This window comes from Gordionus sp. m RMFG-2023, chromosome 3, assembly GCF_954871325.1.
Source record: "Gordionus sp. m RMFG-2023 chromosome 3, tfGorSpeb1-WG-v2, whole genome shotgun sequence".
Lineage (NCBI taxonomy): Eukaryota > Metazoa > Nematomorpha > Gordioida > Chordodea > Parachordodidae > Gordionus > Gordionus sp. m RMFG-2023.
The window spans coordinates 2,541,499-2,685,677 of record NC_088777.1 but is presented as its reverse complement, the minus strand read 5'-3'; the positions used below and the strand labels follow the sequence as shown (position 1 = coordinate 2,685,677).

General features: G+C 26.0%; 6 protein-coding genes and 1 long non-coding RNA gene across 8 annotated transcripts; 5 read left to right on the top strand and 2 right to left on the bottom strand.

Annotated features, from left to right (window-relative positions):
• Positions 1-5,296: 5,296 nt before the first annotated feature.
• LOC135926000 (uncharacterized) lies at positions 5,297-5,885 on the top strand. Its single transcript, XM_065461630.1, has 2 exons — positions 5,297-5,489; positions 5,551-5,885. The coding sequence occupies exons 1-2, from the start codon at positions 5,297-5,299 to the stop codon at positions 5,883-5,885; spliced, it is 528 nt and encodes a 175-aa protein (XP_065317702.1).
• Positions 5,886-44,815: 38,930 nt separating this feature from the next.
• LOC135925997 (uncharacterized) lies at positions 44,816-53,007 on the top strand. The gene is made up of 21 exons (XM_065461627.1): positions 44,816-44,909; positions 44,964-44,984; positions 45,049-45,069; positions 46,225-46,248; positions 46,317-46,337; positions 46,397-46,429; positions 46,553-46,576; positions 46,627-46,659; positions 46,724-46,747; positions 46,800-46,832; positions 46,883-46,903; positions 48,684-48,704; positions 49,248-49,280; positions 49,941-49,967; positions 50,022-50,054; positions 50,113-50,142; positions 50,970-50,987; positions 51,489-51,509; positions 52,757-52,786; positions 52,844-52,873; positions 52,931-53,007. Exons 1-21 carry the CDS (start codon positions 44,852-44,854, stop codon positions 53,005-53,007), a joined length of 633 nt encoding a protein of 210 aa, XP_065317699.1. The 5' UTR covers positions 44,816-44,851.
• Positions 53,008-53,080: 73 nt separating this feature from the next.
• LOC135925634 (uncharacterized) lies at positions 53,081-53,878 on the top strand. Its single transcript, XR_010571692.1, has 6 exons — positions 53,081-53,102; positions 53,156-53,188; positions 53,253-53,276; positions 53,331-53,363; positions 53,412-53,432; positions 53,843-53,878. It is a non-coding gene; the product is annotated as an uncharacterized LOC135925634 (long non-coding RNA).
• A 1,302-nt stretch (positions 53,879-55,180) lies between these two features.
• LOC135925996 (uncharacterized) lies at positions 55,181-77,341 on the top strand. The gene is made up of 51 exons (XM_065461626.1): positions 55,181-55,251; positions 55,413-55,439; positions 55,488-55,517; positions 55,563-55,592; positions 56,390-56,407; positions 56,904-56,936; positions 57,004-57,027; positions 57,086-57,112; positions 57,247-57,267; positions 57,332-57,367; positions 57,421-57,444; positions 57,497-57,529; positions 57,584-57,604; positions 58,174-58,206; positions 59,893-59,925; positions 60,482-60,508; positions 60,554-60,586; positions 60,650-60,679; positions 61,582-61,599; positions 61,745-61,774; positions 63,264-63,308; positions 63,372-63,395; positions 63,457-63,480; positions 63,596-63,616; positions 63,669-63,701; positions 63,765-63,788; positions 63,843-63,872; positions 63,920-63,940; positions 64,794-64,829; positions 66,611-66,631; positions 66,698-66,730; positions 66,889-66,912; positions 66,959-66,994; positions 67,047-67,073; positions 72,612-72,632; positions 72,817-72,849; positions 72,907-72,930; positions 72,985-73,008; positions 73,131-73,154; positions 73,208-73,240; positions 73,298-73,321; positions 73,377-73,409; positions 73,461-73,481; positions 75,461-75,490; positions 75,555-75,569; positions 75,651-75,668; positions 75,793-75,825; positions 75,971-75,994; positions 76,050-76,082; positions 76,148-76,180; positions 77,102-77,341. Exons 5-51 carry the CDS (start codon positions 56,401-56,403, stop codon positions 77,131-77,133), a joined length of 1,284 nt encoding a protein of 427 aa, XP_065317698.1. The 5' UTR covers positions 55,181-55,251; positions 55,413-55,439; positions 55,488-55,517; positions 55,563-55,592; positions 56,390-56,400; the 3' UTR covers positions 77,134-77,341.
• Positions 77,342-93,403: 16,062 nt separating this feature from the next.
• Positions 93,404-98,722, bottom strand: LOC135925995 (gastric triacylglycerol lipase-like). The gene is made up of 6 exons (XM_065461625.1): positions 98,450-98,722; positions 97,230-97,344; positions 96,002-96,264; positions 95,510-95,646; positions 94,077-94,217; positions 93,404-93,664 (listed from the first exon to the last, which is right to left on the bottom strand). Exons 1-6 carry the CDS (start codon positions 98,583-98,585, stop codon positions 93,404-93,406), a joined length of 1,053 nt encoding a protein of 350 aa, XP_065317697.1. The 5' UTR covers positions 98,586-98,722.
• An 8,546-nt stretch (positions 98,723-107,268) lies between these two features.
• LOC135925994 (lysosomal acid lipase/cholesteryl ester hydrolase-like) lies at positions 107,269-113,878 on the bottom strand. The gene is made up of 7 exons (XM_065461624.1): positions 113,694-113,878; positions 112,975-113,176; positions 112,352-112,466; positions 111,708-111,970; positions 111,415-111,551; positions 109,937-110,077; positions 107,269-107,511 (listed from the first exon to the last, which is right to left on the bottom strand). Exons 1-7 carry the CDS (start codon positions 113,862-113,864, stop codon positions 107,269-107,271), a joined length of 1,272 nt encoding a protein of 423 aa, XP_065317696.1. The 5' UTR covers positions 113,865-113,878.
• Positions 113,879-120,396: 6,518 nt separating this feature from the next.
• Positions 120,397-142,762, top strand: LOC135925633 (uncharacterized). 2 transcript variants are annotated; one of them, XM_065461011.1, is made up of 18 exons: positions 120,397-120,464; positions 120,509-120,608; positions 121,301-121,485; positions 127,506-127,730; positions 128,097-128,211; positions 128,630-128,782; positions 129,626-129,844; positions 133,034-133,385; positions 133,837-133,990; positions 134,095-134,367; positions 134,453-134,561; positions 134,813-134,994; positions 135,627-135,697; positions 137,453-137,678; positions 139,397-139,471; positions 139,656-139,814; positions 141,242-141,342; positions 141,967-142,762. In XM_065461011.1, exons 1-18 carry the CDS (start codon positions 120,438-120,440, stop codon positions 142,172-142,174), a joined length of 2,934 nt encoding a protein of 977 aa, XP_065317083.1. In that variant the 5' UTR covers positions 120,397-120,437; the 3' UTR covers positions 142,175-142,762. The 2 variants fall into 2 exon arrangements, with proteins under 2 accessions (XP_065317083.1, XP_065317082.1); XM_065461010.1 differs by having other exon boundaries at positions 129,623-129,844.
• Positions 142,763-144,179: the final 1,417 nt, after the last annotated feature.

Genomic DNA, 144,179 nt, shown 5'->3' with positions numbered 1-144,179 from the left:
CCTCATAATATAAAATAAATAGGTATTTAATAAATGTAAAATAGCTAATAAAAATAATATCCGGATATATTTGACATGGGCATTAAAATAATATAGAGAACTATAGAAATGTAAATATTGATAAAATTGCAAAAGATATCATACATTTTAACACTCCTAACTATTTATATAAATGGGATGGTTAAAAAAAAACTTCTCTGATCATTAGCGTAAAAATGAAATATAAATTTTTTAAATTTATTATATAAAAATTTTAATTTTAGGAATTGCAGTTTTACAAAATTTATGATCGTTGTTATGTAATTTTTAGGTCATTTAAATTAAAGATATATTTTATAACATTGACTCGCCATGATATATTTTCAGAAAATATATTTTTCTAATTAACTTTAATTAGAAAAATATTAGAATAATTGGAATGATCTGTGTACAAAAATACTATTATGATTTAACTGTTTTGCAATAAACACTTATTGAAATTACAAAAATAAATGGAAATTTTCCAATAGTTCAATATCTTTATAATTATATTAATTCAACTTTTTAAAAAGCTTTCGTTCAAAATTTTTAGTAAATTATTATTGTGAAAATAATAATTTTATAATAGTTTTTCTTGAATTAAATGGGGTTGGTAAGCATGTTAAATTAAATAAAAATTCAATGATGATAATATGTGACAATATTCAGAATCGTTATTTTTTAAACTTTTTTTTTGACACAAATGGGTAAAAATTTATATCAATTAAATGTTAAATTAAAACAATAACGATATACCATAACAAAAGTGACATTCATAATCATTATCATTTTACTTTTTAAAAGTTTTTTGACAAAAATATTTTTGAAAAACATGTTAGGTTACAATTGTCATAATCGTTATTATCTAACTTTTTTTAATTTTTTAATGAGGTTTGTTGTCAGAGCGGAGCTATTCCATCTAATTTTAAAAAATTAGCACCCAGTCTAATTATTTTTTAAGAAAAAATATTTTCGCAACATCTTAAATTTTTTGCCTTATTATACATGATATTATAAAACGATACTTTCTAACCTTTATAATTTAAGCGTATATTTATTGTGTGTTCCTGCTATTTGCAATAACATAAATAGCGAGCCTTTCCGAGCAATAAAGCAAAAGTTAGTTTTAAGTCACAAGTCCAAATTTTTTAAATATTCTAATGGGTTTTTAAATTGCTTGGTTGGGTTTTGGTAAAATTTTCGTCAAAGAAAATAAGTAAGATCCAACTCAATCAAATGGGTCGATCAGGTTGACCAAATCTAAAAGCCAGAGCATCGACTAAAATCAACTTTATATAATATTTTACTCTGTATTTTTTGTTGAATTCGTTATTCATATTTATAACTCGAGAAAGAATTGTTCAATATTAACATTGAAATAATTATCTTGTATTAATAAATTTGAATTCTTTTTTAAAATTATCTTTTCTCTAACCTGAAAATATTATTATACTCTACAAACTCGATTCGCGAATTGCAATTCTAAATATGAACTTTTATTGTAAACTAAAGGAAATAGTTCAATATTAATATCAAAATATATCTTATATTAATTAATTTAGATTATTTATTTTTACAAATTGTTCTCTTCTTAATTTGCATTTGCACACATATACTTAACTTAAAATGTATGCTACTAAATGATTCAGGCAAAAATATCGAAAGAATTTTAAGTACAAAGTTTTTTAAAACGACTGGGGTCTGCATAGTCCTACCTTTGCAATAAAGGGTTAATTTTTTTTTAAATCTTGTTTTTTAAAATTTTATATAAATATAATGTATTTCGCCCAAAAAAATGAAATTTCAAAATTAAGATATTTAATTTCGTCTTTCTATGGAATCCCCTGATCTTAAAGTTGCAATGTTTTGTATGATAATCAATAGAAAGAGAGAATTTTATATAGCCATACAATATTAGCTAAGTTGTATGAATAGGTACATCATTATGACTATTAAGATTTCCTCCATAAGACTCAATACACACTTAATAATAAAAATAATGAAAGTAGATGATAAATGAATAGATTTTTTAAATAAAAAATGGCTGCAATTTTGAAAAAATTTGCTATTATATATTTTTCATTATCTCATTTTGTATGCAAATCGATGATTTTATTTATTTTTATATAAAAAACAAAAGTTAATATTAAAAAAATTAATATATAAAAATTATATAAATAGACAAAATAATAAAAAAAAAATTAATATTAAATAAAAATATATGTATAAAAATTTATATAAATAGACAAAATAATAAAAAAAAAATTGCCAGCTAGAGGAGGATAAAATAAAACTAAAAATGATTTTTAAGGTTAAAAATAGCTAAATTTATATTAAAAAAATGAGTTTCATCTAAAAGATTTTCTATTTTTATATAAATTATAATATTTAAATTATTTTTTTTAGTCTATCTCCTTCCTCGCCTTTTTCATTTTTTTTCAATTCATTTGCTTAAAAAATTTTTAAAAAATACTCTATTTATTATAATAGCAATTTAATTTCTATATTTGTTTATTGTTTTTTTATTAAATCAAAAAAAGTTTTAAACCACGTTATATTAAAATTTTTAATTGAATATTTGTAAATATTAATATATTGTCATATTTGAATAAATATAATCATTTTAATGAAATTGTTACTTAAGGAGCTACATATTTTAAAATTACAAATTGAATTACAAAATAAAATTTTATGTATATTATGATTGGAACCCAGAAAATGTTTTTAACGTATCAAAAAAAAGGAATAAGATAAGAAGAGTTTATAATGATATTAAAAACAACTATAAAAACAGAGTTGAATTGTTAAATTTATCTCATGTTTTTTCTAAGAATTACTAAATGAATTTTGATTTCTTGAAATCTCCTCATAATATAAAATAAATAGGTTATGGCTATTTAATAAATGCAAAATAGTTGAATAAAAATAATATCCGGATATATTTGACATGGGCAATAAAATAATGTAGAGAACTAGAGAAATGTAAATATTGATAAAATTGCAAAAGATATCAAACATTTTAACACTCCTAACAATTTATATAAATGGGATGGATAAAAAAAAACTTCTCTGATCATTGGCGTAAAAATGAAATATAAATTTATAAAATTTATCATATAAAAAAATTAATTTTAAGGAATAGCAATTTTTCCAAAATTTATGATCGTTGTAATGGATTTTTTAGAGGTTAATTTATTAAATCTTATAACTTTAACTGGCCATAATATATTTTCAGAAATATTAGAATAATCTGTGAAAAATACTAGTTTGATTTAACTTTTTTGCAATAAACACTTATTGAAATTCCAAAAAAAAATGAAAGATTTTGAATAGTTCAATATCTTTATATAATTATATTAATTCAACTTTTTAAAGAGTTTTCATTCAAAATTTTTAATCATAAAATTTGGATTACTTCTTTTTTCTGATTGGTTTTTTTTTTATAATATTTATAAAAAAAAAAATATACCTTTTTTTTATTTAAGATATTTAAAAATAATATTTTCTAAAATTATATATACAGAGTTTATATAGGTAGGGGGGAAGGAGCGGGGCAGGGGTGTAGAGTAGAAGTATTTTGCCTACAAAAAACATAAAAATAATAAAAATAATACAAAAATAGTTCCAAAAACAAAAAAAAACAAATGAAAAATATGAGAGTATAACAAAAAAAACAAATTAAAAATATGAGAGTATAATAAAATATATCAAGATATAAAAAAGACTACATACGTATGATAAATGAATAATTTTAAAGTATTTTTATAAATCAAAAATAGTTATTATCATTTCCCAAAATGAAAAGGGGGTAGGGGTGTTCATAAATAAATTTTTTTTAAAATAAAATGTCAGTTGTATAATATGTCGGATGTAAGACTGGGAACCCTAAAAAAAAATTTTAACGTATCGATCAAATCGGTTGAAAATTTGTTATCATCAGAATCCTACAGAGGTACCATTTGCAATGCCAGGCCAGGCTCAAATTTTTTTTAAATATATTATATTTATTTTTGATTTTTATAAGCTATAATGGCTATTTCACATATCTGGTTTTAAAATATAAGGCCCGGCCAGGGTATATTTTAAAAAAATTAAAATCTGATTATCATTTAAAAAAAGGAATGAAAAAAAATAATAAGATACAAAAAAATAGAAAAGACTCATTTTTTTTCTTAAGAATTATTAAAGGAATTTTGACTTCTTAAAATTTCCTCATAATATAAAATAAATAGGTATATTGCAGAGTTGTTAAGATCTAGATACAAGTATCTAGATCCTGTATCTAGATATAAAAATGTGGTATTTGTATCTGTATCTAGATAGATTTTTGATTAAATAATCTGTATCTAGATATTATTTTAGACGTTGTATCTGTATCTAGATCCATTTAAAAAGTATCTTTTGACAACTCTGGTATATTGACTATTTAAATGCAAAATAGTTGAATAGTGTGTCAAAAAAGTAAAAAAAAATGATTTGTACAAATTGTAGCTTTTCTGTGTTAATTTTAATTTAACATCTTAGTAATATTATAAATTTTTACCTATTTATGTCAAAAAGAGTTAATAAATAACGATCATAACTATTGTCACTTTTTTATGGTGCATCCAATGACATATAATAATACCCAGACCATATTGATCACCCCGGATAATTTGTTTTAGTTTCAAACATTTAAAGTAAAATACTAAATTCAATATTTTAATATATATTATGGTTATTATATTTATAATAATTATTTTCCCATTATTATTTATTGATATCAGATCTGTTAAAAAGTTTATTATTTATGAATTTGATTATTTATATATGATTCTATATTACATGGGCGTCGCTAGCCTTTACTATTTTATATCGAAAAACTAAAAAAATTAAAGGGGGCTTCGCTCACTCCCTAATTTGCGGACCTTCAGCCCGCTTTGACCGGTCTTCGGCCGGGTTTTATATTAATATATTACACTTTTTTAAAATTGGTTAATTCTGAACAATTATTCTGAACTTCATATTTTAGCATTTATTATATTATGCATCGATCTAGAAAGTGCCTTCAATAGAATCTCAAAAAAACTAATCTTGTGGGCACTATGCCACGGAAAGGTTCCCGAAAAATATATTAGAATAATACTACAACAATGGTCCGTAGCACAATTGGTACTTCAACAGGCTTCACAATAAACGAGGGAGTTCATCTAGGGTCGGCTCTCAGCCCACTTTTCTTCATAACAGTAATAGATGTATTATCACATCACAGTCTATACCTCAAACAGTCCCGTGGAATATGATATTTGCAGATGATTTTGTGATACTTGCCGAATCCAAGGATGAAATGGTAGAAAGATTAGAAACGGAGTATATGGTGATAGGAGATGAAATAGAGAGCATTGATATAAATGAATGGCAGATATTGCCAATTGAAAAGATCATGGGATCCACTATACAAACAAATGGCTCAATGGAGAAAGAGATAAAGAGTAAAAACAATCAAGGGTGGTTAAAGTGGAGATCTTTATCTGGAGTGCTCTTTGACAAAAGAATCCCTCACATTGAAGGGAAAAGATTACAGTTCCATAGTACAACCCACTATTCTATATAGTTTGGAAACATGGCCAACCAAAGAATCAGACGAGAGAAGTCTACAAACTATGGATATGAGAATGCTGAGGATGATTGCTGGGGTATCAAGAAAGGATAAGGTGCGTACAAGAATTCTAGAAGGTTTAAAGGTAGTGCCTATTAAGACCAAGATAAGGGTGAACAGACTTAGGTGGTATGGGCACACAATGAGAAGGCCTATGAACTATATAGGATATAAAGTTGAGAGTTTGGAAGTGATGGGCAAACGTAAAAGAGGAAGGCTAGAGCCATGAAAACGTATAAATTAGATAAAACAGATAGCATGTATAACATAAAGTGGAGAGAGATAATGAAAGAGCTTACCACCAGAAATGAAAGCTAAAAAGAAAAAAAAATATTATGCATACAAAATACACTAACATATAAATAATTAAAACAATACAAACAAAATCTATTTATAATATTATAAAATATTTTCTATTGCTTATTTAAAAAAATATGGTTTTTAAATAATTCTTAGCAATTTACATTAAAAAGAGGTCTTAAAACTCTTTTTTCTTATTCTTTCCTAATTCAATCGCGTATTGATTTTATAAAAATGGTTACCTCATTCGAACCCAAAATATGTCCTACTTGCCGGAAACTTATACATTTAACAAATGAAGGTGTGTTCATGGATAAATTTCCAATAGGAGTCCTCATTCTAGACTTGCTCCTCTCTCTCATATGGCTTACTCACTTCCCAACTCATTCTCGGAACCACCTTCAAACCGTGCCTCTAATACCACTTTCTCAGACAATTTTCTCAATACCACAAAACCAAGCATCATATCCAGAATACCCAAAGGAGCGAGAATACAAGTAGCCAAATCTCTCAGTGACTGCATATCCTCTCTCCTGCAAAATTTTGATAATGAAGAATAATTTTTAAAATTCTTTTACTTGGGTTACAATACTTTTAAAATACCTGACAAATCAGTCCATAAATCCATAACTCAACAAATAAAGGACGCCAGTTTAAATATCTTTAGCCATCTTCAATCTTCAAGATACCCAAATCTATTCACATCCAAAAAAAATAACTCCACTCAAGCAAAAAACTTCATTGATCTCGAAGAAAATCGATAGTCTTAACATCAAAGGGGCTCTCACTCATTTCGACCAATGAAACCCTTGCTGATTTCTCAGAAGAAACCTTAAGCAAGCTACGCTCAAAACATCCAACTTCGACTCTTAATCCAATAATTACACAGCCTTACACACATTGTGCAGCAGACTTCACACAAGAAGAAATAAGGAAAGCAATCCTATCATTTCATCGTGACTCAGCGCATGGACTTAACGGAATTAGACAAATCTTCTTACAGGACATAACCACTCCCATGATTTGTGCTCATGTTTCAATTCTCACCAAAATTACAAACTTATGCAATAAAATCTTAAAAAGAGATGTATCAAGCTTTATAAACCCCTTGCTCTTTAGAGCCAGACTCATCGCACTCCAAAAACTTAACAAGGGCATCCGTCCCATCTCAATCAACTTATCGAAGATTGGTAGCAAAATTAATTTCCTCAAGAATCAAACACGAAGCATCACACATCCTCAGCCCTTTTCAATTGGGTGTTGGAGTGCCTAGTGGATGTAAAGCAGCAGTATACTTAACAAGAATTCATCTTGAAAATAACCCAAACGAAGCTTTAGTGAAAATCGACTTTTCCAACCCATACAACACTCTTTCCCGCAACACCTTCTTACATTCCATTTGTTCCTATTTCCCCGCTTACACCAAATTTCTTTTCTCATATTACCAATCCACTATATTATTAAATCAATAAACGCTTCTTGTACTTTAGCGCTTCATGCTTGGTACATCGATGACGGAATCTTAAGTGGCTCCCACAGTGAAATTAACAAAGCAGTCAACATAATTCATGAAAAGAGAACTGCCATTTGACTCTCTCTTAACCCGTGCAAATCCGAATTCATCCAATTGAATTCAAACGCTCCAAACTCACATAATTTCAAATTCAGTGTTATTGATGAATTAACACACTTAGGATCTCCCGTAGGAAGACATAAGGCAATTTGTACCTTCCTTCATTCCACCCTTGAAATCATCCTTAAACTTGAGGACATCTTTACTCATCTTCCCTCACACAAGTCTTTTTTCTTACTAAAAAATTTCTTTTTCATACCAAGAATTCTTTACGCACTTCACGCAACGTCCATATTTAAATATCCTTCTCCATTAAAAACATACGAAAACGGAATAAAAGACCTAACCGAAAAAATAATAAATCTAAGATTCAACGAATCCGCTTGGGCGCAAGCTTCGCTCCCCACAAAATCAGGAGGACTTGGCATTAGATCTCCTTATGATCTAGCAACAACCACTTTCATATCTAGTAGTCTCTTGTCAAAGTAAATAACAAACGCCCATCATTCTAAAGAAGATCTTTCCTTAATTGAGGCCATAAATATTGGAAAACTCGAATCAATGTTGATTCTCATCCCCCCACAACCCATAGACGGAAGGACTGGGATGCTCCAGTAGTTGCTCGCTGCGTTGAAACTCTCTTATCTAGCATGCAATTAACTGACCGCACCCTATTCTCTTCCTTGCTCAATGGTACTGGACACGAGTTTCTCGAGGCCATTCCTTCTATCAATCTTCAACTTCAACTTTCGAACAATGAACTTACCCACGCCATCGGTATTCGTCTAAATTACTCAATCACCCACCCTCACATTTGTTCATGCTGTAACTCGCCCGTCGACACGAATGGAAGACATACATTGTCGCTCCTGCAATGGTCGATTCATTAGACTCAGGCAATGCAATTCAATCATCCAACACGCCTTGAAATCAGCACAAATCCCATCCATACTTGAACCTCAGGGTCTTTTCAGATCTGATGAAACGTCCAGACGGCATCACTCAAATTCCGTAGAGGAGAGGCCAATTATTAGTATGGGACTTTTCTTGTATTGACCCCCTTGCCCCATCTAACCAGACACTCAACATCATAGACTAGAAGGAACAGCTTAAAACCTCGAAATACACAGAAATTACTAATGACCATTGTTTAATTCCAATTATTTCAACCACACTTGCCACCTTCGGCAAACTTGCCTTAGCTTTTTTTCAAAAATTTAGAATCTCACATCAGCAAACATTCGAAAGAACCTCGAGAGGGTTTTTTTTCTTCGACAAAGGCTAGCCATAGCAATCCTTAAAGCCAATTATATCAGCTTCAATGGTAGTTTAATAGCCAAAGAGCCATTAAATCCTTTTTCTATCATTATACTATCCCCGTTCTTCATTGGTAGTTTTAAATTATTTTTTTTATTCATATTCCTTTTGTGGCATTTTAATATAGACTTTATTTATACGTTCATATAATTAATTATTATATACATTTGATTTTTAATTCAAATTTATGTGATTTGATTTTGGAATTTTAATTTATATTTTTTTTAATCTAGTTTTTTATATACATTACAATATGTGTTTTCTTAATAATTTATATACATTACAATATGTGTTTTCTTAATAATTTATATACTATTTGTAATTGATATTTATTATATTGAATTTTGAATTTATTTATATTAATTTATTGGATGTTTTATGAAATAAAATATTATTCTTATAAAAAAAAATATAACTCTCTGTAACCATTTTAGACAATGTTTTATAGAATGAACTAATAAGCAAAATATTTATAGGATAACCAAATTAAGAAGGGTGTATAAACGACCAATCCATAAAACTATATGGTGGTTGGAGCTTCCTCTTAGATTACATGATGGAAGTTAGATAAGTAATCGAGAAATTTATTGTGAGATATTAAATTTCTAATAGATTATCTTTCACTTTTAATCATATATAAACGACTATTGACCAATATTGCTTATCTAAAATATGCAATCATATGCTCTCAGCAGCTGTAGTAATAATCTTAACTTACATAGCCACAGAAATAATAGATAATCATATCCATAATACACACAATTTTTACTCATATCAGAATTTATTATGTTAGATAAATTGGTAAAACAAAAACACTAAAAATCTTAAAGGAAATCACGCAATTATATTGAAGCCTAGGTATTTACACGTCAAGGATGCATATTAGAAATGAAACATTTTGTAAATATAAATTAAGAACCAGAGTGATATGATGAAGGCAATTAAGATTTTATATATTATTGTCGCATCACCTCTAATTTATTATATCTTAAAATAACAGTAGTTTGTACTAATATCAAGAATATACTCTTATTAAAAATTTAACTCAAAACTGCAAATATAAAAAAAAATAGCTTTCCTAAAAACACATAAAAAAAGAGAAGAAAGATATCTAATTTATTACTCCAATATGGGGTGAATAATATGTTTAATCTTAAAATAAATAGATGGCGTTAAAGAATTGAATGCAAATTGTTACTTATATTTATTATCATAAGCATTTATTAGTAAAATTTATTAAAATATTAACTGTAATAATATGTCAAATACGTCTATAAAAGTGACATTTTACCTAATTAAACAGATATCTTTTATAATTTGCAACTTGAAAATATTTTTGGGAAGAGGCATGGTAATTAAAAAGATGAATAATATAGTTGATTAGTGATTTTGAACTCGGCTAATTACTATATTAAATTTGTTAATTTAATGATCAAATTTATTTATTAATTAGGTTTATATAATAATTTAAATAAAAAAAGTCAATTAAGCTTCAACTATTAATGCTTAATTAATATTTAGTGAGTGATATTGATAATCTATTTTTAACACAATTGCAAGCTGACATAGTGAAAATTAAATTTATAGGTATTAATCTAATCTAATAATTAAAATAATATTTTAATAAAAATTTAGATAGTCTTATTGATTTTTAAATAATAAAGTTAAATTTAAATATTACATAATAGAATTATAAAAGAAATCTTTAATGGGGCAAATCAAAATAATTAATTTTTAGTTCAAGGGGATATTAAGGAGTCATTAAAAGAAAATTTTTTTGCTTCAGGGGGCTATTCAAATTTTTCAGGGGGCTCGAGCCCTTGCCCCGTTTTCTAGTGACGCCACTACTTTATTGTAATGCTTATTTTATAAAATTATATCTAAAATTTTCCTAAATTTTCTATATCTGTAATTCATAGTAATGGATAATAATTATCTTTTTTAAATTAATAGACATTGATTGATATGGATTACTATACATCATTCAAGCAATAATACAAGCTCAAATAATAATAAAAATAATTCACTCATAGGTTATTTATTTTATTTTAATTCATTTTATTATATTATATCTTTTCTAATTTTAATGCATAAATATTAATTTTTTAAGATTCATCAATAATAAAATTTTATTAACAAAAGGTTTGTCATTTATTTTTTTCAAAAGTAAATCAAACAAATATTTTTGTTGATCAAGATTAACCCATTATCAAATTTAAAACATTAATAATTTAAAATTATTTGCATATCCAGTTTCATCATTATGGTGATAATCAAATAATAATGTCTGTCAGAAAATTGACCAAAAAAATCTTATCTAATGGCCAATAAATTTTTATATAATATGCCCGAATTAAGATTAATTTTTATTAGGTTTATATCGCGACCATATATTTTTAAATATTGTTATTATATTTTGCTATTTTATTATATCTTATATATTATTAGATTTATATTGTGACTGTTATCTTTTTATTGATGTTATACTTCAATGATTTTTGTTTTGACTATCAATCTCTTATTTTGTGAATATTATTTCTATTTTTTTTTATTTATCATAAGATCATAACCTATATTTAAAAACGATGTTAAAGAATTGTATTAATATATTATTGAATTAAATATAACAATTTTTCTATAATTTTAAATTGTAAATAAATATAAAGTAAAATGCTATGTGAGTGTGACTCAAATGTCAGTGGCGTCGCTAGGGGGAGCGCGCAACAGCTCGAGCCCCCTAAAAAAATTTAATAGCCCCCTGAAGCAAAATTTTTTTTATTTGATGGCTCCTTAATATCCCCCTGAACTAAAAATAAATTTTTTTGATTGCCCACTGAATGATTTCTTTTATAATTTTATTGAGTAATATATAGATTAAATTTTATAATTTAAAAATTAATAAGTCTATCTAAATTATTCTTAAATGAATACTATTTTAATTATTAGATTAGATTAATACTTATAAATTATATTTTCATTATGTAAGCTTGCAATCAAATTGTGTTAAAAATAGAATATTAATATCACTCAATAAATATTAATTTAGCATTAACAGTTGAAGCTTTATTGACTTTTATTATTTAAATTATTATAAAATCCTATTAAATAAATATTATTGAAAATTAACAAATTTAATATTCTAATAATCCAAGTTCAAAATAATTAATCAACTATATTATTGATATTTAAATTTAATTACCATGTCTCTTCTTAAAATTATTTTCAAGGTCCAAATCGAAATAAGTATAAGAAATTTATTTATAAAAAGTAAGTAGACATATAGTTTGTAATCCTCTATTAGATATATTTGATTACAAAGGTTAAATACCACATTTACAGACGTATATGACAGTTATATAATATATTACAGTTAATATTTTAATAAATTTTACTAATAAATGCTTTTGATAATAAATATAAATAATATGCTTTTAAATATTTAACGCCATCTATTTATTTATAATATTTTCAAAATTTAACATCTTATTATTTATCCCAGAATGTATGTAATAAATTAGATAACTTTTTTTCTCTTTTTTACGTGTTTTTAGGAAAGCCATTTTTTTCTTATTTGAAAAACAGTTCTGAGTTAAATTTTTAATACTAGTATATTTTTGATATCAATACAAACTACTACTATTTTAAGATATAATATACCAACTAGAGGTGGTGCGATAATAATATATAAAATCTTAATTAATTTCTTTTATCATATCATATCACTCTGGTTCTTATTTTATAGTTACAAAATGTTTCACTTAAGGCTTCAATACATTTGCATAATTTCTTTTATAGATTTTTAGTGTTTTTGCTTTATCAATTTATCTAGCATAATAAATTATGATATTAGTTAATATAGTGAGTGTCATGGCTATGACTGCAAATTGGCCAGCATCTATTTTTATGTCGCTATGTAATTTAAGATTATTATTACATTGCATATTTTATAAGCAATAATGGTCAACTGTGTAGTTGTATATATCATTAAAAATGGAAGATAATCTTTTAGATATTTAATATCTCATTTTTTTGTCAATTATTTATCTAGCTTCCATCATGTCATTTAAGAGGAAGCTCTAACCACTATATAGTTTTATGATTTGGATTGGTCGTTTATATTCTCTTTTCCAAGAATTGTTGATTTGGTTAGGCTTATAAATTTTTCCTTATTAGTCCATTCTATAAAACATTGTCTAAAAATGGTAACAGAGTGTTTTAGTTTCTTGACCTTTTGTCAATGTAAGTTGTTAATTTTATAATATGTAGTTGTTAAAAACCATTAACAATTGAGGCATATGTATGAATTAATTAACCTTTTTTTATCATATGTAATTCTTTAGACGCAAATTTTTTATATCAGCAATCGAAAATATATACTGTAATAGATTTTGTATTAAAAAATAATATTTTTAGAAATGTCATATTGTTGTTATTATTTATATGCTAGTTTATTTTGTATGCATAATTTAAAATATAGAATTCATAATAAATATTTTAGCAAATTTTTAAATAGTATAATATATTTATATAAAACCCAGCGCATTTTTTATTAGTTGAGCCCCCTGAGATTGTAAAGGCTAGCGACGCCCTTGTCAAATGTTAACCTCATATTCCATGCCCCAGGCTTTTTTTGCCTGATAAACAAAAACAAACGTTTCTAAACTACAATCTTAAATAAGAGTTTTTAATGTTAAAAAATTTGATAAAAAATTTTCTTTTCTTAAAGGTCTTTTTATATGTATATTTTTTTTAGCAAATATATTATTTATTAAATTAAACTATGAAAGTCTTATTTTATTGATTGGGGATATTTTTTTAAGGTGGTTTTTTTAAAAAAATGATTATAACTTATATTTCAAAAAAACATACAACAAATGTAAAGAAAAATAAATATTTAAATAAGAAGGGGGTGCCGAGTTCATCAGAATAATAGCTGGCTCAGATTATCACTTTGTGCAAATTTTTTTAAAAAGAAGATTCATGATTTCTATTGCTCTAGGAGATTTTCTTCTTCTTAATTCTTACAAAAATGATAGATAAGGAATCAATGAATCATTGGTAGAATCAACAAGGGTAAAATAAAAATATGAAAGACCTTGATACTTTCTTATTTACGACTTTTTAGCTATTATAATTGTTAAGATATTCGGGTTGATTTTTTAATTTCTTTTTCACTGTCTATTAACCTAATATTTACCTTATAATAAATTAATTTAATAGTTTCTTAATATACCTTAGTCTTTTAAATGATTGTTTTTTTATATTAACCGATTAAGTAAATTGTTAAATTTGAATTTCGTAAAGGGTATTATTAGATTTAGTTGGTAATATTTTTAAATTAATAAAATTAAAATAAATATAATTTTGCTTTCATATTATTTAACTCCCTAGCCCTACAACATCAGCAATAATCTAAATTTTTTTGATTGAATTTTATAAAAACCTTTATAAGACATGAAACAATCAATCTTTTTTTTGAATTTTAAGCTATGCCGCTAATGAATAGTTACTTTATTAATTAAAATTTTTCTCTTTTTTTTCCTTTAAACTAATTTTTTGTTATAATATAGATAACCTTGGTTATTATATTTTAAAATCTAACGCGTTTAGTTTATTCGATTATAAAATTATATTATTAGATAGATACGATTTAAATAAATTTTTTACAGCATAATAAAATTTATTAACTTTTGTTATTTTTTGACCTTATAATGAAAGCAATTCATAAATCTAAAATGTATAAATTTGATTTAAGGTCATATCTAATTATTTTAATTAAAATACATAATCTTTTATATTATCATAAATCGGTCTATAAAAGTGAAAATATTTTTTATAATTTTATTTTATTTATAGCAATGAATAAATTATTTGCCTTTCTATCAACTCTCGTTGTAATTATTGTGGGTATTAAAGGTAATGAATAACTTTTACATTCTAAGCGATAATCTGTTTAATTTTATTAGTCTTGGAAGCTAATTCAAGTATGAATAATTTTTGATTTATATATATATATATATATCCTAACGTAATTTTGATTATTTACTCAATACTATCTTAATCTATAGTAAGCATCGCATCATTAAATAATAATGAAACTTAAAATATTTTTATTGTTCAGTGATTAATAAATCTTATATTTTTAAAGTAATAACGTTAAGAGGGGTGATGTAATACAACTAAAAATTTTAATCCTCGTGGGGATAGGTATTGAAAATAATATCTGAGAAGGGTTTTTGTTACGCAACCTTTACTCTATAGGTAAAAACAACTGCTTTTAGCTAAGTATTTGTTAAACCTACATATTTTAATGCTTGAGTTCTAAGTTTACTTAATTATTTTGATGATGAGACTAAATTATAAAGATAGGAACCGATCTGGCTCTCGCCGATCTGAACTATATCCAAATATTTATTACTCTAAATAATAAAAATTAATAGAAAACCTAGCCCCCCAATTCCTGCTACAGCATAGATTAGGAAAGATATTGGGTTCTTTTTGAAAAAAAGGAAGACCTATTAAAAACAATAAAATTTTGCACAATGCTAAATAAAATAAAAAAATTTTACAGAAAAACTATGCTTATGTACTTAATTTAGTTCTATATACATATAATAGAAACATAAGAAATTTTTAGTTACCAGTTACCTCTTCCTCCCTCTTAATGTTATTGAAATGAAATGATAAATTAGTTTACAAAAAGATGGTGGCCAATATTTTATAAGGCCAGTCACATTGATAATAGTATGAAAGATTGAAATTGTTATATATTACAAATAATATTAACATAAGAGGACTGTGCCTTAACACCTTAACATAAGCTGGAAAAATCATTATAATGATATTCTATGTTAATTTTTTAAAGGTTTTTTTTATAATTTATATAATTTAATTTGGCGCTTCTTTAAATATCTTGTTTTTTGAAATACATGTCGTGATAATATGTGAAAATATTTTTACTCTACTCCAAATATTTCCTTAAATCATAGATGACTAGCGATGTAAACAGATCCTTTGATTAGTTTTTATTTGATATCCTTGTTAAATTATTATGGTAGAAATATTTTAGCCCACTGCTGTTTCCCTACCCAGATTCACCCTTAAGAGAGTGATGGTAACGGAATTTTAAGATATCTTTTTGTTAAATTTATTAAATATCTATATACAAAAATATATGTAAATGAATGGCAAATATTTTCCATCTCCTTAATTTACCTCTCTTATTTTTAAATTAATATTTTAATTGCGATATTTAGCTAATTTTGGGACAAATGTCAATCCAGGTTTCATTAATGTTACACTAATCTGGTCTGGTCTGGTAAAATGGCCTGAATGCAGGGCTAACCTGACTCTAATAATATATTGGTATCATTAAAATGACCCCGTATAATCAGTGAATTTTAAAATAAATTTCCATTCTCAAATAATCGACTAGTTATTAGATTTCAGGTGTGGTTTTACATTATAATATGATAATTATAATTAAGATATCGTTATTATGTTTTTATGAATATGATCCTAAAATAAATTCAAAAAATTCAACATCGTTGTAACATTAATTGTATAATTAATGGAATATATTATATCATAATGTAACGAAACAAAAAAAATATTATATCAGACCTTTCCAACAGTAATGCATTTTCTAATTTAAATATTATTTTTTTATCTCTTATTTATTTCATTTGTCAAAATCATCCTAATTAATCGTCAAATAATTATAGATATTTTATTAAGTTTTCAAATAAGAATAGCCTGAAAATCACAATTTATTATTTTAAAAATAAATAGGTAATAACTGTAATTACATCTAAAATGAGACAAATATAATTCTGATACAATCTAAATATTATTCGATAAAAATTTTGTTATTACGTAGGTTAAAATATTATTAAGATCTGCTCTCTATGTTTTTAAATGGTGTTGTTAAAGAGCTCGATCTAAGCTGATTTAAACGGTTAACTCAATATTTTGGCCAGAAATATATTACTCCAACCTTGAAATTTTCCTATTAGATGTACAAAAAACCTTTGTATCATCTATAACAAAAATCTTAAAGCTTATATAATAATTTTCAGGAATTCTTTTTTTTTTATCAAAAATAGGTTTAAATCGAATAGTTTAACAACTAGTTTTAAGATATCTTATATTTTTCAAAACGCATGTGTGAATCTTTTTTCCTTTTCTCTCGAAAATTTGATATAGATTCAAAGAATATTAATTGTTAAAAATAAAATAATTTATATAAAATATTTTGTATTTAAAATTAATTCTATCCATCTTTTAATAATTTATTTTGAAAATCATAAAATTCTTGTTTAGTACGTGACATAATGATTTGTTGGCGTCAATCAATAAGTAAGTATTTTTTTATATCAATCAAGTAAAAAAAATTAATAAATTAATTATTTTAGCAAACTTCCAATGTGACAGCGAAAGTATTTATGACTGAAAAAAAATATAAAAATTTAATATAAAAACGATTATTTATAGATGCCGTTTCAATACATATCTTAGAAAGTTGGGCTTATTAATTAATTATGTCACCAATTTTGTAATTTTCAATAAAATATAATTATTTATCTGGTGACGGATAATAAAATTTTATAATAAGGAAGCAACGGACAAATGTTCGCGAAAATTAATCAATATCAAAATATATTTGTAATAAATTCTATTTCCAAATAGGCTTGATAATTAAACCGTAAATTTTATTTTGAATTTTTAATAAGAAATTATTTTTTTAATTCGAGTTTTGAATGAATTGTAAAGTCAAAAAAATTTGGAATTTATATATATATATTTTACATTTTCCTAGATTATGGTTATAATTTTAAGGAAATGTTTGAATTTCATTTTTCTGAACCAATTATAAAGAATTTTTATGTTCATTGTAACACTGATATAAAAATCTATTTAAATTAAATTTAATATTGTCCATTAAAGACATAAAATAATTTTTATGACCATTGTGATACTTTAAGCGATATCAGAATGTTTAGTTTTTTATCGATATACCAGTTTTTTTTATATGAACCTTTTGTCACTAATTGTAGTACTTATTATAAATAATTATAAAATAGTCTTTTTAACTTTAGATATATTAAAAGATTTGTTCAAATAAATATTGATAATTACCATTTTTATAAATTATATCATAGAAAATGTCTCGATTGTTTTAAATGATAACACTTAACATATATGAATTCTTTAAAAATATAATTTAATTTCTTAATAGCTTACTTAAATATAATGGACCATTATATCAAAAGTAATATTATATTAATTTTTTTCGCACTTTATGAGTATTTCATTTAAAACATTCATGCTGTTTTAAAAAAATAACGTTAAGCATCCAATTTCTGGATTGGGATAAGTAAATTAAAAATAAATTTTTTCACGTAAAAAATATAATAAATTATCTCTTAGAATTGGGAAATAAAAACTTTTCTATTAGCCTAGGTAAAAAAAATTTAAAATAAGTAATTGAATATAACATAATGTTAATGTAGAACAATTAAATGAACCCATAGGTAAAAATTTCCATTTTTTCAGAAATTTTTATATCTAAGCATATTATATATTTAGGATTGCTAATCAATGTTGTGGTTTATCTATAAGATTGTGAGAAAGCTAATTTTTATTATATGAGTGAGAAAATTATTTAATATTTTTATCCCATATTTTTAATATAAAATTTTTATCTATGCAAATAATTTTAATTACTTTTTGAGAATTCCACTGATTGATAATTTATGGTAGATCCATAAATTTTTAAAATATGATTTCAATATGAAAACTATATTTTGAGATAAAAATGATAGTTGATGTTGAAATAAAGATAAATTTTTTTTAAGATTTTTGATGCTTATTATTTTTGATTTATGAACCAGTTGATAGTAAAGAATTCTAAATGCCTAAAAAAAACTAAAATAATTAAAAACATTGAATTTATATGATAAAAGAACATATATTTTTTTCCATCGGCCTAAAATAAAATTATTATTCATGTTCTAGTTGGCAAAATTCTTACTTTTTTTTATGGACAGTTAACCCACTGTTAAAAGTAGTCTAAGCTGATACTTTTATCCTCATTATTTTATTTTTAAAGGTATTATATAAAAAATGTTTTCACTAAATATTATATAGTATAATCAAAAGTTAAATTTTTTAATAATAAAGTTGAAAAAAAAAATATTTAGTTAAAATTTTAGTCCAATTTTAATTTATGATTTATAATTTACGACTATTAGATTAAAGATAACTTAAATTTGATTATTTTCTCTAATAAATCGTTCATTAAATTAATTTGTCCTTTTAATATAATATAAAAAAGTTGTTATATGATGGAATGATTAGATTTTTAAAATGACGACCAGCACAGACCTTTATTTAACCAATTGAAAATTTATGTAATAGAGATATATAGAATTTTATTCTAAAGGCCTTGTGAATATATTACTATGTGCATTACATAATAAAAGTTGCTATTATTGCTAAATGGTATACAGTCAGGAGTTAAAAGAATTTATAAATTCTAAATCAGAAATAAAATTAGGCAAAAATATGAACGATTTTTTAAATTCATTAAAGCAAAATATATATATAAAATTTTAATAAATTGGATTTCCACAAAATTTAATCCTGGTCGAGTTAATAAAATCTTTTATAAAGTTCTTATTAATAAATAAAAATTATCATTTTTAAAGATTCTATAAACTGGATCACCAGCGTCTCATCTTTTACCCTGTGAATACAATATAACATTAGATAAAAAAAAGAGTTGTTCAGAGAAGTTACAATAGCAAACAGCAATCATTATAAGTACTTTCAGATCACATTATACATTATTTAATAACCCTCTTAATAATTAACAGTTATAGAATAATTATGTGATATAATATGTATTAACGCTTAAATATACTAGTATCCGAAACTATATCAACTGAAAAATCAAGTATTAATAATATATTTATTTAAAATATTTTTATAAACATCCTAAATAAATGAAAATCTTAGTCCATAATAAATATTCATATTTATGAAATTGATTAGTTGCCCAGGCATAAGAATTATTTTGGGTGTACAAAATTTTCTTGGGGTATATCATATTACCCAACTAATAATACGAATTTAAAGACCTAATTATATTTTTGCCAATGGGCGGTAATATTTATTATTATTGTCGGTACAACTTTTGGAGAGAGTCTTTATATTTTATCCATAAATAAAAAAAGAGACGTAATAATGCAAATGATTAACTCACAATGAGAAATACAACCCTCTTCGGAAAATGATTTTATTGACATATTTCTGATCTTCCTATCTTACTATATACCCAATTAATATATTTTTTTAAATATAGTAAAACGATTGGGTACACATTTTTTTCTCCTAATCTAATATTAATTTTCTAAATGTAGTATTCTAATCATTATATACTAGTTTAATTAAAGTATTATAATATAAAAATATAAATTTTAAATTTATAAATGTATTCACTTATTTTACATTATAAAAAATATAAATTTAATTTGAAATACTTTATAAATTTTCTAATAGAATCTATGAATGGAATGATAATAATACATTTAGGTAAACAACTACGTGTTATAATGCCTAATACCTAACACCTTATAATATAAAAAAGTTGTTTAAATTTAAGCAAATAATTTATTATATTTTAATTACTCAGTATATTAATTTCATTTCTTAGTAATATATCACGATTCTTAATATGTAGTATTGAATAAGATTTATTACAATAGTGGGTAAATATTTTTTCCAAGGAGTGATGAGGCATGTATCTTTTATAAGGCTATCAAAAAGCTTTGTTTTATTACTATAAAATATTTAGTACACTGCGCTTAGCTGAAATCCCTAGTTATGTTTTATCCTTAATCAAAATAAATATTTGCTTCTTTTTATAAAATTTAAATATTTAGCATCTTTGACTCTACCTGAAAAATTTTCTAATATTTTTCAGGTTATATAGGGAAGTTTTTTCCCACTATTATATATTTTCATTTTTTATTTAGGTGCCTTCCTTTTCTTATACCTCATAGATCTAGTATCTCTCTTTTCCACATGATAAAATCAATGTAATTTATCTTTTCTGAACTTCATTTTCTTACATTCTCCTTCTTAAATTTAACAAATATCCATTAACATTCCCATTTTTTTAAAAAAAATCTAAATCCCTTTTCTAAGCTTTTCGCCCATCCCAGGATTTAACTCTCTACAATAAAGTCAGCCTGATCACTGACTATATCTATCACTCAATATCTAACCTTATCTAGGGGTTTGAACTAATACCTGGAGCAGAAACTCTGTGGTTATAAAATTTAGAAAACAGAACCATGCTAGAACTCTTTTTAAAAAATTTACATAAACTCGAACCTAAATATGTGAATTTTTTTGAAACCGTGTTAAATCAGATTCAGTCAATTTTATATTTAAAATCATAGAGAATATATGTTCAAAAATACAAATATTAATAATTTAAATGAGTTTTTATATCAACTTTACGATTAAGAAGCGTTAATGAATTTAGTACCAATTCAATTTATTTTCCATTAATAATTTTTTTAATTTATTCTTAAAGATTAGTAATTAAGTGAAAAATGAAAATGAGCAAGTCAAATTAAAAATTACTATACCTTATTCTTTCTATAATAATTATTTAAATTTCATTATCCATTATTAATTATTTAATAAACGAAGTAAAATTTTTATAAGAGTTTTTTAATTTGATATAATAAAATGAATAAGTAAAAATTTGAATCAAAATTATTGTTAGATTTCTCAAAATCTAATTTAAAAATTGTTTAACAAAAATGCAGAAAAAGTTAGTACAATCATTGATAATTTTATGACAATTTTGAGAAGGATTTTACTCTAGATACAAATATAATAATATATAAGTGTAGCTTATATTACAAATTAAAAATGTTTAGATATAATTTTTTTTAACTGCCGTTCTAATTTATTTTTATCATTACCACAAAAACATAGTTCGAAAAAGAAACTAAAAATGTTGAAGCTAAATGTTATATAGGAAATATAGCTTAGGCCTAGAATTGGAGTGCTCCACTTAAGCAAATGTTTAAAATGAGAAAATCAACATTAAAGTTTAAAATCAAATATAGGAAAAGCTTATTGATCAATTTTGACAGAATAACTTTGGCAAAAATTAATATTTATTAATCTAGTTTTTATTATATATATAGAGAATAAATAAGTTATATCCATTTCTAACTCAAAAATTTTAAAAATGTCGAATGGAGCACTCCAATTCTAGACCGAATACATATAGAAATAAAAATTAGTTTATAAAGGTTACCCTCGATGTAAACCAAAATTAACATTTAAACAACTTAAGACTCCATCACTCCTTCTTAATTTATCGCTTCATTACCTAGTTTTTTTATATTTTAGGAGAAACAGATTATTACATTACGGTTCGTGGAATTATGACAATTACATCATTTAGAGGTAAAATACAATAAAGAGTTGGAAATTTGAATATTTTTAAATCATTTTTTATTTTACAAGATAAACTATTTACTATAAGATATAATGGTATGCCAATAATATTATTTAATTATGTTTGTATAAAAATTCATCCTTTGAGTTTCTAGTTTTCAGCTTAAATAAAATAATTTAATCATTATATTAAGATATCCTAGCTACCTTTGAATAGAGTATTTAGCCTATTTATAGTAAGTGCACATTACTCGTGCAATAAGTATTGCTGAATATTTTTCAAAAGACAAGCAAAAATTTGGTTATCTGCGCGATTCATGAATTAATCACCGCTGACTATAAACGTGGCTTTATTTTTTTAGAAATAGTAAAAGAAGATATAGCGGAATTTATAACATACATGAACATCTCAACGTCAGCTTTATATTTTCTGCATTATTTTTTAATTCATTTTAACATAATATTGTGAAACCATCTATATATTTTCTCCTACAATATAAATAGGTATGGATGCGCTAATTCTAAGTATGTGATCAATTTTTTTAAAAATGATTTTCAAAGTTTATTTTTGCTTCCTTTCTTTCCAATTTGATTTTCTGCTATTAGAAATTAAAATTAGGTATTTACTTTTGAGTAGCGATAAAGTCAATATTATGGGTTATAGATATTAAATAAAGATGTAAAATATTTTGTCAAAGCCTTAAGAACTAAATCAGTAGACCCGAGAGAGTATACTTACGTCAACTCTTGATAATTCAGATTTTAAAATCTGATTTCACATGTTTCATGGGTTTATTCCCCGAGGAGCTCGATTAATTTTTTCCCTTAATTATTTAGAATTTATTTTTCTTTCTAATCATTTTTATTAAATATAATTGTTAAATTATATATTTTTTTAAATTAAAAAGCAAAATTTCCAAAAGAATATTAATAAGTTTGCAGAAATTATCATTATTAATATATATTTAATAATGAAGTAATAAGAATTTTATTTAATCTAATAATAGAATAGATTAAATTTTTTAATTAAATTATCAGAGACCACTAGCCAGGTCTTAAAAAAATATACCCTGTTTAAGCTGAGCTGAGTATAAATTAATATTTTTAGAAATACCCGAGTTGAGCCTAATATTTTAAAACCGAATGTTTTAAATTACCATTAATAATAAAATATATTTAAAAATAGTTTATCATAGAACATTATATCATTCTTTCTTTCTTTCTTTCTTTCTTTCTTTCTTTCTTTCTTTCTTTCTTTCTTTCTTTCTTTCTTTCTTTCTTTCTTTCTTTCTTTCTTTCTTTCTTTCTTTCTTTCTTTCTTTCTTTCTTTCTTTCTTTCTTTCTTTCTTTCTTTCTTTCTTTCTTTCGCTTTCTTTCTGCCCTTGTTGGGTTAACAGTTGACATTTAATAAATAATATCTTTTGCCCGCTTTTGTTGTTTTTAAATAAATATAATTTTTATACATTAATTTTTTTTCTTCTTAACTATATAATCAATTTAAAAAATAAAAGTTAATGATTTTTATATATCAATATTGTTTGATAATTTCTAATTCATAAAAAACCTGTTAAGTGCGAAAGATCATAATTTGTCGCCGCAGCAATTCTAGTAAGACAAATTAATTTTATATTGTTTGATATAAAAATAATGATTTAAAAAATTATTATTCAGACATCACTTGCACAAAAGATAGTAATTTTATTTAAACGTGTAAAAATTGACATTACAATTCAATTTATTAAATTTATAGATGGAGATAGCATAAAAATAAATGGTTTGAATATTTACCACCTTATATAAATATTTAAAAATTTTAATAAAGGATTCAAAATTAATTGAATTTATTTTACGCCATTTAAAATTATAGCAAACACCTTTACTGTCCAGCATTTAAATGGTAGGTTTTTAAATTTTATATACTTTATAAAAAATAATATTTACACTCCTTATAGAATACATATATAAAATGGACTATTACATCGAAAGTATATTATACCGTGATTTAAAAACTAATCTTTACTTGATAATTTTTTTTATGTCAAATAAAATTGTACAAAACCGGGCCCGTCCAAAAGCTAAATTAAAACTACCCGGGCCAGAAAATTTTTTAAAAGTTATAACGAGCCGGGAGTGGGCAAAAGCGTGCACACTCCCGGGCTGAACAATGTATATATAATAAATATTAGGCCTAGTGAATCTATGATTTCTTCGTAAAATTTTAGTAAACCAATCCGGTTTCAAACTCGTATCTTAATTAATACTATTTATGAAATATTATATGAAATGCTTATTTATATTTTTTTGCCATTTATAACTAAATGACTAAATCTATAAAAAATATAGTAAATTCCCAAAATATTTATCTATGGATTACAATTGAAATTGCACAATACGGATACAAAACACAATTGATTTATAAAATGGTTATTTAAATAGATGACCCTCAGAGGAGAGTTATAATAGCCTGAAGACATTATTGAGGAATAAAAAATTAAGTAAATATATCAAAAATGCGATACGATGGCTTAAAAATTAGTATAAATTAAATTTAGCAGGTGAGGTTAACGGACTTTAATGGGCCAGGTTACGACTTTTCGTAAACTATAATGGGTTTGGCAAATTTTTATTAGCCGGACCGAAAATTTGTATGAAATAATTTAACGGCTGAAGCATAGTGTTGTTACGCGGCTAGTTTTGAGCCTATTTTTAAAAACGGTTAACTCAGTATTTTAAGCCAGAAAAATATTACCTAAGCCTCGAGATTTCGTTAATAGATGTCCAAACCTTTGTTCTCCTTTTCTTTGTTCTCCTCCTTCTGCAAACAAAATTTTCAGGCTTACGTATTATTATTCTAGATGAAATATCGAGTTAGCCTTTAACAACACTACTGAAGCAAACCGGGTTAGACTTTGCAGTCATTTATAATGCATATCATCTTCTATTTGTATATAATTTAATAATTACAAAATATAAAATTAAAAAATTATACAATTGTTAATTTTCATACGCAAAATCATAATTATTCTAAATTAATTTTAATTTAAATATTTTGTATAATAGAAAAAAAATGTCCTAGCTGTAAATCTTTTAATTTTGGAATTTAGTAGTCTAGCTCTAGTCCTGAAATTTGAAGTGGAGAAAAATAGTCGTTTGTTTTTTATTATTACAATTGAATTGATGTGTTAGAAGTCAATAATGATATAACACATGTGTAGTTCCCATATTAAAAAATTCACACAATCCCTAGGAATTGTCGTAGGACAATCGGACCTTAAATAATCATCTGGAGAAAGATTAAAAGATTTTAACTCATTATCTAGTCCAAAATATCGAAAATCACAAATTCTACCACTTATACTTAGGGGAGACTGGGGTTAGTCAAACCGATTTTTACAAAATTGGCTATAGCTCCTAGTTTTTTAAAATAATATAAAAAAATTACATATGATTAGACAAGTAAACAATTTATTATAAAGTTAAAGTTAAAATTTTGTCCAAAAAGCCCCAATAGAAGGGTTAGACGAATCACTTCAAGGACTTCCTAAAGTTTTTAGGCCATAATTAATTGCCATTTTTATTTATTAATAATGATACATATTTAATAATTTTATTGTTATATTGTTCAAAATATCATATTACTAATAAATTGAAGTTAATTATATATAAAAATTGAAACCTAATTTTAAATTATTAAATATTTTGAATATAAAAAAAAATAAGAATCTTAAGAAGAGATTATGATTTATTAACCTAAATCCTAAATTTTGAAATTATTTCCATTATTAACAGTAACGCCCCTAGCCTTAAATTGACAAATCATAGAAATATTATGTAGATATAATAAACACTCATAAATCTTTTTCCCAAATTCTAGAAAAATGATTATATATTTTAATAAAAATTAAAATTCTGTCATGTAAAAATCTTTAAAAATTTTTAATAATTAATTATTTTAAAAGATTTTTTGTCTTTAGATGTAAACTTATAAAGACTATATTAAGAAAAAATTTTAACCTTCTGTTATATAATTTTAAAATAAAATTAAGTGGTTTGCCATGCCTCGTAGTTTGCCTAACCCCAGCCCCTCCTCATTAGTTTATTCCAGAACCCGGCAGTTCTTTGTACCAAATAGTACAATACTTACATGTTAAAGAAGAGAAAATATTTCTTTCTCACTACCAAAAAATAATTCAAAAAATTTTAACAGCTATTCCGGTAAAACAATACTGAGAATAATTCTCTTCTCTTCTCTTCTCTTCTCTTCTCTTCTCTTCTCTTCTCTTCTCTTCTCTTCTCTTCTCTTCTCTTCTTCTTCTTCTTCTCTTCTTCTCTTCTCTTCTCTTCTTCTTTCTCTTCTTCTTCTCTTCTCTTCTTCTTCTCTTCTCTTCTCTTCTTCTTCTCTCTCTCTTCTCTTCTCTTCTCTCTCTTCTTCTTCTTCTTCTTCTCTTCTTCTCTCTTCTTCTTCTTCTTCTCTTCTCTTCTCTTCTCTTCTCTTCTCTTCTCTATTTTTTTTTAAAAAAAGTTGTGTATAACTATTGTTTAAATAATTTTTAGGTGTAGATTTGTGGATCGGAATAAGTAAATTCATAAAATATAAATTATTTAAAAAAAAACAAAACAATTTAAAATGATCAGAAATGGAATCCAGTAAAAGCCTCACTCTTAACTTAGGTATAAAATTATTGAGAATTTAATTCTATGGAATAATATTAAATAGTCCAAGAAAATGCACCGAGGAGTAAGAGAGATATATATTTTTACATTGGTATATTAATAGTTATGATAATTAATTTTTATTATATATTTGCTAAAATTCTAGGATAATATTATGCTATTTTTTAAATAATACCATGATCAAAGTCTCAGGGTCGAACTGAAATATCTATCCTTTTTTAAAAAAAAATAATTTGTTTTAGTATTTAAACAATATAAATATTCAAAAGATATAAATTGAAACTTGAAACTAGAAACTAATTATATATTTTTCGCCAAGTTTTTAAGACTCAAGGATAAGATAAGTTATAACTTATAAGTAATATAGAATGATAGCCTTTATATAATGCAAGATAGTTCACTTCCAACAACTGAAGAGATGATAAATATATACATTTATTTTTATATATATAGATTGTAATATTATCCTAAATATCTTTGGTTCCCTTCATAAATAAATACGGGGGGAGGGGGGGGGGGGTAACAAATACACATTTGGAAGGTAGGCCCTTTTGTGATTTTGCTTAGTACACTTTTTACTCGAATTAGTCAAAACTTATAAAAATTAACTTAGAAAAAAAAAATTTCTTTAACCTCTTAATGGTTAACGGTAAAGAAAGATATGCAACAAGCTAAATTTTCTATTTAGAATTATTTTATTTAGAATATCATATTTGAGCATTAATCAATATAAAAAGTGAGAATTTTTATCCATTAGAAAAATCATGACCATTAATGGGTTTACTTGTATATATATTCACACTTAATGCGAACTAATTTTCATATCATTTAGTATCGATAACAAGAAATAGGTTTGTTCCAGGTAAGATACTATTTTATTATAAAGTATAAGGAGTAGCCAGGATTCTCTATCATTAATAGATAAATATGGTTGGCGTACATTTTGGGAAAGAGCTGATTAGCTTATTATATAAAAGAATTCAAAGAATTTTACCGATATTTTTTATTTATAATTTTATGTGATTATGATATCCTACATTATAATATATTATAATTACCATAAAAATATAATATAATATGTTAATGTTATAAATGAGTAGTTAAGGTAACGCCTTCATCCCTTGTTAATGATTCCTATCGAATACTAATGATTAACCTATGTAGCCTATTTCTAAAAGTGACATTATAATTATTTTTACAGAAAAGAATAAATTCGGTAAGTATATATTGCATAAAAATAAATATTATATATTTAGTTAGTCAGTGCACTGATAAAACTTTAGGGAACGGACTCACCTTTAAAAGAAAATAAATCGGTAGTCAGTCACTGACTTTTTGCTCTCATTTATGATTATAGATTATTTTTATTATTATACATTATTAATTTTTTAATTAAAATGCGAATAAATTTTAAATAAAAATAAGATACATTATATAAGAAATTGGATATAAATATGATTTATTTGATAAATAATTTGATTCTAATATATTAACAAATATCGAGCCTCATGTTTTCGCTCTCAAGTTTCTTTTTACCATCCTTTATATAAGATATTTATCTAATATGTTAATATAAAATAATAAAAAACAATCATTTTAACAGTTTAGTGCTAACAAATTAATAAAAGTTACTATTAAGTTAATGTAAAATAAAATAAATAATAAAAAAATCAGTCCGTAAAAGTAATAAGTTACTTTACGGTTTTAACAATAAATATAGAAATTGATTAAAATCTTTATTAATAACAAATTAATTTATAGTTTAATAAAATAATTAAACAAATATACAATTTAAAATTGATAACTTTATTGACAATGATATCGATATATAGTTTACAATTACCATAATTTTAAATATAATATATATATTAAAACTTTCTATAATAAGTTTTCTATTTCTTTTAAAAATTTCTTTTGATCCTCCTCTTTTAAATTATCAATCGTTTTGAATTTTAACTATTGTATTGAAAGGTTTTAACTATCTTTAATAGGAGGTTTAGATTTATATTATTAAAACCTTATACCATTTTCTTCATTTGTCGCAATGAAATCTTCTTTTATCACTCTCAAGGATAACCTTTTAAATACGGCATTGACTGCTTGAAAATCTGAAAAGTTGTTCCTTAACACATTCAATTTTAAAAATTTTAATTAATTGTTTTAAAATAGTTCTATCATCGAATCCCTCTTTAGAATGTATTCAACTACTGCTGATTATACTTATAGTTATGATTTTTTGATGGTTGGAAGCATCACCAAGTTGTAAAAATTAGATAACCCCTTATCAGATGAACAATTAAGAGTTGTGAAAACTGAATTGGATATAATTTTTGCTCATAGGTAAATCAACCTTTAAATTGTTTTTTTTATGTTTATATAAATTGATATAAATTGTGAAAATTTATTTTTTTATATATAAATTATTATATTAATATGTAAATTGATATTTTGTTTGTAACATGCTATATATAAGCATGATATTTTTAGTTTTAAAACAGATGTAAAATTTAAAAAAATAAATTAAATAAAATTGAACTCGTAACATTCATATATTCTTAGATAACTTTATGGTGGCAGTTCCGCTACATATTTGAGGAAATCGTAAATAAATAAATAAAAACAGATTTCCAATAATAATGTTAATATATATTGAATTTCCAATATACTCAGGCAATGGAGATCTTTTTTGAGTAGATTCGAAGACATCATCAAGGACACTCAGATCTCGGACCGTAAAAGCCAGTTCCTTTACAAGGAGACTACCAGATGAGGTATATATCAAGCTCTAATCGATATGTTCACCTACCAGCGTCTACATGGAGGGTTAAGAACAGTTTGCATCATATTTTTTTGAGGGGGTAGGGGGTAAGCTGCTCTAATGGGGGTAGGATAAATTTTTTGGAGGGTTATCTATTAAATTTTGAGATAAAATAGGACAAAATATATTGCTGTAAAAATAAATACTTTTATTATAGTATTATTTTAATACAATTTATCGACCAAATCTATATATTGTAAACAATCATACACATTGTTTTCCAAATAAACTATCCTTTTGAATGTAATTTATAAGGTTTAGATATTTTAGCAAGCTCATAATGCCATAATATTTATATCATTGTAAATAATGGAGGTTTTGGTAGTAGAGATAAATAAATTTAAGTTATCCTTTATAAATTCTTTGAAGAGTATCAATAAATAAATAGATGAAAATAATGATAAAGAGATACCGCCGCTTAAGGCGGCAACTTTTTAGGGGGGTAGGCAAAGGTTTTTGAAGGTGGTTTGCATCCAGTGAAAATCCTGTCATGTAGACGTTGCACGATATAGACGACAAAGGTATACATCCGAATTCAGATAAGATAAAAGCTATTTCTAACATGCCGGAACTGAAGACAAAAGATCAATTGGCAACTTTTTTGGGGATGGCGAGCTATTATCAAATTTTTTTATGTAATTTTGCGGACATAGCTGATCCCTTATACAAAATGGTTAATAAAGACAAATGGTTATGGGACAGTACACATCAAGAAAGCTTTGACGACTTAAAAAAACTGATAAGTATTCCGCCTAAGTTAAATTTTTATAATCAGGATCTACCAATAGGCATTAAACTGATGCTTCAAAGAAAGGTCTAGACGCAGTCTTATATCATATTGAAGGTGATGGCAAAGGAACCCCTTTGCTTTCACGTCAAGAGCTTTATTAAAATCAGAGTTTAATTACATTAATATAGAGAGGGAAGCTTTATCTGTTATATACGCGGTAAAAAAGTTTCAAGAATATTTAATTGGTACGAGATTTACAGTAATCACAGATCACAAACCACTCGTTTATATATTTACGAAGGGACTCAATGATAATTCATCCATATCAAAGCGACTTCAAAAATGGAGTTTGGCTGTGGGAGATTATGACTTTACGATAATTCATAGACCCTGGAAACAAAATGTAGTACCGGTTTGTCAAGATTACCCCAAATGAACACAGAAGAAATGGTACAAGAGATAGATGATAAAATAATTGATGACAAATTTTGGGACTTACCAAAAATTTTAAAAGAATAGTTCAAGAAACTAGTATTGATATCGAATTAATGGAGGTAATTAACAATATAAAGAATCAAGAACAGATAAAGAATAAAATATATAAAAATATGGAAATGAAACTTAGCTTGGTAAAGGAGATATTACAGGAATTACACAAAGGGCTGGTGCAGGGAAAACAAAATTGTTGGCGAGATATTATTTGTGGTAGCCTGGTCTAAACGCTGAAATAAATCAGGAGGTGAAAAACTGTGATACGTGTAATAAATATGCGGACCCTCATAATGTACAAAATCCATGGGAAACAGCTGTAAAAGTGTTCGAACGCGTGCACTTCGACTTTGCACTGTTTGAAGGCAGCAATTTCTTGGTATGTGTTGACGCACTTAGCAAGTTTCCTATCATTAGAAGAATTAGAGATATAACTAGTGTGTCTACAATCAATTATTAAAGATAATATGATAATTAGTGATAATGGTATGAATTTTAAAAGTAGCTTGTTCAAAAAATTTTGTAATGTTCATGGAATTGATCACATTTTTACCGCGCATCACCAACAGTCCAATGGTTAAGCGAATGATAAGGACAATGAAAATATGTATGAAAAGGAAAAGTAATAATAAAATAGACTTAGATATAGCTTAGAAAAGTTTTTATTCAATTATCGCAACACACCAAACGCGACAACCAACAAGATACAAAGCGAAGTGATGTTCAATAGAACCATAAGAACCAGATGTGATTTAATCAAACCGCAAGAAGATATAGTGAATGAATTTAATCGCAATTTATCGTCAAATAGAAATATCATGAATGGTGACAAAGTTTGGTTTAATCAAGGCTAATATATGGAACAAAGGCACGGTAAAACGTAAAAATGGGAATTTAATATTTGAAGTGGATACAGGAAACAAAATTATTAGAAGACATTTAGACCAAATTAAAAAAAGGTCTACGAGTAGCACACCTCTTGATGAAACGACACATTTGAAAACAAATACTGAAAATGCAATACCTTTACTGTAAGTTTTAGAAGAAATGATGATCAAAATTTAGGAATACAAGAACAGAGTCTTGTTAGTCAAAGACCAAGATATAATTTTGCCAAAAAAATTCGATAATTTTATAATGAATTAAAGACTAAAAAATAAAATATTTTTTTTAAAATAAACTTTCAATAGCAAAAGTTAATGAAATATATTAATGATGACAATATGACTATCAAGAAACGTGACTGCACGTTAAGATTCACATGCAAGAAAAATCTGAATGGAGATCGTTTTTTTTAAAGGGTGGAATTGATATGACCGATTAATACTAACCTTATTGTTTTTTTTAATGTTTATATAAATTGATTTTTTTTTATAAATTGTGAAAATTGATTTTTAATATATAAATTATTAAATTAATATGTAAATTGATTTTTTGTTTGTAAAATGCTATATAAACATGATATTTTTAGTTTAAAAGCAGTTGTAAAATTTTAAAAAATAAATAAAAGTGAACTCGTAACTTTCATTTATTCTTAGAAAACTTTAATAGTCTATAAAGAAAATATTTTGAATTAACAAATTATGCTTTTTAACCAATAGTCATCTCTTACCTTGGACATATGTCAAAATCAGAGCTATTATAACAGCATTTTCTAAAATAAAAATTCAAATTATTATTTTAAAATATAATTATTCATTTTTTACCGATTTTATAAAAAAAAATTTAAATTAGTATGAATATATATGTCGTATTGGGATATGGAATTATGTGGGATTCGAAATCCCAACGTGGGGATTCAAGATCTTGAATCCCCATGTTTTATTCAGGATCTTTTATTAAAATATTTTTTTAAAAAATATTACGAATCCCCATGAAAAAAAAATAAAATAATATACTTACTTTTTCTTCTCTTATTTTTCGGCTGGCACCATATAATTAAAAATCCAAAATAAGGGACTTAAAAAGAGAATTTAAAAAAAAAGTAAATAGTATAAAATTAAGGCATATAATAAATGAAAAGGGATGAGGTTAAGTTAACACTTTGTTTTAAAAAATATTAAAAAATATATTTATGAAAAATCCGAATTATTGCAACAATTATTTAATGCATTATGGCATTTCGTTAAACATTTAAGCACGGACCGAACTAAAGGTTCAATTTGGTTACGGTTCAGTATGTAAAAAATTATAATGGTTACGTTTGGCTACGGTTCTTGGGAAGAAATTTATAAAGGTTCTATTCGATTCAGCTAATTATAAAGGTTTATTACGGTTAGAAATTATTTTTTTATTGAAGCAACACCATCTTCTAATTTATTTTTATTATAAGCATCTTTGAATAATATATAAAAAAAAATATAAGATTCAAAATAACTCATTTTTAAATATATTATTTGAACGTATAAATATATTTTCAAATATAAATGGATTCCTTCGGTTTGGGTCCCTGCTTAAATGTTCAACGAAATGCCAAATTGCATTGAATAATTGTTGCAAATAATTCGGATTTTTTATAATATATTTTTTAATAATTTTTAAAACAAAAAAGTCTTAACCTCATCCTTTTTCAATTATTATATGCCTTAATTTTATACTATTTACTTTTTTTTAAATTCTCTTTTAAATCCCTTATTTTGGCCTTTTAATTATATGGTGCCAGCCGCAAAAAAGAGAGAACAAAAAGTAATTATATTATTTTATTTTTTGTTCATGGGGATTCGGAATATTTATTAAATATTTTTAAAAAAAATATTAAAAAAAAGATCCCGAATAAAACGTGGGGATTCAAGATCTTAAATCCTCACGTTGGGGTTCCGAATCCCACATGATTCCATATCCCAATACGACATATATATAAAATTAAGAATAAAGTAAGTTTAAAAAAAAGTTACTTTAATCTTTCATAATAAAAATAAAACAGTGTAAATATCTCATTTTAATTTAATATATATACTTGAACACAAATAAATTTTGTTGATAATGTATTACATGGCATACTTGTTTATAATATATAATTTTTTATTATCAAAATTTAAATATTCTAAAAGTTAGACGTGTGTTGAATGATATTAAAACGATATATATATCCTTTTTTTGTAATATAGGTGAATTAATAAAGCTATTTTTCTTTATCGATAGAAATAGATTTTATATTCTAATTATATCTAATTTTAAAAATTTGCAAAAAGAAAATTTTCCAAAATTTTTATTTATTAATAAAAATTGTAAGAAATAATGGCAAATAAAGTATAAAATACATTTTGCAAAAAATTCATTCAAAAAAATAAAATTGAGGTAAAATTTTCTTTCACTTTATTTCTTATGATGATTATAATTTGGTCATAATGTGCTTTTAGTTTTATAATATTTGTGAAAAATTGTTAATTTTTTTGACTTTGTTTTATAAGCATAATTTTGTATCTATAACTTGAATATTTAACTAAATAGGGGAAAAGATTCTCAATATCTAACTCCATCTTATTTTCTTATAGTATCATAGTTAAAGTTCTATTTCTTACACACTTGTTTGAACCGATATCAAATTGTATTGTATGAATTAATTTGTAATTTTGCCAAAATTAGATCAGAGGCCCTATCGATATTTGACTCCAATCACTTAACGGATTTCCTACAGTGTTATTTATATATATGTTATATATTCTTAATTTTATAAAATTGGTTATATAAAAGTTGTGATAGCCAATCAACTAGGTAATACTTCGAATGCTATAAATTAATTTTTCAATAAATAGATAATCAATTTTTATTTATTTATTTTTTGACCAAACTCAATTATTACTATTTGGGTAAATTTTAAAATTATTTTATTTAAATATTCAATTTATCAGATTTAGGAGATAGTGGAATTAGCACCTTAATAATAAATATAGGTAGAAAATTATATCTACACTTTGGAAATTTAGAAATAATCAGGATTTTAATTTATAGTAAGCCTATTAACAATGTAACGCAATTTAGTTCGAGTTTATAAAATGGTCAATGAGATATATTTTTTTATTATATTATAAATCCTTCAATTACACTCATGATGACTATCTAATAAATTATTAGGAGAAACTGAAATATTCCGTGGTATAGGTATATATTAAAAATTTATAGTGTAAGCTTAATGTATTTATTAATTCAAGTCTCAATGTTTGCCTACATTAGAAACTATAGAATAGGTTCAATTTTTTTATGGTCCATTGACAGATTTTAAACTATGAATTATTTTAGACTGGAAACCATATTTATTTCAGCATAACGGTATACCTTTCAAAAAATTATAAATATACATTTATAAAGGGAAAATTTGCGAACAATTTATATGAGATTAGTAAAAAGAAAAGATTTTAATATTATTGAATCTATAATATTATAAGAATAATTTTATGTAATTTTCTGAGAATACATGCTTTTCATTTTTTCTTTCCTTTATCAATTTTTGTAAATCTCTTTTTAAACTCATGCTAAAAATGTCTAAGCATTTTTATTTGATAAAAGTTTCTTCAATTTAGTTTCTCTGATTATATATCTCTTATCAGAGGGTTTCACAACTTTTACAAAATAAGGTGCCTAGAGTACTAATTTATTTTAAAAACGTGTTTACTTTACTTTATATTTATATAAAATGTATGGAGGGCTTTGTTTCCCATCTTTTTCTGATTTGCCTGGCTTTTAGCCGGATTTATATTTATTTATTTAACTTCTAAATTTTGCTCATAGATATATTTAAGGAATTATTAAAATAAATTTCCATAATATTAATTATAAGTAGATAATACATTTAGATTATTTTCTTTCTTAAATAAAATTAAATGTTGAGATTTATGGGGCACATATAAAATATAAAATAATCAACTAAAATTTTTATTTATTGTGATAATAAAAAAAAATAATTGTTGAACTACTATAACTATTCAAATTCTAACTTGTTTGAGGTTTTTTCATTTTGATATGTAAAATCATGCAATAAAATAATAATTAAATGAAATAATAATAAATATATATTTTTCTTCTTATAATATAGTTTGATTTTTCATCATTTTTTTTTGACGAAATGAGGAAATTCATAATAATAAATGATTTAATGCCAAGTGGAAAATAATTATTTATTTAAAATAAGCCACATAAAATGTATCAATACCATTTAAATAAAATATTAATGTATTTGTTTGAAATGGGTGCTGATTATTTGAAAATTGGTTGCTAAATTTACTAAAACAATAACCTATTTGTAGTGTTGTTAAACTACCTAACTTTAGTCAACTATAAAACAGAGTAGCCATGTTTTTAACTAAAAATATTTCAAATCAATTTTAGAGGCTTTATTTAATTTTTTAGGCTAAACACTTGAACTAAGCCAAAATTGAGAAGTTAGATAATTTAACAACACTACCTATTTGTATTGGCATTTTAAAAGAGACTAATTTAAAAGAATAGTGGAACAAATAGGGCTGTGAACCCAAACCCTAACCAGAACTCTTGAAATCCTGATATTTTCCTAAATATAACTCCGAAACGAACTTATTTTTTAAATGTAGAGTTCAGGGTACAATAATCTTTAAGATTTTTTATTATTTATTAAAATTTATTTCAAACTAGTATTAAAAAAATTATATTAAAAAATAACGTGTTAAATATTATTTATAAAAACACATTAAAATTTAAAACATAATTCCTTTTTATACAATAATAAAAACATTTTTTTGTAAAATTCATTCCACCGAATCTTGTAACTGAACCTAGATCTGGTTTAGAGATATTTCCCCTTGTTTTTAGAAGAAGGGTTTATAACCCTGGTAATAGACCATTTATTCTAAATTGGTGGTAATTAAAAAGTAGTTCTTTAGCACCTATGGGTCACCACAGTTCACACTTCATTTTAGAAAAGGCATAATTTTAAAATGATATTTATAATATTCTATATATATTTTATTAATGTGATAGATATACAAATTGTATAAATTGAACAATTTACGATACCTTTATATTTGTAATATAAAATTGTATTTTAAATATATTTAATTTTATAAAGGAATCAACATGAATATAACCAGAAGATAATAATTATTACAACTTTACTTCAAATTGATTAAATTTGGGGTCAAACATTTATTAATATTGCAATCATTAGATAATTTCCTTAATCCTGGATTTTGGGGTTATGTTATAATTAAGCAATTTATCATATAATAATACTAATTTTGCTTTTTTTGTTAATAAAAATATTTTTGCATTCAAGTTATTATTTGGATGAGGGAGTAATTATCAAATAGTCTTATTAACTTAGCATAATTTGAGATACTAAAATAAATAGTAAGTTTTTTTACAATATTTTGCCTAAGCCTGATTTGGCTAATAAATGTTCAATATTTCAAATCTAAATAGACATTTTATAGTTATTATAATATTAAATAGCCAAAATGTTCAAAATTAAGATATAATTAAATATTTATTTTTTTAGTAACTTATTTTACTGGTATTATAAATAATAATGGATAATACCTATGATACAAAGTCTTAATCTATACCAATGCACATCAGCTTTTTCCTTGCTAAAAAAATTGCGTTTTAATTCCGGAAACTCTTTTCGCTCGCTCTAGGATCGATATAATTGATATATCATATGATGATTATACACATTAATTAAATTCACATTTTTCAAAATTTAATATCCATATTGTGAATCTCCAATTCAATTTGATAATGGGTGATGATCTAAAATGTGCTCATTAGCCAATGGTTACTAATATTTTATCTATTCTGGGCAAGGGATATTGTTCATAAGATTCACTTTTTATCCTTTTTCAGACGTCCTTTACAAATTCTAATAGCCCCATCTTTTATAAAGACATTTACTATAGGTGGGGCTATCTGAGAAAAGGTTATTTTTTTCAATTATCAATTTTATTTTTACACACTTACTTACCAGTCGTGCATAGAAGAACCATTCTATTTCCTTTAAAGTCATTTTTGCTTTAAAATAAACTAATCCTATTTCTTTGACCTTATTTTCGACTCCTCTTATCTATGTATTTTATTTCACTTTCATTACATTCGATAGATGTCCTTTTAGATTTCATTTGTATTAAAATAAAAATTTCGATATACATGAAGCCTTCATATAATTCTCTTTATCACAACACTCACACCTACGTACTTTTGCATTTCCCAATTTTTCATAGCATTTACTTTTACATTTTGCACTAACTTTATTTAATTTGTATTTTTTTATGGTTGTAGCTATATTGGTTACATCTCCCATGTTAAATTTTTGACGATTTTGTAACTATACTATTGCTCCTTACGTGTGCGGCAAACCTATCTCTAAGCATCACATTTAATTTTCCTCATATTAACAGTTTTTGCAACTTACTTTAATCCTACTATAAAATTTATTATCAACTCATTTACCACTTGTTTCATCTTTTAAAATTAAATGCTTGTTAATAATTCTTTAACAATTTATTATTTTGATATATTATACCTGTCCCAGTAATTGTGGATATGCCAAATCATAAATTATATTAGGGCCTCTGTATCTGTTACAGTTAAAAGTGTCCATAATTTATAAATATTAATCAAATTTTGAAAGGTATATTATATATATGTATATCAATTATAGTAACTCTGGCAATAGCATCTATAAAATATCTATTAACAAGGAGCAAAATAAATTGGAATATTTTATTATATATATATATATATATATTATCATAATTATCTACTCTATATATATAATCAATTAATATTTAAAGAAAATAAATAAAACAATAATGTAAACAATTTTAATATCATACAAACAATGAATCAATGAATTTAAAATAAAACAATTAGGTTTTATCTAACGTGACACAATTATAAATCACAGACTTTTGGAATATGAGGCTCCCACAATACTTAAAAACCACTGATTATAGGCTTAGAAATTTTCAGATTCCCTTTCTCAATCCATATATGCAGTTTTCATGAAAATTTATTTTTCGATTTTAATATCTCATATTTTCCTAAATATGGTTTTTAAATTTTAAAATAGTTTATACTTATATTAGATAATTTTATAAAAAAATTTAATGTTAAATTTTTTACAAGAAATAATATTATTAAATCCAAAATTTTCCTTTAGTAATTATATAAATTATTTCTAACTATTTAGATCCTTCAAATAAGTATTAATAAAAAGTTAATTGTGAAGTAAGAATAGAGAGCATACTTGAAATTAGATATATCTACATTATTATTTAATCTAAATAATTTTATAAAAAATTTGATGCTACACCTTTAGCTAAATTTCAACCTTTTGTTAAACAAAAATGATACAGATCAACAAGTGGAAAATTAGAAATAGCTAAAAATAATTTAAACTATATAGAAACCGAATTAAGTATCTAAAGACATTTTGGTGTCGAATTCAGCGCTGGGGTCTTCTTGATTGTTCTAGAATATCCTAGATTTATGCTAAACACAATTTTAAGGAGCGCAATCGCACAATCATGTTGTCTAGCATGTATCCGCTTATTCTTAACTTTAAAGTTCCATTTTCTCGCTCAGTAAAATCACTGCTTTCTTGGTGGCGTGGTTGCGAATGTGCAAATATTGCCTCATCCTTTAACATAGATTCAACCATATTATCTACAATTTTTTTTAGACAAACCATTAATTTTTATATACTTTTAAATTCTCGTCCATTATCAATTTATAAAGAGGCTTTGCGCATGTAAATTTAGAAAAATGGTTTTTAAAGTGAATTATGTATTTAAGTTCTTTATCAGGAGTGCTACTAAAATAAATGGTTTAATTCAAAATGTTACACCAAGCTCACTTTATTGATAGATTCTAATACCGATGAAATGAATAAAAAATGAATGATAATAAATATTCCCCCTCCCCAGACTAAGTCTTACTCATTAATATTAAAAATCAATGCTTTAAACAAAAGTATTTAAATTAACTTTATTTGGTACTTATATCAATATTTTAAAGTTGAAATAATTCCTGATCCCCGTAAACCTAAACCCCCTCCCCCAACTAAGAGTGATAATTTTTACAATCAAAAGATATTTTAATTACCTTTTATTTGATACCCATATAAATATCTTACCCCCCCCCCCCCTTCCCCCAGACCAAGTCCTATCTATCAAGACTTGATACCCGTATCAATATTTTTCTTTGATAAAATTTTCCAGACCTCCTAGATTCCCCCATTACTGAAAAATGTTGACATCTCTGAATATATCTTTTGATTAGTCGATTGTTACCCTATATTCGATATATCTACTTTCAATGGCACAGCTCTACATGACAGTATATTTACTGGATGCCCCCTCAAAAATATATATCTACCCCCCATATACCAAAATGTTATCCATAGATAATTTAAAAATGTAATGGATAATTTTCTAGATTATTATAGCCACCCCTAACCCTACCCCTTACCCCTTTATAGATATTAGGATGCAAACTGTTCCTACCCCCCCCTCCCCGCTTATGTAGACGCTGCATAAGCACCCCAAAAACATATAAATAAATAACAATAATGTTTAAAAAATAAAGCAAAACGCGCATAAGACGCGTTGTAAATTAAGATTAGCCTTTATCATGGTCCTAACGTGAATAATTCTTTATCCTTTGAATAATTGAATTCTTAAAGGGATGCCAAACCAGTGATAATCCCGGTTAGTTCTGATCCCATTAAAAAATTACGCTATATATAAAAAAATAAATATACATATTAAAAAAGATGAGAAGGTAGACCTCTAGTTGATAGCACCTTTGATTGAAATACACTGTGACATACATATATCAATTGATATCCAATTTTAAACTTTTAAAAATATTAGCCTTTAAACAAGAAAACGGCTGATTAACCATTGTGCACACACCCAAATAGGGAATTTATAAAAATTATATGAGTAAATAATTTTTAGGTTAGCTATTTATTCACCGATAGCAGTGGCGTAGCTGGGAATTTTCCTTGGAGGGGGGTCCATAGTAGAGGTCATCATTGGGCGGGTTTTTGGATCAAAAGTTTGCCCATCCAATAAAATATATACCAGTCCGCTCGCCCGCCCATTGGTCTAAAAGTTTTTACCCGCTTGCCCATTATTTATAAAAAATTTTTAACCCAAGCCCGCTTATAATAGACAAAAATGTGTTTATTTATTCTAAGAAAAAAAGTTTTATTGTTGTGTTCATTACATAATATATAGTTAGGTAAATGTTCTTCACTTAAAAAAAAAAACGATTGGTACAATAAAAAAAAAAGAAATATCGTTATAGATCATTTAAACAATTATTTTTTTTTAGCAAAAATTTTAAATTTCCTCCCGCCCGCCATTACCCGCCCATTCGCCCGCCCACTTAATGGGCGGGCGTGGGCGGGCGAGCCGAAACCCTGCCCAATGCAGACCTCTAGTCCATAGGGTTTATCTTAAAAAATCATATTCGTTTTTCTTATAATACAAAAGTCCTAGAATTATTGATAATTAGTGTTGTTAAACGGCTCGATTTGAGCCGATTTTTATAAACAGCTAACTCGATATTTTAGCCAAAAAAATATTGCTCGAGCCTAGAGATTTCACGAATAATGTCTAAACCTTTGTATCCATCCATGACCAAAATTCCTTCCACAAACATCAAAACCAGAAAAATATAAATATTATTTATTTGATATAAAGTCACTTTTGAGTCTTTTGAACGTATAATCTAAAAAAAATTGTTCTGAGGGGTGGTCCAAACCCGAACCCCCTTCTCACCCCATAGCTACGCCACTGACCGATAGGTTCGGGTTGGTCTTGAAAGATTTTTATTTATATAAAATAAGATGGAATGATAAAAATAATCAATTATATATTTATTTATTTTTTTTTAAGGGTGGGGGGTATAAATTGAATATACACTATTGTTACTTTTAAATTTGCAACAATATATATAAAAGCATATAAACTATGATATTCATAAATTACATGAAAAAAAGATTATATGATTTCCATATTGAACAACTCTATATTACTTTAAACTACATTATCTACCGAGTTTAGTTTATGAATAAAATTTGATTTTGATGCTTATTATAAAAAAGCTCATCATTTTTATTTTTAAATTGTATGATATTTACGAATAAATATCTTTATTTTGTATTAAATATTATATATGTTCGCCAAATAATGTCTACGAATATTTATTTATAAACTCATAAAAATAACTAGTCAATTTTAAAAATATTACTACAAAATATATATCTTTTTAATTTAAAAATAAATCTTTAAAAAAACGATTTGAAAAAAAAAAACTACTTATCTGTTTAATCGTATGTAACAAAAATTAAATATTAATATCTAACTAATATTCCAATTCAAAAAAAATAAAATTATATATAACAAAAATCAGTATTCCGGTTCAGGAATAATCTTCAAATATATTTTTTTAGGCCGATCAGTAAAATATTTAATAATAAATTGGTGAGAAGCACCAATTACCCGTGCCTAATCTCTATTTATTGCTCACCCTTAAAATTTGTTAAGAAAACAACCATCCTGGCCCGACATTTTTTTTAAAACTGTTCATGAGCAAAGTTGCCAGGTCTCCCCCTATCATAATGAGACTCCCACAATTTTTTTTTAGTTTACACACAGACTTCTCCACCCTAGAAAATTGTCGCAATGGTAAATCTCCCGAAAAAATTTAAATTTTTCCCTTATTTGAATTTGTTAACACATTTCTATAGCTTTTTCCGAATTATTTTATCTTAATTTATCAGAAGATATACCAAATCACTTCATAATTTTTTTTTTTACTGTTTATAAGTGTATACTTGTATAAACCTAATCTAATATTACTATTCGTATTGGCCGAGCCTTTTCAAATCGAATATTTGTATTATTAATATTCATACGAATCGAATAATTCTTTATTTGTATTCGTACAAATAATTGAAGCATTATTCGATTTGATTCGTCTAATATTCGACTAAAAAATAAAATTCTTTCTAATATTTTCGAAAATGACAAAAATAAAACTAAAATTTTTTTTGAATTAATCTTTGAAATTTTATTATTTTTAAAAAAAAAAATCTGTGATTCCATCATTGCAGGAATTTCCTAGTGCATGAAAATTATAAATGTTTAACTTATAAATAAAAAACAGTTTCTTTTTTCAGACTCTGGACAAATAAGATTCGGCGAATAATATATTTCCTTTGTTTTTTATATTTGTAAAATACGATTCAAATATTTGAATCGAATATCGAGAAACGAATTATCTGTTTTAGGTATTACAAAAATTAATGTTTTTTATATCAAAAATAATAAACATTTATGTTAAAAAAACTTGTTTTCGACTTTAAATTAACATACTAATAAAAATTACATCCAATTTGATATATTTATTTTATTGTTAAAATTTAATGTTTATTTTTACCAAAAACGAAGATATATTTATGGTACAAACAAAAAATGTGTTTGGTAAGGTATTTAATTTACTTATAAATAATTAAAAATAAAGTTTATTTTATATTTGCCGTTCAGATATTTTATACCTTTAAGTATTAATACACATTTTGGGCCATATTTTTTTTATTTTATATAATCTTGGTGAAGCATATTTGAGTCGAAGAAATTCCAAAATCTTAGATTGATTTTGATAAATTTCAAAAAAGATGCGTTCAAACATGAATGAAAAATATGTTACAATCCCGAAAACTGGATGACTAGATCTTGCTCGTGAATTAAAATATAATCTTGATCCTAATGAGATGAAATCCGAATAGGCTAAAAAAAATAAAGCGTGGACTTTAGTTCTTAAAATTTAATTACTTAAGATATTTTACCCAATATATTTTTTCAATATGCTAAGTGAACGCCCAAATTTGATATTAATCCCCCAACCCTATATCTAATCCCAACCAAATAAGCTATTGAATTCGGTTAAAATTTAGATAGATTATTTGCTTGTCAAGGGACTACATACACTCACCCATTTCTATCACAAAAATTTGATTTATTAATAAAAACAGTAAAACTTATCTAATTTAATCAACTGTCTTAAGAGATTTTGCTCAACTTAGACAGTTGCCCAATTTATCAAGACTTTATATTTTTTTTATAGATAATAAGAGTTAATAGGGAATTTGATTGGAACTCAAACTTTTGGTCAAATTATTGGAGCTTCCCCGAATTATAAATAGCACCAAATTTGACAGGTTTTTCTTATTTTATTTAAATTTGAAAATTTAAGGAGGATTACCATGTAAAATTAGGTAATATTAAATTATTTCTTTTGTTTTTTTTTATAAAGGAAATAACTTTTTAGCATAAAAATTTAAAGAGAGGATTTTATCTATAGTTAAGGAATATTAAATACATCCTTATTTATTTTATTTTTTTCTTAGATTTATAAAAACATATATTTTTCATTTTATATATTTTGGGCCAATAATATTATTTGATTTGAAATTTATTGAGCATGTCTAGAAAACACATTAAATTATCGCCTTATCAAATTATTTTTACATTTTACATGATGCATATGTCTGATAATAGGCAAAAATATATGAAAAAAAACAATATGAATTTTTAACTTTATCCATTTTTATTTTTGTAACTCTATAAATAAAACTATCTTAGCAATACAAATATAATATTAAAAATATATTATTTTTCATTACATTATTTATTTTCAAAAACAATAATAATTTATATGTTTAAAAAAAATAATATTTATGTATTTTAGGATAAAAATATTATATTTTTCATAAATTAATTTTTACTCATTTTAAATAAAAAAATTTTTATAATTTAAAAAAAAATGAATAATTTTTTGGCTTTTCTATCGACTTTTGTTATAATTTTTGGGACTATTAAAAGTAATTAGTAACCATTATATTTTAACAATGTGATTTTTTTTTAAAATTTATTAGGTCTGGAATGTGGCTCAGGAAGTAAATAATTTTTAATTTTATATACGAATTTATTTCTAACGTTTATATCTTTTTTTGTTAATAGTTGATCAATCGGTGGACAAAGGTAAATCCAACTTTAGTTATATATTTCAACTTGATTAATAGTAAAATTTTATAATCATTAAAATGAGAAGTTAAATATGTTTTATTATTTTATGATATATCCTTTGAAAACTATATGCATATTTTACTGGAGCAAGGACAAATTCTTTAAAGAATTAAGGTGGGTGACAAAGATATGAGAGAATACACTCTATATTTTATAATTTAGTTTTGTTAGTTTACATTTTTTTAAACTTCATTTAAATTTATCCAGTTTTTTAAATATTATTTGTGATTAATTATATAATATAATGTTTTAATACTTCAAAAATAGTAACAAAAAGTAAATCATTATGAAAAATATTAACTTAATGATAAAAAAAATAGTGAAATAATAGTATTAAATTTATTTTACTTTCCCTAAATATATAGAGATATTAAATTTATCATATATAATTAATAATTATGAAAATATAGAATTTATAATATAGGTGTAGCCAGAATTTTGACAAGAGGTGGTAGCATAATTGGGTTGGTTTTTTTCCCCAAAATTTTATTAGAAGTTTAAATACACATATTGCAGGCCTTTGGTTATATTACAATTTTTTTAAAGAATAATTTTTGGATTTTATTTTTATATAAAACACATTTTTATAATAACTCTCTTACTTAATTTTCTTTTAAATAATTGTGATATAGTATTATATTTTTTGGGAATGAAAGGGAGAAATTATTTATGAACTTAAATTGATATTCATGATAACAGGTAAATTTTAGAAGGATGTGTGGACTGTGGAGGTCCCCTGGTTACGTCTATATAATGTTAAAAATAAAAAAATATTACAATTATCAATATAGAATAATATTACAAAACTAAATTTAAAAAATAAATTACTTAAAATAATATTGATGAGGAAGAAAAGAATAATTCTAAATCTAGTTATTGGAGAATGACTCTTCAGAGAGTAAATGAGCTAAAATGAGAAAGTTGCACGTTCAATATTTTATTGGCTATTCTCTTCCTAAGATAGAAAACCTTCATTGAGTAATAATTTTTTGGTAGAGATTAGTTTGCCAAAGTTTTATTTTAAAGAAAACATTGGCATCAGCACCAAATGTGATGAGAAAGCTAAAGATATCTATTTGTTTATTTTTAAAATTATAAACATGTTTTTAGCTCGAAATGTAATGATTTGCAAAGGTAAGCTACCCATTTTAATTTATCTCGATTATTTGATAATATGAATATATATTAAATAATTATAATAGGCGAAGTGTGTGAACAAAGAAGTATTACATGAATAATATCATAAACTTTATTTACATTATACAATCGAAATAATATTTAGTTTTAGATGGAAATATTATAAATAGAACAACAGGTATTAAATTATTTTCAAGTTGTGAATTGAAAAATCACACTTTGAATGATAATTTGCTCTATTTCACTATATTATTTATAAATCTTTAAGCTTGATTTTTTTTTAAAAATATGTTGTATGTAGTAAATTTCACAGAAGATCTACAAAGTGAACATTTTAATAAGCATAAGAATTATGATTAAAAATATTATTTATAGATAGCTTATATTATTCGGATCATTTATTAGCAAGTATATATTATATTCTGACTTAAATTTCATTTATAATATTTATTTTATTTAAATATATTTTAAGATAATAAATTTCAAATGGGAATAAGTAAATTTTAAAAAGATATTATTATTATGTAATAATTATAATAATGAATTAGACTTGACAAATGAACTCCTTACTATTAACATAGGTATTTAAATATTTTTAGAAATTAATTCTATAGCACAAATAATAATATAGAACAAAAAAATAGACCTGGAGGTAAAATGTAGTTTTTTATTCAACATGAAGATGTAAAGTTTCTTCTTATTCATCATGTTAATTTCAAAAATTATGGGGTCTTGGAATAAAGTTTTATCATTCCATATGGCTAGATTTGCACCTTGTTAACTTCAATTTTCTAATTCAATATGTCCTTGCAAATTTGAGAAGTTCAAATTAGTTGTGTTACCTCTAGTTCATCACTTTGCGATCTAGAACTTTTCAGTTCATCATTTTTGTTGAGTCTCTCACATGCCCATGCTATCTCAGTCTGATCACTTTTACCTCTTTCGACAAAGATGTTATACACATCAAATTTCTTAGAATCATTTGTTACTATCTAGCTTGCTGCGTCTTAGGCTCCATCGGATTATTTTCATTTTTGTTACATCTACATTTTCTTCTAGGAAGCTTGTAGTGCTCATAGACCCAAAGAGCAAGACTGATCTGACATAGTTTGATATTCTTTATCTTTGAGTCATAGTGGCATCTTCCTGATTCAAAGCACTTCTGATACATTCCATTTCATCCATCCCTTTTGTATTAACCATTGACCTTATCATGGCAACACCCATGTTAATGGCTTGTAGACCAAAAATATTTAAATGTTTCTACTTTCGGGTAGCTAGTTGCAGAATCTCTTAACACCGAACTACAAAGTTTATTGTTAGATATTCTGCTTATAAGAGTTGAGGTGGAGGCCATATTTTTCCAACTTAACTGCCTAAACCGGATACGCGCATTTTACTCGATATTTTCCTAACATAACATTTTCAAATCTTCAAAGAGGGCTTTTTCAATTTTATTCCTTTAGAGCATTGGGGATCACTTTTATCTTTGTAGGTAAGCAATTAGCTGGACTGGAATCATATTCCCTCATGGTTTTGTTAAACCATCTAGTCAAGACTTATCCCTTCTGTCACTTCACTCAACCATGAACAGGTAGCCCGTCTGGTCTCTTTGCCCTTCTTCATCAACTGGATTTAAGACTTAACATCATTGGTATTAAAGGTACTGACCATGTTGGTGAAAATTTGGATTAAAATTAAACGCTTATGCCATCTTCATCTTTAACTTTAATCATGATCCTATCCCCTACTCTTTACCAATTTTATACTTTATGCCACCCAACCCACTTTAACTCTAATTTCTTAGTGCAATATGCCCTGTTTTTTTGGGATGCACCACCGCATCCAGCTATTCTAGAGAAGCTTCCTTCTGCACTTGTGGATTACCAACCGAAGGAGCATAGGTCCTTCTACCCCCATTCCCCAGCATCTGCGAGTTTGATCCATATTAGACGATCCAAGCACCTCTTGACTTCGATCACCTTGTTCTTGAGCTATTCTCAAGATTTGCCGCTTTCCCACTGTAATATAATGTATAATTCTTAGTTTATATGGTCTCATAAAATTTAAAGTATGTGGATTCTCTCATTGGTTGTATCACAAATTAGCTAGTAAATAAAAAAAAAGTTGACATGATAAGCTTTAATATCTTTTTTACTTACATTAACTCTTTTATCAATTATTACGGTTTGATAGGTTATATTTTTTAAAAAAACGTTTAATTATTTAAACTAGCTAATATTTTTATATATTTTATTAATAGATTATTTTAGAATTAAAAAAAGTAGATTAATTCAAGCATTTATTAAAATAAAATTTATTATAAAATAATTTCAAAAATTGAAACAAATTTCTTATATATTGATTTTTTATTTATAAAATATAAATTATATATATATATATATATAAATATAAATATGTTTTAAATTAAGTTGCGGGTATGAAAATCTTAAGTAAATATATTTTATAATATATGAATAAATTTAGTTTCTAAATTAATATTTACAAATTGAACTCGTTAGTGAGATGTTTGCTAATTCTTAAAAAATGCAACCTTTTGAAGCCATTCTCTGTTTTTTTGATGAATAGGGGAAACTGGGGTTAGTCGAACCAATTTTTACAAAATTGGCTATAGCTCCTGTTTTTTTTTAGATAATATAAAAAATAATATAGATACCTACAACTATACTCTATAAAAGTGCCTATAATAGAATTATAAGAATATAATTAATTTTTTTTTAATTTTAATTTTAAAAATTAAAATAGCAGGGTGAGGACCACTTCAAGGGGCTTCCATAACCATTATTTTTAGGCCATAATAAATTGAAATGCATTTTTATAAAATACATATATATTGAACGTGACCACATTCATAATATTTTTACATCACCAATAAAATTTGGATTTATTTCCGATTCTTATATTAAATTTTTTTTTGTTTTAAAATCCAAAATCTTAATTAATTATTGCCTATTATTCATGTTTATCAAATCTAGATCAAATAAATGGAACCTTCATAGTACATATAGGTAATGGTGAACAAATCAATATAATAAACCTATATATAAGATCATATGGTAAGGGCGTCGCTAAACTTTACAATCTCAGGGGGCTCAAGCGACCTTTTTTTTGTTACAAAAAAATTTTTCAAAATTTTCAAGAGACTTGAGTCGCATATTTGAACATCAATCTTATTATTTACCTTATTTATTGGCACATATTTAATATTTCACATATTTTGAAAGTATACAAAACTATCTTTAATAACAAAATTTATTTTATTTATCGTTATTAAGAAAAATTAAAAGAAAAAAGTTTAATTTAAAATGAGAAGTTTAGACTTTATTGAAGTTGGAATATTAAAAAAAACTTAAAACATACTAATTTTACGAAAAGAGATATAAATAATTGGTTGATTATTAAAATAATATTAATAGAAAGATATTAAAGTCATTTGATAGGAGGTTTATAACCAATATTTTAATCAATTTTTTGTCGATTTCTACCCTTTCCCTATTTAGACTTTTGTCAATTATTTTTTTAAAATTAGTCAGGAACAAGTGCCGACTCAATATTAAGGAATCCAGCAAAAATTATTTGTTAATTCCATGTGATTATATCATAATACTATTATTTTGATAAGAATTATCAAAAATTTTAATAATATATGCTATCACATATGTCTACAGGAAAAATAGAAATGTATAGTGGACCAGGTATATAATTAAATTTATATAATAATATTCTTAATCAATTCAATAACATTATAGCAGTAGCCTCTTCTATTACAATTATATCTGGAAGTAAAAAAAATTTAAATAGCCAACCATTATGAGTTAAAAAAAATATAATATATTTTAGGAAAGGAACCATACATTATACAGCATAATGGTATTATATATAAATATATTATAGTTCATTATATATCTTCAATTAACAATGAACTTATGTTAGTTTGCTAAGAATAAGAGAAATTCATATTATCGCAGTTATTTTCTTATGGGGCATAGGGCGGTGGCTATTATGTAGGGTTTTGGCCATAAATTGTATTAAATCTTTAGGTCCGTTTATTGTAGACCTTGCCTATATTAGGTTTAAAAAATATATATGTTTTAGTTCTTCTTAAAATTTTATAAAAATTTTTAATTATAGTCGTTATAATTTTTACTTATATTTCTTTCAAATTATTGTTAATAGTGACATATCGTAGACTTAGGAGAGTGTAGGAGGAAGATTTTATTAGCCCAAAATGATATTATGAGAATAGGAAAATCTCATGGAGTGGGAAATCCCCACTTTCCCCCCCCCCTTTGTTTATGCCTATATATTACATTATAATATACCAGTTAATTTTACTCTTTGCTTAAATTTATATTTGGAATTTAATATTCGTTAATTTCGGAATTTTTTTTTAGTAGGAATTTCTGATTAAGTCATTATTATTTAGCGTAGGAAAGGAGCTATAAAATATTATGCATTAATTTCATATCATAAATAACATAATTTTGCACAATGTTTATAAAATTATCTTTTATTTTAATCATTTTATGTTCAATAATCTTAAAAAATTTTGAGTAATAATCTGCTATTTTTTTTTTATGCTTAAAGATATAAGAATGAGAATTTCCTTTAATTTACTTATATTTAAATTGATTAAAATAGTTTTATTGAATTATAGATTTTAAATTTTATTTAAAAAAAAATTATAATATTCCTAGGAATCCAATGGTTAAAAGGTAAATATGAGACATTTTTAAATTACACATGTTTTATTTTATTTTATTTTTAATCTTAAAAATAAGTTTAAATTTAGCTTTAAAAAATTATTTCTTACCCCTTACACAAAATAATATTATGTAAGTCTTAAGCTTTTGCTCATAGATTACTGAAAGGTTTAGAATTAGTCAAATCTCGTGGCTAAGATAATATTATTTTGGCTAAATTCTTAATCAGACTGTTTCTAAAAAGCAACCCTAATCGATATTAATTCCATAAATATTAAATAAAGAATAAACATAGAATATTCTTTGCTAACCAAATATAGTTAAATTACCAATTGTCATAGGCTCCTACTATAAAAATGAATAATATATACCTAGAAGCATATAGAATAATTCATCAATAATCATAATAAAATTTACCCGAAAATTGTCTTATCTTCTAAGTTATAAGAAAATCGATTTTTCCCAACTATATTTTTTGAATAAACAACAAATTTATTTATTTATTTAAAATAGTTAGTAATGTAGACGATATAGGTATATTAACAACTTATTATTATTATATATATACTTTTAATATCACCCAAGCCAACAAGACGTCGCTAGCCTTTTCCAAAAGGAGCTATTAAAAGATGCTAATTCATTTTTAATAATAAGTATCTATATTTTTTTTAAACTCTAATTTATATATAATTTTAAGAAACCTTGGACCTTTTGCTAGCCTTTGTTTGGGTTTATATGTATCTTCTCCTAGAATTAATTATAACATAAATTTATTCGCTTAATAAAAAATTATATCTAAACGCAAATGTGGAAATCTAACTAAAATGTTTTATCGTCATAATAATAACCAATAAAAAAATATATTAATTGTAAAAAGAATTATAAAGAATATTTTTTTATAATGTTCGTCGTTTGATTTTTGCATTTCCTTTTTTAAAATTAAAATAGGAATAATTTAAAATGAGAAAAAAAAATTAAATTATCTTAAAAATAAATCATATATACTTAAGAATAAATGAATGTATATTTATTTTAAACAATCTTGATGTATTTTATATTTTTTTTTTATTTTCATTTAGATGATCTAATAAAAAAATAAATAATTATAAAAGAATTATAACTCCTTTTTTCTATATAAAATTTTAATTTTTTACTGAAGTCACCAGGAATATACTATAATTTTTAAAATAAACTATAAAATTTCGTAAAAGTATTATTTTTAAATAAAAATTAATATATTTTGTTTAAATGATTGACTTTATTATTTAAATATTAGGCGGTAATTTAAAAAAATAAGTTATTAATTTATTCTTCGAAATTTAACTTATTAGCACCCAGAGCTCCTAGTTAGCGATGTCTTGGCAAGCCAAGTTTGTGGCTGAAGAAATTATATTTATTAAAACAAATTTTAATTTTCTTTGTTAAAATGTATTTAACACATATTATAATAAGTCTTGCAACCATTTTACTGTTATATTTCCTATTGATGGATTGATAAATAAAGATTTAAAAAATTTTAATATTATGAAAATATTAAATTTTAAATAAAGTTAAAATTCAATCGATTCGTTCGATTCTATAGAAAAATTTTCTATGACAAACAGATTAGGATTATTTTAAATCACTTATTATTCGATATTCCATCTAAAAGAAGCAATTTTTTTATTCAATTTCTCCCGTTATATTTTAATATAGGGAAGAGAACTAAATTAATTCATAATAAGATTATCAGTTTTTAAAAATTGTAATAAATATTTTTTTTTAAATTATCAATTATTCAGATCCAAATTTCATGATGTGTAAACAGAATGGTTAGTAACGCATATTACATGAAAATAAAAAAATAATATATAAATTGAATATTTCAGACAAATTCAATTTTACCTGTGAAACAGAAGGTATTTTGATTAAAAAAAATAACATATTACATTTTAATCGAAATGATTCATTTTTAGGTGGTGATATTATAAAATCTAATGCAGGTTTATCAAATAATAAAAATATAAAGTTCAGAATTGTATATATCGAATAAATTATTATATATATATTTTTTTTTAAATGAAGTAATTGTAAAATTATATATGTTACTTTTTATAATTAAAGACAATTTAACCAAGACTTTCCAAGGTAGCTATATTATATGCAAAAAATATCACATAAATTTTCGTTATTTCTTATAGATTACTTAAAGAATATAGACCATTTCATTAAAAGTATATTTTATACAATTTTCCCAATTTATAGAAATTTCACATATAAATATATTTTTTTCTAAAGCTAAAAATTTTATCGTCGGAATAAGTAAATTTATAAAATTTACTCTTTTGTTGAAAATTCATAATTTGTATACAATAGGAGTGGGTTCCGAAAATCTTATTCTAAACCTAGGTATAATTTTTTGATGAAATTATTAGTATAGAATAAATGTTAATATAGAACAAGCATATAGACCTAAAGGTAAAATGGACTGTAGTTCATATTTCATTAATTATAACGAAATTAATTTGGATACTAATAATTAACTATACTTCAGTCTTATTTAAAAAAGAAAAGATTATATTCTTACATGAGATTTCCTAACTAAAATTATATTATTACGTTATGTTTTATAAATAAACCAATTCAAAAATACCTAAATTTTAAAGAAAAATATAAAGAAATTAATAAACAATAAAATAAAAAAATCACATTAGACCAAATAATGGTGATAATTTTATATATTTTTAAAAACAATTATCAAAATCCGTTTTTCTCTATAATAATATTTGTTTTACTTTATTCAATCCACTATTCATTTTATAAATTATGAAGCATGTCATTATAATGTTGCTATATAAAAAAAATGGCTTAATTTTTATATATTATAGTAAAAAATACAACAGCACCCGTATTTAACTCAGGTATATATATAACTTTTAGTTGTATTAAAAAAAATGAAGAACAAAAAATTGCTTTAAATTGTATATACACTCTAAAATATTGTTTATATAAAGCTAACCGAAAAAATCTAATAGGTAATTACATTTCATAAAATACTTATTTTTATTCATATAATCGAATATCATATTATAGCTATTAGGGCAATAAAATGATTTTCTTGATAATAATTTTGCAAGTGAAATAGTTTAAAAAAATAATATTATAAAATATTATCTCAAAATTGATTAATAGAACAATAACAATGCTGTTATCCCTCCTCTATAAGAATAAAGTGTTAAAGTTACAACTACTTTTAAAAAAATGTGACTTCGTTATTAATTAGCTACTTTCTTAAAATATAGTACATATATCTATTATATTTTAATTGTAACGATGCATCAAAAACTATGTCTAAATTTTTTTTTCCACTTAAGTAATGGCCAATGAACAAAATATTGTCTCAAATATTTAATAAAATTTTTAATACAATAAAAAATAACATAATAATATATATTTATTATAAAATATAGTTACCTTAAATTTTAATTAATATATTTTGAATTTGCTTTTAAGAGAGAATATAGCTTTATCTAATAAAGAACACTTATTTTCACCAAAAACATCCTTATTCTAAATAATCTCTCAACAGGAGAACTAAATGGGATAGGGGTATTTTATTTTATGAAGGAAGATTTATTTGATTTTAGGAATTAATATAAATAAAACTAAATGATATTAGACCCCCTCCACCCCTTGAAACCTACCAATTTTGGAACACAGATATCATATTAAATAGCCTCGTTCAATCTACTATGCCTCCAAGAATCTATTTTCTCGTAATTGTCTAAATATCATTTCTAACAAATAGCCTTGGAACGTTAACTTAAATTTTTTTTGGATCTAATTATATTACATCACATTTCTCTACTAATTGTAAATTTTTTCAAAAAATAATTTCAAATCTCAATTTTCTTAAACTTGATTTATTTTGATTTATAGGATCAGTGAGTACTCCATACCTACTCAAATTAAATATAAAAAAAATTAACGATAATTATGAATAGCAGGCGAATAATTTAGGCTTCTCTAAGACGAGTGTTAAAAATAATTTAAAGCTTTTTTTCAAAAAAAATTAAACTGAATTGAGTTATGAAAATATTTTTATTTCACACAAGTTGTATGCAATATGTGATATAAATATAACTAAAAATATTTTTTCTAAACATGTTTTTAATTTTAAAAAAATTTATGACTTGCTAAATAATTTTTTATCATTTTTCTTTGAGAATAAAATAATTTTTATTAATTCATATATCTTATCTAGAAAATGTAAATGGTGTTTTAACAATATCTCTAGGTAAACACAATTATAAATAATTAAAAAAATTGATTAGCTATTATAATAACTTCCTCTATAGCCATATTGTTTAATATCATTCGATTAATTACACCTGTATTAAAAGAATCAAAATAACTTAATCATTACACTTAAATTACAATTTAATATGTTCTTCTTAGGACAAACCAAAAGATATCGAGAACCAGGTAAATATATTTTTATATTATACAATTTTTAATTTATTAATATTTTAGTCTCTGGATCTATAGAAATTTCTTATCTAGGTATAAAAATAATAGAAATATGCGATTCAAATAAAATTATTTTAGACGCCAAACCATATATTCTTGAACTTAATGGTAACTAAAAAAAATTTTTTTATTTGATTATCAATAATTAAAACCCAAATATCAGCTAAGAAGACAATAAAAAAATACACACGATTTTAGTTTTAATTTAATGTATCTGACTGATAATACAATATACGGGCTTATTAACACTTTTTATGATTGTTAGGATAATTATATTGAAAAATAATTTTTTTTTAACTTATTAATCAAAATTGTTATAAATCAAATATCATTTAAACTCGTTTTAGCAATATAAAAAGTTAAACATGCTAAGATCTACCTTAGAGTGGAGAGTAGATTATAAAATCAAAAATTTCAATTAGAGACCAAATACATTTTTAAAAAATTTCGGCTATGGCTATTAGTTGAAAAGGGAGTCGAGGCTGGACTTAATGTTTTTTATTCACTTATTTATACGTCAATGCCTATTATATTAAAATGTTTGCATAAAAATTTTGTTGGTTCACCATAATTTTGTGAGAAATTAGCTAATTAATCCACTCTGATTTATCAAATTTAAATACGTAATAAATAGTGATAATCTATATAAAACATTCAGGGCCCGTTAACCTATTTTTTGTTGAGTTTATATTTAAATTCATTGCCTATTATATTATTATATTTGTGACTTAGCCATTCCCCTATAAAATTACATGTTTTTCTATAAATTGATCGCAGAAATAGATATTTCTTTTTTAGTTTTATAATGATAAAAATTTTTATTATATAACTCCAAGATTGATTGTTTTTATATGGATGATTTTGCTATTTAAACTTTTGCACTTTTAATTTGTTAATACCAATAGGTGAAGATATAATGAAAGGTATATCTATCATAATTATTTTTTATCTATACTTGAATATTTTTTTATGAGTTACATTATATAAGATATAATTAATTTATAGGATGTTAAGTATAAATTATTTGATAATTTCAAAAAAGCAAGAGATATAAAGCGTAATTTTTTTTAATGGATTTTTTGTTAATTAAAGTATAATGAGCCTTTAAAGAAATATGAAGTTTTTATTTAAAAAAAATTTATGCAATATAGAATAAGCACTTTAAAACAATTTTTTTTAAAATTTGGTAAAAATATAAGAAATCTGCACCTCTTGATGGGAGATACTGGGGATATTATATATGAGATATGAAATAATATCTGATCTAAGCTCAATTTAAAGATTTTTCAACTGTATAATATTAAATCAATTATAATAATTATAATTTTAATCAGATATTACCAAGAGTTAAATAATCGATAAATAAATATGTACTTATATATAATATTTTTAAAAAATATTTTTAAAACATCTGTTTAGTTCCGAATGTGATAATTTGTAGGCTTGATCAAAGTAAGCCATTATTTTAAATTAATTGCGTCTCTTATAAGAAATATTAATTAAAAATAATTATTTTCAGAAAACTTCATTTGTGAAAGAGAAAGTATTTAAAATCAAAATTTCTTTAAAAATTTTGCATAATATTTAATTTTCATTTATAGAAGGATATACCACAAAAACCACGTCAGGTTTTTAAATGTACCTTATCACGAAAAGCGCTTATTTTTTTCGATGTTTATGATTATTACTAATTATTTAATAATATCATGTTGCCAATAAATCAATATATATTTACAATATATTTTTATGAAATCATTTAAAGAATTGGAAATGATTATAAAAGGTAAAATTATGAATATATATATAATATATATTATATTAAAAAAAAATATGTATATTTGAAATAGATTACCTAAACGATACAGTAGATCACTACCTAATAAGTATATTATTTATAATTTTTTACACTAAATTTAAAATATTTACAAATATCAAGCCCCAGATTTGGTGATTGGAATAAGTAAATTTACAAAAATAATATTTTATATGACGATTATAATTGAATACATTAGGATCGGGAAATGAAACCCTTACCATTAACATAGGTATAATAATTTTTAAAATTTAACTATAATAATATATATGCCAATATAATTTAGAACAAGGAGAAGAGCCTAGAGGTAGAATTTAATATTTTGATTTATATAAATACATTATATATATTAAATTAAATACGTTTAGCAGAATATATTTTCTACTGTTTGAATGAGATAAAAGTGTTAAAAGTTATTTTTAGTGATATAAATCTTTAAAGATAGATTTAATATTTCACAATAAGGGAGCATCGGACGATATTTTATGAACCTTTTACTGTTAAACAATGTTTAGATGCAATCAGAACATTTAAAATCTAAGAATCCAAACCAGAATCTAAAATCTATATTTCACAATTTTTGAAATTTCTGCAATTAAGTATCGCTAATGTATTAATTTCTGTGCAGATTTTGACATGCCCTTTTTCGTTATATTTTTTTTTGAAGAACACTGCGCCTTCGCCGATAATTTTTAAGAAATACACTTAATAATAATATTGTATTTTTTTCCCCATAAACTACGAAAATACTTGTTTACTCATTTCAAAATATATTTCTATTTTTATTTAAATAATTTTTCTTTTTTTTACAATCAGTTATATGTTTTATATTTTTTAGCCCCTAATAATTTTTTTTTTTGAATTTTTATTTATTAGTTAAAAATATAACAGGAATCATGTTTAATTCAAGTAAACATTTAATTTTATAAGAATATTTTTTAAAAATAATTCTCGCGAAGGAGAAAAGAAAGACCCTTTATAACTTAAATATTATATTTTTAAAATATTTTCTTTAGGGAAAGATGAGAAACAAATACTACTAGGTATATATTTTTTTTTTAGTAATGGGAAAAATAGCCTGTTAAAAAAAAACTCAACTAAAATAATTACTGAAAAAATACTCATTAAAAAGTAAATAGCTAAGAAAATAATTGTAAAAGATTTAAAGAATAAATACTGTGATAAAAAGATTTCAGGAATTAATTCGAGAAATATAGCTATAATTTTAATTGTGCAAGTATATCCAGTTCATTATTATAATTTAAGAAGGGAGGGTATTTTTCACCTAGGACATATTTATTAAGAATCTTGGAGTTTTTTTTATTGAAAATGAGCAACGAAGGGATTTATAACATGTTATAACATTAGCAAAACTATGATATAAGCAGCCTCTCATATTCATTAAAAAAATCTTTTAAATAAAATATTATTTAAATAATTTACATTACAAGTTGCTAAACTATGGAAAAAAACATTCAAGCTTAAATTTGAAGAATATATAAATCAATATGCCTATATCTTGTTCAATACACGAAGAGAGAGGGGAGGGGGTAACATGCAAAGAGGCATATTTATATGTTCCATTAACAGCTTTATTACATTTGTCTTAAGAATAACAATTAATTTATTATTTTTTGAAGAAAGATAAAAGAAAGAAGATTATCATAAGTATACCGTCTATATTAAAACGGAAAGATACCACTTATATTTGCATCCTAAACAAAATTTCTTAGCATATTAATGACTTGAAAATATGTTTCTGATCTTATTGGAAATATCAGATAAGCACATTAGAAAATCCAACAAGAATATACATTTATTTTAAAAAATAACCATCAATGTTGTCTAAATATTCTTGGTAACTGTATAGTTTACTTCAAGAATTAAAATATGGCAACCATTTACAATTTATTTTAATCTCTGTCAAAGATACATGGACTCTCTATTCTTCAAATAGAAGATATTCTATCTGAATTGAACTCTAATAGATATATTGCAGAAAGAAGAATTTTAACTAATTCCACAAGGTGTAAATAATCAATGCTCCTACTCAGAATGACATCGTATTCCAATTTTTGCCCATCTACATGAAAATTTTAGATAACATAAATAATTTATGTAAGCGTTGAAATAATAGATTTCAATTTATTATAGGTCACCATTATCCGCGCCGCATATATAATAGTTAACAATAGAAATCTGGCAATAACTTTCGGTAAGGATAATAATCAACAACGTCCACATGAGCGGGAGGTAGGCAGTAACAGTTTGCATCCAATTTATTTTGAGGGGCTAAAGGATAGGCATTGAAGGGGGCATCGTTTATTTCTATAATAGAAATAGTTGATCTTTTGTTAAATATATTAAAATAAAAATACAAGCATAATTAAAAATATGCATATATCATTGTAATTTTTTTTTTCAAGTTTTTTTTCCCCGCAAGATTATTTGGTTGAGTTATTTCAACAGGCTTTTTTTTTAGGATCCATTTATTTGATATAATATTTATTTATTTAAATTTCTTTTATAATAAATACTCATATTGAATTCTAATAAATATTTAGAAGTTGATTAAATGTGTTTATTAAATTTTAGATTATCTGGATGGTTTCGTTATAATAACCTTGGGTAATTCACATTTGATTATATTTTATGTTAAAAAGTTTATCTATATTTTAGTTTTCTAAGTAGTAGATCAATAGTTATGATAGCTCTGGTTTAGTTTTAAAAGAAATTGTACATGTTAAAAAATGGACAATAGCCTTATTTCTAATAATTTTTTTCCCATAAGAAAATATGATAATTTACAAATATGGTCGCCAGCAAGCAGAATATGTAGCCAAATACTTTTAAATGCACGATAAGATTACGCAATATATTATTTGCGATCGAAGTATTCGGATTTTAAAGAATTAACATCTTGGAACTTTATTCTTTATCTGACACTTTACTAAGGTTCCAGAGTGAAAGATGGTTGGTAGACATAGAAGATTTAATAAATGATAAAATAATTTGAAGATTTATATTCTGATGTTTAATGTGGAATTTATAAAGGAGGAACTGAGGCCACGATAAGAGTTAGTCAAAATAATTGTTATGAAAAGTATATAAAACAGCAAGTCTTTATTCTCTTTATGTCTCACTAATATGAATATCCAAAATATATTTCTTTTCTTCATCTTAGGAAAAACTGAAATATTCCGTGGTCCAGGTATATATATATATAATATAAAATTCTTAATAATTTTAATAATAGTATCGTGGTATATCGCAATGATATCTAGTAAAGGTAAATAATATATAAATCAAAAGCAGTTCATTATAATGATATAAAAAATATATTATATCTTAGATGCTCAACCGTGTCTCATACAGCATAATGGTATATATCAATAATATATTTTTTACATTTGGATATATTAAAATTTACAATAAAATGATATAAGAACATTTATAATATTGTTTCATATATTTATGACTTTACATATGTAGATAGATTCACTTTGAATAATAATAAAAAAAAATTCTGATTTGGTTAGTGTTTTAACATTTAGAATATGAAAAATTAATAATTATTTCTATTTGATATTTATCATTATATTATACATTACTTCTCTAGCCAAATTAATAAGTAATTAATATTTAGTTTTATACATATATATGAATAAGAACAAACAGTGTGATGGGAGGGGGTTGGAGTGTATTGAATCTCTATGAATTCATAAAAATATTATAGTAAATTCATAAAACTTCCTATATTCTCTTCTAATTTGAAATCTATTATCTTAAATAATCGTTCAGAAAAATATATTCTGTTTTATTTTACCACCTTCTGACCACAGGATCAGTCTAAAAAATGAATGGACTAGATATTTGGCAGGATTTAAAATTTTGCAATTTTTAAGAGGGCCAAAAAAATTTAAAGTATATTCAATATATTTTTTTTACATTAAAAAAAATTTTAAAATAAAGACGGTGAAGATTTAAAAAAATCAACCATTTTATTAATCCAAATTTATTAGATTTTAGTGAATAGAACAAATATTTAATTGAGGATATTACTCATATATTGGATTCTTAATTATAAATAATATTGAACTCTTTGTAGATTATACTTTGGCCCTATGTCATAAAAGGGCATACCATTACCAAATACTGATATTATCATATTTGGTAAATAAATGTAAGAAGATTTTTACGAAATTTGCTAAATATAGTATTTTTCCCCACTACTCTATTCCTGATTTAAAATCATAAAATAATCTGATATTTTAACATATATAGCTATGGAAACCAATAAGAGTAAATAGTCAAATAAAAAAATATATGTTTCAAAATTTTTAAATTTTCAGAGATTTTAATTGTTAATTAAGCAGTTTATTAATATAACTTATCATATAATCATACTAGAAATTTATAAAGATATTTATACTTTTTTCTTATTTAGCAGTAATAAATGAAGATTCTAACTATCAAAGTAAGATAAATAACTAATTAAATATTCTTTATTCTTTCCTTATTTTCTTTTGAATTTAATATTTAATTAATGATGGTTTTTATAAGGATTTATGTTTTACATTTTGATTTTATTCTTCCGTTCATTCCTATTTTGGTTCATTATGGCTAACAATGAGAGTGATTTATTTAATTAATTTGGTTATATAATTGAAACTTCAGAGTTTTCGACTCCCATTGTATCTGGGATTATTCTGCTAAATGTAAAGGATAGTAGCAATGAAAAGTAATAGCGCTAAAATCATTAAAGTTGTTTGCTTGATAAAACTTTCTTTTGATATTTTTCATAATAATACAGGTATATATGAGTAATTATAATTTAATGATTCAATATTTATAACCAGCATGGTTACAAAAATATGGATCTTATGTTTGATATATAATTTTTTATTTCTGATATCATTTCAAAGAATAAAATGAAATCCAAGTTATACTTATCCTAGTTTTATTATCATTACCTATTCAACTGATGGTGGCAAAATATTAATATGCTCTCGCATGTAATCTCGTAATAATACACAACTATATCCCTCCATAATTTTACAATGTATTACTCCTCCAATTCCAATTGTGCAAAGATTATTAACATTTCTACCCTTCGAGGATGGGATCTATATAGTTGGGTTAACATTATAAAATTGGCACCACATGCAAGTTGATTCTAGTTTCATACATGATAAATAATTTTTCTTTTGAGATATTTAAAACTTTAAAACATTAAATTTGACAAATATTTATAGCCCTAAGCGTATATCTTCCATCAGGCGTTTTACCAGCGTTTTTCTTTAATTTTCAATATAATTTCTTATAGTTGTCTTATTTTTGGGGCTATCACAGAATAATTAAAATAAAAGAATAAATAATAAAACCTTTTATTCATTTTTCTTTATGAATTCATCTTGGCATTATGTATGAAAAACTTTATCTTCCAATTCTTTAAATAATCGACTTTATGAACCCTTACTAATTCGGATGTAAACAATGTAAACCTTCACTATAACCAAAAAATTTTAATATGTAAATATTGTATATTCAAATAGATATCTTAAAATAAATGTTTGTTTGTAAAAATTGATATTAAAACATAATCAAATAATTTATTTTGAATTTGTTATGTCTAATATATTTCTTTTTTGATTTGATGAGAAAATGTTTAACCCATTAACCATTGAATATCATTACCATATAGAAATAAAATATTAAATTAATAATAGTTTTTATAATATAATTTTTCTCTTTTTATACTAAATGAATGTATATATTATAAAGATTACTCATGAATAAAAATTATGTTACTCATTGTATACTAATTTTATAATCAATTTCATTTGTTTCATTGATTCGGCAAAATTTCTTTCAAAAAATATCAAATATACAATCCTAAATAGGAATAAGTAATCTAAAAATATTTATTAATTACTTTAATTTATAAAAATATTAAATTTGTTTAGATGAAAGTATCATAATTTGCAAAAGATCTAAACCTTATAATTCAAGTAAACCAACTTTAATTTATGTTGTTTCCAATAAAACATTCAAATTACAAATAAATATTTCAGACAATAATACTTGTAAAACGGAAAGTATGTACTTTAAAATAAAACCCACAAAACGTAACTTTCTAAATATATTTTTTAATTATAGATGGAGCTATTATAATTACATCAGGTTTAAATATATTGATATTTAGAATCTATTGCATAGTACTGAACATTTTTCTCCACATTATAAAGATATAATAATGTTACCAATTAATATTTACATATTATAAAATGATATATAGGAAATATTGCAACGGTTAAAGGTATGTAATTCACTTTAATTTTTTTAAAATACTATATTTGTATTTCTTATAGAGCACTTCAAAAATACTAATATATTAATCCAAGGTATATTATTATTATCATCCAGCTATATTTCTAAATAATTACTCATTTTCAAAATATCTTAAGATCAAAATTTATTGATTGGAATAAGTAAATTTAGAAAATGATCTCTATTTCTATAAAATTTACAATTAAATACATTAGAATCGCGAAATCCTAGCGTCTTTAACATTGGTATATAAAAATTATTGGAAATTAATTATTTAGCAAAATTAATATAGAACAAAAATATAGATTAACGGGTAAAATAATATTTTGAATATCGAAATTTTTATATCTACACATAAATTATGAACCTTCCTCCAAAAGTTATGTGAAAAATAAAACTGCTATTAAATATTATGCTGGTAAATTTTAATTAGGCATCTGAGTAAGACATAAAGTTTAAATAATAAGTGAACAATATTAAATAAATTGAAACTAATTTGACCTTTTACAGCTCTTTAAAAAAAATTTATAAAATTAAGTTTAAAATTCACACAATAATAAAATTTACTCTATCAGAAATTGGACCAAAGACTTAAGAAAGGTATTTTAATTTGGAGAACCAGAGTTATAAAATTTTTACCTATTTTATTCAAAGTATTTTTTTTATATTAAAAAAGATCAAAATATGGTCTATTCCAGATGTCTGTTTATGTGGGCTATATTTAATTTTATGCTTCTATCTAAATCCATTAATAGTATTGTGGAACATTAAAAAAATTTCTCCGCTTTATTTAAAAGATAGTAATATTTTTTTACTTAATTTTTTTTTTAAAGTTTATATTTATTTTTAATCTTAATTTTTATTATTTATTTTATTTTGTTCTTTATTTTCCAATGTCGCCTATAAAAGAATAATATAATTTAAAGATGGTTTAAATATTAACATTGATAAATCTAAAAATCTATTAGCCAATGAATAGTAAATATCGATAATTAAAGATGACGATGTGAAGTACAATATCTATTTATTTGTTCATCAGCTTCCAAATCAATAATCTAAAATAATTTATTTAAAAAAAAAGAAAGATTTTCACTAATTTTTATAATCATTTTATATTATATAATAAGCTCTACTTAATATATGTATATATATATTTATATATATAGTAAAGGAGTCTACTAAACCTGGCAGATCTAATGGAAGTAAATTAATTTTAACTTGTGCTATAAACGTTACTTCAAAAATGAAATGCGTTATCGTTGCGTTTGAAATAAGATACTCGTTATCGTTATTTGTTACCTTGTGAATAAAGGAACAAACCTCGCTATTCTTAAAAGTAACGACTTACTCATTACTTTAAAAATGGAAAACATTATATATTTTTTAAATCTTTTTTTGTCTCCATAGATAGTAAAAATTGTGTAAAAAATAATATATTATTAGACTTTTTTAAATAATTCTGTATTTTATTTTTAACAATTCATTTTCAAAATTTTGAGCAGATAAACAAGAGCTTTGTGCTCTACATAGCTTTTTCTGTGGTAAACAGATGTTCAACTGGAGTAGAGAATAGAACGGTTGCGTTATATTTAATAAAAATTTTAATTGAGGAAATTTATTGAAAAAAATTAATGAATAATCTTAATTTTTCTTCATTCAGATCATCATTAATTTTTTATTTAACTTTATTAAAATTTGATCAGAATTCATATTTTACTATTATTTTCTTTTAGATTTGAGTTGCTTGATAACGAGGCTGAAATATTTGAATTAGAGCACATCACTTACAAAATATGAACTAAATGCCATTAATTTTCTTTATTTGTGTATAAAAAATGTTTAATTATTGAGGACAGGGAGGAGTTAAATCATCTTCATCTGAAGAAATAAATAATTGCCATATATAATATGAAATAAATTAAAATATTTTAGAATATATATTAATATAACTTGATTGATTCAATATTTATTGGATTACCAATCTAAAATTGTATTAAATTCAACAACAAAAATTTAATTAATAAATAAAATGAAAAACTTTGATTGTTGTGAAATAAAAACTCGGCTAAAATTATTTATAAATTTTAAAGTATGATATATAATATAATCCAGTTTCAATCTTGGCTTCATCAAACAACTGTTCATATCCATAGCTCTTCGTCTGGACTATAATGCAGTTGTACCCTCCACTTGCATCGATTGTTACCAATCGAATTACTCCTATTTCACTGCAAGTTCTCCAGTAGACCTGCCATTTAATAAAATTCTTGTAGCTGCCCTCAAAAAAGTTAATATCCTACCCCCCTTCGAACCAGTGGGCCTTATAAAAACGCCCTAAACCCGGGTGGTATATCCCTTATCTCCTGGACGAACAATCTCCCATTGACCTAGGATAACACTGAAATTGTTATTATAGCAAAGACTAAGCTCTCGTTTCTTGCCATAGAAATGACAGACCTTAAAAAATAAATACGCTGGTCCTCATTAACACAGATTTTATACCAAATCTCACTAATACGTTAAGGCTTTTAAAAAATGAAGCTCTCAATTTTATCAAAGCCAAAGACATAAGAATAACGAATCAGATTACAGGTGACCCATACGAGGGATTCTATTTTCGTTAGCAGATTTCTCTCAAAATCATTCATCTCTTCCCTGTTTTTAAAGAGCTTTTATAATGTTTTTTTTATATAAAATCTATATATATTAATTTTAATTTGTTTATTTTTTTAAATATATTATATTTGATATAATTTATTATGCGTTTCATTTTTTATAAAAAAATCTTTAAAATAACAACGTTTTGCGTTAACTTTACCCTAAAAAAAAGTGCGAACTTTTGAAACAAGTAACAAATGGCGTTCCTTTCCTCAAAAAAGTTAACGACGTTACTTTTACAGCATTAATTTTAGTTTCTTTTAATAAATATATTATTCATTCTTTAAATAAAAATATTTTTTGAATATATTTTATTATGATCAAGCAATTTATACCAAGGAATTAAGTAAAATATTTATTATATTTTTAGGCGATAAATAAATAAATATGCCAATGTATTTATTACATCTAGGAAATGTAAATGGTTCTCTAACAATATCTATAGGTAATGATGTTTTATACAATAATAAAAATATATTTTAAACATATTTAAGATTTTTTTTATTTATTTGCTAATTAAGATTAATAAATATACAACCAAATTAAGATTTTTATATGTCATTGGGATTAGAATTAATATAGTAAATATTTATTTCACTTTAGGGAACAAAACGTTTCGCGAGCAAAGTATATAATATATACATAATGGGATTTTTAAATAATAATATTTTAGTCTTGGAATTTCTCCATATAAGCAGCAATGATAAAGGTGAATAAAAATAAATAACTGCCTCTTAGAATAATTTATTAAATTATTTTAGAAGCGAAATATCTTGTACAGCAGAATGGTATATCCTTGATACATTTTATATATATTTTTTTAATAATTATATTTTATAATGACTAATATTAGTTTGCCAATAGCTGTCTTGGCCTATATTTTTCACTTATGTTTATAAAAATTAAAAAATAATAATAATAATGAAGAAAAGGCAATTATTAAATTTTTTAATAAAAGTTATAGTTCCTTGCCATATTTTTGTTATCCTACATAGATAGCTAAAATCAATAAGCTTATAATTTATACCAATTAATAAAAACGATATTTAAAAAAATATATATTATCGATTTAAAATAAACTATTAGGATGTGTCCTGGTTTGTCATATTTTCAGCTTTTTGAACCAGAACATCCTTTGCATTGTTATATTTATTTTTTATTCTTGTTTTGTTATCTTTCATTTTTTCCATATATTTTTTTTTCTTACTTTATAACCAGTGACAGATAATTTCAACTCATAATTTGCATTTTTCTCTAGGAGAAAAGGTCCAAACAACCTCCTTTCCCCTACTCATAGCTACGCCACTATTGATAACCAATCTACATGTTCAACAATATTAGAAACTTAGAGTTGAACCCTTTGATATAAATTTTAGTTCCACGAATTTCAATTTATAAAGGTTTTGATTAGGATCATAAGAAATTAAATTCTTTAAAGATTCAGGTTAAAGTTTAGGCATAAAGGTTTAATAATTATCATTTTTTTAAATATTATATTCATATATAGTTTCATAAATAATTTGTCATATTTTATGATAGATATAAAGGAACAATAAGAATAAAACAGAATTTAAAATTAACCCAATATTTTACAGTTAATTTTTTTTTTTCATTTGTATAATAAATAAGATTACGATACTTAATAAAAAATATTTTCTAATATATCATTTTCCAAGATTCTTCTCTGCGATGTTAGAATATATTTAAATACTGAAATTATTCTCACAGTTGAAACTCTGGTAGGGGGCATGGCGAATATTGTTAAGAATTCATGTTCGAGTTCCTCTATTTTTATTACTTCCCAAAATCTAATAGTATTATATTAATTCGTTATCGTTAAAAGAGAAAATAGTACCTATTAATTACGTTTGTATTGTATCTTTGGAAATATTTTAACATTTGTTATTTTCTTTCATTTTACAATATACATATATTCAAAATCGTTGTTTCGGAGTAGGGTTAATTATTTTACTTTAAACTAATGGAAGAAAGTTAATTTCCTTCATTATAAGAGCATGTTTCAATTATATGCCAAGTCTATATAAAAAATTTTATATCCATATAAGATTCTTCATCAAACAATATTTGATATATGGCATCAATATATAGACAGTTATACAATGTGCCATTTATAGGCTCTATTTCTCTTGATTTGAAGGAAAATTTATTATTATTTTAATTAAGATGTATAGAAATCACCTAATTTACTAAATTTTTTAAAAAAATGCTTTGGTTATATTCTTTAATTTTTATAATTATTATAAAATATGTAATGTAACCTATATATTAAATATATACTACATAATTATATTTCTTAATATATACTATGGAGTATATTGTGTTATATATTAAATCTAGTACAAATTACATGATATATAATAATTTTAAAAAAAATAAAACATTAACAAAATAGCTCTTAACGATAAATGTTCTAAAGAAGCGAATTAAAATAATGTTATGTAATTTTTTAAATTACATTATTTGATATTTATTTAAATATATTAATTATGCTTAAACCGGTTATTAGAGGGGTTCGGTTAGCATCTATAATTTTTTTTATAAAGTTCGTTTCATTCATTAAAAAATATTTTTCTATATAAGTTCGGATTTTGGGATTCAGTTTTTGAGGTTAGGTTTTCTAGATTCGGCTTTCAAAGTTAGGGTTCGAGGTTCGGTTTTCTAAGTTTAAGTAGATACTAGGATTAGGGAATAAATAATAGCAAAAATATTTTTGGAAAACCAAAAAGTTTAAGAATGGAGCATTTTCAAAAAATGGTTTATCTCACACAATAATAATTATTAAACTTTGTTAATTTCTAGGAAGGCAGGTGGATTATAAGGGAAATATTTATTTTAATTAATTTAACATTTCAAATTTATATATCTATCTATATACAAAATTCTTGTCATTATATACATTTTTTATAATATCGTATTTACATATAAACATAATACATATGTCCTTTACAATTTCATTTTACTTTTTCTTATCACTGACTTTAATATTTAACATTTCCTCTTCTTTTTAAATTTCTTCCTTCGAAAGCTAGAGTGTTCTTTCCTATAATCAAGAGTATATAGTTTAGATCGTTTGTTAAACCATCTGATTATCGTTAGTTGAATTGATTATCGAACATTATGAAACATCGTTGGTTGAACATCATTGTTGAAACGTCGTTAGTTGAACATTGCTTGTTGATTTGCTGTTTGTATTGATCATCCCATTTCTTTGACTTTGAATTCTCGAACTTGAACTTGACTTTGAATTTTTTCGATTTTGAACTTGAACTTGTTCACTTCTTCCTCCTCTAAAATTTTTTTCATTTGTTTGTAGTAAAATTTTATCGTCTAATCATTTTCTTGAATATCATCCTCCCATTAGCTTGTTCATCTCGTTATTTATTATCATTTTTATCAATGTTTGTAAATATATATTATGATCTCAAATAAAATAATTTTGGATTAATTGAAATGGAATAAATAATTTATCAGAATTATTCATAAGAATAAGAATCATGGAATAATAGAATATTTGGAATTTATTATACTTTTTTATTTATTATTAAATTATTTTTATTTTTAAATTTTACTCCTTTATTTTTCAATTTATACACTTTTTTTATATCATAATTTCTCTTCAACTTGTTCTTTATAAAAAAATTTCTCCTTCTCCTTCCATCTACAACATACGATCTCCATTTCGTACTCCTAATCTCTCTTTCAATATTATGATATTTAATCATCTTTGTTTTAATTTTCATTTTCAAAGTTTTTTTAAATTTTTTATTAATTCTAAATTTTTTTATTTTATTATTTTCTTCAATTTTTATTTCATTATTGTTTTTAGTAACTATTATTTCTTCAATTGTTATCAAATGATTTATTTCTTCTAATTTATAAGAATTTATTTCTTTTTTAATATTTGGTATTAATTTATATAATTCAATTTTATTTAAGTTTTTATTATTATGATATTTATAATTATAATTTTCATGCTTTTTATTGTAATATGTACCTTCATAATTTTTACTATCTACTTTTCCATTATCCTCGATTACATTTTGTTGATTGATTATATATTTAAATAAATTTAAATTTGAATAGTTAATTTTAGTTTTATTTGAATATTGTTTATTTTTAAAATATATTAACGTTGATTGTTTAATATGTTAAAAACTTTATATATATAGATACTAAAAAGAGATAAGAAATAATAAATAATTTTGATTTTAAAAAGAATTAATTTAAATAGTTTCTCAAAGTTAAACACTTTCTTTTACATTTACAATTTTATTAAAAATGTTCCCAAAAACTTTTATCCACGTCCTTCCCAGAATTGCAATTTTGTCATTTTGGATTATAAAAGCATCTAAGTTTTGAGTTTTGTCTTCATATCTCACTTTTATTTTAACGATTCCTAGCACCTCTATTCTTCCCCCATCATAGCCAGTCACTTTCGTATCCGATTTATTTAAGACTTTGATTCCTATCTTTCTAGCAATATTAATCGGCAATATCGAAAATTGTGACCCGGTGTTGATCTGCATGTCTACCGGTATATCGTTAAGGTATATTGTAACTTTGTAATCATCATTTTCCTTGTCATCATCATCCATTCTATTTACGTCAAATCTGTTCTTGTATGACTGATTATTGTTCTGATTATCATTGTATCTAGGTATGTATCTCGATTCGTTCTGATGTCTATAATATCTATAATTATTTTCATTATATTTGTAATTATCATTATATTTGTAATTTTCATTATTATTATATCTATAGTTATCGTAGTTATAATTATTTTTATTGTTAAATCTTGTAAAATTATTATAAGGTCTCGGTCCATTATACCCACTATTAACTCTAGGATTATAATTATTCCGATATCTTGGTTCATAATTATTTGTATATCTCGAATCTTCATAATTATCGTATCTCGGTTTCCACTGATATCTGTGTACGTGCGACTTCATCCCTTTATCGTGCTCATCATATTTCATCATCCTTAAATTTTTATACTAAATAATCTTCTAATTAATCTATGAATTTTATTTTATCATTATTGTCTTGTTTTAAATATTTCATCATTAAAATTTTATTATATTTTTATTCAATTTTATATTTTAATCATCTCTTACGTGTTTTTAGAATAATATTAAAATCATTTTCCATAATACTCTTTCGTCTAGCTTCACCATGTTTCAGTATAATTTGTAGCGTTTTACTTCTCTGCCACCATGATAATTTCTAGGAAGGCAGGTGGATTATAAGGGAAATATTTATTTTAATTAATTTAACATTTCAAATTTATATATCTATCTATATACAAAATTCTTGTCATTATATACATTTTTTATAATATCGTATTTACATATAAACATAATACATATGTCCTTTACAATTTCATTTTACTTTTTCTTATCACTGACCTTTTAAACTAAAAAATACAATATTCAATTTTAGATCTTTTAAACAAAAATTATAATATTCAATTTTAATATTTAACAAACTTGTAATTTTTTTGAGTGATATTTATATATAATTTAGACACAATAAGATTTAGATTACCATTATTTTAGGACATATAATTAATAGCTCGCATTTATTACAAAATGCAAGAAAACAAAATAACGCGTTTTTAATTCCTTGAAAGAAGTATCCACTAAGGAGTTCAAAAGAATAGTATATATATATATATATATATTATTATATACACCTATCATGGTGAGGATGAGTAATATGGGGTTTATGTCTACTTTTAGTAATTGAGTTAGGGCCGATATATTAGTCTTAAGTCCTCCACCCAGCGTCTACATAAGCGAGAGGGGAGGTAGAAACAGTTTACATTCAGTTTTTTGAGGGGGTTAGACTAGGGGTAGTATAAATTTATTGAAGTGTGGATTGTTCACAAAAAAAATTATTTTGAAAGTTGTGTATATCAGAGTAGAATAATTTAAAGAATTGATGGATTATTAAGATATAATAACTTGATTTAATAGACAAATTAAAAAATAAAATACAGATATTATAAAAATTACAATTAGGATATAAAATTTAACAAAATTAAAAAGTGTGATTTCTTTAAATTTTCGTTTCTTTTATAGAGCTATTTTCATATTAACCAATCGTCTGATTAAAACAATTATGAATATTCAAATAAACAAAAATTAATTTCTTATTTAAATCGTCTGTTTAAAAATATAATATGAATATTGAAAAAAAAAATAAATAACTTTACATTTATTTCGTCTGAAATATAATGAATATACAAAAATTAAATCGACTGTACATTTAAAAAAAAAACAATACATTTATTATTTTATTAGGTGTGGATATGAATGATCTAAGTAAGTAGATTATTATAATTTTAAAAATTATATTTCTAAGCAATAAACAAAATATTCTAACGGATAAATAAAATGATTTTTTTTTAAATTATACTAGTCAAACATAAATAATTTTATTAACAGTTTCATAAATATATTAAAATATATCATTCTCTTCTATTTTCTATCATTAACACTTATTTAGTTAGAGATATAATAATTTGTAAAAGGGATTCAGGTAATACTTTTTAATTTAATATTGCTCATTGGATATATATAAAAATATTTACTTCAGTCAATATCACTTGCAAAACAGAAAGTACATTTTAATTTAAAATTTACCATTACTAATCAACTACAAATTTATTTTTAGACGATACTATAACTGTCATCGAAGGTTTTCCTAAATTAATTATCAATCAAAAATTTATATGTTAAAGATATAATTATTACACATTTTATTTATTTGTAAAGTTTTTTAATACAATATATAAATTGATGCCTTATTTTAAAACGCAGAAAATATTTGGAATACTTTTAATGGTAGGTGTTTTTCACATAAAAAAATCTAAAGAAATTTTTTATATTTCACATAGAATACTTAAATTACCTGGAGTATTACATCAAAAGTATATTACCCCTTAAAATTAAATTCATTTAATATTACTTTTAAAAATTATATTTAGGTTCAAATTTGTGGATAGGAATAAGTAAATTAATGAAAGATATAACTTATTACGTAATCATTAATGTAATTTTATCAAGGATTGGTAAAGGGAAATCTCACTCTTAATTTAGGTAATATTATGATCTTAAAAACTATTATTATAAAGTGTAATTTTATTTTAGTACAAGATTTGAAACTCAATGGTAAGAAATCAATGTTTATATATAGAAAACTTTATATATACTATCAATCAAATACATTTTAGGGGTCAAAATATTAATCAGGGCGGGATTTTAATCTGAGCAAGTTATGTGGAGGTTTACAACAGGTGGTGTTAAGATAAATCATAATGGTTAGTAAGACATACGTTCATTTGGAATTTAATAATAATAATCTGAAAATAATAAAAATTTGTTTTGCACGTTATTTGTGGTTAAACAGACAATAATTTTATGAAATTTGTTAATTTAAATTCCACTTTACTCTTAAAGTTTATTTTATTCTTTTGAAGAGTCAACTTTTTTACTTTAAAATTACTATCAAATTTTTCAGTATCTTAATCATGCATTTTAAAATTGGTCTTAATCATAGCCATTTGATAGAATGTATTATACAGTTGGTTCAATTAGATATCTAGGCTTCTATTTTATTTAAGATGTTTTATATCATTTTTATATCTGAAATATAATAGCGGGGGTTAAAATATTAAGGTATCAATTATTTTGAACAAAAAAGTTATAAAGATTAAATGGATCTTTGATGAATAAATTTTGCATTCATCTTGATTACGTGTTAAACATGATCTATAGCAATAGATGTAAACTTAAATATCTCTCTCTAAGATGACTTGATTAGATTGCTGTATTTTGATTAAAAATTACCTTTATAATGAAAATGTTTATTTTAATTCAATGTGAAATTTTATTATTTTGAAGCAAAATTTGGTACTTTTTAAATCTCGCATTATAGCCAGGATTGCACACAATTTCTAATCTTCAGTTATAGACTATCGCTTGAAAGAAAAATAATAGAACTAACAAAATCAACAAAACTCCCAAAATATTTAAATTTCCCCTAAATAAATCTACCAAAAAATCTCCCAAAAATATTTAAAAATTCAATTTAAATTAGTATAATAATAAAGATCCCAAGAAAGAGAAGTGGCTAATTTTTGTAGTTCGTAATTTTTTTTAAATATATAAGCAATCAGAAAAAGTTTCCAATTTGTTTTTCTCACTTTTTCTAAAAATTAAGTCAAGAATATTTCTTATATTCTGTGTACTAATTAAAACATTTTTTTGATAATAATTTCACTGAAGAAGAATCATAATTATGGAATGGCGGCTGAAGCTACCGATTTAGAATTTAAAAGGCCAAATTTTTATAAAAATTGATAATATAATTTTTCATTCAGATATATTAAATAACTCTACTGATTAGTAATTAATATTTAAAATGATTAATATCGATATTTTAATTTTATTGTTTTTTTTTACCTTGAAACTATTAACGGAAATCTGTTGGAAAATGAAGGTTTAATAATGTTCTATTTGGTATTTCAGAAATAATAATAGACTCAAGGTGTAGCACAGAGGAGGTCAAAAGGGTCTCCTCTTTTTAGTTATTATGATTTGAAATTATGTTCTGTCATGGGTAAATTTTTAAGCAGGATTATGCACAGCGACAATATCGACTTTAACGTTGCGACGCTTATTGAAAGACATGTTTTTAAATCTATTTTAGAATATTTTTTTTTTTTAGGATTTTTTATTCACTGCAAAAGAGCTTGCTGATTTAGATTGAGGAAATAACGATGTATTTGATGTTTAAAATATAAAACCTAATGAATTATATAAAAATTTCAAAATTATTGTTTTTCATTTAATTTTAGGTGACTATAAACAACTTCTTTATAAAATATATACTTATTAGAAATATATTGCATATTTTTGAGTATTTTATATTACGTAAAAATGTCAAAAAATATATTTTACCCTTACCACTTTTGGAAACATTTAATTCTAAAAATGGTAAATTATATCAATGCGATTTTCAGGTACAGACCCTTTACCTTGTAATACAAAGAATTTATTAAATATAGAAATCGGTCTTTTTAACAAGACTACCTTTAGCAAATGCTGTATACGATATATTTTTTATTCTTTAATTTTTTACCATATAGTATCTGAAAGAATTTTTGATTATACTGAAGGTATGTTTACTATAACAATGTAATATAAATTCATTTGAAAATATTAAATATTATTCTTTGATAGAGGGAGGCTCAATTGGTAAAATATTTTATATATCGTAAATATAAAGTGTAAAATATTAATTTTTTTTAAAAAATGTTCATAAATAAAATAAAATAGAGATAGACAAAGGATGGAGTACGAATTTTTGAAAAATTTTGTTAATCGAAAAATCTTAACTTACAATTCAAATAAAATATTTGATTATCATTGAGGAATAATACATTTGTTATAATTTTTGAAATATATTAATGAAATCTAGTATCGGTAAATGGAACCTTAATATTAACTTTCGGTAAATGATTTTATTTAATTGATTACTTACTTTAATTGATTTAATAAGTCTCAATATGACCATAATCTTTTAACAAATATTTAATATTTATATACTATTTTTCCATGTTTTGAATCATCGTAAATCTAAATCAAAATAATTTTAGACAACAAAACGATCAGTGAACATGGTATAATATAATATAGTTTAAAATCCCTAAAAAAAAATTTTTTATATTATTTTAGTCACTGGAAATCTTACAATTAAATCACTTAAAGGTAGAAAAAATATATTTATAAATTATCATTTATTTTTAATTTTTTTTTAAAAAAAATAATTTTAGAGACTCAAAAAAATTATGTTCTACAACATAACGGTATGAATATATAGAAATTTAACAAAAAAAAAATTTTACATGTCGAATTTAAAATTTTATCGATATATAATAATTATTTTAAATTTTTAATTAATTTTTTTTTAAAACCTCTGCCATGAAATTGTTAGAATTAAACTTTGTATTATTAAAAATGATTAATATACTCTAAATACTTCTCATCAATGGAATATTTTGAGGAAAAAAAAGCATTATGTAACTAAATTAGCTTATATGATGTAAAGAATTTATAATCAGTAAATGTGTTATGCCTGATTAATATATTATTCATCTAGGTATTATTAGGTATATAAAACGACTCATTAATATAGCTAAATTTTCTTAGAAATTTTAAAAAAATTTAAAATACTTACCCTAATTCTTTTTATTATGAGAATATTTTGACCTTATTTGTTTGTTTATTGACATATTCAAAATGTTATATAGAAGCAAAAATAATTAATTGATAAATCAAATATATTATAATTGTTTCACATGATATCTTTTTTCATCTTGCTTTTTTGCCCTTAATTTAATTTATCAAAGATTAACAGTAAATTTTTAAAGGAAACATTTTGTTATTTGATTATAACAAATTTATAATTTTTATTTAAAAAAATAAGTAATATTTTATACCCAAATTAAATTATTTTCATTAGTTTTATGTAAACTAGTAAAAAAAAAATTTGACATTTAAAACAAGCAAGTATATCGATATAATTTTGTCAAATCATAGCTAAATTTAGGTTTTAACCTAATAAATAATATCTATCAATTTGTAAGGTTGCTAATATCTAGCGACAATGTGTTAAATAATAACCTAATAAATATATGAATAAGATTAGACTTATTAAAATGTAATCCACGTATTACTTGATAACGATATTTACGCTAATATATCATAATTGATTTTATTCTATTTAGGAGTCGATGTTAATAAACTCCAAGAAGAATAACCTTTATTGAAAACAAATTTACTTATTATGATTATAATTAGGAAAAGATTTGATTTATATTCATTTATTTTGTGGTGTGTTTATAACTTTATTTTGTTTGGTAGTAAACTTTATTTTGTTTGGGGAGTTAACTTAAAATTGTTTTGGGGTTTAAATATATTAATTTGATTATTATATCCAATAGACGCCTAAATTGTAATTAATTATGTTATCAATAAAAATATTATATCAACAAAGTTCTCATTTAGATTTAAAAAAATTAAATTTTTGAATTCATCTTACTGTTTATTGAAAATAAAAAATATTAAACATATATTTTGACAGTCATAATTGTATATTATAGAGATCTGCTCGGGTTGTCCATAGCCCGGCCCGACCTCGGGTTGAGGTCGGATTCGGACATAAAAACCATTTATTTTTGGGCTCGAATTGTAAGAGGTGTTGGACTTCAAGTCCTCATAGAGTGATATGATAAGTTACTTTTAGGTATCAAAAATTTGGATTTAATCGGCTAAGATTAATTTGTCAGATCTTTTGTAGAAACAGACACAAAAATTAATGTTCTGGGAACCCAAACTTCGAAAGAAAATTATGCGCGCAAAAAGTTAATTCTTAACAATTTCGAGAATAGTTTCGAAAAATCGTTGAAGAATTTAATATAAATTTAAGTTTAAATAATGTAATGCATAAACTTAAGATGACTAATAATATTATAAATATTTATAAAAGAAGAGAAACTTATTTAATTACCTTCTCTTTTCATTCTTTTATTGACTTTATCTTTTTAAGCTATTATCGGTGTTGTATTGAAGCAGAAGAAAGCTATAAACATTTTTGAATAGAAGCTCTTTAAAATATCCCTCTTAAATATTTACACTGATCCAAAAAGTTATTAAAGAGGCATTTATAAAAAATAAATCACAATTATTCTTCATAGCATTGGTATACATTCTCATAATTAGTGCTAAGTTACAAATAATGACACTTTATAAGAATTAAATGAAACTCCCATTTATTTAGGATAATTTAAAGGAATAACATATATCGCAGTGTCAATTAGTATTCATTCTATTTCAAAGAGAAAAAATTATATAATTCGGATTAATATAAGAACAATTTCTTCTTTTTTTCAGGTTAAAATCCCTTTTAATTTAATTTATCTTTAATTAACATTAATTAAACTTTTTGTATTAAAAATGAGAAGAAATTTCTTGTGTTTCCTGATATAAAAATTCACTAAATTATAATATACAATAAATGATTGAATTTTTTTTTTAATATAAACATTTTTTTTAAATTTATTTATTTAAATTGATTTTCTCCAATTCCTTCGACAAACCTGCCATTCTTAAGCCTATCGTCCATTTTTCATAGTTCCCCCCCCCCCAAAGTTATGATTTATCAATTATCGTACTTGTCAATTGATTTGGAGGTTGACATATTCATATTACATAGAGATATCTCAGAAGGGAAGAAAAATCTATTCAAAATTCAATGGCGTCCTTGTGATAATTCAGCAATGGACAAAATTGCAATTAAATAAGCATTAAATATTTTGAGGAAGTAGCAAATATAATGTTAATATTAAGAAAAATTTAAAGCATCATTGATTAAATTATTGGACAAATACATTGCTTATCATATATTTTATATCATTGTCAAATGTATCTTTAAACCATTTTATAAAGTATCAGTGACCTACAAGCGGACCCTAAGGCAGGGTACATGTGCTGGCCCTATATCCGTGCCGGACCTAAAAATTTTAAACCAATAACCTAAACTCATTTAGGCATATCTTTCCAATGAGTTAATAAAGGAATGTATACATTTTGTTTCATGATGGCTGAATAAATTTTATTTCGTTAACCATTAACATTATAAATAAACTGAGTATAAAAATTCGTAAAAATTTATTTTATAAAACATTACCATGTTTATGTCTATTAAAGTATAAAAAATATTTTATAATACAATAAAATTTTAATTAATACATTTAAAAAATAATAAGCTTCAATATTTTTTATTTTTCATTTTTCATTGGGAAATATATTGATTAATCCAATCCACAAAGTTGGCTACGTTCGTGTAAACCCCTGGCTTATTTTCGGATGCGCAACTACCTCCCCAAGAAACGATACCACGTAGCACCCCGTCACACATCAAAGGACCTCCCGAATCTCCCTTATGGAAAACATTTTTTTTAAAAAGAGAACGTATAAATGTAGAGTTATACTGTAAAGTGCGAAATGCAATAAAATCTATCTTTTTTATATATTTATTGATGGAATCACGCTGTCGCCTCCGATCTACTATATAACATTCTCCTTAGAACGAGAATAACCAAGTTGACTTCAAAAAAAATATGATCCTTGCTGAATTTGAGCCCAGAATTATCGAATTAGCAAGCCACGCTTTTATCGCATGGGCGACAGACGCTTTCAAAAAAAATTACCATCTTCTAAATGTATATTTATAACCAAATGTAGCAGTCTCGATTCAAATAAAGAATTGGGTTAACACAGAGACATTGGCAATAACCATTATGTGGAGGGGTTTTAGCATACATTTTATAATTCATTGACTTCGGTTTATAAGAAGTTTATAAAACTCTAATCATTTATGTTGGCCGTTTATCTTAGACCAATTTATTCGGCAAACCCTCTACTCTTTCAAATTTCAGATCAATGAGCTTTTGTCTATTTTTTTTTAATTTATACACTCTCCCAATTTCTCTAATTTATTAAAAGCTTTAAACTTCTTATTATAAAAATGAAAGTATAGTCTATATTATAGGTAGGCATGGCTAAAACCGGTAAAAAATTTTAAAAAAAAATTTCAGCAAAAACAAATTTTTTTTTTAGCATAATTAGAAAGCTTGCTTTAGAAAATTGTTTAAATTTTGGCCCGTCTCGCAACCACTCCATGCTATAATAATTTTGTTTGCGTATTTTTCGCCCAACCATTATTTAGTTTATATGTCTTATTAGTTTATATGAATGTAATGAGGTAATTCGAACATATTCTAATATGACATATATATATATACTAAATATCTTCAATATAAGAGGGAAATATAAAAAAGATGATGAACAAAAAGTGGGTAAGGCTCGAATGGATAGAACATTTGAAACCAAATGGAAGATGGAAAGAGATTTTTTCTCAAAAATCACGGGCAAGCCCTTTATATGCCAAAAAACTCTCAACTTAGGAAAAGGCGTTTATTTAATTTAAAAAAATAGTAACATAGCTGCCTGAAAAAAAATGTCAAACTGAGAATAACATATAATCGGACGCACTGCTACTCACGATGTGGTCCAGTGCTATTAATCCTAGGCCTACCTAAAATGAAATAAATTTAATTTTTAAGGTAAAAAAAGAAAAGACTGACCCTAGTTAACTTTTTTTTAAATATAAATTTCGAAATTTCATAAATTAATCAATATATATGTTCCAAAAATATTTTTTTAATGAATAATTTAGGCAAATTAGGGGAAGTGAAAGCGAAAGAATTTATAATTTCGTCAATATTTAAATTACTTTTAAAATGATCATTCTTGGTATACTAAGAAGCAGAGTTGTTAAAAGATACTTTTTAAATGGATCTAGATACAGATACAACGTCTAAAATAATATCTAGATACAGATTATTTAATCAAAAATCTATCTAGATATAGATACCACATTTTTATATCTAGATAGAGGATCTAGATACTTGTATCTAGATCCTTTAACAACTCTGCTAAGAAGCCTTGCTTTATAATTTGTTTCTTACAACATTTTTAACATAGCTGAGTAGGAAAGCTATTGCTTCTGATTTCGAAACATCACGTGTACCTCAAATATAGTTCGGATTTTAATCTATTTTGATATCCTTTCTTTTTGCATCATTTATTTTTGATATATATATATATAATTTGAAAATATATTGCAAAAATTTGAAAATATATTGCAAAAATTTAAAAATAATTTTAAAAAATTCAAATTTGAGTACTTCCCCCCCCCCCTCATTTAAATCTTAATTCCCCCCTCCCGTTGTAGGGTTTACTATACTATACTACTGTCGGAATTTCTGCCCATCCTATGCAACGCTGTAACATTATAGAATAAGAAAAAATAGAAGATTGGAAGAAAACGTAATCATTACTTGACAAGCATCTACGCCGCCGAAATCTTCCCCGGCACAAATCATATTTTCCGTAACCAGAGAATCATAAATGTTAGGTTTATTGCACTTTTCGTTGCTCCAGGAAGGAAAGCAACCCTCGTTGAGTTTATTTTCATCACCGTATCCTACATATTAAAAATAAAAAACTTTCATTGGTTAGTAAATAGAAATTTTTTTTAAAAAAAAGTATAAACTCTTTCTTTCCTAATATTCTATATAATCATACGGGGGTTGGTCTGAGCTCTTCCCACTGATCGTGGAATCAGAAAATGGATACATCTAGAATAGTGAAGGTCACGGTCCGGTCTTTGTTCCGGACTGGACCGATACCCTTGGACCGGACCGGACAACGGTCCTTAAAAAAGATCGATCCAGACCATATTTTTTTTACCTAATTTAATTTGTTTTATCATTTTATTAAATGTAAGAGTATTATATAAACAATATAAAATTAATTATGAATAATATAATAATTAATACAAATATTTAATTTAAATAAATGCTAATGTCTTTGTTTGTAGAACTTCCTTGGAAGGAATTAGAAGAGGGACTTAATGGAGGCGGTAGATCTATTCCATTCTTTAACCAAGAGCCCATACACATCAAAGCTTGTATTGTTTTGTTTGAAAGTCTATTCCTTTTTTTAGTGACAAGATCTCCTGCTTTCGAAAATATTTGTTCACAGGGGACAGATGTTGCTTGAATTGCTAAAAATTTTTAGCTGCTAATGAGAGGACTGGAAATCTATGTAATAAACTATATAGACTATTTAAAAAATATAAAAGACCTTTCACTATTGGTTTTCCACCATACTAATATGTCATCCTTTAATGAAACAAGAGGTTCATTCAAATAGGTGTGAAGTTCTGATTTAATTTCTTCAATGATTTCTGCTGATATATAATCCCCTTCTGAATTTCTTTTTTGGGATAAAATTCTTTCTAAAAAATTAAATTCATTGATTTCCTCCTGGCACAAATGTTTGGAAATTAGGATTTAATAAATAAATATTTAAAATATACCTGAGAATCCGTTATTCCTGTATTTTTTTTATTTTCTATTTTCCTTAAATATTTTGAAAATTTGGTCATATACTCAATTCTATTAAGAGTATTAGGCATGTAAACTTGTTTTAATCTCGGATCCAATAATGTTGAGACATATGATTCATAGCAAAATAATTCTTTGAGATATTTCTGCATTTTAACCAGCATGTTATTAAGAATTTCTTTTATAAGTATTGTCATTATCCTTTTTTATATTATTTAAAATTTCTTTATTTATATTCTCCATATATAACATGGAAATCCCAACTGTAGGATATTTGGATCCTGATAAATCAAGTGTGGTTTTATAGAAGGGCCTTAGAAAATCTACAGCCTCTTTAAGGTCTTCTTTTTCACACTCAGTAAAGAAAACCCCTTTAAATTGTTTGTAATTCTAAAAATTAAATATTTTTTAAAAATAATTGGATAAAAATGTAAATACCTCATAAATTGTATTCATCATTAAATAGGAGATATTCCATCTAATAGGGATATCAGAAGGGATTTTAAATTTTGTAATACCTTTATTTCCACATATTTGTACATATGCTTGATTTATTTGGGTGGTTTATTTATAGAAAAGGCTGTCTCTACACTTTTCTAGGATAGTTGTAATATATGATAAACCTTCCTGAGATATTAGGTTTAGAATATGGGCACAGCATCTAAAGCCTTTAAATTTTTGTTCTTTATAAATATTCTGCAAAATATCCATGCTTTTTAGGATGTTATTGGCATTATCTGTAGTACAGGCCAGTATATTCTCCTCCAGTTGATATACATCAATTACTTCTTTTATAGCTAAGGATATTTCTTCAGAAGTATGAGGAAATGGGATATGATTTATATCAAGTAAAATATTTTTTAATGTAAAAGAAGAATCAATATAGTGTGCAGTAATGGCTATAAATGAAATTTTATTTATATTGCTCCACATATCTGTGGTAAAGCTTATTAAAGAATTATTTTTATTTAAAATATCTTTTAGAGAATTTCTTAGTTTCTCAAAATTAGCTGTATAAAAATTTTTAACTTTGTTTTTTGACCAAATTGTAGCAGTTGAGTTTAAATATTTGATTAAATTATGAAGACCTGAAATTTCAAAAGTCTTCATTGGCAGAGAGTCCATTATTACCCATTTTATAATGAGTTGGTTCATATGATCTGTTTGGAATTTATCCAATGGTATTGAAGAAAGTGATTTTGTGCTTGTGGAGGGCATATTAAAATTAAGAGTAGATTGTGTTTTTGAGATATTTCCATTTTCATCATTGGAAGTATATATTTTATGTTTTATCAGATGTCTGCTTAAGGTACCTAATTATTATATTAAGAATAAGGTTAAGTTATTTTGACAATGAATTATTCAGACAGTTTCTTAAGAAAAAATAGATATATAAATAATAACCAAAATATTTTAATAGTAATACTGCTTATTTTGATTAATTTATTGCTTAAAAAATTATAAACAATTATTTTGTTACTTGTTGCTGACGATATGTAAATTTGGTATTACAGTGAACACATATTCTATATTTTTTATTAGGACTATAAGTAAAATGTTTCTTGGACAAACTTATGGTTTTCATATTGTAAAAAAAAATTAACAAAATCTAAAATAACTCCTCTAGAAAAATAACATAAAATAAAATACATAAAAAAATTATATTAATTGAGTAGTAAAGTAAACTTAAATATTAATAGAAGACCGGTCGGGACCACGGTCCTTAAAAAGATCGGTCCAGTCCGGTCTAAGACCGATAGGACCGGATTGTTGACCTTCACTAATCTAGAAGCTCGAAAAAAGTAATATAAAGTTATATTATCTTTCAAACTCCATCTTTTTTTTTGTCTAATTATAATTCAAAGTTAAAAAAAAATAATTTAAAACTCTGAAATAATAAGGTAACAATAAGACGATTTTTGGTCTAAAAAGTGGTTTGTGCCTCTTATTTTGAAAAAAAAAATGTCCCTCCTTTTTCCATAGTCTCATTGGTTTCAATGTCTAGCCCGAACCTACCTTTTGCTTATTTTTTGTATCGTCCTTATAGCTAATTTTTAGTATACGTGTAGGTAATATTAGGATATGTTTGGAATCTCTCGGCGATTTTTAAATTTGACTGGAAATGTATAATTAACATGTATAAGAATACCAAACCTGTACAGACAATTTCCCCTGGTTAAATCAGTTCTAAATAAAATTATTTGAAATTCACAATGTGGGTATTCTATGCATGTAGCAATATATTATAGGCCAAATTAATTTCAAATCCCAATGTGACATATTTCAGTTATTTGCATTATTTCTTAGCCGATTATTATGCTTTTTTCTCAATTTTTATATATCAATTATAATTATCAAAGTTGTTAAAGTATTGATCTTAGATATTAAAATGTGGAATCTGTATCTGGGTACACTTTTAAGCTATATGTAACTGTAATTTAGATACAATTTGAGAGGTGTCTGTTTTTATTCTTTTTAGTCCAGACAAAATACCTAAAAAAAAATATTAAAAAAGGATATAATTATTAGAAAATAAAATGATGATACATGTGATGAGTAGTAGGGACATATTAAGTAATTTTTTTTTACTTTATAATTATTTTTAGATTATTTACTCTAAACATAGATAATTATAACCTTTAGTTTCACCCCATCCAGCGACGCAACAATAAGTATCTTTGGATAAGGTTTCACCCGAAATGGGTAATTGGACTACCGCACCTTTTTGAACAGAGTCGAACTTCAATTTGATCAAGGCTATATCGCTGTCGAACTTATGGGCTTGCCCATAATTTGGATGCACGACCACATCAGTTATCTTATTTACTAATTCGTCCGTACCTAAGGGCCCTGCCTATATGGACCGTGTAAAATCTGAAAGGGAATCTGATAATAGCAAAAAAAAGGAATCTTAAAGTAGATATCAGGGTTGGTGACAATTACTTCTAAAAAGCAATTAATTACAAATAATATTCTCCGAAAATTTTTTATATTTAATTAAAACACTTTCTCATATGTTTTAAATTATATTATAATTTTTAATTAATACATATATATATTGATAAAACAATCTAAAATTAGTTTATCTTTGACAACCATAATGATATTTATTTTTGTTGATTTTCTTTTAAAATTACGATAAAATTATTGGGTACTTAAAATCATAAATATTTTCAATGAAGTTCCGTTATTGCTAGGCTGTTATGGGTTAAACATACTTAGGTTACGCAACTGTAAAATGATATAAATCAAGATTAATGAAACAACAAGCTTGTTAATTCTCTACATCAATAATAAATATTCAAGAAAGAACAAGAAACTATATTATGCAATTATCTAATAAATGCGCCATAAAAATTTTTATGAGTTTCTCTCCAATGTAAATGATCTTTATGAGCACCTGGATTATGAATTAATTTTAATTACATTCTTTATTTGTTTAAATTAGCAATAAATTAAATTTATTTTACATTATGCATTACTTTTATCAATAAAATAATTGCAATAATACAATATATATACTTTTTTTGCAGCTCAAAGGCCACTCATGGGAAAGCTTATCCAAATTTTTTTTTTCTGAAAATTGTTATTATTTAAAAGGTATAATTTTTTTAAAATATTATTTTTTTTTTGTATAGCATAAAAGTAAATAAGTAGAATAAAATGGGATATTATTTATTCAATATTATCAAGTAGTTTTAATTTTTGCCTTTTATGGCTGGCATGCTCCCCGTTCTACCCTACCCCAATAAGTCTGCAGTATAATCAATATTAAGTTAAATTTATGTTATTTATCATCCGTATTTAAAACAGTAACAAAAACTTAGGGATAGTTTTGCATAATCGGCTAAAAACTTCTCCTAGGCCTAATTAGACTTAACCTAATAACGACTAAACCTAATTAGGCTTAGCCGTTGGAGAGTCAGCTAAAATTAACTTATTATGCAACGCAACTTAAGGAACCTTAGTAATCCAAAACAATCTTAAAAACTGAAATTGTTGTTTTAATATTCTATTGAAACTTGAGTAGATACACTAAACCTTTTTAGGTTTAGCCGTTGAAGAGTCAGCTAAAATTAACTTATTATGCAACTCAACCTAAGGAATCTTAGTAACCCGATACAATCTTAAAAACTCAAATTGTTGTTTTAATAATCTATTGGAACTTGAGGTAGATTCCATTTAGAAAATTGCAAATAATATATCACTATATTTTAAAATGCTGTGATTTATTTTTAGGGATCGGATACTGCTAGTTTTAAAATTATTCAGAACCGAAAAAAAGTGAAACCGTTTTCATTCTAGATCGCAAATTCTGGCTGTATTTAATAATTATAGCTACTTCGGTGGCGTAGCTAGGAATTTTTCTTAGAGGGGGTCCATACATATAAAATCTTGGTGGCTTCGCCCCCAGACCCCCTTTAACGGGTCTTCGGCCATTTTGCCCGGCCTTCGGCCGGGTTTATCTTAAAAATCATAGCCATATCTTCGACAATATATAATAAATATATTTTTTAAATGCATGAATAATATGTTATTCTTTATAATAATACTACCCAGAATAATTTCAATAGTAATATAATTTCCTTCCACAAACATCTAAACCAGAAAAATATAAATATTAATGGTATTTATTTGATATAAAGTCACTTTTAAGTCTTTTAAACGTATAATCTAAAAAAAAATTTGCTCTGGGAGGGGTCCAAACCCGAAAACCACCCCCGTAGCTACGCCACTGCTACTTCCTTATAAATAAATAAATAGTAATTAACCTAGTGAAACAATGAGCTGCTGTCACCATCCATCTAGACGATACTAGCATACCACTACATGCATGATGTCCGTGCAATCTTATAGGAGCTAAGAATCTGTATTTTTTAGTATCGGCTCTTATTCCTCCTACTACAGATAATATATGTACAGGTGGTTCAACAGTCACTATAGTAAAAAAAAATATATATATAAATTATTATTTAGTCAAAGAAAATTTATATAAATAACATCTTGATATGGGTATTTAAATCAATTTCAGAATTCTCAGAATTATTATTACTAGTGTTTAGCATTGACAAAATTAAAAAATTTCACCAAAAAAATATACAAACCTATATTTTTTTATTGTTAAATTTTATATTTCATCATACATTAAAATTCATTTGGAAATGTTTAGATAGATAAATAAATGTGTACACTTCCTCATCTTTAAAAAAAAATTAAATTTTACCTCCTGGGGGTTTGATAGGTAAGTCTGGATAAGTTGGCCTTCTAGTGCTAGACGGAATAGGCTTAACTGGGGGCACAGGTCTGTATGCTGGTCTAGGTCTATATATAGGTCTTGGCCTGTAAATAGGTTGAGGATTGTTTAGAGGTGGGTATATTGGTCTGTAAAGCGCAGGTTCATATATGGGTCTATAAGGCTCAAAATTTGGTCTGGGATTGTATATGGGTTGAAGTTCATATATGGGTTTCCTATTTATATTGTGCCTCCAGCTATGTGCCTGATTATTATCTATCTCTGGAAATGGTCTTTGGTGGTAAGGGTTCCCGTTAAAACCGTGAAAACTTTGACTAGATGACTGGTGCACATTTGGATAATCATTGTGACTTGAGAGCATTTCTATGTTACCTTGTTCGTAACTTTTCCCACTTTGGTCATTTATATCATCATTATCTTGCCTTCTCCCCAAAGATACTTTGCGAAGTTCATTATCGTCAAGATAATAAGGCCCACTTCTTTTAAATCTTGCTTGTTCCGAATTATTGGCTGAATAAAGGTCGTTTCGAATATCGATTGGTAACACTTTTGCCTTAGATGTGAGATTTGAGTCATTTATTTCCAAGAGAGTAACGTTCTTGTGAACTTCGTGCATTGGACATAATAATATAGCGGTGGTGAAGGAATAGGCAATATAACTACTAGAAAATAATAATATATAATATATGATCATATTCTTATTTAAATTTTAAAATGATTAAATCAAAATTAATTTTTATTTTTTTATATTAAAAAAATAATTTTTTATAAAAATGCTTTAATTCCACTTCCCCCCCCCCCTCCCCGCTTAATATATTATTTTATTTAAAGTAATTTGCTTTTTGTATATTATGGTGATAGGCAAGAAATCATTGAAGAGATGATATGTAGGTACAATAATATTACATATTATTATTTTATTAAAGTGGACCATCACACTTGTATTTTAAAATTGAATCTATTAGTAAATAAAAAACAACATTTTTGTTTTTTTTTGTTTTAAAATATATAAATAAAATTAATTTGATAATTTATTATGAATTATGAATTATTTCTAAAGTTTCCTTTTCCATAATTTTGTTAATCATTTTAAAAATAATTAATAATAAATAAATGTTTTTTTTTTCATTTTTCAAAATATTGTTTAATGATATAGACCTCTCCCAGAAAAAAAAAATCGAAAACAAATTTCATAAAAGAAATTTAAAAACACAAGCCCGGCCCAGGCCTGTTAAGTATAGTTCGGGCCAGAGGCCGGGCCTTAAAGATTCCTATCAAAAACCGCATAATTTTAAGAAATATCGAATGGGGGGGGGGGTGGCTAAAATATAATGAATATTTATATATTTTTTATATATATAAACTTTAATATTATATTATATATCCTTTTTTTATTATATTAGTTTCAATATATATTTATTAAAATTATATTCTCATATGAAATAAAATCAATTTTGCATTAAAATGTTTTTATTTTCAATATAAAAGTTCAAAAAGTATATCAAAGTACGTCTATTTATAAGAGTGTATTTAAAGAATGAAATTAAAATTATATAATTTAGAACATCATACCGGCGACATAGTTATCTCCGGTCTAACGGAAAGAAATACTCTCTAATATTTTCAAAGTCACTGATATAGGGCTGGTTCCTGCACTCCTACTCAATAAATACTCTCACCATATTTCGTTCCAGCAAAGAATGAAATCATGAACAATATCAATACTAACATAAGTTGGCTTGTTATTTTTTTTTTCTTTTTGGCATAAAATAAGTTTTATTTTCCTTGTATAATATTTTTGTATCTGACCAGATCTTGTGATAATAATAATAAGATAATGATGTTTTACAAGCTACTATATATTATATCTTGCGTTACGGGATTTAGTTAAGAAAGGGGTTAAACTAAATTAAGAAAAAAAAACTAATTAAGATTAGTTCTATAATCCTGTGTAAATCAATTAAGTCTAGGACTAATGATTTAATACAATTTTTTTTTTCCCGTAATTTATTAACTCGAAAAACGTAATAACGAATAAGAATCTCAAAAATTTATTAATCTAATTTTAGCTCTTCATTATTTAGGGTAGAATATTCGAAGGGTTAAATTAATTCCAATTATTTATTTGTAAATATCCGTAATTATTAGTCATTAAATATCCGAAATTATTCGTAAACATTCAAAATTATTCATTTAAATATCTTGAACGAAATTTTTTATTTTAAATTATTTACAAATTAGCTTATATTTCAGAATCTAATATTTAATTATTTAAAATTTAAATTAAATACGAATAATTTCATTCATTCATTCATTTCGTATTTTGGAGTAATTCCTAGAATAATTAAAACAATTAAAACAGTCCATCTTCTTTTGACAGAAAATAAAATCATAAAAACTTTTTAAAAATGATAATTTATCATAACTATGGTTAGGTTTATGAGCATAATCTTCATGCCTTTGCAGAAGTAAATATGCCAATCTTTGAAGGAATTTGAGATTGAGCTATCTTGTCAAAAAATATGTTTTTTTTTGGAATAGCCTATACAACGCCTAAATTGGTGAGATTGTCAAATTTTCCAACTATAAGCTGGATTATTAAGCCGGTTACTAATAATTCCAAACTTTATTTTTTTTATATTTAATGATTTTGTTTAAGTCGATATTATGTTTATCTTACATTCATTTTTGGTTCCGAACTTAGATTTAAACCGGTTAACAGATCAGCTTTTGAAATGGTGAGCCGGCATATCTATCATTCATAACAAGGGTACAGAATGTGAAAAGTAATAAATCAGTTATTATAATGTATTATTTTTATTATTATTATTATTGTTCAGTTCAGAAACTTGTAATGAAAAAAAAATACAATAGAGAAACTTTTAAATAAAATCCTAAAATCTTAAAGTGAATACAAATACCTAGTAAACTAAGTAAATTTCATTCAAACAGCCGACATATCTCTCATTTATAAATTTTGTTTTTATTTTAGTACTATTGTTCAGTTCAGAAACTCTAATAACGTTTCATAAACTCTATCAAAGTTTTCGAAAAAAAGAATAAAATAAAGTAACATTGAAAATAATCCTGAAATCTTAAGATAAGTATAAGTAAATTTAAATCTGGTTAACGAGCGAGCTTGGAAATAATGAACCGTTATTAATTTAATAAACCTTTAACTAAACCATTAAAAATAAAATTCAAAAAGGGGAAAAAAACCGAGTCTTATAAATGATTTTGGGGTTTAAATGGGGTTTATAGTTTTTTAAAATTATATTTATACTGAATATCTACCAATGGCACCAAAAACAATATATCAAAAATTATATATTACTATATTATTACTAAAAAATCGTAACATTTACAAAATAAAAACGGGAACAAACAAACCGATGTGAATCTCCAAACCCTAAAGAACCTTAGGAATGGAACTAAATCGTTTTTTTTTGAAAGTCATAGCAAATTAGACACCCCGCTTTAACTTAAAATCTTTATAAGTTTCAAATTTTTTTTTATATCTCCTGTAAAACACCCATCTCTCTCATTTTCCTATCTATACCTATATATAGTAGTTTGCTTAGCTAATTCTAAATTTTATTATTATTCATATTTATATATGCAAAGGCGATCCGAACAGCCGTTAACCAAACATCGTATCAAAAAAAAACGTAATTTATTTATTATTGTTAAAATATTTTATTACCGTTATTCCTCCGTGAAATTCCTTTTCTTATGTCTAGGATTACAATAAACTGTATTTCTGTACTACTTACCTCCCCATTAATATGCACCTGTATTCTAAACATACTTATCAACTCTGCAATAAAATATTTGGTCGGGATGATGGCTTTGCGTCTTCTACACTTTTTGGCTCATGACTCATTGCCTTGTAAAAACCCAGCAATGATATCAAGCCAATAGCCATTAGCTCTATCTTTCGACAAATTTTCATCAAGATTTCATCAAGAATAAAGCATAATGTATCTCTCATTCTGAGATTGCGGATGGTGGTGAGACTGCGGTACACTTAACCCCTATTTAGTTAAAAAAAAACCAAATGAAGGCTTAATAAGATCGACTTCCACAATGCTTATAATACCCTGTCTCGGAATTCTTTATTAGATTCCTCTAACATTTTTTACGTATGATTAGTGTTGTTAAACAGCTCGTTTTGAGCCGATTTTTAAAAACGGCTAACTCAATATTTTATCTAGAATAATATTACGCAAGCCTGAAGATTTTGTTTGTAGAAGGAATAGAGGTTTAGACATCTATTAGCTAAATCTCGAGGCTTAGGCAATATTTTTCTGGCTAAAATATTGAGTTAGGCGTTTTTAAAAATCGGCTCAAAACGAGCCGTTTAACAACATTACGTATGATATAGCAAATTTATTTATCTTTACAAATTGATTCTTATAAAATTCCCTCCATTCAAAGGATTAAATAGAGCGATACTCTCAGGCCATTACTATTTTATCTCAGATAAGGGCTATAAATGCCTAATGCTTTTATTTCTCCTTATATCTGGAACATTGACGATTCTATAATCTGTTGCTCTTCCTAAGAGGCCAATAAAGATCGATATAATCCTGGAGATTAATTCTTATTTAGGGCTCATTCTCAATCAGGACAAATCGAAATTCATCAAACTTATGTTATGAACCTAACATACACAATTTTAATTTTTGTAAACATCTTGCACATTCTTCACGCTCTTATGACTACCCCTGTTTTTATATATCCTGATCCATTAAACCATGAGACTTTAATCAAGGCATTTAGTGAAAGGAATTTTAAATCTAAGTTTATAAAAATTACTTGGGCCCATTGACTGTCTTGGCATCAGATCACATTATGATTTAACTTTAACTACTTTTTATCTCAAGCTGCTTATTAACAAAACTTACCGTTAAAGCTCACTCTTTTGTGGTTGATTAGATCTTAGATTTATGTTAACACCCCTTTACCTGCCCGTTGAAAACAAAAGGAATAGGACTTCCCGGTTGTTGCGTGCTACGTCAAAACTCTACTATCAAACATGCATGCCATCGATTGTCCTCCTTTTTTGTCTGCTACTCAAGGTCATTCCTTCTATTAACCTTCAGATGCAACTTACTAAAAATGAGTTTACACGTACCGTTAGTATCTGTCTCAACTTCCCAATTACCCAATCTCATCTTTGTATTGCTCACCTCGACTCAAAGGCAAGGCATAGTCTGCACTGTCATTCTTGCAAAAAACGTATCCCTAGATACCATCAATGCAATGCCATTACTTGCCCTGATGGAACGTCCAAATGGCATTACTCAAATTCCTTAAGGGGTCAATTCTTAATTTGGGACTATTCCCGCATTGATCCCTTACCCCCCACAAATTTGAAGACAAACATATTTAATCTTAAAGAGCTTTCTAAAATAAATAAATTCGGAGATATCCAAAGACCATATTTTTATACCAATAATCTCTCCTATATTAGTTATATTTTTGTGGCCCTGGATTATCCTTCTTCGAAGAATTCGGTACACATATATCTAAAATTATTGCTAAACATAGTGAAAGAAATTACATCAGCTTCAATCTATATCTCCTTCCAAATGAGCCAATCTAACCTTTTAAACCCTTTTTCTCATATATTATTGATGATTTTACAAATTTTTTTTTAAAAAATATGTATATAATAATTTGTCAATTATTTATTGTGCTGGAATTAACAAATAAAATTTTATCGTGATTAGTTTATAATATAAAAAGGCTAAAAAAAAATTTTTTATGTATAAATGATAAATGAAAAACAAATATTCTCAATAATTATTTGCTAGTGAAGCAGGGGATTCCGCCTGCAATATGGTTTTGATTATGATTGAATAATAATCCTTCGCTGCATTCATCCCAAATACGAAATCGTAATGATTCGAATTTTCGAATTTGTAATTGCCAACCAGTTTAGGGATCAAAGGAATCAACTTATTCACGTCTTTCGGATCCGCCACCCAATCCTTAAGTCCCCAGAATATCATTGTCGGAACTGTCATTTGCGTTACGTCATATGATGGAGGTTTAAACTAATTCCATTTTTTTTTTGTTTTGTGAAGAGAGAAAAGGTTAAATCATTCTTTTTATCTAATCCTACTATGTCCAGATTTGACGAAAATAGTGTGATCAAACATTAAATAATAACCAGTTTGTGTTAAAAATTGTTTTCATTAAAAGAAAATCCAAAATTGTCATAAATAGCGATAAGGGTTCATCTCAAACTATTAGAAAAAAATTAATCTGATTTGGCTTGTCAACAGAAACATATGTTTCTAACATATGTTTCTACACTAGAAGTTAAATTAAATTTCGTAGCTTTTTTTCGAAATCTCGTTTCTCAAAATAATTCATTTTGCTCAGTAGGGGGTGGGCCCTAAATTTTGGGTTTTCATAAAAATATGAAATAAAATTAATTATCATGTTTTAATATGAGAATCATACCGCGCCATAAACTTGCAGGTTCTTAAAGTATCCTAGATCGTATTTTCGAAAATCGCCTTCTAAGATACCCTGGGCAAGATGAGCTATATTTCTCACAGAAGTTCCAGCCGGATAATGTCCATAAATCACTGGTATTCTGCTCTAAAGATAGAATGTTATAATTTTTTAATATAATAATAATAATAATAGTAGATATTATGTTAATTAATATATTCAAGAAAGAAAGAAAGAAAAAAAAAATGAATATTATCTTTTATAAATTAAACTTCGATATCTTTATCGCTAACCTTTAACTTTAGTTTCCCTTTCATTGCTTATCATACGGAAAACCGTTATAAATATTAATCTCAAATGATTTAAAAATTAAAATAAAAAAATTTAGGTTTTATCATGGTTTGTGCGTGAATGTTGCTCTCTACTTGTTGATAAACCTAAATAGAGGATCCCAAAACCTTTTAGTCTTGGGAATGATCAGGTTTTTAATTTGTTTTTAAGGCTAACGGTTATCGATTCAGTAAAGTGTGCACAATTGTCTCAAGTTATAATTTGAGATAAAAGTATATATCGAAACAATTTCTTTTAAAAAATGTATAGTTTTTGATATATATATATATAATAATAAATCTAAAATATTCGTCCTCTAGTCGACTCAAGTTGACCACTTAAGTTTACATGACCCGAATTCATAACTCGAGTCAGTTTGGGTTGATTTTTTGACCCAAAACATGGCTCAGTTTTTGACTAAGTTGACTCGACTCAGTCGATTAACAACACTATGTATTTATATGACTAAATTGTTTAACGACATGTTTGCGTTACCTAAAATTATAAAAGGTATTTCTGTATAGGAATATCGGATACCGTATAAGAACAACTTACAACTATGACAAATTATGAATAAATTATAAAATTTATCATTTAATTTCAAAAGATTCAATTAAACTGTTTAATTACGAACTATAATTTAAAAAAGAATATTCAGATTAGCTTAAAATTTTGATTAGTCAAGGTTATTATAATCCTGTCTAAACATTAATTATAACTTAATATTCTAAATTGGGATTTAAAAGAGAAAGAAAGAAAGAAAGAAAGAAAGAAAAAAGAAAGAAAGAAAGAAAGAAAGAAAGAACGAAAGAAAGAAAGAAAGAAAGAAAGAAAGAAAGAAAGAAAGAAAGAAAGAAAGAAAGAAAGAAAGAAAGAAAGAAAGAAAGAAAGAAAGAAAGAAAGAAAGAAAGAAAGAAAGAAAGAAAGAAAGAAAGAAAGAAAGAAAGAAAGAAAGAAAGAAAGAAAGAAAGAAAGAAAGAAAGAAAGAAAGAAAGAAAGAAAGAAAAAAATATATAAATTATTAATTTATTGAAAGTTTCAAAAAATCATTATCAATATATACTAACAAATCGTAAAATTTGTTATTGTTTTATAAAAGAAAAAAAAACTTGGTTTAAATTCCCTGTCGGTGGCCCCCCAACCAAATATAGCATATTGGAGCATATATTGAGAGCGGTCCCATATGGACAAACGGATCTGGCCATCCATTCAATTATGGAATTACTTGGGTAAAATTCTTTGTACCCTTATCAATTAGAAGTAATAAAACGGCGTAAAAAAAACAGTTTTAAAAAAAAAAGAAAAAGAAAATAAACAATTAAAATGCAGGCCTATCAATAAGAGAATAATTGTTTGTTTAAATAATTCAAAAGTGACATAGAGAAAGAAAGAGAAGAAGAAGAAAGAAAGAAAGAAAGAAGAGAAAGAAAGAAGAAGAAAGAAAGAAAGAAGAGAAGAGAAGAGAAGAGAAGAGAAGAGAAGAGAGAAGAGAAGAGAAGAGAAGAGAAGAGAAGAGAAGAGAAGAGAAGAAGGGGGGGGGGGGGGGGGGGGGGGGGGGGGGGAGAAAGAAAGAAACGAAATTTAATTATATTTTTTTTTACCTAACATACTGCTTATAAGATCATACGTCGATGTTAAATGAGCGAATAATCTGAGAGGCGATTTGATGTTTTTCACGTAAGCCAGCGGAGACAACGCGAAAAGCGTTTTCACTTTGCTAGAAATCCCGGGGTTTTGAGAGAAATGCGCGAAGGCTGTCATGCTCCCCTGGGAATGTCCTACGTAATATATGTAGTCTCTTTTGGCCATGCTGATTATGAAATTGATAACAGCTGGAAGATCGTATTGGGCAATCTCGTCGATGCTTATAAAAAAATATCATTAATATATTTTTTTTAATAAGTATAAGGGAAACCGGGGCACCTTTAGTTTAGGGGAATGTTTTGTCCACTCCAAATTATATTATTTTTTTTTTGTTATTATTTTATTAGACCGGGAAATTTAAAGCTTAATATATATATAACATTCATAAATGATCGGCTGAAAAAAAAAGGTTAGAAAAAATATTTGGTAGTTTTAATATTTTACAGAGGAAAATGTGTTTTAGCATAACCAAAAGTAACGATATTTTTTAATCTGACAATTATTTAGGAATGAATATAAATTGATATGATTCTGAATGATATTTATAAAGTTAGTTGAGTTAAGTCTTGGTTGGCCATAGGATAGTTGGTTCTATTAATTATTGCATATTTATTTTTTTTATTTTAGTTAAAACAAATGCAAATAATATCCAATAAATATTTATTAATTTAATATACTTTGAATAATATTTCATTTTAATTTTAATTTTTTTTTTTGCAAAAATTTCTTAAAATCTGTAGATTCAATTCAATTTAATTATTGTTACTTTCTTTCTTTCTTTCTTTCTTCTTTTAAATCTCAATTTAGAATATTAAGTTATAATTAATGTTTAGACAGGATTATAATAACCTTATATAACACAAAATAATTAATAATCTTATATTTAGACCTCAATTTTATGTGTTTCAAATCAAATGTCACATTTCGGTGGCCCAACGTATACCCAGGGCCAGAGTTATTAATATTTAAATTTTTCCAAAAAAGTATTAAATTTTGTAAAATAATCTATACCCTTATAAGATTCAGAAGATGTATTTATCTATTCAGATTAGTCTAAAATATACTAAATTTATTTAGGTTTGAACGAAAAGTGCTCTCAGCCCATACTTCTTTTATTATACTGGAAAACAATATTCAAAATGAATTCTCTAGAAGCATTATTAGAATCTTAAAAGGTAATCAAACCTCCAATCCCAAAACTGTTTGTCATCGGTGGTATATATTTTATGTTTCCTAGAATATTTGTTTCCTCTCGTATCTGCCAACCAAACATCCAAGTTACTATCGGCCATAATGTACGCTGCGATTAAATAGAAACGAAAGAAAGAAAAATAATATATAAATATAGCCCACTAACCGATATCATTAATATTTTCCCATCCCCAAATTATTTAGTCATTTGTGCCGTTTTCAGATTCAAAAATAAAATATTAGGAAAAAAGGCTCTATTCGTATATATTTTATAATATTATCCAAACATTTTCCCATATTTCTTAAGGAAAAATATAAAATAAATAATATTATTCATTTGTTGATATTAGGTTATCATCATAAAAATATTGGCAATAACCCGTCAGATCAGTATTAATTGGTTTCAATCTCCCCAATTAGCAATTTTAAGGAGGCATATAACTATTTAATCTTTGAATTTTCTTTTATAAGTATGAAAAATTGTAAATACTCATTTAATTTCATTTCCATAAGAGAATATATTATTTCTTAATGTTTCTTCTTTCATTTCTTATATTTTTTTTTTGAATGTTGTTTTATATTAGGGTTTTCAAAGATGTTTGTAGATTATTTTTTATATTTTTTAAGCCCGACCTAACCCTAATTTTTAGGGCTTGCAGCCCTCTCATAATTACAGAAAAGAAAAATGGAAAGTGGCTGGGCATTTTTTTTGGCCTGAATTAGCACTAAGATTAAACATCCTTGAAGCGTTTTGAAAATGTTTTAAAATCATTTCCAACTTTGTATTTTATAATGTTTTATTGAAATAGTCTTAAAGAAAAAAAAACTTTCTTTTAAAAAGAAATTTTTCAAAATATAAATCTATATTTTATATATAGAAACTTAACAAGAACTTTAGGTCAACTATGAAACAGCGTATAGTCATGTTTTTATCCAAAAATATTCGAATCAATCTTCAAGATGAGACTCAACTTAGAGGCTTAATTCAATTTTTTTTAGGCTAAAAGCTTGACTTAGAAACAATAGCGATGGATGGTCAAAGTTAGATGATTTAACAACACACTATGAAAAAGTGAATAATAAGACGACCACTCAGATGATCGGGTCGTGTTGTTTTCAACTATTTTAATTCTTACTTTCACTTTAATAAGCTTTCTTATATTATATTATAAGTATTTTTTAAAAAAAAAATTTTTTTTTAAAAATAAAATTACCTAAACTCTGGTTTTCCAGGTTCATCAAAAAGGCGCAGGATGTGCTTAATAAACCGTGCTGCAAGTAAACAGAGGCCCTTGTCTCTGTTGGCTTGTTCCCTTTTTTGCCATACGGGATTCTATGCAATTGCAGCATAAAACCGTCTTCCGTGGTGACCTCGTAATTTTCGTAAGGGTAACCCTTGGATTTTATTAGCTCGGCCTATAAATATTCCGTTGTTTTTTTAAAAAAAATCAGCCATTTTATATTAAAATGATTCTTATTGTGTATACAGAGAGAGTTATTATCCATCTTTATATAAATAATATAATATATCAATTATAAGCATTAATAAAGTTAAAGCCATTTTTTTTTAAAAAAAAGATGCAATCTTTGTAGTGGGGGAACTGACCAAAAAAGTCGTTCCTTCCATTCCCACATTTACCAATTGGCTACCCTTGTATTCCAGATAATTATTAATTCTATTACTTCCTATCAAAATTGCATTTTTTATGACTTAAACCTAGTGTTATTAAATGGCTAGTTTGAGCCGATTTTTAAAAACGGATTAACTCAAAGATTTTCGCCAGAAAAATATTGCCAAAATCCTCGAGATTTCACTAATAATTGTCCTAACATTTGTGCCATCTAATGATCAAAATCTTCACCTTACATTATTTTATTTTTGGATAAAATATTGAGTTAGCTGTTTTTTAAAATCGTTTAACATTACTGCTTAAAAACATATTAGAAACTCTCTATTTAACTTTGAAAGATCTTATTTTATCGGAAGCGTGTTTCATCGCGTATACCATAGAGTTTTTAATGCAACTTTATAGTTGAAATTGGTTAGAAAATTTTTTTTTAATAAGTTTTCTCTACAGAAACTCAGCAATATGATTCCCAGTTTCTAATCAAATCATTTTCAAAAACAATAGCAAGACAGCGTTATAAATAATCCAAGTTTTTAAAAATTGTTTTTTTTTTACTAAAGACCCTGGTGCCATGAGGCCTTAACACGGAATTTTACTAATTTTACTAAAGTTCCTAAAGAATATATATACTAATTATAATATACAAAAAAAATATACCGGAGTCATAGTTATCTCGGGGTCTAATGGGACTAAGTAATCTCTCCTATATTCACTATTGTACGAATTTGCTTCTCGGCGTCCTACATAACTACTCTGTCCATATTTCGCTCCATAAAAGAGTGGGATCAAAAACAAAATTAATATAGACATAGTTGACTTGTTTTTTTTTTGGCAAGGGAGGATTTTTAGGAATAAATTTAGAGAGAAAAAAATTATATTTTTATTTCCTCTTTAAAAAAAATAGCCTAAATATTAAAAAATATAAAATATAAAATATAAAATAAGTTAATCATACCACACCCCATCCATCTCATTGTTAAATTTTGTTAGAATCTAAATTTATTATTATATATATTACATATATATATACATTAAATCAGACCATTAATTTGATATAAAAAAAAACAACATTTGAAAAAATTATGAGGATAAGATTTAAGAGTAGGGTTCGATAACGAAAATACTCTATGTGCCATCCATAAAATATAGCTAATAAATACAATTATTCGTTTATTTACACTCTAAGTGTTATTAAACAGCTCGTTTAGAGCAGATTTTTTTTTTAAAAAATACCTATTCATTCAATTAGAAATCTGCAAAAATAGGCATGAGCCGACCCTTTTTTTTATAAAGAAATCCGGTCAGATCTTAGTCAGGCCTAATATTTTTTAAAAAAAATCGGTCCTGGTCGGGTCGAGCCTTGGAAATATTTTTTGATATATCTTAAATTTATCAATTTTATATTTCAATTTTTAAATGTAAAATAAAAAATATTTTGATTATATTTATGGAAGCAAAACGGCCATATAACGTATATTTTTTTAATATTGAATGATTATAAAAATTTTCGGGTCGAGCCTTGGAAATATTTTTTGATATATCTTAAATTTATCAATTTTATATTTCAATTTTTAAATGTAAAATAAAAAATATTTCGATTATATTTATGGAAACAAAACGGCCATATAACGTATATTTTTTTAATATTGAATGATTATAAAAATTTTCGGGTCGAGCCTTGGAAATATTTTTTGATATATCTTAAATTTATCAATTTTATATTTCAATTTTTAAATGTAAAATAAAAAATATTTTGATTATATTTATGGAAGCAAAACGGCCATATAACGTATATTTTTTTAATATTGAATGATTATAAAAATTTTCGGGTCGAGCCTTGGAAATATTTTTTGATATATCTTAAATTTATCAATTTTATATTTCAATTTTTAAATGTAAAATAAAAAATATTTTGATTATATTTATGGAAGCAAAACGGCCATATAACGTATATTTTTTTAATATTGAATGATTATAAAAATTTTCGGGTCGAGCCTTGGAAATATTTTTTGATATATCTTAAATTTATCAATTTTATATTTGAATTTTTAAATGTAAAATAAAAAATATTTCGATTATATTTATGGAAACAAAACGGCCATATAACGTATATTTTTTTAATATTGAATGATTATAAAAATTTTCGGGTCGAGCCTTGGAAATATTTTTTGATATATCTTAAATTTATCAATTTTATATTTGAATTTTTAAATGTAAAATAAAAAATATTTCGATTATATTTATGGAAACAAAACGGCCATATAACGTATATTTTTTTAATATTGAATGATTATAAAAATTTTCTGGTCGGGTTGGGACCGGCAAAACCTTTTTAAAAATATTTTGGGTTCGAGTCAGGCCGGCAAAATTTTAAAAATTTCGCGTAGGTCTCAAATAGATTCGACATTTAATCCAGAAAAATGTTGTATGTCCCATAAATGGCAGAAAGGTTTGGACATCTATTAACTAAATCCTCTAGGGCCAAAGCAATATTATGCTGGCTAAAAATTATTGAGTTATTCGTTTTTTAAAAATTCGACCCGATTCAATTTAAAAAAAATACGAATAAGATACACGATCATTCGATTACAAAAAACTCCTCTCCTCTCCTCTCCTCTCCTCTCCTCTCCTCTCCTCTCCTCTCCTCTCCTCTCCTCTCCTCTCCTCTCCTCTCCTCTCCTCTCCTCTCCTCTCCTCTCCTCTCCTCTCCTCTCCTCTCCTCTCCTCTCCTCTCCTCTCCTCTCCTCTCCTCTCCTCTCCTCTCCTCTTCTCTCTCTCTCCTCTCCTCTCCTCTCCTCTTCTCTCCTCTTCTCTTCTCTTCTCTTCTCTTCTCTTCTCTTCTCTTCTCTTCTCTTCTCTTCTCTTCTCTTCTCTTCTCTTCTCTTCTCTTCTCTTCTCTTCTCTTCTCTTCTCTTCTCTTCTCTTCTCTTCTCTTCTCTTCTCTTCTCTTCTCTTCTCTTCTCTTCTCTTCTCTTCTCTTCTCTTCTCTTCTAACGGAATACGAATAATGATAATGATTAAAAAAATAATAATAAGACTTTAAATTTTAAAATTAAAACTCTTCGTTTGAAATTATAAGGGTAAATATTAACCAAAATTATTCTAAAATTATTTATTTCGAGCTAAACCTTATTATATTCAAAATTTATTATATTGCCCTAGATTTGAATTTTATATAATATAATATATATACAATTTGGTAATATATTCAAGATCTGCCATAAACCAACTTACTATAAAAATCAAACGGGTAAAACTTAACGTTAGGTCTAAATAGGGGTTTAGAGCGGATATGTTTAGGGTAAGATTTTACATGTTTAAGAAATTAGTATAACATTATACCATATTAAGAAATAACGATTTTGCATCGAAACAAAATTCATAAAATCAAAAATCGTAAAGGGATAAAAGATAAGGACTGGCAGATATGATTTAGGTATTTTTTGAAAGAAAAACATCCTTAATTCTTATATATTAATGTATAATAATTAATTGCATTTCAGTTTTTTTAGGAATATTTTAAAAAAATTTAAGACTAATATATAATAACAATGAAGAATTTTGTTGAAATATTGAAATAAGATACAATGGATTTAAGGGGTTGAATGAATTACTAAAACATATTTATATATTGTTTCAAGAATTGCTTAAATTAAAAGGTTAAATAATCTTCAAAAATAAAAAATTCATCTCTAACAATAGAATGTATTTATAAACGGAGTCATTAATTATCATCGAAAAATATTTCGATTTTTTAATTTCCTTTTTTTTAACTAAGTTGCGTTAATAAATTACTCTTTTTTATACTATAGTTTTAGACGTCTTGAGATATACTAGAAAGACTTATTTTATCTTACATATTTCCTTGATCAGGTCTTTTTTTCTGGCAACTAAGTTGCGTTAATAAATTACTCTTTTTTTTCCAAACCCACTAAAACAAGTTACATACTATAGTTTTAGATATCTAGAGATATACTAGAAAGACTTATTTTATCTTACATATTTCCTTGATCAGGTCTATTTTTCTGACAACTAAGTTGCGTTAATAAATAACTCTTTTTTTCCAAACCCACTAAAACTACATACTATAGTTTTAGCCGTCTTGCGATATACTATAAAGACTTATTTTATCTATATTTCCTTGATCACGTGTATTTTTCTGGCAACGCTACCATTTCGTTCCAATCATTTCTATTAATTTTAGCATCTTTGTCCTTGAAAAAAATCGCATCAATAAAAGGCTAGATCATTTAAATTCTTACGTCTTCTCTTCACTCCTCTTCTCTTCTCTTCTCTTCTCTTCTCTTCTCTTCTCTTCTCTTCTCTTCTCTCTTCTCTTCTCTCTCTCTTCTCTCTTCTCTTCTCTTCTCTTCTCTTCTCTTCTCTTCTCTTCTCTTCTCTTCTCTTCTCTTCTCTTCTCTTTCCTTTCCTTTTCTTTTCTCGTTTGAACTAAGAGTGCCTTCAAAATTCTATTTCGATCTTCAAAGCGAGGTTACGATATCCTAAAGATCTCCATATTTTGTTACTCTTCTATTTCAGCGCTATCATTAATACGTTAACTCAAGTCCTTACACTTTTCGGGTTATGTCTCGTTGCGCAGCATCAGGTAAAATCTCAACATTCCTCAGCATAATGTCGGACAATTTTTCATGATACAATTTTTGTAACACTTATCTATTTCCTGGAATGGATGACCCTATTGATATTGGTATAATTTTTTTAAAAAAATGATAAAACACTAAAAATATGTAAAAATATATAAAATTACTAAATAAAAATATATATTAATAGTATAGAAGGCTCTAAAAAGAGCTTAATTTAAATAATGAAAATGTATCTAAAAAGCAAGTATAATTGTGTTTAAAAATTTTCAATTGAAGTTTTTGTTTAAGAAATAAGGATTCGCGATTTTCGTTTGTTATGCTAAAGATTTTTCGTGATAAAGTTTTCAAAAAATATATATGTAGACTGTGAAAAATTTCCGTTAGTTGAAATGACTATTGGTTGTATAAAGTTATTTAATTTTGAATATTTATTAATTTTTTTATTTTCCCCACAAGTAGGGTTTGTATTAATTGAAGAAGGAGAGATACGCAAGTTGCATCCCAAATAAGAGATTTCCCATTGGACCAGGGGGTGCAGGTTAAGCCGTTGGGCCTGAGGCCGTCTTGTAATGAGAGGTTGGTAGGTCCAAGGATGTTGGGTATTTAAGCCTTATTAAAAGCGTTATGTATGATTTTATTAATTGCTTTATGCCAGAGATGGCGTCCTTGGCTGCGAGTGCAGTTTAGACCGTGTCCAGCGTTAAGTTGAACGGGTAGGCTGCATTGGTGGCAGGAGTGTGAATGTGTAAGCCAGCATCCAAGTCTAAAGCTTATAGTAACACTCAGTTGGTCATTGGTTAAGAGATTATCTAAGGTTTGGCTTGGAAGTGCTTCGAGCCATTCATGCCCGCCGTATTTATGGTTGTTTTGTAAAAGTTTTATACCGCTGATTTCGGTAGGGTTAAGACTATTTTGTAATTTTTTTTATTAGGGGTTCGATGATAGATTTGTTAGAGATTTCGGAAGGAAATGTATAACCGTCTACGGAATTTACACAAGTTTAAAGGAATAAAAACCCCTACACAGAAAAATACAATCATTATCATCATATCTTAAGCCACGATCTCTATAAAAACTGTATCTCTTCATTAGAATCTTGTTGGCAAATTTCTTCTTCAATTTCGCAGTTGAAGAATTTACACGAATAACTGTAAAATTGTTTAATTTAATACTGTAATCAACAAAACCTCTTCCCTCCGAACATCTTGTTAGATGGGTTTAATAACTAGATAATTTTCTGATGTTAGTAAAGCGCCTAGTCAGTAATTATTAAAAAATTTGCTAACCCAATATTTCAGCCAGAATGATTATTACGCAAGTCCGAAGATTTTGTTTGTAGAAGTAACAAAGGTTTGGGACATCTATTATCAAAATCTTGAGGATCCCTTTAACAACACAAGTAGTCAGTGGAAATGGGTTCCCCGTTTTTCCGATTTTTAAAATTTTTTTTAATTTATAATTAGTAAAGCTAGTCATTATTTATTTTTTTTTTTAAATGTATAACGACATCAAATTACTTTTTAAAAGCTATTTTTTATATTTATAATCTTCAATAAATATAATTATAATTTTTATTATAATTATAATTGGTAAAAAAGATAGGGTAAGTAAAAGTTTAAAAAAAAGTAAGAAGGCGGGATCTGTGAGCCCATGTTTTAAAAACTTTGATAAGTTATTAGTATAGTTGGGTAATAGGTAAATGTCGGTTAATTAGGCTCGATCTTCAAGTGCCTGCCGGAGAATATCCTCCATAAGGCGTTTTAATGTATATTAGTTTCTTTTCCAAATTTGAGCTGCTATCTTTTTAACGAATTAGTATATTTTTAAACTTATATTTTATTAATCTCAGTGTCAGTAGATATTTATTTCAACTAAATCAATATATTGCTGAAATAATGTAAGGCGCCAAAAAGGCTTCTTAGATTATTTGATTTAAGTTGAGGCATTTACTTTAATTTTTATTTTACACGTTATATTTTAATATAGTTTTACATATTATATGCTAATTTTTTTTTTAAATTATAGATATTTTATTTATTTTAGACTTTATAATATGTAAAATTATATTTAAAATAAACATGTAAAAAAGATGTAAACAATTTTTTTTATTTAATAAAAAAAAGACAAAAATAGAAACTGTATAAAAAAATTTAAAAAAAATATTCTTGTAATGGTGAAAAAAAAAGCCAAAAGGGGCTCTCATTGAGATACGAGGAAACTAAAATATTTGCTTCTCAAAGAAGATCCATGATTCCCCATTGATTGGATAAAATTTTTATTAAACATAAAATCTTTTTTTATTTTTACTATTATTTTTTTAGGCAGTAAATAATATGAACAATATCTTATTTAAAAATAATTTAAAAAATAAAATAAGAATGTATTAAAAAGATTATTTTGTTTATAATATGACTTTAGAAATGGTTGATTATGAAAAAACAAAAATAGGGCTGAGGATAACTTGTAGATCCATTTTACTTTGAATTTTCGTGCTAGTCTCAGAAAGATATTTTTAAAAGTACGGGCAATTGGGAATTTAATTGGGTTTTGTTAAAAAAATATAGGCGTATGATAATCCAAAGAAATTTCTTATTAAAAAGGAATGATTTCATAATAGAAACCATATTCAAGTTTCTTTCGTATTCTCACAGAAATTTCACCGAGATTAGTTTAAGTCATCATAGTACAGAAAAATACTATTTCAAAATAAGTTAATATAATTATTAGTTTATATAAACTGAATCAAGCCTTAAAGATGATTAAATAAAAAGATTACAAATATAAGATACATGGGTAGTATATTGAGATAAAATAAAAAAAATAATGGTTAGTTAGAATAGAAAGAAAATTGCAAAAAAAAATAAGAATAAAATTTGGTGTTATATTAATTTAAATTAGACTATAGGTTTACCATTTTCATAAGCTTAATTACAATTATAAAAGATGTACTATAACCCTTAACTTTCCTATTTCTATTACCTAACTCTATGAAACAAAACTATCTTAGAAGTTTGAATTATATGTTTTAAGCTATGAAGACTTATCTTAGAAGTTTAATAATAGGCTCGAAAACTTATTATAATAATATTTATAAAATTTATTTTTTAAACAAAATATATAATATACCTCTAACAAATTTATATATTTTAGATAAAATTAAATATTTTAATATAATTTAACTTAACTCAATAAAGAAAAAAAATTAAAAATGAATAGTAATTTTACTTTTCCTATTAAAAGTAAATTTATAACCATTATAGTTTTAACATATAGATCTGTTATAATTTATTAGATCTAGAAAACCGGTTCAGAAAATACATAGTTTTTGATTTTATATATATATATACAAACATATTTATTCAAACATTTACTGTATCTTTTTTTGGTTAATAGTTGATCATCGGGTGGATAAAGGTATAATTAACTATAAAATATGTATTTTCATTATTTTTTTAAATATATCCTTACAATTTTTAAAAAAATTAATTTTATATAAAACTACAAATTTATTCATTAATTTTAAAGAGATATAGAGCAGAACTACGCAGATATAACTCTATATATCATCTTAGTAATTTAGTATATTAGAAATATTTGAATTATTTTTTTGGTCTCAAGAAATGTATTCACTGCTTTGCGGATCAATCAGATATTTATATTCCAAACAAACAGTTTGGTTCATGTTTCTATTTATATTTACACCTAAAAATTCCATTTAACAATAATTTTGTGAAAGTTCTTATAATTTCTATTTTCTTTTCTCCATATTTTTTAAAACATTATAGTTGAATAATTTTATTTTTATTTTATTTTTTCCTTGATCAATATAGCTTTAATAATAATGGAATAATAATCATTCGCGGCATTCATCCCATAGACAAAATCCCAATGATTAGCATTTTCGAATTGGAAATTGCCGGAGAGTTTTCTGATTAAGGGAACTAGCCTATTTACGTCTGTAGGATCTGCTAACCAATCCTTTTGCCCCCAGAATAACATCGTGGGAATTGTCATTTGAGATATATCGTATGCTGGAGGTGTAATCTAATTTTTTTAAAAAAAATTTTGATTACTATGAATCAAAGAGAAGAGGAGTTTAAGGTGACACAAGTGGTTGAGAGTCATATCCCCTTAACTATTTTTCTATTGTTAGTAGTAAGTAGGGCCACAAAACTTTCCTCCAGCATTTATTTATAACCTTCGACTTGTATATATGATTGGGATATTTAATCCCAGCAATAAAATATTCCTATAAAAAGGGTTTTTTAAGCGCATTTTCTAAATATTCTCATTCTATATTAATTTAGAGAAGGAACTAGAGGTCTGCATTGGTCAGGTTTCCTGCCCGCCCGCGGGCTAATAAAAAATTGTTCTTACGAACTTAAAAAATAAAAAGCCTTTTTCTGGTATAACTTTTTATAAAATAAATCAACTTTTTTCTTCAATTAAAAAACCTTTTTCTACAAATAAAAACAAACCTTTTTTCTATAAACAAATTAAAATCTCCTTTTATGGTAAATGAAATAAAACTTTTTTCTTAAAATATATAATTTTTTAGATATTGAAAATTAAAATTTCCTTTTTTGGGAAATAATGAAATTACTCAATTGTGTTATTTTATTTTAGTAATGATTGTTTATCTTTATATTGCCCTTTTTATTTTCATTTTTATTTTCTTATATAATATATAAATATTATTTTTTATAACATAATTTTAACAAAATAATATTTTTTAATTTAATTTTAAAATATGAATAAAGAATTGATTGCTAAGAAAATAAAAAATAATTTGTATAAGATAAAAAACAATGAAGATAATAATAATAAACTTAAATCGTCTATGTGGAAACAATTTAAAATTATTTTTGATGAAAATGACAAAAAGCTAGAATGGAATCGCTGCAATGATTGCGACTCCATCTTTAAATATAATAGCAAAAGTGGCACCTCCTTCTTCCTTCGGCATCAATGTTCATCTGCAAATTATGAAGATTTGATAGATAATAAAAAAATAACTGGATATTTTGAAAAAGACAATTCTCAATTAAACAAAACGATAAAATCTGGTCTAATAGCGAATTTTGTAGAATATTGCGCTAGAGACATTAGGTATTTTAATTTAATAAATTATTCTTTCATCTTTTTTAGGCCATTTCAAGCAGTTCAAGGACCTGGATTTATAAATATTTTACAAAGATTTGCCGACTTAGGGGCAACATATGGTAAATTGGATGTTAATAAGATCATCCCTTGTGCTACAACAGTTAGCCGCAACGTATTCAAATGCTACTTCTGAAAGAAAATTTAGCATTGCCGGAAGGTTTTTAGAACAAAGAAGAACATGTTTGAATCCCGAAAATGTGGAATTCATTATTATTTTTGCATTATAATTACTTATTTATATTTATTTTTATATTTTATATTTTATAAATAATTTTATTTGATAAAATAAAATTATCCATAATTTAAATTGAATATTTTTTAAGGCTTAATATAGTAATTTCCTAAATTATGAAACTTATAGAAGATGTAATGTTGAAACTATTTTTCATTTAGATGCTTAAAATAGCGGGCTTGGGTAAAAATTTTTTTTATAAATAATGGGCAGGCGGACAAGAAATTTTAGACTAATGGGCGGGCGGGTTTAAAATTTTTTTAAACATTGAGTCGGGGGGGGGGGCATATTATCCAAAAACCAGCCCAATGCAGACCTCTAGAAGGAACTGTATGTTGAAATTTTGTAATTTAATATGAACATTTTAAGTTTGATTTTATATTTTTTTTTACGTTTTAGTTTTATTTATGTTATTTTTTGAATGATTTTGATGATTATTTAATAAATTAAAACTGGCATCTTCGATTCGTGTTCATATTAAATTTCAACTTACAATAACTCTATATACGTCGTATAATATTTTTTTAATAGTTTACCTATCTAATACTCATTGGTGGCTCCCATAATCTCTTTATTTTAAATTTTCAAGGGGGGGGGGGATTTGATTTTACAACCTATAATATATGTAGCATTACTCTACTGAATTTCAGATAATTTAGCATTTAGCATATACGAGAATAACCAAAGACACCCCCGATATATATATTTAAAATCATTTTAGATAGAATTTTCATTTTCATTTTCAACTTAATAAAACTAGCGACTACACGATGGGCTGAAATTAAATAATAAAAAAAATTTTTTTTTTACCCATTATTAAGTGTGTACGAGTAAAAAAAATAAAGAAAAAGTATTCCCTAAAAATTTCCATCAATTTTTTTTAAGAGACTTGCAGAGGTGCCATTTGTAAGGCCCGGCCAGGCCCGGATTTTTTTTTCAAAAATTTTTTCCGGCCCGGCCCGACCCGGTTTATTTCCCGGGTAAATTTAAAAAATTAAAATACGGCCCGGCTAGGGGATCTTTATAAAACTGGCATTAAAAAGAAAGACACAATGTATAAATGAGGTTGTAAACCGTTCCGTACAATTTGAAGTTTTTGAAAGTTCCATAGTCGAACATGCGAAATTCGTCGTTCAAGACCCCTTGGGCATAGTGATCTATGTTTCTTACGGAGGTTCCCGCTGGGTAATGCTCGTAGTATACAGGTACTCGGCTCTAAAATTTAAATGATTAATAGAAAGTAGGTGTTGTTAAACCATCTAACTTTGACCAGCTTCTAAAAACCTCTTAGCCCAAGTTTATAATTCTAAAAAAAAAATAGTCTTTATCAGTAAATTAAGGCTAAACTTAGAACTGAAAGTCAATTCTTTGGGGGACTATTCATGAACTAACCATATTGGAGTTGGTCAAAGTTAGGTGATTTAACATCACTAAATAGATGTGAATAATACACTTAAGCTCTAAGCCTCTCCGTTTTTTTTAACAATTAATTTCGTTTTTTTAAAAAAAAAACTACTTAAAATCTGAATTCAATTTAATAATCACTTAACAAAAATATTAGGAACGGAATTTCTGATAAAAAAAAAGTTCGCCAAAGGTCGATATTTGGATGATTCAAAATCTAATAGCTTCCTAGACCACTCTCAGCATCTAACACCATAAACTTGCAATAGAGTCTATCTTTAATTCACCAGAAATACTTAAATTCCTAAACACCCTCCCCCCTCCCTAAACCTTTTAAATTATATTGGATGGAGGAAATTTATTTCTACTACTCTTTTGCTCGCCTAACGCACTGATGCTCTCGATAATATACTTTCTTTAAAACAGGGTTTCTTTCAATCTTTCAGTCTTTCTAGCTAATCCATTCGTCCATTCATGTCGTACATTCTTCCGTTAATGCTGTCTTTCTTTCTTTCTTTCTTTCTTTCTTTCTTTCTTTCTTTCTTTCTTTCTTTCTTTCTTTCTTTCTTTCTTTCTTTCTTTCTTTCTTTCCTACCTTAAGGTACTACCTATTTTGTATTTTGTTTATTTTTCATTTTGATAAGGACTACCAAATATATTTATAATAAATATTTGAAAAATCGTGATTTTTGGAAATCCTCTGTGGCCTAGTCGACAAGAACGTGGTTTACCAATCCGATGGTCATGGGTTCGAATCCCTGCAATGATCACGTTTTTTCCTTAATCTAACTTATTGGTTTCGTTCTTAGGGGGGGGGGGGGGGGTGATATATAGGAGGCCGGACTACCACGTGATTCCGTTATAATATATTAAATAATAAGGGTCTTATTTACATTTTAATAAATTTTGGTCGGTATTTAGCAAATTTGGATGGTATTTAGAAAATTCCTAAACGTCGACTTGGTAGTAAGCATCATTAACCTACATCTTTAACCTTTTTTTTTTAACAATCCTCCTATATGCTCATAATATTATATAATGCTTTACGAACATCGAAAAATCTGAAGACAATTATAAGCTAAATCCCAATAATTAGTGTGGGGATGTTGATATATAATTTACTCTAATACACAATTATAAAATTAAACTTCATTTAAATTTGCCGTCGGCGGACCTCCAACCAGGTAAAGCATATTAGAGCATATTTTGAGTAAAATTTTGCGGGGACAGATAGAGATGGCCATCCATTCTATTACAGAGGGACTAGGCAAAAATTCTTTCTTACCTTGAATAATATATATATATATATATATATATATAAATCTAAAAAAGATTAGGAAATTTAACTAATAAAATAGTCGATCTTAACATAAATTCGACAAGAAATAAATGCATTTTATAAATAGTTTCAAACGAATGAATCATGGAACACAAAATTTACCTAACATGTTTGTTATAAGATCTAAGGTCGATGAGAGAGGAGCGAATAATCTGATGGGGGATTCAATATTTTTTAAGTAGGCTATGGGAGCCAGCGCGAAAAACATCTTGATTTTATTATTCATCTTAGGGTTCTGGGAGAAATGGACGAATCCCACCATGCTCCCCTGGGAATGGCCTACGTAATATACGTATTCTCTGTTAGCCCTTTTGAGGATGAAATTGATGAAAGCAGGAATATCGTATTTGGCTATCTCGTCGATACTTAAAAAAAATATTATTAATATATATACAGTATAGTATATGTAACTGTATATGTAACGTGGCCTGGGGTATTTTAGAAATTTCAAGGTTTATTATCGTAATCTCTAAATATATAAATTAATTATATATCGCATATTTTTCTAACTTATAAACACTTATTTTGACGGTGTTTCCCTACTATATGTGTAGAGTTTATAATTGATATTTAAACAAATCTATAAATAAATTTCGATTTTAAAATCAAAAATTCAAAATTTCATGATTACTTGGGGATACAAATCGCGTAAAAATCGAGTCTTCAAAAAATTATTTTAGATGTTAAAGATTTGCAATGTATCCCGCCTTCCGATGTATAAAAATAAAGTTGGAAATAAATGGAACCTCCAATCCCAAAATTCGTCGACGTCGGTGGTGTAAATTCTGTGTTTCCTGGAGTATTTGTTACCTCTCGTATCGCCCAACCAGACGTCCAAATTAATATCGGCCAGTATATACGCTAAAAAAATTAAAGACATAGAAGAAGAGGAAGAAAATAACATTTATATATCACGATTCTTTAGTTTTTTAATAAACCTCTTATGAGGGTAGTCAATAGACTTTACGATTTTGCCTGCTGCTCTTCAATATGTGCTAAAAAAAATCTAAGGAGGGAAGGGGGTGGAGGTGTGGCGGCTCTGCTAATATTTACCAGGGGATCATAGACTATGCTTCTCGTACACTTATAAAATTTTAGCGTTTTTGATGTATATATTGGTTCTCAATCAACCTTGTTTAAAGCTGACATTAAACATTTTAAACTGATAACTAAGGCGCAAGCTTATTTGCGCTCGCTACAATTAGAAACGTCAATCTGGACTATATCATTCCAAATTTATTCCTTGCGATTCAACGCACCGTAAAAATCACACAATTTATACTCGGTGAGTGTGAGGGGGGGGGGGGTAGGAGTTGGAAAAAAAATATTTATCATTCATTCATTGATGAACAGTTTTAAAAAATTCAACCTAAACTCTGATTCTCCAGGTTCATCAAGAAATCGCAAGAGGAGCCCAGTAAACCGTGCTGTAAGTAAACTGAGGTCCTAACGTCTGACGTGTTGTTCCGTTTCTTTCCGAAGGGAATTCTATGCAATTGCAGGATAAAACCATCTTCCGTTATAACTTCGTATTTTTCGTAAGGGTAACCCTTGGATTTTATCAGCTCTTCCTATAATATAAATATATTATGTCGAATAATTTTCTCATACACACAAATAGATTAGGTAAGTATTGATATCATCGAAGACCCGATGTTTAGGTTAAATTTTTAGTAACCACTCCATTCATTTTCTAACCTCAACCCCATAACGAATATTTTTAGAAAACCGATTTTCCTAGCCCAATCTAGTGGATTTATATAAATAAAAATTGTGACTTCATTTTATTGCAAAAATTTAAAATAGGAATAATATACCCCCTCTCCCAACACCCAGATTTTTATAGCCCCCGTCTAATTAGGGTACGAATTTTATTTTTATTTCATTATGCCTCCCTCATGACCAGAATTTTTATTTTATAAAATTGTAACAAACTCTGCCCTTTCCGCGTCAGGGTATGTCAGGGTCCCAAGATTTCATTATTCCTCAAAATGTAACTAAAGTTATTTAGAAAAAAAATTTGTTTCACATAATTGCAAATAATTTATTTTTGTAAGGAGTATAAATTTGGTACAAAAGATGCATTACCGGCGTCATAGTTATTTCCGGATCTGTAGTAGGAACGTCTCTGAGGAATCTTTCTAGATAATCAAAACTATTGAGGTAAGGATCGATTTCCTGGTTTCCTACTACATAGATAGTCCCAGCATATTTCATCACGCCCAAGAATGAAATCAAGTACAGAATTAATACAAACATAAGTTTGGATTTTATTTTTCTTCTTTTATTTAATAAATTTAAAAAAAAAGGTTTTTTTTTCTCTAATCCTTTTTTTCTCCTATAATATATAAAAAAAAACTATTTGTTTAACCAGAATTTTTTGATCTTTATCTCAATTTCATACATCCTCTTTTAATAAAACAAAAACCAAAAACAACGTTAAAATTAAAATATTACTATAAAAAAATAATATATATATTTTTATGCAAAAAATAAATAAGGTATTCATAATAGCCCATCCCATTCTCGTGTGTTTTTAAAAATATATATATATAAACTTTTGAAAAAAATGAGTGTGGTAGGGAAAAAAAACGTATAAAATTAGATGAGAAGATTTAGGAATAAATACCTAGAGGAATAAAAATAATGCCTCGATTTGAATCGCATTGTAACGAATAATTGAATCGATATGGAAATCGTTTGTATAAATATATTCGGAATTAGCCGCATTACAAATTGGTTAATTATTACATTAATATAAATATTCAAAATTTATTATTTAAAATGATATAAATGATATGCTAGTGATATGTATCGTGCCTAATTTCTAAAATCCGGCCCTAACCCGAAATTTTTTTTTAAGAAAATTTACCGGCCCGACTCGAACAAGAAATTATTTTTTAAGAAAATTTACCGGCCAACTTATTTAAATATAGAAAAATTAAATTTTTATAATTTACTCAAAATAAAAGACATCGTGTTATTTGGCGTTCTAGTTCTATAAATAAAAATCAAATATTTTTATTTTACCTAAAAAATTCGATATAAAATTGATAAATTTGAATATATTTTTAAAAAAAATCCAAGGCCCGACTCGACCCGGCCCGGCCCGGCCCGACCCGAACTTTAGCAGATCTCTACGATATACCCCTTTAACAAATCTCTCATCTCGACATTGTACGCAGCACATGATATACACAATTGTTGTTATGAATTTGCGTGCTCCCTGCATGAGAATTCAACTTTCCGAAATTGGCCTCGTTTTGTAAACATGTTTATTTTTAAAAAATATCTTCAAATCATTTGCGTCTTTGCATATGGGGGAGGATTTGCATATTAACATTTGTTTATTATCATTTATATAAAAAAAATTTTTTTGCCAATTTTAGGGGTTTTGTTATATTATGAAAAATAGAATGAATATCACAGTTTTGTTAGGGAAACTAAGAGATAAAAAAAAAATATATAATCAGGTTAAAATTAATTTTACAGAGACTTTAAAATAAAAAAAAATATGTATATATATTTTATAAATTAATCTAATCTGTCAGTTTTTTTATTTTTATTTTTGGGACAAAATAACAATTTAACGTAAGGATCAATGTTGTTAAACGGGCTTTTTTCGCCAGGAAAATATTGCCTAAACGTCGAGATTTAGCCAATAGATGTTCAATCCTATGTGCCATCGATGAGAAGAATCTTTAGACCTGCGTAATATTGTTCTGGATATAATACTGTGTTAGCCCTTTTTTAAAAATCGCTTCAAAACGAGCCGTTTAACGACACCAATAAGGATAGAACGAATTTATTGTACCGCGAGATAAATATCTTTTTTTGTTCCTTCCCCACATATTTCCACAACTACGAAAAGATTCGCAATTTTTATTTTCGATGTTAGGGTCTTTTGATTTTATTTTTTTTTAAATCCACCAATATTTTTTAATGCTCGGTCCAACTTGACCCCGATTTTTTTTTTAAAGTCACATCATTATACCCCGGATATCGGTATGAACATCGGTGCTAATGTTGTTGTTAAAAAGTCCGATACCGGTTCGATTTTTTAAAAACCGCCAGATAAAGATTTTAGCAAAAATGTGCAAACCTCAAAATTTGGCAAAACAGATGTCCAAACCCTTCTGCCATCTACGAGTAACATCCTTTAGGCTTACATAATATCGAGTCAATTATTAGGGACCCTTGGTTCTCTGCTCTGCTCTGAATATAAAAAATAATATTAATTTATATTTAGTTTTGGGATAAAAAAATTTTAAAATATAATTAGCAAATTTTTTTCTAATTATTTATATCGTGATTATTAGTCGAATTTCGTATGAAGCTAATGTCTCTCTACTATAAAATTATTTATACGACGTTAGTGTCCTTAACGCTTCATTGCGCAGTTGAAACGAAAAATTCATACGAGTGACCCCAATTTAAAACCACTATATATTAAAAACAAATATTAATTTGTATCGTTTTCATATTTTAAAAATATATTAAATATACTTATAAATTAATGATAACAAGAGTTATTTTATCATTATATGACAGCTTCTGTCATGAGAGTCAAGTGACAAAATATTTTAAAATGTCACAATATAATATATTTATAAAATTGATGATGTAAGGAAATGTTTATTTAAAGGTCAAATATTAATATAATACAACTTTAAATTTTAAATGATAAATTTTTAAAAAAGTGTTTATTTATGCCTTAATATATCAATGCTATAACAGATGAAAAATAAATTTAAACGGATGAACAAGTGGGGTCTATATGACTCCAAGCTGCAAAAAACCTTTATGACTTTTGTATTATTGAAAAAATAAATCAAAATCAATTTTTCACATGTATACTTTATCTGAAAATGCTAAGCTAATAAAAGATTTCAAGGAAAAAAAAATCGAAAGAATAATTTTGAATATTAAAATTTTTAAAATGATTGAGGTTGTGCATAGTCTAACCTATGCAATGAAGGGTCAATATCAAATTATTAATTTTTTGTGTTTGAGACTATGTTCAAAACGCGAAGAAAGAAAAAATTATCAACTTTAGAAAAAAATTTTTTGTTCGGTAAGATTCTCAAGTGAAGATAACGATGCCAAAGGAATGGTTCCCAGTTATACCACGGGAAAAGAGGAAGAATTATTTTTATCAACAAAATATATCACATAATAAAATGACCAATCCATCTCGAAAAAATTATTTTAAAGCTGATTCAAAAAATGCAAGAATGAATAATTTAAAATTGAGAGAAAGCTTATGGATAATATAGAAATAATATTAAGAGCTAAAATAGTTAACAACTATAAATTTAAATAATAAATTTATAAAATTATAAATTAAACTATTAATGTTAAAAATATTTAAAATAAAATGTTATAAAATGACTTAAAATTTCAAAAAATAAAATGTAAAAAAATCATTAAAATATAGTAAAGTTGACTTAAAAAATATAAAAATGACAAGTTCAGTGGATGTCCATGTCAATTTTAATGCAATATCTTACGACAAACTAATATAGATACGGATATCAATCAAGACAATACCAAATGAATGTTGATAATACAACTATAACGATATCGAAAACAGCAACCCCGGAAAAATTAGGTATATCAAAGAGAGGAATGTTAATTTAAATATTCTCAAAAGCGAATAATAATATTAAATTTTATACTTCTAATCTTTCTTCTTAAATTATTTATTATTCATATTAAATTTTATAATAAATATTATTAACTTTACTCCAAAAATAGCCCGCTGTAAAACTATTTTCAAAAAAGTAGCTTTCTATTTAGCTACTTTTTTTAAAAAAAATAACGCCATCTACTTTTTGAATGTAGAATAGCTATTTTAATAGCTACTTTAAAAATAAAAATTGTATTTACATTTTTTTTTCATGTAAGGGTTAATAAATAAAATATTGCTGCTCCAAATATATTTACTTATAATCGTAAATAAAATCTTTATTAAGATTTTAAATTTAATAATACATAATAAAAAATATATATATATTATTTAAAATAATATATTACGTATTGACTTTTAAGAGAAGATTTTTCACAAAGTTTTCATTTAAAGAATATTTTTCTCCTCACCATTTTGTTAAACTTATGCAATGATTTTTCTCTGAAAATAGGGGGGGGGGGTTTAACTATTAGGTTGATTTCCACATAAAATATTATTGGAGGTCTCCACGTTCAGTAGTTATAAATATTTTAGTATTAGGTATATAATTGGATGATTTTAAAAATTTTGTAATTTAAACAACTTTTTATATCATTATTTTTATTATCCTCATCAAAAATATCATCAAATAAATCTAGACGCGAGATTCGCTCATTTGTTATGTGGTTTTGTTTAAAAGTTGAGATTGAAGAAAATAAAAATATAGCTCATGAATCTATGATATAGTTTATCTTTTACATGTTCCATATTTTAAACAAAGATCCAATTTTCCTATGATACCATCATTTTGATTTCAAAATAAAAATAATAGAATACAAGAAGTGAAAGGATTTAAATAAATTTACCTTTTTTTAAAAATTATATTCATTTTTATTAATATAATTTAATCATTAATATAATCATGCAACCTTAATTACAAATAAAATAATTATAATTAATTATATTATTCCTTTGTGGTTAAGAATATAAAATTTATGATGTAACATTATTTAAAGCATAAATAAATTAATATCCTTTAATATATTAATTAAACTAGTAGAAAGCCCGTCAAAAATGACGGGGAGTGGAGATTTTTATTCATTTTTTACGATAGATGTAATGCCAGGTTCAAGCTCACAATATTAGGAAGCATCCAAAATCTTAATTATAATGTTTATCAAGCCCAGCTCAACCCTTAATAATTTGTAAAAGATATTCCCAAGTCAGGTGCAAGTTAATATTAATTTTGAGGTTCCAAGTCCAGTCCTACCCATTATAATTTTGAAAATTTTTTCCCGTCTCGGAGATAGTTAAATTTTTAATATCATCACATGAACGGGAAATATCTGATTTACCAATTAGTCTAATATGGAAAAAAAACATGTAAATTTCGTATTAAGGGAAACTGGGAAGGCCTGGACAACCATTAGAGAATCATGACAAATAATATAAAAATAACCGATTCTTATACTTTTTTATAATATGATCAATTAAAATTATACCTAAAAAATATGTTGTTTTTTATATAAGTTTATTGTTGTTTTTCAGATAAATTTAATGTATGTCTTGTATTTCTGAAATTATTTGTCGAAGAATTTGATAAGGGATATATAGTTTTTTATGTTAAGTAAAAAAAAAAAATGCTGTATATTTAAATTACAAAAATGCCATTAAACACTAATGAAACTTATATGCAAATTATTTATATATTTTTTAAGATATTTTTTTATTGACATATAAATTTAGGATAATTTTTTTAAAAAATAATGAGGAATATTTATTATGTATTTGATAAAATTAAGAGCAAATCCTTGTTGACATTTTAATTTTTGATTGAAAAAGTGACAAAATAAATCTGGGCGGTCTTCTGGAGAGGAAATAATTAATATATCATTTTATATCATTTAGGGTTGTTGATGAAAGTAATGACGGATTACCAAAGCAGTGTACAAAACACAATACGTCCTGATAAAGATCATATGTCTATGAACAACGATATTTCTGTCAATGTCAGCATTGGTATCCCCCTCTAAAATAGAATCATGAACGACAATGTTAACTAAACCATAAAACGGTCGTAAGTATTGTTGTAAAGGCCACGACAGAACTACTGCATATTTTTCCATAAATAAAGTTGATGAAATTGGCTGTACTGTACATTCAAGTTTGAACACGCAAAACAATTTAATTTAATCTTATTGTATTTTTCTTGATTTGGTATTTACACTTTTTCTATTCATTAATCAAATCGAATTGTTATTACTTATATAAATTCAATAATAAAAATAAAGTAAGGAAATAGTGTTTTTTATTTACTTTCCCTCTAATACTTATCACAATCAAAATATTTTTCTGACTATATTTCTCCAACCCCTATCAGTTCTTAGCTTGGACCTCATAGTTCTATTCCACCTCTGACTCTAAGAAAAGATCTGTTGTTTTATATCATAAAAATTAAATCAACATAAATGAACTTTGTCATGGAAATAACTATTAACACTTAAAATAAAATTTAAAATCTAGATTTTAATATTCTTAGTTTTAGAAATCTTTACTTGAAGCCTTTTTTATAATTTTTTATAATTTTCTTTTTTTAAATGTTCTATTTCTATATATTTTTAAATACACAGATAAAAAAATTAAGATGATACAAATTTTTTAAACAAAGTTTTAAATATTCCTAAAATTTAACAAATCTAGAAATATTATTTAAATAATCAAGAAAATTTTTTTTTTGAAATTTTAATTTCATTTAAAAAATGGTTTCAAATTAAAAGGGGTTTCGATTTTAAAATAAAATACAATATCAACGATATTAAAATTAAATATTTGAAAAAGTGAAATAATAATATATAAAAAATTATATGAAAAAATATATTTATATAAATTTTATATAAAAAGTATTTAAAATAAACTTTAAAAAAAATGGTGGTGCATGTTACCCTAAGAGAGCAGTGAATGCTTAGGAATTGGATCGACAATTATAAAAACCTTAAATAATATTTAAATCTTGCAAAATGTTTTTGCAAGCTAAATTTGGCAATGATTGTCATCTAAAATTTATTAAAATATTTTAGGTATTGCTAAGTGTCACTAATAAAATCTATATTATCTAACATTTCATCAGTTATCCGTAAAATGCAAATATATTTTTTTTTGCAAATATGATGAAAAAACTTAAAAATATTAATGTAAATTAGTACCTCTATAATCATATGCTATTATAATGATTTAGGTATTAGGTTTGGGTTCTCAAAATACTTTTGAAGAAGAGTTTCTAAATTTAAATGATGAAGAAATTGATTATATGAATGATGAGACCTTTGATGATGAAGGTATTGATAGATAAAAGATATTAATATAAATATTTAATTTTGAAGATTGCTAATTTTTAATTATATTTTATTATCCTATATATAAAATATGCATAATTAAATTTTAATGGAATAATATTATAGTGCACCAATTAAATTTTTTTTAAAGAATTAATAGTTTATTTATAAATTTTATTAAATAACATAATATTTAAAACTACAAATATAAAAACAGTATTATTTAAAAAAATAGGAAAGAGTGATTGAACCATCCATTACAATATAAACAGATTAGACCATGTTGATCTATAGGGTCAGAATCTTTCCCACACCCTTTAAACTTATTGGATAGACATAGGAGCCTAGTCTATAGCCTATTGTCATGCTGATAAAGGAACTAAGTTAAGAGGGAGAAACTTCAAGCAATCTTGTTTGGTTCAAAGTTGGGCAATTTCCCAATATTAAACAAGGAAAAATGAGATAATCTCAGGGAAGTTTTTTAATTTTCAGGCCTAGACCTGAAAGGAAGGAACAGTTTAAAAATGAAGATAAGGCCCTAAAAAGATGTAAAAATTTAGGAAGTCACAGCGATTTTCTTATTAGATAATATATAAAGATTAATGGGCAAGAATATAGTAGACCTATCCTATTATTTGTTATTCATTATATGTTTTATAAAGTATATCAAAATTTTTTATTATAATTTACAAAAGGGCTCAAAGAGTGGAATGAAGAATGGCACGAAAAATATTTTAGCTTGGCAAAAGACAATCAAAATTCCCTACCCCATGATACTAATTTTTTGACAGATTTCAATGAAGCACCACCAGGGAAAGTGCAGGAGGAATATGGTACTAATGTTGTCGCTTCCCACTTTGACTACGATGAAAATTTTGAGGTTATATTTATATCTACTATAAGATAAGAATGTAAGAAAGTATTAGTAGTACCCCAACTCTGTTTTATAATGAATGATTTTCTATTAGAGCTATGTTCAGCATTGATTTTTTTAAGGTTCTGTTTGAGAGCAGAACTTGACTCGATTCCAATTTTACAAAGTCTTCAGTTTATAAATTTAAAAACATTTAAAAATAAGAAAAATGCGATGAAGAATGTTTTTCAAATTAAAGAAAAGAAGAAAAAAAAGAAAGAGAGAAAGAAAGAAGAACTTATATAAAATTTTATTAAAAAAAAATGAAAAATACAAGGATTGAACTATTTTATTTTATATCTTAATCTGCTTCAAGATAATAAATTCCTTATGAATCTTGGCTTTGATTTGATTGGATAGTATTTTCTATCTATTGACATTTATGGACGTTTTTTAGTATCTTTTTTTCAAGAAGAATATAAGTTGCTTATAAATTTTTATATGGATCCGATAATTATAAATGTTATAAATAAAACGTGAGAGTTTTGTTATTACATTTTTTTGCAAAATGAAAAAAAAATTAGAAAAACTAATAAAAAATTACCAGTTTTTTATTATCTTGTTATGATGATTTCCAATATTGAAAAATTAATCCTTATTTAAAAATAAATACCTCTCACTTACAACTTAGCGTTTCTTGTAGAGATTTTGATTAGTCTAGGTCAGCTTATTTTGTGTTTAATGCCTTTTTAGCCAACTTTTGTATTCATTGCCTTTTTAGACACACACTTTTGAAAAATTTGAACGTTTGTTTTAGTCCTGGGAAGTTTTGTATATAACACCCTTTAGATACCACTTTTGAAAAATAGTTTATTGTCAAAATTTAATTAGGAATCCCAAATTTTTTTGAAAATTAATTAATTAATTATGTTATTTATCTATTTTTTTTACTAAGTTATTTTTTTTTGTTAGTACAATCATTTCTTTTAATTTTTTTTGTTTCATTCAATTATTTCTTTTAATTTTTTATTTTTTTTGTTCAATTCAATTGTTTAACTTTATTTTAAGTAAATATAACTGATATAAAAATGGTATTATGAAAAAGAGAAAATTATATAACGATTTTTTATTGAAGACGAAAATTTATATAAAGGCGAGAAATATAAAATTATAATTAAGGAGAGATAAAGGATGAGAAACTAGAAAGAGGTAGAAAATAATATGTAAAGAGTATAGTTGAGTAAATCGAATTTCTAGCCGGAATCGACAAAACAAGTTTTTAGCCAAAAACGATCACTTTGGCCTCGGAGTTTTCCTTGAAAAGATGGCATCTCAAATTTGGAAGAAATTTATGAAAATTAAAGCGCTTTAATGTTTAACGGATTTTCTCTTGGCAACTGCCTGAAGATTGAGCCCGACATTTAGCCAATACCCAATTGTAATAAAGAGGGCCATGAAAGATGATTGGATGGAAGAAAAAATAACCTAGGTAGTTCGAGCGAATGCGGTAGCAACTTTACTTAAAAAAAAAGCTTCCTTGGGTTGATCTGTCTTTCCACGAATCCGTCTCCCTAATTCTTTGTTGCCACCTAAAGTGGATAGAATGAAGCAGACTATTGGTATGAATGAGTAAGGAGAATCGATGAGCTGTATTTCGTGATTTTCCGCGTTTCTGCAAGGCAATAGCATTGACCTTTTGGTTGGATGGTGCGTTTGGATTATGCAGGTGAAGTCATAAACCAGAAGCTTGACCCTAAACAAAGGATTTGAGGATTATCCATCTGGATGGTCTTTCTGAATATTCCAGTTGGTTCGAGTCTAGAGGAAATGCTCACCCGATTTAAGTGCTAGCAAAACAATGTCCTGGTATAGCGTGAGAAACGGCCAGCGACAACGGAGGCAATATCTACCCTTGCCATCTACACTTGGTTTCACAATGTTTGCATTTAGTAAGGTAAAACAATTTCGCACTTGAGTCGTAATCCAATAGAAACTCTTAGCTTATCTGCGGAAAGGAGAAAACCTAGATTGTTGGAGGGTATGGTTTCTAGAACTCGTAACCGATCCTCGGTTCACATTGTGAAAAACTGAAATCGTCATCATGAAGGCTTGATTTTAGACAAGCGACGGAACCTTTATTGAGTTAATTGCATTTTCATTTAAATTCTTTTGATTAAAATTTGTAGATTGCAAAAATTATTTTGTATAATAAAATATTTATAATTGTCTAAAAAATTTACAAAATAAGATTTACTTTTAAAATATAGCTGTAACGAGCTATTTTTTAAAAAAAATGCATCTTATATAACTAGTTACTTTTCAAAAGTAACTTCTAAAATATACTAATGGGATAGACATTATAATGATACATAGCCTGCCTAAGTCATTCATTACATAAGATAATAAGACCCTTTCATTGAATTGGCCCTTCAAATTTTATGATTATAGTATATTACAGATCCCCCTCAAACCCTATGACAAAAGAACCCCATGCTTAAAATACAAATTTATTCGATTACAAAATGAATACTGACTTATACATTGACACACTAAGAGGCTTTAATTCATACGTCCCTTGTCAAGGAATTTTTAGTATTTAATATTGGTTAAGATTTAAAGTATAGGCCGGTGCAGAAACTGACCGATCTTATGCTCAAAGCTCTTGATTCGTTTTGAACCACGCTTCTATCTCCATTTAAATCAATTTTTGGTCGTGGGGCTCATATAAAGGCTGTTTCGCCTAAATTAACGAACGCGGGCGGGTGCTAATGACAAGTATTTGCGAGGGGTGTGAACGAAAATCAGGGTTCATGGACCTTTGAGACCACAGGTGAACAACCCATTTAACCCGGGGTTATATGGACTCGGGACAGGTTCGGGCCATTTTCAGAAAATTTGGCTTCCACTAAGTTCCTATTATCAAAATTATCGCCAAATAGAGTTCAAAATTTTCTGAACGGATTCCCAAACCCCGTTTTGCATTTCCTTGTCAACCATTTTGGATATCTAAAAAGCGATTCTGAAACCTGGATTAAAAAATCTAAAAAAAAATATTTCATGTTCTGAATTTTTTTTTTATCTTGTTTCCTACGAATTAGTAACGATAAAGCATTTCCGGTCTCAGAATTGATCCTGTTCTGACGATATCCGCTTCTGATCCCAAGCTGCGTTAATAAGAAATCGATACAATTTTGTCAAATAAATCGATATATTTTTTAAAAAAAAAATATTGGAAGAAGCAAGGCCCCAATCCTAAATAAATTTGGGACGGAAGTAGGAGGGGACAAATAATTTTTATTTTCGGGACAAATAATTTCGCGCGCCATGGCAGGCTTAAAAAAAAATTTCGGCCCGATGCAGGCCACATGTATAGCTTTCACCTTTTTTTTGTTAGAGTCGATTCAGGAATATTTTTCAAAATGGCTCCTTAGGTTCCTATAAAGTTTATGGAAGTGTTCTCGGCATTTCCGGTCCCAAAGATTCTTAATTATTTCCTTAATTATCGATTTAATTTTTTTTTTTAAATTTCTTGTTATAATGATGTAAAAAAAACCAAATTAAATTATAATATTATATATTTTAAAAAATAAATTTAAAAAATTGGTAAATGTCACTCTCTCACGCATTTAATTTGTGTTTAAAATTATCGTTTAAATTCTAATTTCCTGTTCATAAAATCATATGTTTTTAAAATAATTGATTATTCTTTTCCATTCCTATTCTATCATTAAGTCTAGTCTCCAGCAAACGTATTCTTTAATTTCATTCCTTTTTAATATATAAAAAGTTTTTTATTTACCTTTTATAATCAAATCAAATGGAATCATATTACATGTTTTTTATACTCTCCATTTTTGGGGGTAGGTGGATAAGCTATAGCTTAGTTAAGGTCCAAGGACCGAAACTAGAAGACCAAGACCGAATTTTTGTTGTAAAAAGTCTCGCAAGACAACCCCCTTATTTAGACTCGGAACAAAGCAAAGCATAAAATAAGGAACTATTAAATATTATGTATAGCCTTTAGTATTTATGACTTTTTTGCTCTAACATTTCGTTTTTAGTGAAAACATGCGGAAACGCGAATGGCCTTGTAAAACCTCAATTTTTAATAGGGGAAATTATATCCCGCTTAACCCGAATATTATTAATAATGACAATATTATTTTTATGTATATAATTCATTTCCGATGGGGGGTTTTTTATTTTAAAAAATAATAATATAATGTTCGAACCAGTTGTCGAGTTTTACCATCTTAATGCTAATTCGATCGGCGAGCGTTAAAGAGAAGACACGATAACTATGGGCTGTCACACTTAGTGTGGAGGTCTGCATTGGGTGGTTATGGGGGTTATTTAGTCCCGGCTCTTCGCCGCTACCCGCCAAATTGTTTAAACCCGTCCGCGCAGCCCGGGATTTTGGGCTGGGGCACGTTAGGTCTTCTAATATTTTACCAGCGATTTAAATTACTCGTTCTATAAATACCCAATAAATATAATAACTCTAAATTTTTTTACTTTAAAAAAAAACAGATTTATATTTTATAGATATATTATAACGGTAATAATAGGTCAATTAATTAAATTTATTTGGTTAAAACTTATAAATATTTTCAAACTAAAAAAAAAATAACAATAATGACTAATTGAAAACTAACTGACCTATAATTTATTCCGAATTTAGTCGAACTCGAAAATCTAAATTTTATCTCTCTATCCAATCACAAAGGTGGAAAGGGTATCATCCACTAATATTGAAGCAAACAAAGCTAGCAGAAAGAAAAAAAAAGAAAGGAAAAGTTATATAGAATAATTATTATCTAGGCTGGATAAATAAAGAATTTTTTTTTAAAAAACTATGCCTCTTTTTTTTTTTGCAAACAAACACTCATTTAGATTATTTTGCACGGCACGGCCCGGATTTTTATATTTTCGAGCCCGGACCGGATATTTAAAAAAAAATTAAATACGGGTCTCGGTCTTAGTGCCGGGCCCGCAGGTCTCTGTACCCTTAATTGTATTAAAAAGCCAGCTGGAATACCAATTTCTAAAAGCAGATTTTTTTTTAAAGTTTCATAAGGCTAATTTGGCGTCGTCAAATTGCGCCTCATTTTTTTATAAACTATATTAATAAACGCTCTAAATGATTTAATTTGGACATGTACCTGAATAAGTATTTATCATAAATTCGAACCTATTTTTTGTGTATCCTCTATTCCGCGTGGATTTGGCATTTTTATCTCTTTCCGGCAAATGCGTTATTTTTTCAACTATACCCGAAATGTATTCCGGCACGTTTTCGAATGCCAATCTTATATTAAATTACAGACAATTTTGTTGATAACCAACCCTTATTTTGTATCGAAATGTAACTGATTTTAGAAAATAAAGTTATACGGTGATGATCCGGTTATGATTAATTTAGGGTAGAATACTTCTTTTCTATATTATTTAAATTCATTCCCCCTTTTTGCTCTCATCAAATGGCTAAAAGAGAAACTGAACTAGATTATTTACTTTAATAAATATGACAAATTCAAATTTCAGTTATTATTTTTACCTTGACTAGAATGCATTGAAGCATCTTCTAATACGAATGAACTGGGGGTGGCCATTTTTCATCTCCATTATAATTATAAGAATCTTTTATGAATAGGTGGAAATCTTTTTTTTTAAAGGATTTCGTAAAATTTTAATTACAATTTTCGCGTATGGGAAACGAAAATGGCGCTACTAACTGATTCACGGTGATACGTATTACCCAAGCCTCAACTTAATATCATAATACCATATTTATATTTCGCTTGTTAAACGTTTTTATAGGAATTTTTTTAAATTTATCGATAATTGGGTGAAGTGATCATCCTGGTCAGTTAAGTGTATACGTGTTTTGGCACGAACTATCGGGCGTGGCTGTATAGATATTTAATTTAAATTTAACCTCGGGGGGAGTTTAAGGCTCTAAGGAATACGACGTGTTTTGTCAGTACGTGTTATATATATCTGTATTGCTTATACATTTTTAATGAACGTCTGGCAAATATTTTCAGGAAGATCTGATAGCAAACGTTACATCCTTCGTATTGGACGATTACGACAAAAAAACGTCTCTACCTCCCGCTTACTCGCGTACCCCAGAAATTCTAGACCCGGCGAATGGGAGTGACCCGTGGACAGGCATCGCTAATGTCGACGACGGAATGCGAGACCCCGCGATTCTTATATCCGAATCGTCTCTCGACGATGTTTCGAAACCTGATCCCTATACCACTCTAGTAATACATTTAATATAGATATTAGCAAATCCCGGCCTCTGGGTTGGACCTGTGTAAACCTTCTGAAATAATACATACACCTTTCTTTAGAACCAATTCTGAATCCTGAATTTTAAAAGGGAGGTTCTAATTCTTAATCATAAGATATCTTAAGGCGAGATCTCGGAAAATATTTTAAGCCATTTCTGTCCATCCTAAATCCTTCCCTTTCCCACCTAGTGATATGTAATTAATTACGTCCTGATACTTGAGAATCATGTTGGAATAAGGAGGGATCCCATTGGATACCTTGAAAGTTACTTTTTTGCTTAAATTTAAACCGATACATTTTTTTTACTAACCAACTAAAATCGTTACATTTTAAAGGCGCGGTCAACCTACAAAAGTTCTACGACTCCCGCCGATTCTTTCTTCGTAAATTCCGAACTTTCGAAACTCCAATCGTTTTACGAAAAATTTATGATCGAAGCCTCCGGATTATGTAAAAATATGTTTTCTTTTGTTAATTTTTTCTTCTCTCATTCTTTCTTTCATTCTTTCGTACAAACATTGAATATTTTATTTTTAAATGGAAGAGAAAAAAAATATGGTCTTATTGTTTGTATTGGAGAACTTCTTTTTTTTTCTTCCCACTAAAAAAAAAATAAAAATCATTAAAATGGTTTGTATTATGCATCCTTCGGTGGAAGTAAAGGATTAGGGTCGTTTTACAGTGAGAACGGACCGTACCGACTGGTCTTTGCGTTTCGGTGCTGGTGGTAATTTAGAACAGTTACCCAATGCGATCTTAGAATTTAGGGTTTAACCTAAAATCCGCTACTAGCCTTCGCCAAATTTTGATTGTTATCAATCGGAAAAAAATGGTTGCTTAATATTTTCACGTCATATTTATGTTTCAGCTTCAAAGGATGTCTCAAAAGAGCCCGACGCGTTTTCTTTTTCATCAAATTTTCCCATGTTTCCACCTATCAATATTACTACCACCGCGCAGCCGCCTCAACCCAAGTCTGCCCTCGAGATGACAGCTCGGTTAACGCCTAGGAATGAAAAGGGTTTTCTTTTTTTATGACTAGTCATTTCCTTTGGCATTTTCACCTAGTAAGAAGTTCTTGTAAATTCTTTTTAGATTCCGACATGATATAAGACCATTTTTTTTCTTCTAGAACATATAATTAATCCTGTTTTTGGGGTATTAGTTGTCATTTAAAAATATTTTTTTAAAAAAATTAAAATTTTTAATCAAATCTAACTCTGGTCTTTGTTAGGACGTGTTAACCACTAGGGTAATTTTACCGCCTCTCTTGAGCGCCGGCAAACATTTTCGTTTGCTCGAACAACCCTCTCATTCATAGTTAGCGGGAATTTGCGGCGAATTATACAAAAATACGCTGTAATTTTTGTATTCTCCATCTTGGAATTTGCGTTAACTGTGAATGAGGGGTTGTCCTGCATTCACGGGTAACACGATTTCACGGTGATGTACACAAAATATGCTGATTTTTTTGTGTATTTTGATATACTTAGCCGACGAATTCACTCTAATTGTGAATTCAGGTTAATACAGTTAGCAAAGGGCATTTGACTACGGGACCTTTTTTCTCTAGAGTAAGCAAAGTTAGTATTTTCAGTATAGCTTTTAGCTTCCCAGCTCCTTGAGGAACTCCGTGAGTTGTTATTGTTCCAGCCATGAGGAAAATAAAGAAATCCAAATTTTAATTTTATAAGAGGATGTTGGGATCAGTAACGCTTGGGGGCTTAGAAGCGTCTAAGAAAGATTAAGAGAAGGCTCTGTGCTTTCCCTCCTTTCTGGGAAAACTATAAAAACGTTTACTTACTCAAGCATTATTTAGATTATAATTATATTTAAAAAAAAAAATTTTTGGCCCACAAAGTAGCTACGAACCTTGCTAACCTGAATGGCCTATTTTCGGAGATTTTTGGTGCTATCCATCCTCAAAAGACTTCCAATTCTGAAATGTCTTTCAATTCTGGAAAGTCTTCAAGCCTCTTTCCCCCTTACATTAATAAAGATAGTGGTACCGGTAAAAACAACATCGGAAATACGAGAGACAGCCAAAGAGCTGGGAGAACATATGATACAGATCATCATTCAAGTTTCTTCAATAATTGATGTTCATATTAGAGCCTTAACTAGTCTAAGCGAAAGTAAACCGGAAGTCAGGCTTGAGCCAATAAAAATTTAGGCATTGAGCCAGACTTGGGCTCGATAAAAAAAATAATAACTAGAAAATGGTGCTTAACTTTTCTTTTAAGCACTGACGCCATTATTATCACTTCCAAAAGTTCGAAAATGATTGACGTCAATGTTGAAAAATATGGAAAAAGTAAGTAAGCTTAGTTTTTGCTAATTTTTTTTATATATTAGGACCACATTTTACCGATTCGATCCGATACTTGGCGAAATTCGCAAACCTGATCTGATACACCGAAACCTACCGATATTACCTAAAGCCAAAGGATATCCGCACTGTTATTCATAAAACAGCTGTTTCCAATACCCGTATTCACAAAAAACCGGTAACGATACCGACATTTTATTAAATATTTGCAAAACCGGTTCGCGTCCAATCAATAAATGGCTATAGCCTCCTATAGATTATCGGACGTTATTTACTATTTTTTAAAAAAAATCTTTTTTGTTTATTTCGTACAAAAAAGCATGGATTTAAAATATTTTCCTTTGGAAAAAAAATCTTCAAATTTATTGTGAAATGTATTTGAATTTTTATTTTTATTTGAAAAAAAATAGCCAATGTATTAAATTAGAGAAAATAATAAATAATTAAATAAAAAGGAAAATAAAGAATGAAAGAAATATTATATATATGTAAAAAATAATGATTACTCCTAGTATCTGTTCAAAACATATTCAGCACTTACTTTTCTAACCAATTTCCTGTTCATTTTTTTTTGCTTCATGCCAGAGTCCATTGGATCTAAAGTACATGCGCGTTTGTCCAACAGCTGCTTTTTATTGAATTATTTTTTTATATCTTTATCATTTGCAATATTATCATCTCTAATCACAAATTATAACTCTCCAAAACTAATTATCCGTAATCGATATGATGATATCGGTATTCGAAAATTGGAATAAAATACGAATACTAATTAATGGATTCGATTTGTAATTTTATAGACCCGATCAGAGTTGTTAAACGCTACTTTTAAAAGTAGCACGCTACCTCTATCGCTATTTGTCAAAAAAAGTAGCTCGCTATTAGCTACTATTTTTTAAAAGTAGCTTTAGCTACTTTTTAAGCTACTTTCTATAAAAAAAATTTACAAACAAATTATTTATTTTTTGCTTATAATGTTATTGTATAGTAAATATATAAAAATCAACATTTATAAATAATTAGTTTTGATTATAAAAAAAATTATGTAATAAAAATAAATATTTGTGGTAATTTGTTGCATTTAATAATAAAATCATTTCAATATCATCATCCCCAAGTCTAGAGCGACGATCAGAAAGTTTAAGTTTTGCCTTAAATAATCTCTTGACACTAGCACTTGAGGGTAAGGGCGTATTTAATCTTATATACATATTTTTAATATAAGATAGATTATCAAAAATTTTATTTGCAAAACATCGTATGTCTGGCATCCTATTATCATTTTGAGGGCTAATGCCACAGATTCTTTTTAAAGTTCGAGGGTCTAGCCAATGGCCTGTGATTCCCAAATAAGCTCAAAAATATTTAATCAGATCATTTATAAATATAAATAAGTTTTTACCTTCTGTTATGTGTTCAACTATCACCCATGGTACATTGATATCTCTGATAACTCTACTATTAGAGCATCTTTCATCATTTAAAGGTATCTGCTATTTTATTCATTAGTGTCTGGCGGCATAAAATTGTTGTACCAGGGGATAGAGTTTTAATCATCATGGTAAATGATGGATTATCAACTAAGGACATTGGCTGAACTGTATAAATTATAAAATCAACATAACTTTATCAGCCATTTTCTGAGAAATATTGTCATTTGCATTATTAATTAATTTGGTATGATATGAATTAGTCTTTTTGGATGTAGAGTCGCTACCAAAATATTTAGATATTTACCAAAATTATTTAGATGTTTCTCCATTTCCTTAAAACTCATGAACAATCTTATAAAATAAATATTATTAGAATGTAGAAATGGCAATTTACCTTTAGGTGTTTCTTGAGGTTATAGCTACTGGATTGATTTTAGGAAATATTTTTTTTACATTTTAAACATATAAATTTGAAACCAGTTTTGGTTATATATTTATTTTAAAAAAATTTAAATCTAGGGAATGGAAAATTTGTATTATAGCTATTAAGAACATTTTCTTCCATGGTATCTTCTATTTCATTAATATCATGGTCTGAATCACTTTCAACGATTTGGATATCCATAGGCGATGACATTTTAAATTATTAACACGTGATTTCGGTTTATAATACAAATGAAAAGATAAATTACAAATTGAATTATATTTTCATTTCAAAATTAAATAATAAATCATTAATTTCAAAATTAAATAATAAATCATAAAAATTATAATTAATTATGATATTATATTTAAATTTTCATGTTTACACTTACCTTCATTATATTTTTTAAAAGTAGCGAAGTAGCGGCTACTTAGCTACTTTTAAAAAAAGTGCGCTAAAAAATTAAATAATTACTAAAAAAGTAGCCGCTATTAGCTATTGCTACCAAAGAAATTAGCGCGCTACTTTAACAACTCTGGACCCGATCCCGTATAATTACTTTTCAAAAAGATTTCCCGGCAAACATGATTTTATTTATTTAACCCAATGTTTGATATAGTATGTCGGTATTGATTAAAATCGAATAATAATCACGATTTAAATAAATCGACGATTTTTTAATTATTTATTTGAATTAACATTACGATTTAAATTTTAAACCAATTTATTTCCATTTTTTAATAATTATTGGTTTTTTTTTACCTTATTTTGCATATAAATTTTAATTGCTTTATCTAATTAATTAAATAATTTAATATAATGCTATACATTATATTAATCTACAAATTATTATTTTTTGATTAATTCAGGTTTTATATAAAAAAATATTAGTTATAAAATTAAAATAATCATAATTTTTTATGTGTTAAATAAGTGTTAATGGGAGAAAAAACGATAATTAATATAAATAAATTATAAAGTATCATGATTTGATCAGATAATCGATATTTTAAAATTATCATTATTTTTGCCAATCCAAAACTATGATACATGATATCTTATGTAAATTTATATAATCAAAACAAGGGCTAAATAAACAAGAAGATGAAAACTCTGCCAATTATCGATCTAGGAATTTTAAAGACGTCACCAGTGGTTGGCCCGTCTTCCCTCTCCACAAACGTCCGCAGGGGGACAAAAATTGCTCTAAAAATTTCCGGGACCCGGCGAATGACCAAAACGAAATCATAGCTATCGAGTACCCTTTGCGCAAATCTACCCCGGAACCTAATAAAATTTCTTCTAGGGCAGATCACGATACTCATAACAATTACAACCCTGTCAAAAGCCAAAATTCCGCCAGAACCGTTAATCATATAAATGGTCAAAGATTTCGGAATGATCAATTTGGAAGAGAAGATAGGAGTCTCAGGCCGAGGTTAGTAGTTGTGCAGCATCATAAAAAAAGAATCCCTATTCCCATTTGCTTGTTGTTCAGTTTAATAACATTCTTAATAGTGTTTTTGGATCAGTTTACTGTAAACCTTATAACCTGTACAAATATGTTATTATTCCATTTAATCCTATTTCGTGTATAATCCCTGAAAATTATTAATACCCCCATAGAAATTCTTACGTTTTTTGGACTTATACATTAATTTTAGAAGCAAGACCTAAATATTAACCGTTATTTTTTTTATGAGATCTTTCTGATATCTCTCATTGTTGGGAATTGGCCTGCTCATTATTCAGTTTCCACCTATTTTTCCATAAATCCTTTTGAATTATTTTGATAGTTTCTTGGAAATTTCTTCCCGAATATTATTATTTTTTTTTTTTAAATGAAGGATATTTATTTTATATTTTGTTTACACAACTTATACCCAAAGACTTAAATCTGACTCCAGATCCAGAAATGTCGAAAATAATCGGGCTGACCCTTACGCTGACCTGATGAGCAAAAAGGAGAAGAACTTGATCCTGAAGATACAGCTTTTCCAGTTGCAATGCGATAACCCTTACCTAGAGGATTACTATTACGCAGTAATGTTATGTTTTATAAATAAATAAAAAAAGATTTTGAAAAAAAAATGAGGAAATGAGGAAAAAAATAAAACTAAAAAAAATTAACATTCAAAAATAAAAAGATGAGTACGATGAAGCATATGCTAACTAAAGAGAAGGACGTTGTCTTCACGTGCCCCACTCGAAATGAGTCGCCCTATATGGACCACTGCCAGATGGGACCGAATGAGCAAAAGGATCTCCTGCTGTTCGACATATCCAAGTTCATAGTTCCTTCAAAGGATGTCGACATCTTCCACAACAACAGGCAACAAATCGCCCCCACCGAAAGCGCGGAGATAAATAGCGACGATAAAAGCGGGGTCCTAACAAACGCGGGCGGAAAAGAGGAAAAAGTAAATGAATATGATTTTACGAAATTTTAGGTGAAATAGAATGTATAAATTCTGTACTGATTGAATATAACATTTTTTAAAATAGGCTAAAGTTTTAGAAAATGAGATCAGCCTACCCGCGAGAAACGAAGAGCGGCAAAGAATCGATAAAGATTCAAATAATCAAATAATTGGCGGGGACCAGAAAAATGGCGGTAATACTTTTTTAAAAAAGTAAAATTTTAGAAATCTTGTTAGCACCTGACAAGTGTAGTGCATTAGGTTCAATCGTCCATCTTTACTCCCTCCACCAAGGGTCTTTATCTAAGAAATTCATGATTATAATTTCTAAATCAAATATACGTTAATTATTGATAATTGATTGACATGAATCATATGTTTTTGAATAAGGAAAAATAATTTTAAAAAAAAATATATTCCCTCAAAATTTTAACCTTCTCTCAAGATCATTCGTTTGGCAAACAATCGTTCGCCACTATACACCAACCCCACGTATTACTGGATATCGAATCGCGCAAGAATCTCGCTAAGACCGCCAAAACTGCGAACAGTGATACTCCTACAGACTTGGCTGGATTCAAAATGAATATCGTCAAATATCGCCAATTGCTACTTTTCATCGAAAATGTATATATATATTTTTTTAAACTATATTCCTCTTCGTATTATATATTCGGGCTAACTAATGATTTTTTTTAAAATATTTTTATTATGTATTGTAAAAAAAAATTCTTCTTCCATAAAACCGATTTTGGATTATTGTTCATAATGTTTGCCTGTTCTTCTTCTTTTGCCAGATTCAGGATTTAGGCCAATCCTTATTTGATTACCTACATTTCCTTTCGCTCTTTGAATTTTATAAGTTTTTCCACGATTCCTGTTGAATGTAATCCGCAAACAAATTTTATTAAATGACACATTTATTTCTCTATAATAATAATTTTTACGCATTTTACGAGAATTATATAAATCTCAATGTTATATACTTTTTACTATACCTTTTGCGTAATCGTTACCTACAATTCACAATGCCTTTCTTTTAAATTATTTTAATCTCCCTCCTTACAGATAAAATTGATTAACTTTTTAAATATATATTTTTTGTTAAAAAAATAGACATTATTCTAATGTAGAATCGATATAATTTTTTGAGGGTTAATATTTAATTTTGTGAGTATCTTTTATCTTAAAAGTATCGACCGATAACTATACTAAAAAAATAAAATTATATTCAATTTTTTTTAAATATGATAATATAGCTCTATTCCGAACTGCTCGATATAGACGATCCCCAGAGAAAATTGATAGCCTTATCACGAGGACAAACCAAGTTTATATATAAAATGCTCTAAAATTTAGGAGGTGGGGTGGGTGAGCTGGTATTAGAGTTTCCAGACATTGTGTAGAATTTTTCTTTACTTCGAAATTCGGTTCCTACTTACATTTTTGGGAGAAAAATTTTTTTTGGTCATTATTTTTCATATATATTTAATCAATTATTTAAAAAAGTAATCCCTCCCCCTATGTTTGTATTATGAAGACACCAATGATATATAATAATACCTCGACTGACGATGCATTTATTAAAAGTCTACATCAATGTAAAACAGCTGGGGACGCCATTTTGGTTGCTAGTATCATTATTAAACATTTTAAACGAGAAGGCCAATTTATTTCTATGCCTGACGCAAACTTTATTAAAGAATTCCCTGATCATAGAGGTAATAGGGAAGCAAGTTATCAATTTAATAGTAGTTTTTAACATGAGTATAATTACTATATTGGTTACCAAAATGGTGGGCCCAGCTGATTTGCAAACAACGCTTTCAAATGCATTATTATGATTACATAAGTCTAGGTATTATTATATGTCATTGGGAGACACTTGATAGCACTACATTTTGAATAAATTATCATTATAAAGAAGAAAAGAAAATGAGATAATTAGTAAATTAAAATTGATAAAATGTTAGAGAATTTTGTTAAAAATTTTTTAAATGGAGGTTAATTATTTTTTTTTATCGGGAAGATGAGAAAGTTGCCTTTTAAATCCTGAATAAAAAGTTTAATAAAAAATGAAAGCCGCGAAATATTTCGTTATTATAGTGCGCATGCGCACAAATTTAACTTCTACATTTTGCCGTAATTCATAAATAAAAAAAACGTAACGCGTCCCTTGTTTAAAATTGAGGTCGTCTTTTTTTTATTAATATCCGTCGATTCAAAATTTTTAAATAAGTTCTAAAAAAAAAATGATTTTTGTCTTTTGAAAATTTTATTATCGTCTGCCTCCTTATTTTCTTTGATTTCTAATTATATTATCGTCTGCCTTCTTATTTTCTTTAATTTATAAATATTCCTTTTTTAGGATTATAAGTAAGTTATTTGTAATACATTTTTATATGATATTACAAAACGAACAATAAAAAAAAGGTAATGAAAACCTGTTTGCCTTTTTTTTTAAAATGGTTACTAACGCCAAACGATAATTTTATCAATTTTCACGAGACCATTTGAAAGGCGTTATTGGTCCTTGCAATGCAGCGTTTAAAACGCCCAATTTGCGCGCAATATAAAGTTTTTTTCCGGGTTACTTAGAATCCGATTTTCTTACCTGAACTAAGTGCGGGTTTCGGTTGTTAAATTTTAAGCGGTTCTTGTTTTCCGCTCCAAACCCTTTTAGTACTAATTTAAATCCATGATGAGCAAAGAAATTTATTTTTAAAAACCTATAACCAATGACATATAATAATACCTAGACTGACGATGTAATCATAATAATGCATTTGAAAGCGTCGTTGAATGCAAATCAGCTGGACCCGCCATTTTGGTAACCCATATAGTAATCATTCTCATGTTAAAAACAACTATTAAATTGATTAACTTACTTCCTTATTATCTCGATGATCAGGCTATTCTTTAAAAATTTGCGCCAAATGTAGGAAATTTTTAATAATGATATGGATAACCAAAATGGCGTCCCCAGCTGTTTTAATTGTACTCTAATTGCATCGTTAGTCTAGGTATTAATTTATGTCATTACCTTTAACCTAACCATTTTATATCTGAAAACAAAACAAAAAAGGACAATCTTAAACAGTACGGGGGAATTAAAAATCATATCCATATTCCAAAAAATATTTCCGCATTACGACGACGACGACGACGACAAAACGCTTAATAAAACATCGGACATTGAAAAGAACGCCGGTGGCCCGAAAAATTTAAACCCCTCCCTTCGATTCGTCCAAATGCTTTGCGTCAATAAAGGGAAAACTTTGGTCGTGAGGTTGATACCTTACCTGAACGTCGTAAGCGTTTAATTTTATTTATTTAGCTTTTTGGTGGGATGAGATGTTTTAGAGGAATTCGTTTTTTAAAGTTTCACTCTTGAACCCGAAACTGATTTTTAGTATACCATCTCTTAAAATCAGTTGGTGACGCCATTTTAGTGTCTCACGTTACTTGGGTAATTAAAGCTGCTATGGCTTCATCAGCTGATTTGCAGCGATATATTTAAATGACTGGATTGACGATCTAGGTAGTATTTATTAGTATGTCATTGGGCCTATCATATTATTTATTTAGTTATGGGAAGCGAATATTATAAATGCAAGTTGTTTTGTATATTATCATTTTATTTCCATAATACAAAAATTTTTTCAGAAACGACACCCTTTAAAAAAGCCTATTATAATAATTATATCACGTGATCACCACATTAAATATCTATTATACCAATTTTTGAAGCCAAAAAATTAACATGCGATTTTTTTTAAAAAAAAAACAAAAAAATAAACAAGTCACGTGATTTTATATAAAAATAGGCAAATAACTTAAATGCATGAAATGTTACTTTTTCTCGAACATCCAGAAATTTCTATTACCCGCTGACAGTTACAACAAATATAATCTTTCATATTCGCCAGGTCTTGGTTCCATCTTTCGAATCCAACTTTAATTTTGATGAAATAAAGGTAAAACTTCCTCTGATAGATTTCTAAGCTGATCATTTGTTTTTTTAACCCTTTAAATAGAGTCAAAGTTTATGAATTCTCTAAAGAAATTGTTCCCCAAATCTGTGATTGAAGTGTATACGTTAGACCATTCCATGAATGAATTCTACCGAACTCGGATTGGTTAGATTCGGCAGCCATTTTCTGGACTCGGTCTGATTTTGACCTTGACTTTTTCCAACTCGGAGACAAAAAATTTGTTGGACCTAGGTTTCGATGCAAGGGCTCTTAGTATATTTGTTAGCGTCATTGTGCTTTTCCCGTTGCGTTATTTTTCCAACTTTTGATATTTTCTGAAATGTAATCCAGGAATACACCCTATGAATTTTAGACAATTTTGCCCCCAATTGTTTTTAGAATATATATACAGAAAATGGATGAAAAAGTTTCATGGCAATTTTTTTTTTTTTTTTAAATTGCAGAGCAGGTTTTTTTACACATGCTGGTGGAATCGATGACATTTATACTAACCTAGATTGACGATTCATTTATTAAAATATAAGTGCGCACGCATTGGGGTCAGCAGCTGTATTCAATGCCATTGGCCATCGTAGACGATGTTGAAGGGTATTTCGTTTAAATGCCTCTCCGCATTTCATCTAAATACCCTTTTTTATGGTGGGTGGATTAAATAAATTATTTATAATCGTGGGGAATCCAAATGCCGTAGATTTTATATTCCAATTATACATATAGTCACGACGACGCTCCGGACACCGCAACAGCTGTGGTGCTTTACGGACGTAATCTCCCTATCTCTGGCTGAGCCGATTTTAGGGAGTTTTGTCCTTACGGAGTCGTCGAAAACGTCATCGAGTCGGTTTGCGTTGCCGCACTTAACCTCGCTCGTTTTTGACAGCGAAACGAAATTTATCTCCGTAACCATCTGGAAATATTAACCCGATTCCCTTTCACCAAGCGAGGCGGTCGCCGAACGTCAGACCGCTCTATTTATAATAAGACCTATATTATAATCTTAACTTCCTATATTTTTTTTATTTTCGTATTTAAAGAAATGCTTCTTGTATCTGATGACACAAATTTTACGAAACGCTTCCATATTAGCGAAATGTAACCTAAAGGATCAAGTTTACAATTAAAATCGATTATTTAATTTTATTAATCAAATTATGGTTTGTTTATATCAATAAAAATAATTATGTATTATCTTATTTAATCTCAGATTAGTAAAATAAAGATAAACATATTATAAAATATATACAACAGATTATATCAATTTCTTCTTCTTTTATTTTTTCTCTTCTTATTTAGGGAGCACTGTCCAATGTCAATCTCGCTCTTTTCTCCTACATCGTCGATGACCAAAATTTAGAAAAATTTAGTAAATCACACGTGACCAACATTTTGAGAACCCTGAACGAATTTTATTCCGCCCAATCGCAAACCGTACTATTCAACTTGTCTAATAAAGTTTTATATATACATATATAATGTCTATCAAATAGTAAATTTCTACGTTTTGACATTTTTCGGGTGTTTTTTGAAAATTATTTCTAACAAATTTGTCAATAAATATGTTTTGTAATCATTAGAAAGGCAATAATTTATTTTTTACAATTTATAAAAAAATATACATAATAAAATAATATATATATATAGTTAAATTTAGGTTGAAACGCTTATAATAGCCAATATGTTAGGTAAGTGATAACTCTTTTAAATTAAACAAATTTATAAATCAAAAAGATCTGTGAACCAAGGTTATAAGTGGGGTAATAAAAACTTAATAATAGTTTAACATCGATTTTACGAAAATTTGTATTACATGTTAGTTATGATATAAAATATTGGCCAGATCATGTAATATAGATTCTCTCTCTTTCTACGGCCCATTGCAAAACTCTGAGATAATTTGCTTTAACCATCTTTAAGGCCATCCTCGGACAGAGCCAGGTATGGTATATCTATCGTTGGGATCCTTGATTCTAGTTGTGATGCATTGCCCTAAGGGCAAGAAGAGTCGAAAAATGTTGATGTCGCAATTATGGATAGAAATGCCGAGATGCTGGCTAATATTTGACGAATTTATTCAACTCAGCATATATGAGAGCATCCTCTTATATTAGATTTTATTGTCGCGGGTTATCAAGTCTCATTGATACTAGTTTTACTCTGGAGGGGGGGGTGGAAACCATTTGTGTGATTCTTTACTCTTAACTGTCATTGTTCTTAAAGTGGGTGACAACGCGATTTAGAAGGCCAACGGGTAAATATTAGTTCTCCTTAATTTACTTCTACAGTGATTTTTTTGCTAGCAAGATCAAGGGACTTATAGGCAAAATGTTAAGGTCTAGCCAATGGCTGCGCTGCGTTTGAAAAAATCAGGTATTGTCTTGCAATCTTAGATAATGCGAGATATATCGAACGATTTCGAAGCTGTTAGAAATTTTACGAGTATGGCAGTCTGATGGGATTAATCTTCTAAGGGTTCGAGACAATGTTCTCATTCTTTGTGAGGATAAAGCTTGGAATTAAGTTTTATAGGAGTGGAATAGATTTGGTTTTGTTTTTTTTGATTAAAATGCTTTATTGTGATGATGATCTGGGATCATATATGGTTTTGGATGCATCAATGCATCAATCCCGGTTATTATTTTCAACTATTTTTCCATTTATGAAAAATTATATATCATAATATCTAACATGTACTAATTTTCTGTTAAATATCTATGCTAGGCCGAAACATTAATTTTCCACCACCTTTAAAATTTTGTTTGAATTCACAAGTTTTTGACTTGTATTTTAAGTTTGTTTATTTTATCCCTTAATTTCCTTACACGTATATAAATTTTTTTATACGATAATATTATATATATTTTTTTGGTATTAATTAATAGTTTATCTTTTGCCTCAATATTACTATCCTATTATGGGGCGTTAAAATGACCAGGCAACAATCATATAAGGTTACAAATGACGAGGAAATCTATCTAACCATGTAAGAACCTAAAAATAATAATAATAAACGATTCCTCAATTTAATTCGTTAAAAATATTCTCTCTTTCCTATTTTCAATTGGTTTTGTGTGTTTTTTTTAAAGTTTTTAGGAACCAATGAAAAAATAGGGATTTTAAATCAATCGACCATAAAATAAATAAAACTTTGAGAGCCGTTTAACTACACAAGAAAAATAATATTTTTTATTTATATTTTTAAAATTAAAAATCCAAAACCGAAAATTAATTTTAACCATAACCATACGTATTTTTGAATACAATTCACATTCGGGCAAAATAATTACGACATTAGTTCGTCAATTGAGTATTATAATGTTCTATATCCACTTGTATTCAAAGTGCAATTACATCATTTTTATATATCTATAAAAATGTTGAAATTTTTGAATAATCTCTTTTTATATGTATCATTTAAAATGTGCTTACTAGAAATATTTATTTTCTAAAAAAAATGGATATAGAACTTTATAATACTCATCCGGCCATACACACATAATATCTTAATATTTCCTTTTCTATCAGAATTGCCGCCACTTGGTTTTGGCTTAGATCTCAGAAAAATATATGATTTCTTTATTTATTTATCGTTTTTATGATTTGGCAGGAAAGATTCGGTAGCCGCGTTCACCAAATACTTCTCCAAGCTGACAATCGTCGATGAAAATGACCTCATCGTGGTCAAAGATTTCGCGCGAGCCCAGGATCTCTGGGAAGTTTCGAAGAAACATTTGGAAGATGTCCTCAAATTTTGCCAACTGTACAACAACACGGACCTCTTCGCTGATAAATTTCGCGAAAAAATTTTGAAATAAATACTACGAGAAAAAAATATATATATCTCTGCCCACCCAGCAATTTTTCTTTTATATTTAAAATTAATTATTTATAATAAAATAATATAAATTTAAATAGGACCTCTTCGCTGATAAATTTCGCGAAAAAATTTTGAAATAAATACTACGAGAAAAAAAAATTTAATATCTCTGCCACCATCAGTTTTTCTTTTATTTAAATTAATTATTTATAATAAAATAATATAAATTTAAATATATATATATTATTTGAAATCAATGTGAAAAAGTTTTTTATGTTTTTTTTCCCTTCTCAAATTTCTAGTGTTGTTAAGTTACTACCTAACTTTAATTATCTCCAATGTGCCTTATCCAAGCTTTTAGCCTAAAAAATTGAATTAAACCTCTAAGTTGAGTCTCGACTTGAAGATTGATCCGATTACTTTTGTATAAAAATATGGCTACTCTGTTTTATAGATGACTAAAGTTAGTTAGTTAGTTAGTTTAACAACACTATAAATTTCCCTAACTAGTTTTTTTTTTTCTTGGAATCATTTGGCGGAGTTTGTTTTTTTATACATTTACACCTTTTTACAATCCCAAAATCATTTTTTCAAATGAATCCCGATAGTAAATATTGGGATTTTTTTTTACGATTTTATGTTCATCATATAATTTTTTTTTTTTTTTTTAAATATTAATGTATTTTAAAATTATCAAAATCTTTTATAATAAAAATAAATAAATAAAAGAAGAATTAGTTATTTTTTTTAAAAAAAAAGATTTATAATTAGTAGTTTAAATTTGTTTTGTATTTTAAATTATTTTGATTTATCTTATATTTTTATATTATATATTACTATTAAATTTATAAAGCGAGGAAAAAAAATATTAAGTAGAAATGGTCTAGGATAGGCTCTTTTAGTTAGTATAGACTACCATTAAATCTGATGTAATTTGTCGCTTTAAGGATAGCTTATGGTCAACCTTTGTCGAAGAAATCATCTCTCGTGGTTCATCTGACAGTTTGCTGATTATCCTAAATTTTTGAAGAATCCTAGGGCAAATTTGTTCAAAGGTGGCAAGTGTAGTTGAAATGAACGGAATGAAACATTGGTCATTTTAAATTTCTGTGTATTTGAAGATTTTAAGTTGTTCCTTCTGGTCAATGATGTTGATGTCTAGGTTAGATTAGGCTAGGGGGATCTAAACATGGATAGTCCCTTATAAATTAATTTACCAAAATCGGATGAAGCCCTGAATGAGGGTTAAATTATATAGCTGTAATTTCTTTTTTTTTTGGTTTTCGAAATATTCAAGAAAAATATAATAACTTTAAAAAATATTTGTTTTCTAAAACAATATTTGCAAAACAACTAATTGTAGTTTGTTATAATCTTTTATCCAGATTCTAAAAAAACAAATTTTATTAGATGCAATAAAATTTGAATTAGTGGATCACAAAAAAATGGAATTCTAAATAGCGAATTTCGTTTATCAACTCATAAGTTAAAAAATTATTATTAGAAGCGAAGTAAAGGAAAAATGCATTTGAAAGCGTCATTGAATGCAAATCAGCTGGACCCGTCCATTTTGGTAACCCATATAGTAATTATTCTCATATTAAAAAACTACTATTAAATTGATAACTTGCTTTCTTTATTATATCGATGATCAGGCAATTCAAGTTTGGGTCGGATATAGGAATAAATTGGCCTCTCGTTTAAAATTTTTAACAATGATATAGATTAAAATGGCGTCCCCAGCTGTTTTCACTGATGTTCTCTTAATGAAACGCATCGTCAATCTAAAAATTTTGTTTTCGTTGATTTTCCCAGTTCAATGAAAGTGAGATGGTAAAAGTGTAAAATCCCGACCAAGATAACGAACCTTTTTAAGCGCAGTTCATCCACCTGTCAATATACCTCGATTACTTCCATTATTGCCCAACCCAGAAGTTTATCTCTAAACTCATATTAAATTATTCGATTAAACTAATGTTAACTATCTAATAGTGTTTCTATGT

Excerpts from the sequence above, each read along its gene's own strand:
- LOC135926000 (XM_065461630.1), top strand. The coding sequence starts at position 5,297 with ATGATATTTGCAGATGATTTTGTGATACTTGCCGAATCCAAGGATGAA. Across the intron at positions 5,490-5,550 it reads AATGGAGAAAGAGATAAAGA|AATCCCTCACATTGAAGGGA; the intron begins GTAAAAACAATC and ends CTTTGACAAAAG.
- LOC135925997 (XM_065461627.1), top strand. The coding sequence starts at position 44,852 with ATGAATAATTTTTTGGCTTTTCTATCGACTTTTGTTATAATTTTTGGG. Across the intron at positions 46,904-48,683 it reads ACAAAAAAATAGACCTGGAG|TTGCGGGTATGAAAATCTTA; the intron begins GTAAAATGTAGT and ends TTTTAAATTAAG. Across the intron at positions 49,968-50,021 it reads AGAAATGTATAGTGGACCAG|CAGTAGCCTCTTCTATTACA; the intron begins GTATATAATTAA and ends ATAACATTATAG.
- LOC135925996 (XM_065461626.1), top strand. Across the intron at positions 60,509-60,553 it reads TGAAATATTCCGTGGTCCAG|TATCGTGGTATATCGCAATG; the intron begins GTATATATATAT and ends TTTTAATAATAG. Across the intron at positions 63,789-63,842 it reads AAATTTATTGATTGGAATAA|AATCGCGAAATCCTAGCGTC; the intron begins GTAAATTTAGAA and ends TAAATACATTAG.
- LOC135925995 (XM_065461625.1), bottom strand. The coding sequence starts at position 98,585 with ATGCTGCAATTGCATAGAATCCCGTATGGCAAAAAAGGGAACAAGCCA. Across the intron at positions 97,345-98,449 it reads CCTGGAAAACCAGAGTTTAG|CGTACATTATGGCCGATAGT; the intron begins GTAATTTTATTT and ends ATTTAATCGCAG. Across the intron at positions 93,665-94,076 it reads ACCTGCAAGTTTATGGCGCG|TTTAAACCTCCATCATATGA; the intron begins GTATGATTCTCA and ends AAATGGAATTAG.
- LOC135925994 (XM_065461624.1), bottom strand. The coding sequence starts at position 113,864 with ATGTTTGTATTAATTCTGTACTTGATTTCATTCTTGGGCGTGATGAAA. Across the intron at positions 113,177-113,693 it reads CGGAAATAACTATGACGCCG|GAAGAGCTGATAAAATCCAA; the intron begins GTAATGCATCTT and ends TTTATATTATAG. Across the intron at positions 110,078-111,414 it reads CGACGGCAAATTTAAATGAA|AGCCGAGTACCTGTATACTA; the intron begins GTTTAATTTTAT and ends TTTAAATTTTAG.
- LOC135925633 (XM_065461010.1), top strand. The coding sequence starts at position 120,438 with ATGATGAAAAAACTTAAAAATATTAAT. Across the intron at positions 120,465-120,508 it reads AAAAACTTAAAAATATTAAT|GTATTAGGTTTGGGTTCTCA; the intron begins GTAAATTAGTAC and ends ATAATGATTTAG. Across the intron at positions 139,472-139,655 it reads AATGTAACCTAAAGGATCAA|GGAGCACTGTCCAATGTCAA; the intron begins GTTTACAATTAA and ends CTTCTTATTTAG.